This window comes from Paroedura picta, chromosome 1, assembly GCF_049243985.1.
Source record: "Paroedura picta isolate Pp20150507F chromosome 1, Ppicta_v3.0, whole genome shotgun sequence".
NCBI classification, from domain to species: Eukaryota; Metazoa; Chordata; class Lepidosauria; order Squamata; family Gekkonidae; genus Paroedura; species Paroedura picta.
In genome coordinates, this window is record NC_135369.1 from 30,657 (window position 1) to 168,772 (window position 138,116).

Below are 138,116 nucleotides of genomic sequence, written 5' to 3' on the forward strand. Positions count from 1 at the left end.
CAGGGCCTGTAGAGAGGACTGTATTTATTTATTTATCTACTTGTTTACTTATTTATTCATTAATTCATTCATTTATTTATGTAATGCAAACAAATAGAAGAAAACAATAGAATGGGGAGGACCAGAGATCTTTTCAAGAAAACTGATGAAGAGAACATTTCATGCAAAGATGGTTATGATAAAGGACCAAAATGGTAGGGGTTTCACAGAAGCAGATTTTTGAAAGGTGGCAAAATTATATGGAGGAGCTATACAAGAGTGAGCTTAACATCCCTGATAACCACGATGGGGTAGTCACTGAACTGGTGCCAGACATCCTGGAATGTAAAGTCAAATGTGCCTTAGGAGGTCTGAGCAACAATAAAGCTAGTGGTGGTGACAGCATTCCAGTTGAACTATTCAAAAGACGATGCCGTAAAAGTGCTACACTCAATATGCCAGCAAATTTGGACAACTCAACAATGGCCACAGGATTGGAAAAGGTCAGTTTACATTCCAATCCCAAAGAAGGGCAATGCCAAAGAATGTTCAAACTACCGCACCATTGCACTAATTTCTCATGCTAGCAAAGTTATGCTCAAAATCCTACAAGCTAGGCTCCAGCAATATGAGGACCGAAAACTTCCAGAAGTACAGGCAGGATTTCGAAGAGGCAGAGGAACTAGAGATCAAATTGCCAACATACGCTGGATCATGGAGAAAGCTAGGGAGTTCCAGAAGAACATCTACTTCTGCTTCATTGACTATGCTAAAGCTTTTGATTGTGTGGAGCACAACAAATTGTGGCTAGTTCTTAAAGAGATGGGAATACCAGAGCATCTTATCTGTCTCTTGAGAAACCTATATGCAGGTCAAGAAGCAACAGTGAGAACGGGGCATGGAATCACTGATTGGTTCAAAATTGAGAAAGGAGTTCGGCAAGGCTATATACTGTCACTTTACCTATTTAACTTGTATGCGGAGCATATCATGAGAAAGGCGGGGTTAGATGAGTCACAAATTGGGATCAAGATTGCAAAGAATTAAAGCTTTTGAACACTGGTGCTGGAGAAGACTCTTGCAAGTCCCTTGGACTGCAAGGTGAACAAACCGGTCAGTCCTAGAGGAGATCAGCCCATATGCCCCCTTCCAACTCTATGATTCTGTGATTCTATGATTCTGTGATTCATGGGGGGGTGTGTCTGGGGGGACCAGTAGATGTTTGAGTCCGTCGGCCTCATGCAAATGCCGGGTGGAGGAGCTCCCTTTTGCAGTTGGAGGTGGCGGAGTGTAACACTCTTTTGGGGGTCTAGGCGGGGAGGTGGTCTCTCAAATACCCTGGGCCCAACCCCCATATGGCCTTATATAGTGCAAAGGCCCACCCAAGCAGAGGGCTCAGCAGTCAACCCCAAGCAAAGACTCCCTCCCTCTTTGCACAACAGTCAACCACCTAATGCAATCAGCAGGAGGCCAGGCAAGGAACAGACAGAAGCCCCCACTCAGCTGCTAGTTATATTCTCTCAGATAGCCAAGGCCTAAACAGGCCTTTAAACAGATAGCCAAGGCCAGACTGCACAGGAATTCTGGGTTTTTTTTGGGGGGGGCATCATCTGGGCATGGAATTGCGGTCACTGTAGGTGGGTAGGGAGTTGTGAATTTCCTGCATTCTGCAGGGGGCTGGACTAGATGACTCTGGAGTCCCTACCCAACTCTAAGATTCTATGACAGGAAGTCAAAACGTCCCCGTCTGTTTTACTTGTCAATCATTGTCACGTCACAAGTCCCTCCTTATCCAAAATATCTTTTTTTAAAAAACACCATTATTGTGTTGCAACGCAAAACTGTTATAACGCAAACAAGGGGATAAAAAGTGGGCTGTTTTATTGAGCAGTTCACACACGCACACATGCACACACGCACAAACTGTCCCCGATCTCACTACAACCGAGAAAAAAGAGAAAGAAGGAACATTGCCAACCAAACATGGTGGTGGGTGGTGAGGAGGTTGACATTTTGTTATTTTGGAATTGCGTTGTGATGTAATTGGACATTGCTTTTCTTTAAAATGTTTGCAAGGATAGATGACGGAAGTGACACGGGGGGGGGGGGGGCAGCGGGAGCAATGCCCAACTGGGAAGGGCGTCTGTTTTGCCCCTTATGCACAGCCTGGCCCCGACATACAGATGGTTGGATCCCACGGCAAAAGGGGGGATTTCTCTCCATTCCCTTCCTGCAGGGCAACTGAGGTCCTGAGTCAGTCCAGGCCTGAGACTGCCCTGCACTGGGCTTGATTCCACGTGAAAGCGGAAGTTAGACCCAAGCGGAAACAAGTGGTGATCATAGTGAGACACCTCGCAGGGTGTCTGTTGTGGGGAGAGGAAAGGGAAGGTGATTGGAAGCCACTTTGAGACTCCTTCAGGTAGAGAAAAGCGGCATATAAGAACCAATTCTTCTTCTTCTTCAGTAATCTCAGGGCTCTCTCAGCCTCCCCTCCCTCACAGGGTGTCTGTTGTGGGGAGAGGAAAGGGAAGGCAATTGGTAGCCACGTTGAGACTCCTTCAGGTAGAGAAAAGCGGCATATAGGAACCAATTCTTCTTCTTCTTCAGTAATCTCAGGGCTCTCTCAGCCTCCCCTCCCTCACAGGGTGTCTGTGGTGGGGAGAGGAAAGGGAAGGCGATTGGAAGCCACTTTGAAAATCCTTCGGGTAGAGAAAAGTGGCATCTTAGAACCAACTCTTCTTCTTCTGCAGTAATATCAGGGCTCTCTCAGCCTCCCCTCCCTCACAGGGTGTCTGTTGTGGGGAGAGGAAAGGGAAGGCGACTGGAAGCTGCTTTGAGACTCCTTTGGGTAGAGAAAAGTGGCATCTTAGAACCAACTCTTCTTCTTCTTCTGCAGTAATCTCAGGGCTCTCTCAGCCTCCCGTCCCTCACAGGGCGTCTGTTTTGGGGAGAGGAAAGGGAAGGCGAATGGAAGCCGCTTTGAGACTCCTTTGGATAGGGAAAAGTGGCATCTAAGAACCAACTCTTCTTCTTCTTCAATAATCTCAGGGCTCTCTCAGCCTCCCCTCCCTCACAGGGTGTCTGTTGTGGGGAGAGGAAAGGGAACGCGACCGTAAGCCCCTTTGAGACTCCTTTGGGTAGAGAAAAGCAGCATATAAGAATCAACTCTTCTTCTTCTTCAATAATCTCAGGGCTCTCTCAGCCTCACCCACCTCACAGGGTGTCTGTTGTGGGGAGAGGAAAGGAAAGGCGATTGGAAGCCACTTCCTTCGGGTAGAGAAAAGTGGCATCTTAGAACCAACTCTTCTTCTTCTTCTTCAGTAATCTCAGGGCTCTCTCAGCCTCCCGTCCCTTACAGGGTGTCTGTTTTGGGGAGAGGAAAGGGAAGGCGATTGGAAGCCACTTTGAAACTCCTTCGGGTAGAGAAAAGTGGCATCTTAGAACCAACTCTTCTTCTTCTTCAGTAATCTCAGGGCTCTCTCAGCCCCACATCCCTCACAGGGTGTCTGTTTTGGGGAGAGGAAAGGGAAGGCGATTGGAAGCCGCTTTGAAACTCCTTCGGGTAGAGAAAAGTGGCAGAACCAACTCTTCTTCTTCTGCAGTAATATCAGGGCTCTCTCAGCCTCCCCTCCCTCACTGGGTGTCTGTTGTGGGGAGAGGAAAGGGAAGGCGACTGGAAGCTGCTTTGAGACTCCTTTGGGTAGAGAAAAGCAGCATATAAGAATCAACTCTTCTTCTTCTTCAATAATCTCAGGGCTCTCTCAGCCTCCCGTCCCTTACAGGGTGTCTGTTTTGGGGAGAGGAAAGGGAAGGCGATTGGAAGCCACTTTGAAACTCCTTCGGGTAGAGAAAAGTGGCATCTTAGAACCAACTCTTCTTATTCTGCAGTAATATCAGGGCTCTCTCAGCCTCCCCTCCCTCACTGGGTGTCTGTTGTGGGGAGACGAAAGGGAAGGCGACTGGAAGCTGCTTTGAGACTCCTTTGGGTAGAGAAAAGTGGCATCTTAGAACCAATTCTTCTTCTTCTTCTGCAGTAATCTCAGGGCTCTCTCAGCCTCCCGTCCCTCACAGGGTATCTGTTTTGGGGAGAGGAAAGGGAAGGCGATTGGAAGCCACTTTGAAACTCCTTCGGGTAGAGAAAAGTGGCATCTTAGAACCAACTCTTCTTCTTCTGCAGTAACATCAGGGCTCTCTCAGCCTCCCCTCCCTCACTGGGTGTCTGTTGTGGGGAGAGGAAAGGGAAGGCGACTGGAAGCTGCTTTGAGACTCCTTTGGGTAGAGAAAAGCAGCATATAAGAATCAACTCTTCTTCTTCTTCAATAATCTCAGGGCTCTCTCAGCCTCCCGTCCCTTACAGGGTGTCTGTTTTGGGGAGAGGAAAGGGAAGGCAACTGGAAGCCACTTTGAGCCTCCTTCGGGTAGAGAAAAGCAGCATCTAAGAACCAACTCTTCTTCTTCTGCAGTAATATCAGGGCTCTCTCAGCCTCCCCTCCCTCACAGGGTGTCTGTTGTGGGGAGAGGAAAGGGAAGGCGATTGGAAGCCACTTTGAAACTCCTTCGGGTAGAGAAAAGCAGCATCTAAGAACCAACTCTTCTTCTTCTGCAGTAATATCAGGGCTCTCTCAGCCTCCCCTCCCTCACAGGGTGTCTGTTGTGGGGAGAGGAAAGGGAAGGCGATTGGAAGCCACTTTGAAACTCCTTCGGGTAGAGAAAAGCAGCATATAAGAATCAACTCTTCTTCTTCTGCAGTAATATCAGGGCTCTCTCAGCCTCCCCTCCCTCACTGGGTGTCTGTTGTGGGGAGAGGAAGGGAAGGCTGCTTTGAGACTCCTTCAGGTAGTGAACAGGGTGGTACAAAAAAGCCAGCTCTTCTCTTCTTATCTGTCCTAGCCAAAGGCTCTTTTGTGCATGCCACTGGGCACCAATTTGGTTCTGCTGCCTCAGACCAATAAGGGAACCCACCTGAATGCAGCTTATTCTTCGCAAGGCCTCCAGGGGTTGAAGGGTGCCACCTGGTGGTGATGCTGGCCCAGGTATGTAGCAAGAACTTTTTGTTAGAGGGGCCAATTTCTTGTTAGAGGGGCAGTTTAGCACAATGGATGTTTTAGCCCCATTATGTTTCTGAGTGGGCCTGCCATGCTTGTACTTCTAAATAATGACAAGAAGATGTATGTCACGCTAGAAATGTTTGAAGTGTATTACAAAGAATGTATATGAGGAACATATAGCTGAGCCCTCTTGAACAGACAGCACACCGCTCAGTTCTGTGTTTTAGTGGGATGTGGGGCAAGGGGGACTATGCAGGCTGGATTGAGTGAGGCCGCATGAAAAGCTGGGGACAGAAAACCTGGCAATGGCTGTTTTCCTGGACAGCAAGCGAGTCACTAATCTGGGAACCTCCTTGGCGTCATATCACAGACCCCTTCTGTGATCTCTCATGGCAGACTTGCCTTGATTACTACCAAGGTAATTTCATACTATTCTTGGTCATTCGTGCTTACTTAGAATCATAGAGTTGGAAGGGAACTCCAGGATCATCTAGTCCAACTACCTGCCCACCCACAGTGCCCCCAATTCCATGTCTAAATGAAGCCCCCCCCCAATAAAAAAACCTCCAGAATTTCTGGTCAGTCTGGCCTGGATGAATTTCACCTTTCGCCTGGCAAAGGTGGTAGATGCTCGGTAGATGCTACCTGCGTGACCTGTGTCTCCACTGGCCAGGAGGTGTCACTCCCAGAGTCGTAGCAGATTGAATAGCTGTTAGCTGGACACCATCCAGGCTGGGCAATCAGACTTCCTTGCCTGGTTCTTTCATACCCAGGAGTAGCAAGGAGGATCCCACCTGCAGCCTGGGCGTTACCATCGCTGCCCCAGGCAAAAGAACGTGCCAGAAGCCCTGCTGGGTCAGGCCGATGGGGTCATGTTCCATGTCAGCCTTGCTGGTAACGCCCAGGCTGCAGGTGTGGTCCTCCTTGCTCCCCCTCCCCTTGGCTTGGCCTTCCGGACACGGAGGCTCACGCGAGTGTTCTGCATGCATCATAACTTGTGTTTCCTGTCTGCAAACCACTGGAGTCTCTCTCTGGATGTTTGCACCCCTGCTTGCAATGCCAGATGAGCTGGCTCTGATAGCCACACTCTCAAAGACCCAGCAGTTTGTGAGAATGGCCTTTCCTGAGCATTGCTGGGGTGTGCGTGGGGGTCCGGAGGTATAACAGCACTGACCCTCCCAAGAGGCCCTCAGTGTCTGCAATCACCAGCCTGCCTGTATCAACTTCTCTCCGTGTTTCCTGATGTACTCTCAATAAGACTATCTTCACCTTGTGCTCCAATGCTGGAACTTGTTTGTTAGCTCAAGAGGGGAACCGTTGTGGACTGTATCCTTGAGGTTCGTGACTAACGGCCCCTCCAGTCCAACCCTCTGTGCTGCCCAGGTAACATCAGCAGAGGAACACTTGAATAATCTACCTGGGGAAAAGTTGCAAAACAGGTCTATGACTAGTTTCCTTTCAGTGTTTTGGAGATTTATCCTCTGAGTCATTTGTGACTGCACTGATATGATGTTTTTGGAGACTTTGTCCCCTGAGAAATCTGTGACTACATTGGTCTTTTTGGAGATTCCTTCTTCTGAGATATCTGTGACTGTATTGAATGGACATTTATTTATTTAACTTGTTTTAAATATTTTGGTGTAGTGATTAGGAGCGCAGACTTCTAATCTGGCGAGCCGGGTTTGAGAAAAGTGGCATATAAAAACCAACTCTTCTTCTTCTTCTTCTTCTTCTTCTTCTTCTTCTTCTTCTTCTTCTTCTTCTTCTTCTTCTTCTTCTTCTTCTTCTTCTTCTTCTCATCTTCCTCCTCTTCCTCCTCCTCCTCCTTAATTAATGTGTTATTTATATTGTAGCTACCACAGCTTCTCAAGAGGCAGCGAATTCCATGTGTTAATTACTCTTTGTGGGAAAAATGCCCGCCCCCCCCCCAGAAACACGCTCAAGATCCCCAGCCATGGAGAAAAGTTGGCCTCAACCAGGGTCAGGGGCTTCTGTCCTGGTGCCACCCTGGTGGAAGGCTCTCTCGGGCAAGATCCGGGCCCCGGGGACCTAAAGCAGTTCCGCAGGGCCTGCAAGAGAGAGCTGTTCCCCTGAGCCCACAAAACAACATCCACACCCGCCTCCCGACACACAGAACACCTGCACGCCAATGCCTTATGGCAGGGGTAGTCAAACTGCGGCCCTCCAGATGTCCATGGACTACAATTCCCATGAGCCCCTGCCAGTGTTTGCTGGCAGGGGCTCATGGGAATTGTAGTCCATGGACATCTGGAGGGCCGCAGTTTGACTCCCCTTGACTTATGGGATTCGCTCCCCCCTTCTTCTTGGGGTTTTAACACAAATTGGTTTTCATGTTTTAACTATTGTTCCTACTAATTGCTGTGAGACAACCTGAGTCTTCAGGGAAGGATGGTGTAGACGTTGAAATACATAAATAAATAGGCCTGTCATATTGTCTGCCTCTGAGTCCCTTCAACTAGAGATGCTACCTGGGATTGAAGCCAGGACTTTCTGCATGCAGGGCACCAAGCCACAGCCATCCCCCAATTTTTTTTGCCAGCTGCTAGGCATGACAGCCAAATGGAACCTCCATGGACTAAAGAAGTATACCTCTGAGTGCTAGATGTGGGTGTCCTGGGTTGCCAGGTTTGTGGAATTATCATATGGCTGTGTTTGGATGTGTGACACAGTTTACTAATATAACAGGATTAACTTTTGCTTATATATTCCCACTGTCATAATGGTCACTTCTTAGTCTAAGGAAGAGTGCTTGCACTCGAAAGCTCACGCCTTGAATAAATCTTTGTTGGTCTTACAGGTGCCCCCGGACTCTGATTTTGCTTTGTTGTGCTGCTTCAGACCAACACGGCTACCCATCTGAATCTACCATCCTGCTTGTGAGCTTTCCGCAGGCCTCTAGCTGGACTCAGGAGGATGGCCTGAAAAGCCCCTCCGTCTGGCAACAGGGTGGAGGAAGGAAGAGGCAGACCCTCCCTGGGCTGGAGGACAACCGGCGTGATCCCCACAAGACAAAGGACATGCTGCTGAGGGAGCCTGAGGGCCTTGTTTCTCGTGATGGTCTGCAGCGGAAGGAAAGTGAGACGAGTTCAGGGGCTGAAGAGGAAACGGCTGTGGTCTAAGGAGGGGCCCGAGTGCCAACCTGAGGACTGTGCCGGAAGAGACCAGGGTGCTGTGCAGGAGCGAAGGTGGACAGCGCTGCGGGAGAGGCAGAGATGGGGGCCCCTGGCTATGGGTGGGGGGTGGCGCTGCTGCTGGGTCTCCTGTCCTCAGGTGAGCTTTCCTCAAAGGCTGGCCCAAACCTGCCTTCCCTTCGGGACACCCAAGGGGGGCCAGGGATCCCTCCTTTGAGAGTGGCGGTGTCCACCCTGGAGTCAGGAGGCTTTTTACTGGGCGAAATCTGGCTGCTGGCTTCGCCTTGCTTGTCCTCTCTCTGTCTCACGCCTCCGTTCTGCTTGCCCTCCTCAGGGACTGCCCCCAGGCCCACTCTGGATCCGTCCCACCATCGAGTGGATGGCCTCCAGGGAGGGACGGTCTCACTTCGGGTACTCATCGGCTCATTCCAAAGAGTAGCCCAAATCGAGTGGAAATTCCGGCCCCCAGCGGGCCCCACGCTTGCCATTGCCGACGTCACAAACGGAAAACTGGAGCGGCCCAACCCTGGCGACCGATTTGGGCAGCGGCTAGAGACGGCCGGCGAGGCCACGCTGCGGATTGCTGAGCTGGAGCTGGAGGACGGAGGTGTCTACACGGCCCGCGTGAGGCTGGCCTCGGCTGTGGTTCAGGAGCACAGCTTCAACTGCACCGTCCACCGTAAGGGGAGGCCACGCGGGGAACGGGCGGATCGGTGCCGTGTTCCTCGCACAGTAACGGACAGCGGGAGGACTCAGAGGTGTTCCTTCTCCTCCGCAGGGCCCGTGCCGGAGCCCCAGATACGCCACCGAGTGACCTCCCAGACGGCCGAGGGGTGCAATGTCACCCTGCAGTGCCTGCCGCCTGCACAGGGAGGATCCAGCGTCTCCTGGGGAAGCGGGATCCCCCCTAGCATCCTGGAAGGAAGGTCGGACTGGTACCGGCTCTCTGCCGAGGGGACGGACCTCCACTTGTCCTGGGGGCCTGGCTCCTCAAGCTCCACCTTCACCTGCCTGCTCAGCAGCCCCGTGGAGCAGAAGGCCGCCTCCTTGGACTTGCTCAGCATCTGCCAGAGTGCGGGTGAGTCGGATGGCGACTGGGAATGTAATTGTCCGAATTAAATTATAATCCCCCGTTCAGTTTGTTCCTGCCTGGTCCCAATCACCCCCTCCTTGGGGGCCCTTAGGGGAGCCTCTCGCCCGCTCTTCTGGCTTCGTGGAGGTCCCTGGCAGGGCTGAGCCGTCCAGCTTCCCCACGGAGACAAAACCTCTCTGGGGCAACGCCCATGGCCCCCAACCCCCGTTTCCCAATGCAGGATTGAGACTGGAGCACCCCCCTCGCCCAGCACTGGGATGGGGGGGGGGCTTTTCTGTTCCCCCAGGGACCTGACTCATCCCCCACAAAGCAGCAGCCTCTGGGGGCCACAGATCTGGGGGGGCAGCTCTGAGCCAGGGGGATTCTTCCCAGTGAGCAGGCGGGCCGGGAGCCCTCCTTGTGTCCCCCTTCTCCTTCTGGGGCCCTCGGGAGCCCCCCCCTTTGCTGGATCTGAACAAAGCTTCATCCAGCTGCTCCACCCCCCCCCCCCGCAAACCAGGGTTTCTGTGAGCCGGAGGTGTTCAGGGAGAGGGAGAGCCGGAGGCCTTGCAGGGGGAGGAAATGGCAGCGAGGGGGGAGTTGTGGTCCGAGGGGGCAGGGAGCCGGCGCCTGTGCTGAGCCAGAGGTGAGGGGGGTGGGGGAGAAGGAGCAGGCATGGGGCCCCACAGCTATTGGAGGCTGCTGCTGCTGCTGCCGCTCCTGGCCCTCCTTTCCTCAGGTGAGCCAAGCATCTGGCTGAGACTGGCTTGCACATCCGTTGAAGGACCCTGAGAACTGGGGCACAGTGGGGCCCTTGGCTCCCTCCCCTCTGGCCTCTTCGGAAGCCCCGGGTGGGGGTGAGGAAGGTTGAGAAGGAGCCTGTAGAATGGCGGAGGGGAGTCTGCTGGTGGTCTCAGGGAGAAGGCAGGTCAGCCGTAACATTTGGCCCATGCAATTTCGGTTGTTGCCAAAGGAGGTGAATTCTGTGTCCTCTGAGCCAGGCTGCTCTCAACGTGAAAATCCTGCTTGTTTTTTGCTGTGGTGTATCTCAGGGGGCCTGTTCATAGGGGAGGCATCCGATCTGCCAGGATCTCCTGCGCCTGAGTGGCCTTGCTGTGGACTGAGGCACAGAGAGCCCTCAGCAGCCCCCCCCTTCCAAAAAAAAAAAGGATGCTATTTTCATCCCACCTTTCCCAGGGGCTGCTCTTCACCCAAAAGAGGGGGGAGTCCTGTTCTGGTGAGAGGAGGGGTGTGAAGGAAGGGCCATCCCACCCAGTCCAGTCCACTTGATTTAGAAGAAAAACAAATTATTCCTTGGCTTGAAACATTAGCTCCCCCCCCGAAAAAAATGGTTCAAATGCAGGCGCTGGAAGTATTCCAGCAGAGAATGCACCTTTCCAGGTGAGTGGGATGCTGTGTCAAGTCTGTCCTGCAGGCACCTTGAGATGTCTGTCTGTTTTGTAACTTCCCTCTGAGCAGAGCCCCTTCCAGACCCCCGGATCCGTGCCCAGCTGGTCTCCAAGACGACAGAGGGATGCAATGTGACCCTGCAGTGTCTGGCACCCGGGCCGGGGAGCTTTAACATCTCCTGGGAAAGTGGGAAGTTCCAGCTTGGAGCCCTACAAGAAGGCTCAGAGCGGCACCGGCTCTCTGCTGAGGGTCCGGACCTCCGTTTGTCCTGGCGCTTCCCTTCCTCAGACGCCACTTTCACCTGCCTGGTCAGCAACCCAGTTGATCAGAAGAAAGCCTCACTGGACTTGGCCAGCATCTGCCAGAGTGAGGGTGAGTCCCGTGAGAATTTGAATGCAAATAAAAACATCTTCGACTTCAGGGTCCTTGTCCACGTACAGGCCCAACTGATGCCCCCGGAAGCCCACAACCAGGGCTGGAAGACAAAGGGACCCTCTGCGTATGGACCTTCCAGTCTGCTCTCTCTCTCTGTCTCTCCATGAATACCTTTATCTCCTTTTTAGGCCATCTGAGCTAGTGGCTGAGGCACCTCATGAGGCTGCAGGTTTCTCATGAGTCAATTACGTGTTACTTGAGCTAATTATTCTGTGCTGTGTAGGAAAGGACTTCCCTTTGCTGGTGCTGAAACTGGAGGAATACCAGGAGCTGCCTCAGAGTCCCTGTCCTGGGAGAGGGAGAGGGTGGGCTTCATGGTTGGCAAAGTTTAAATATGCAAGATTTGAAGCACCAGGGTGTTTTAATGACTAAAACATAGAAAGAGGAGAAAGGATCCAAACTGTCTAACTACTGTTGCAAGCAGAGGGGAAGTCTCCTATTATGCCAATCAGGGCACTGAAGGAGATTATTTTGGCTATTCCAACCATGCTAAATACACATCCTCTGATGCCCCCTGCAGGATATTCTTCAGAGTTTTGAATCATGCACACCCAGAATTACAGTTCATCTTCAGACGAGAAAGTAGTTCTCTGGAGAAAAATGATGGTTTGGACGGGGAGTCTATGGCGTTGTGCCCCACTGAGGTCCCTGGACCCCCCCCCCCCAAAGCTCATCTCAAATCTTTTGGACTTTCCCAACCTGGATCTGACAACCCTCCCTCCACAGCCCTCACTAGTGGCCAGGGGGAGACCTGCCAACCCGACGCACACTACAGATCTTGCATATTCCAGAATTTAGGGGGCAGGATCCAGGTGAGACCTCAGGTCCTCAGCCTACCTGCCAAAGGGGGAAATTGGCCTTTTCCCCATGTGGGCGTCAGGCTACAGTGTGGTGGGCAGTGGGCCTGTTTGCGTATTGCTCCCACCCTGCTCTAAAGCCCCCTTCCCTTCTCCCCCCCTCCCCCCACAGGAGCCTGCAGGTGCCTCTCCTGGGTGAGGGTGGCCATGCTGGTCGGACTCTTGGGGCAGATCCTCACCGTGGCCTCACTGGACATCCTGGAAAGGACGGGGCGGGAGCAGAACGGAGCGGCTGCAGGTGCAATGGCTTGAGTGGGACATCGTCGGTGGACTCTGGAGCCGAGAACGGGCCGCTGCAAAGGGCCTCCCAGAGCGCCAGCCATGGGGCACGCTGTGCAGAACTAGGAGGCAGACCAGCCTCTCTTAATCTAGCCTTTCTAAGCTTGGCTTAAATTGGACTCTAGCTCTGATTAGCCTCAGCAGTTACAGGAAGTACGTAATTACTTGGGATTTTGTGTGAAGGAGAAAAACCTCTCCTTTAAGGAATGTGAAAATTAGCTTAGAATTTGAGATTTACTTTAAAATTGGACCCCCTGTTTTTTTAAGCCTCAGCAATATTTAAACCCAAGCAGCACTTTGGTTTCCTGTTGGTTTCCCCCGAGCCCCCTTTTTTTTTAACCTGACTAAGTGTAACCCTTTCTAATGGGGCTATTTTTTCAAATTCATAGATGAAAGCACCTTTGCGGCTTGGCAAGGTGTGAAATTGCTTAAAAATGTAAAAACATTGCAGATGTTAAATAGATTCAATATAACAATCTTTAAATAGGACAGGGTCCTATTAAATAAAAGAGTAAGGCCACCTGGGGAGGAGTTAGGGCGGGCCCTGTCCAGGATAAAAACTCAGAGGGCCCAATCAGGAGCCGCGAAGCGGCTCCTGATTGGGCCCTCCGAGTGTCCATCCAGGGCCAAGCAGCCAGTGGGGAGGCGCGCAAAGTGCCTTCCTATTGGCCCCTCACCAGGACAGACCAAAATTCCATTCACCCAGCCCAGTCTGGCTGCCAGTCTGCTCCTGACCACCAAAGGGAGAGAAATCAGTAGGGCTGCCAAAGGGGATGAAAACAGAGGCTTGGACAGGCTGCGCCAGCCTTTTTTGCCCCAAGGCTGTCCTAACTGTCATGTCCAACTGTGAATTGCCTCAGAGCCCTGACAGAGCTGGCAGGAGGCTGCAGAGTGCTCCCCCTCCCCCCCTTCAGCCCTGCTGCGAAGGAGCCTCTGACAGGCCCTGACTGAGGGAAGGAGGCCTTTCCAAGAGCAACGCAGGGGAGCCTGAGAGCCTTCCTTTTGAGGGGGGGGGCTTTCCCCTTCTGCCAAACAGTTGCTTGACAGGGAGGCCACAGAAAAGCCCCTTCTCACTTCAAATACTGCTCTGGCCGCGGATTAGACACAGCCAAGTCATGTGTCTTTCTTCTTTGCAACTCTCTGCAGATTTGAGGCCACTGCACAGCGTTATTCTGCAGAGGAAGCTGGCTCTTTTGTCTCCTGTTTCATCTGCACAACAACCCTGTGCAGTAGGCCTCAAGTCCTTCATTTCAACAACAACCTGTGTGGGAGGCCTTAAATGTTTCTTCTCTACCACAACCCTGTCCAAAGTAGCCCTTTCTGCCTGGGGAGCTGATCTTTATACTCTGCAGGTGAGCTGTAATTCCAGGAGCTCTCCAGGCCACACCTGTAGGTTGGCTAACCCTGGGTTGGAAATATTCCTGGAGGTTTGGAGGTGGGACTTCAAAATCGTACAATGCCTCAGAGTCCAGCCTTCAAAGGAGCCATTTTTGCCTGCAGTTGGTAGGGAATGGTGCAGGTGTGTCCCTCCTGGGCTATGGGCTATGGCCAGCCCTCACCAGCAACTGTTTGTATTCTGGGGCGCAGACAGGCAGACCAGCATCAGTCCTGTGAGTCTGGAAAGTGCAGGAAGATCTAAATAAATATTTACAGCCTGAAACTAGATAGAGAACAAGTAAATGTCTGGAGACACATCGTCACTGAAATAGTAACTGGCAAATAACCTTGGTCTGGCAAATAAAAAAACAGTATTAAAAACCTTACTAAGGTCAAGACTGCTGTGCACAGAGTCTTCCTCTTAGGGTTGCCAGCTTCCATGTGAGGCTCTCTATCCCACCTCCTTCATGGGGAGTCTGCTATGGAGAGAGAAGGGGAAGACGATTGGAAAATGCTTTGAGACACCTGAGACCTGCTGGGTCACTGCGGCCCATTCCCAGTTCTCTCAGACCTCTCACAGCCCCACATACCTCACAGGTTGACTATTGTGGAGAGACAAATGGAAAAGGTGTTTGTAAACTGCTTTGAGACTCCTTTGGGTTGTAAGCGATAGGGTACAAAAATCCGTTCTTCTAAGGAGCAACCATGAAAGAAGCATGTGAGCACATAACATTTTACCAACAGTGAAAATATGGGAGACAGAATGAGCAGGGTGGACACCTGTGTACTGTGACTACCCCATTTCGGTGAATGTGGCCTAATTCACACAAGAAGGGAAATGACGCAGAACTGGGGGGAATTGGTTGCCATCTAATCTTCCCCTAAGAAGAGTCTCCAGTCTGATTTTCCCTTCACATATCTGAGGACATGGCTCTGGAAAGCTCATCTGTAACCACTATGCCACAATTCCCAAAGGTCAGTCCTCTCCCACACTCAACGAACATGCCACACCACAGGTTCTTGACACCCATTTCTCCACACCCATGCCCTCATTTGCCACCATGCCACCACAACCTCCCACACAACACACACATTCAACCCCATGCCCTTACAGACTGGACAACTCCTCCCCTTCCTCTTCCCACTGCCAAGCTCTAGTGCCCGTTGTATTCTTGGAGACAACGGGCTTTGCCCCTAGTATTTATCATAAACTCCAGAACTTCATAACTACATGTAGAACTAGTGTTGAGTGCTAAAAGAACTCACAACAAAACTTCTATAATAAGAAAGCTTTAATGGGAGTTTACTTCAGTCACTGTGACTAGCGAAGTCAAATCTAACCTACAATGAAAATGCAAGCCCTTTTCAAGACAATTCTCCCGCCCAAAACTTGAATGTTCCCAGGGGGAGGATCCCCTCCTTCCCAGGTGCCAGCCCAGGCATCCAGCCAAGGGTGTTACATTTAGCGCATCCTTGGACTGGCCGGCGCCTATTGACAAGATACCATGTTATTGTTACACAAAGCAGAGCCAGCTTTCAGGGATCAAAAGACAAACCGTTCAGAGTGGGCACTACAAATCATGATAACATGGGAACAGCAGACAGGTTTCGGTTTCAGGCAGACAGAAGAAAATAGTGGGCTTGGGTTACACAAAGAGCCCGGAGTTAATACAAGAATACGGGCAAGATGGAGGGACCCCTGTTCACAGACAATTCATTGTTTCCAAGTAGCCATAATATAACACAAACTGTTGCATGAGAAAAATGGACGATTCCAAATTAGTGACAAGAGAGAAACAGAATCTATCCAGTGGCTTAATAAAGCTTGAAAAGATAGAGTCCTGTATCATGGAGAGTCAAGGCTGTGAGCTCTTGATCTCTGTGAGCTCACAGCCTTGACTCTCCATGATACAGGAGCGTTTGCCTAATTATACTCAAATATTAACAAGGATGGACTCACTGCCACTGACGAAAGATTGAAAACGGAAAACAAATCTAGAGACCGTTCTGGCAGAGTCGAAGCCTGAATAAATAACATAAGAGACTCTTTATCTTTTCAAGCTTTATTAAGCCACTGGATAGATTCTGTTTCTCTCTTGTCACAGACAATTCATGGCAGAGACCAGGCACTGATCCTGACAACTAGATCATAATAGCTATGAACATTAATAGAACCAGAATCATAGAATCATGGTTGGGAGGGACCTCCAGGGTCATCTAGTCCAACCCCCTGCTCAACGCAGGACTTCACAACTCCCTGCCCACCCACAGAACTGGTCTTGCAACAGATCCCTTGGTAACTGAACTCTCCCATGACTGCCCGGTCCCGTCTCTCTGAGAACTTTGTTACCTGGTCTAGGAGCATCTCATGCAAGTCCTCTGCCTGGCCTGGGGGTCTATAGCAGACCCCCACCACCATACCACTCTTGTTTCCTGCTTTATTAGGATCTCTCCAGCCAACAGCTCTGGTATTGTTCACTTCAGCTGGTTCCACATTTTCATTCCAGGCCCCTGCTGCTTCTGCCCCTTGGGCATTTTGAACAGCCTCTATCGGTGAAACTGCATTTAGTTGCCTCACAGATCCTGAGATTGTTCTCTTTACTAATTTGGGACAGTTGTATTTTATGTGGCCAGTCACTGTACAATTAAGATATCTCAGTTCCTCAGTTTCTCTCCTAGTCTGAGTCTGCTTTGCAGGGTTGATTTTCTGAGGTAAATTTTTGCCCTGAGGGTGATGGGCTCATTTGATTCCCAGAGATGAAATGTTCCTTCCAAACCTTCCACCAGGGAATCCATAATTTCAGCTGCTCTCATGGTGTTCTCTGGTTTTTTGTCCCATTAATCCATTTATTTTCTCTGGCCCAGCAATGCTCCCCTTTTGGCCATATGCCTGTCAACCAATGAATTAGCGGCCTGTCTAAACGACAGGCCAATTGATAATAGTTTTTTGGATAATGTTCTCTAAATTCCTTAGGGCGATGCTCAACAGATAATCCCACTCTCTGTCTTGCCCTTTCTTTAGAGAGATTATAGTCTAGGGAGGGACTCTTCATCCCTCATTTCAGAGTAGATGTCATTTAACACAGTGGTCCCCAACCTTTTTATCACCAGGGACTGGCGCCCCTGACTTCCCGCCGCCCACTGGGGGGTGCTGCCAGCAGCATTTGCACAGTGCCATGCCACGGGGGAGCCCCAGCCATGGCTCAAAGGTGAGCCAGTGGCAGGGCAGCCCCTGAAGCAGCAGCCGGGGAGGAGCACGAGGAGGAGCCGCGGCCCGGTACCGACTGATCCACTGACCGGTCCCGGTCTCCGGACCAGGGGTTGGGGACAGTTGATTTAACACACACCCACACCCACCTTTGTGAGTGGATATAATTTCATGGCTGTCAGCCATTTCAAAAACTTTACAAGCCTTTTCAAAGCTAATGAAGAAGCTTCAATATTATCTCCTTTTGGAAATTGCTTGTAATCAATGTGATGGGCTCCCCCATTTAGCCAAGTATTTCCTATCTCAGCCCTTAATTGTAATTCTTCCATTTTTAATTTATATAATTTGATTTTATGCTGCCTTTGGGCTTCTCTCTCTAAATCCCATTCCCGTTTGGGCTGCTCTCTCAGTCTCAATGTCTCTAGTTGTTTCTATTTTTCTAATTTAGCCATTTCAATTTAGAATCATCGAATCATAGAAAAGTGTGTATCCAACCTTTGCTTGAAGACTGCCAGTGAGGGGGAGCTCACCACCTCCTTAGGCAGCCTATTCCACTGCTGAACTACTCTGACTGTGAAAATGTTTTCCTGATATCTAGCCTATGTCGTTGTACTTGTAGTTTAAACCCATTACTGCATGTCCTCTCCTCTTAAGCCAGTTTGGTGTAGTGGTTAGGAGTGCTGACTTCTAATCTGGCATGCCGGGTTCGATTCTGCGCTCCCCCACATGCAACCAGCTGGGTGACCTTGGGCTCTCCACGGCACTGATAAAACTGTTCTGACCGAGCAGTGATATCAGGGCTCTCTCAGCCTCACCCACCCCACAGGGTGTGTGTTGTGGGGAGAGGAATGGGAAGGCGACTGTAAGCCGCTTTGAGACTCCTTCGGGTAGGGAAAAGCGGCATATAAGAACCAACTCTTCTTCTTCTCTGCAGCCAACAGAAACAGCATCCTGCCCTCCTCCAAGTGACAACCTTTCAAATACTTAAAGAGGGCTATCATGTCCCCTCTCAACCTCCTTTTCTCCAGGCTGAACATTCTCCAGGCTGAACATTCCCAGGTCTCTCTGCCCTGTGGCTGGCCCTGCAGAGGAACTGGCTGGCCCCTGGGTGAGACAGGCTGGACTGGATCGGCCCTCCCTGGCCTGACCCAGCAGGGCTCTTCTGAGGGTCTTCTCAGGGGAAGGCCTCGGCCTCTCTGCCCTGTGGCTGGCCCTGCAGAGGAACTGGCTGGCCCCTGGGGGAGACGGGAGGCTGGACTGGAGGGACCCTCCCTGGCCTGACCCAGCAGGGCTCTTCTGAGGGTCTTCCCAGGGGAAGGCCTCGGCCTCTCTGCCCTGTTGCTGGCCCTGCAGAGAAACTGGCTGGCCCCTGGGGGAGACGGGAGGCTGGACTGGAGGGACCCTCCCTGACCTGACCCAGCAGGGCTCTTCTGAGGGTCTTATGAAGTCCTTGGCCTTTCTGTCCTGTTGTCGGCCCTCCAGAGGACCTGGTTGTCTCATGAACGAGACAGGATGCTGGACTATATGGATCCTCCCTGGTCTGATCCTCCAGGGTCATCTAGCCCAACACTATGCAGGACACTCACTACTTTCTTGAGGTGACAAAAGTCTTCAACTGGAGCTGATGGTTAGTGAAGACAGGCATAATTTTCTTGAACTCACAGACAACTTTGGCTGGCAGGTCGTCTTTTTCTGCTGATAATTTTCTTAAACAGCAGGCTTATTGGGCCCTTCAGAAGCCAAATCAGGGTGTAAGAAATCAGGATGATGAACGATACCATAAGAAGAAGCTTTGTCCACCACTGGCCATGTTCACGTTTATCTGAAAGATGCAAACATTGTCTCGTATGAGAGATCCCAACAACCCCCAGCTCACCCGTCACCTAACTAAGGGGAACGCAGGGACCAAAGCAGTGGTCTTCGGAACAGGCCCACCTCTTCTCCGTTGAGATGTCACCTGCACTGGGGCTCAAACCCCACGTTCCCAGGCCGTGGTCTGACCCTCTAATTCAGGGGAAGTCAACCTGTGGTCTTCCAGATGTCCATGGACTACAATTTCCATGAGCCCCTGCCAGCGAATGCTGGCAGGGGCTCATGGGAATTGTAGTCCATGCATATCTGGAGGACCACAGGTTGACTACCCCTGCTCTAATTAATACACCACATTGGCTCTCAGAGTCTCTTCAGTTCCCTTCCCAGGGAACCTCAACAGCTATAGAAGAGACAGATGAGGGTCTTCCCTGGCCTTGGGGCCCACATAGGGGGCTGGGGGGCACAAGAGACATCCCACTCCCCCCAGCCACTGTTCCCTTCTCTATTGACCTATCAGCAGAACTAGGGAGCAAGTAAGAGCACTTTGAGTCTAGGGGGCTGTTCAGTTGCAGAGAAAAGGAACGGGGAAGATTTCTCACCGGAGACGACAAGGAGAAATGTCTGCTCTTCCATCTCTGTGCTTGTGAATCTCACGTGAGCCTTGTAGACTCCACCATCCTCCCCCTGCAGGCCCTTGATCCTCAGCGTGGTCTCGTTCACCTTCTCGAGCCGTTGCTTAAATCGGTCCTCAGGATCGGGCCGCTCAAAGTTCCCCTTGATGAAGTCCGCAATTGCTCGGACTTCCGGGACATTCCCAGCCTGGAATTCCCACTCGATCTTGGTCACGGCTTTTCCAGGGGGGAGAAGAACGGAGAGCAGGGCTGCTTCTCCCAGGAGCCCCTCCACACGATGCTGGGCAGGATTCGGCACTGGAGCCCCTGAAGGGAAAGCAGAACAAACCAATTCCACAAAGGGGCAGACCTTGGCAATGCTTCCACTTCCTGCAGCAGTGGTCCCCAACCTGCGGGCTGCGGCCCGGTGCCGGGCCACGAAGGCCATGGCGCCGGGCCGCGGCACCCTCTCCCCGCCCCCCCGCAGTAAGAAACTTCCCAGGCCGCAAGCTTGCGGCCCGGGAAGCTTCTTACTGCGGGAGGGCGGGGAGAGGGAATCAGGGCACGGCCCGCGCATGCACGATGCGCGGGCGGGGCAGTTGCCCTGCTGGTCCCCAGCCTCAGAAAGGTTGGGGACCACTGTCCTGCAGGATGGCCTGCAACTCTCCCTCCCTCCGCTTAATTCGTTAAAACGTCTCTATCCGACTTTCCGCTTTTGTTCAAGGCAGCATACACTAATATTGGAGACAACCCTAGATGAATTCAAAGATAAGATTAAAAGCCCACAATCCCTCTCCCCTTCTCCTTTTGAAAAAGAGCAGCCCCGGAGCCTGACTCCTCCTCCTCTTCCTCCTCCTCTTCCGCCACTATCAGAAGCCGTTTACCCCCCCCCCATTAAGATGGGTCCTCATTTCACCGACCTCGGAAGGATGGAAGGCTGAGTCGACCTTGAGCCGGCTGCTGGGATCGAACTCCCAGCCTCATGGGCAGAGCTTTCAGACTGCATGTCTGCTGCCTTACCACTCTGTGCCACAAGAGGCTCTTACATAGTAATAAAACCCCACATATATAAAATAACATTGCCCCCATTAAAAATATCCCCGCGGCAAAAAATGCTATCCTCCCCCCCCCCCAGTTCAGGCATTTCCTTCTCTGCGCCTCAGGGTGCCGGAAATCCAGAACGAGATGAGAATCTAACGGGGGGGGGGGCTATCTGATCACCTGCGCTCTGACCTCAACTGAAGACCTGGTGGAAGAGCTCCGTCTTGCAGGCCCCGTGGAACCCAGAGAGCTCCTGCAGGTCCCTAAGTTCTTCCGGGACCTCAACCCACCAGGTGGGGTCAGGACCGAAAAGGCCCTGGCCCTGGTCGAGGCCAGGCGAACCTTCTGGGGCCGAGTACCACGAGCAGTTTAGTATCCACAGAGCGTAAGGCCCAGGGGCATCAGGGGACAGGCGGTCCCTCAGATAGGCCTTGAAGGTCAGAACCAGAATCTTGAACCTGATCCAGGCTGCAACTGGTAACCAGTGGTAACCAGTGCCTCAGCACCGGCTGGAGAGGGCCCTCTGAGACGTTAGTGTGGGACCAGCTGCAGTCTCCGGGTCAGAGACACGGGCAGGCCCACGTAGAGTGTGATCGTCGTGTGGATCACCATGGCCAGGGGCTCCGAGGACAGGTAGGGAGCTAGTAGCCTCACCTGGCACAGCTGGTAGACTGCCTGGTGGGCAACCCTTGTGACCTGTGTCTCCATAGGAAGGGAGGCATCAAGGATCACTCCCGGATTCCGGGCAAGGGGTGAGATGTTAAGCTGCATCCCAACCAGGACAGGTAGCTGTGCTTCTGGGGCTGCCCCGTTCCTTCCTGGCCGTCTTGGGGGGAGTGAATTTCAGGTGACTGGTAGAGTCCTAGAGTTGGAAGGGCCCTCCAGGGGCACCCTGGGCCTGGGTCTCCCAAAGGGCCCTGGGGAAACCCCTTCCCTCTGAGGAGCGGCGGAAGAGCTGGGGCCCCATGGCAGAACCTTCTCAAGACAGTCCTCTGCGGACAAAGGGGCACTTTCCTCCCCGCAGGGAGGCTGGGCAGTCCCCGCCAGGGAAAGGCGCCGCCTGCTGTCAAAGGCGGGAGTGATGGGCGCAGCAGGTGGGTCATGAAGGCGGGGGCGGGGCGGGCCCGGGGGGGGCTCTCCTCTGGGTCAGGGGCTCTTGGCGCCCTCCCTCTCGCCCCCTCCCCGCCAGCCCCGACCAGCGCCCGAAGGCGGACCTTCCCTACCGCGGAGGCAGGCGGCGAGCAGCGTCCCCAGCAGGAGCCGCCCGAGGACGGCGCCCCGCCACACCATGGACGGGCAGGCGGCCGAGGCACGTCCAGGCGGGCGGTCTGCGGGCGCGCAGCGGAGCACCGCTCGGAGCCGGATCGAGGCGCCCCTGGCCGCTGCCGGCTGCTCCGGGGCGGGCCGTGCTGGCCCCTCCCCCCCCTCTGGCTTTCGCTTTGGAGGCCGTCGAGCAGCCCGGGACGTCCAAGCCTCCAGTGCGGAGTTGGCATCCCGCGCACCTGGCCTAGCGCGGCCCTCGGTCTCTTGCGAAGAGTCGGTCGCCGGCACCCAAGGCAGCGTCTCCGTGCACTCAGCCGCCCAGGAACGCCTTCCGGAAGCGCGGGGCTGGCATCTCTCGGGCGTCTCCTGCGCGGGAGGAGCCAGGCTGCCCGGGAAGCCGCCAAGGGAGGCGGGGCTCGCTCGCCACTTCGGGCCTCTGTCGCCTCGGAGGCTGGGCAGGACGGACACAAGTTCGCTTTCAGACGGCCCGGCACCTTTTCCTATTTGTAGTCACTAAACCGCATATCCTGGCAAATCGATGGGGAAGAAATGGAGGTAGTGACAGATTTTATTTTCCTGGGCTCCAAGATCACTGCAGATGGGGACTGCAGCAAAGAAATTAAAAGACGCTTGCTCCTGGGGAGGAAAGCTATGGCAAATCTAGACAGCGTCCTAAAAAGCAGAGACATCACCCTGCCAACAAAAGTGCATTTAGTCAAGGCTATGGTCTTCCCAGTTGCAATGTATGGCTGCGAAAGTTGGACCATAAGGAAGGCCGAGCGTCAAAGAATTGAGGCTTTTGAACTCTGGTGCTGGAGAAGACCCTTGCGAGTCCCTTGGACTGCAAGGCGAACAAACCGGTCAGTCCTAGAGGAGATCAGCCCTGCCTGCTCCTTAGAAGGCCAGATCCTGAAGATGAAACTCAAATACTTTGGCCACCTCATGAGAAGGAAGGACTCCCTGGAGAAGAGCCTAATGCTGGGAGCGATCGAGGGCAAAAGAAGAAGGGGACGACAGAGAATGAGGTGGCTGGATGGAGTCACTGAAGCAGTCGGTGCAAACTTAAATGGACTCCGGGGAATGGTAGAGGATAGGAAGGCCTGGAGGATCATTGTCCATGGGGTTGTGATGGGTCGGACACGACTTCGCACATAACAACATCTTTTGGCTTCCTACTTTAGCATTCCAATCCCCCATGATGATAAGCACATCATTTCTTGGCGTTGCTGCTAGAAGGTGTTGTAGGGCTTCATTGAACTGGTCAACTTCATCCTCTTCAGCAGCATAGACCTGGATTACTGTGATGTTGAAAAGCAAAAGAAGAAGGGGACAACAGAGAATGAGGTGGCTGGATGGAGTCACTGAAGCAGTAGGTGCAAACTTAAATGGACTCCGGGGAATGGTAGAGGATAGGAAGGCCTGGAGGATCATTGTCCATGGGGTCGCGATGGGTCGGACACGACTTCGCACATAACAACAACAACAAAACGGCATATTATAGGGCTGCCAGGGCGTGCTTCTGCCCGTTGCCCACTAGAGGGCAGCCCAGGCCTGGCGATCGGATGGAAGGAGAGGGCTGGTGGAGGGCGGGGGGGGGGGTTCTCCCCAAAACCTAGAAGCAGTTTTCAGCCCTTGGGAGCCTGACAACCAAACATGGGGGGGGGGGATGCTGGGTACCTGCGATGCTCCCAATATGCGCAGTTGACAGGCAATGTGCACATTTGGGGGGCACACGCCGATTCTGTGCACACAACCCCGGACGCTGGGGTATGAGGGAGAGCCCTCCGATGGCTCATCTCCTTCCTCTGGGGTCGCCGACAGAGGGGAGCCATAGGAGAGGGACCTCTCTCCTATCCTATGCAACATCTCCATGCACCCTCTTGCTCAACTGGTGGGGAAGTTCAAGTTGGGATGTCACCAATATGCGGATGACCCCCAGCACTTCCTCCTGATGGAGGGCCACCCCGATCCCCTCCCCCCCCAATGCCTTAGCCAGATGTCTGGAAGCAGTGACCGGGGGGGGGGGGGCTCAAGAAGAGTCCTCTGAAGCTCAACCCTTCAAAGACGGAAGTCCTGTGGCTGGGTATAGAATCATAGAATCATGGAGTTGGAAGGGGCCATACAGGCCATCTAGTCCAACCCCCTGCTCAATGCAGGATCAGCCCTAAGCATCCTAAACCACTTGGAGGAGGGCAGGATGCTGTTTCTGTTGGCTACAGAGGAGAGGACACGCAGTAATGGGTTTAAACTAAAAGTACAACGATATAGGCTAGATATCAGGAAAAAAACTTTTCACAGTCAGAGTAGTTCAGCAGTGGAATAGGCTGCCTAAGGAGGTGGTGAGCTCCCCCCCACTGGCAGTCTTCAAGCAAAGGTTGGATACACACTTTTCTTGGATGCTTTAGGATGCTTAGGGCTGATTCTGCGTTGAGCAGGGGGTTGGACTAGATGGCCTGTATGGCCCCTTCCAACTCTATGATTCCTGAGGTACCCCGCTACTCACCTCTCTCCAATCTGATGAAACATCATTGACAACAACGGTTCTCTAACCAATTCCCTATCCACTTAACTATCTGAAAATCCAGATTGCAGTCCTTCAATTTATCCACCAGAACATCATGGGGGACCTTATCAAAAGCTTTACTAAAATCCAAGTAAATGACATCAACCGAATTTCCACGATCCAGCAAACCTGTTACTTGGTCAAAAAAGGAAACCAGGTTGGTCTGTCAGGACCTGTTGGAGACAAATCCATGCTGACTTCCTTGGATCACCAAATTGTCCTCCAGATGTTTGCAGATCGCTCCCTTTAATATCTGCTCCATTATCTTCCCCACAACAGAGGTCAGACTCACTGGTCTGTAGTTTCCCGGGTCATCCTTCCTCCCTTTTTTGAAGATCGGAATAAAGTTTGCTCTCTTCCAGTCCTCCAGGACATCTCCAGTCCTTACAGAGGTCCTGAAGATGATGGACAAGGGCTGGGCAAGTTCTCTGGAAAGTTCTTTGAGGACTCTTGAGTACTCTTGAGTTCATCCGGCCCAGGGGATTTGAACTCATCCAGTGCAGCTAAATGCCTCTCAACAACCTCTCTATCCATGTCAACCTGCCACCCAGACACTATCCTTTGGCTACTGACATCTCTAGATGTGTCTAAACCCTTTGACTTGTGGGAAAAAACAGATGTAAAATAGGCACTAAGCCTTTCTGCTTTCTCTGCATCCTCCGTTAGAGTTTGTCCATCTCACCCAACAGTGGGCCTATTGCCTCCTTTACGTTTGCTCCTCACATAACTGAAAAATCTTTTCTTGTTACAGTGGGCTTCCCTGGCCAATCTTAGCTCACTCTCAGCTTTGGCCTTTCTGATGATTGATCTACAGTGCCTAGTAGCCTGTAGGTACTCTTCTTTAGAGCTCTGTCCTTCCCTCCATTTCCTGAACACCTTCCTTTTCTTTCTTAGTTCCTCTTGAAGGTAGGAAGGGTACAAGTGAGGAAGTGAGGGCTCTTTATGAAATCCCCAGACAATTATGAGCATTTTGCCAATGTGATACTACGACTACTACTGTGACAGTATATTGGAGGAGCAACCACTGACAAAGATAGAACAGAAAGCAGGTCACTTAACCTAGGATCCCATTTTGGTTGACTCTTTATGTTTGATCATATGTTTGACTATTTAGACTTTATGTTATAACCTTTTCACCTATAAACACAGAGAAGACTCCCATATCATTGTGCCTCGTGATTTCCTTTTTTCTTCTGAGTCCACAGTGAGGAATCCACGGCTCTATACTTGACTGCTGGAAACCTGGGCATGATCCTCAACGCCTCCCTTTCTATGGAGTCACAGGTCACGAGGATTGTGCAGCAGGCTTTTTCCCATCTCCACCAAGCCAAGCCACTAGCAGCCTACTTGGCCCCAGAATGCCCAGCCACAGTGATCCATGCGACAGTCTCCTACCGAGGCCTGCTCTTCACCTTGATCCGGAAACTGCAACGGGTCCAGAATGCTGCGGCCAGGGTCCGCACAATTACTCCATGGAGGTCCCCTTTCAGGCCTGCTCTCCAACAATTGCACTGGCTCCCAGCTGAATTCTGGATCAGACTTAAGGTCTTGGTAATCACCTTCAAGGCCATACACGGTCTGGGCCCAGTGTACCTGAGGGACCGCCCCCAAAAGAGCCCTGCACACTGCCAGCTCCAACTGGCTGGTGGTCCCTGGCCCCAAGGAAGCGTGTCTGACCTCCACCAGGGCCAGAGCTTTCTCCATTCTGGCCCCCACCTGGTGGAACGAGCTCCCGGAAGAGACCGGGGCCCTGCCCGAACTCAGGAGGAGGAGGCTGCCGAGGGATTTCCCTTGAAGAGGAAAGTGGAGGCTGCTGGGAAGGGGGGGGGGACGACACACTGTCGATCATCTGCAGGGACTTTTGGTTCCTGGCTTCCACTGTGGCCTTAGCAGCCTGTGGCCCTAAAAACTGCTAGGAACATCCAGGGCCTAGCAGGACCCCTGAGCCTCTGCAGGGGTCCTCTGCAGGACTCTGGCCCTGCAGAAGGTGGGGGCCTCATCCAACCGGTCACTGCTCAGGCCCAGTAAGGCCAGGCTCTCCCCACTATGGTGGCCAAGAAGCAAAAAGAAGAAGAAGAAGAGTTGGTTCTTATATGCCGCTTTTCCCTACCCGAAGGAGGCTCAAAGCGGCTTACAGTCGCCTTCCCTTTCCTCTCCCCACCACAGACATCCTGTGAGGTGGGTGAGGCCGAGAGAGCCCTGAGATCACTGAAGAAGAAGAAGAAGAGTTGGTTCTTAGATGCCGCTTTTCTTTACCCGAAGGAGTCTCCAAGCGGCTTCCAGTCGCCTTCCCTTCCTCTCCCCACACCAGACACCCTGTGGAGTAGGTGAGGCTGAGAGAGCGCTGATATCACTGCCCGGTCAGAACAGCTTTATCAGTGCCGTGGCGAGCCCAAGGTCACCCAGCTGGTTGCATGTGGGGGAGCGCAGAATCGAACCTGGCATGCCAGATTAGAAGTCCGCACTCCTAACCGCTACACCAAACTGGCTCTCTGTGTCCCCCGCCCCGCCGTGCCCTGCTCTCCGCCTGCCTATGATGTCAGACGCACAGGAAACTCACAACAAAACTTATTCAAAAGAAAATAGTTTTATTGATTAGCACTATACGCATTGGACTGAAAGTCAAATCTGACTCGAAGCCAGATTTGCCTCAGCTTATCAATACATTTCTCCCGCCCAAAACTTGACAGTTCCCAAGGAGGGGGGTTAGTGAGGAAAGACATATGTGAAACAACAACAGGATTCCAAACTCCCATCCTTGAGAGAAGTGACAACAACCCTGTGAGCCCACAACAAGATAAGGTTAAAATAACATCACTATTCTATTTTATTGCTTACAAACTACAAGGCCGGGGCTAGCAGGCGCCAGGTCCAATTAAACAATATAACTGACATGGAGGAACTCAGGCTAATTTATGACAGAGATTCTACAATCCTGACATCCCTCCGCATTAAAACAAACTTCACTCCCCCACCTAGCCGGCATCTACCGGGCGAGGACAATCAGGAAATGCTCGATGGAAAGCCCGGAGAAGGCGGGGTGCCTTCACATTCCCTGCCTCCACCCACTCTTTGTCCCCCGAGGGGAAATCTTTCCAATCGACCAGATATTGAAGGCGACCCTTGTGCAAACGAGAGTCTAAAATTTGGTTGACTTCGTAGTGGGTGTCTTTGTCGATGTAAATTGGCACAGGCTGGTCTGGAGGAGGGTGCCAATCGTCTGGGACCGGAGCTCTTCGCAGCAGGCTGGAATGAAAAACCGGATGCACATTCCTATAAGTCTTTGGTAAAGCTAGCTCAACAGTCACAGTATTAATCAGTTTTACCACTTTAAATGGCCCCACGTATTTAGGGCCAAGTTTCTTTGATTTCTGCTGGCACCTCAGGTTCTTAGTAGACAAATAGGCCAGGTCTCCCACTTTCCAATCAGGTGCAGGCACTCTTTTCTTATCTGCTTGAGCTTTATAGGCTTGTTTTGCCTCCTTGAGGCTAGCAACAATTTCTGGCCAACCTGTACTGATGGTCGATGCCCATTTATTTATGTCAGGAGTCTCAGTGGAGCTGAGTTCCCAGGTGGGGGCTGTTGCCAAATCAGTCCCATACACTACTTTGAAGGGTGATACCCCTGTTGAGGCATGAACCCCATTGTTGTAGGCAAATTCAGCCAGCGGTAATAAGGAGACCCAATTGTCCTGTTGGTGATTGATGAAACAACGCAAATACTGTTCCAGGATTTGGTTTACCCTTTCGGTCTGGCCATTTGATTCAGGGTGATAGCCCGAAGTGAGGGCTTGCTCCACCCCCAATAGTTTCAGGAGTTCCCTCCAAAACTTGGAAACGAACTGGGGGCCCCGATCCGTCAGGACACGTGTCGGGATCCCGTGCAGACGTACCACGTGTTCAATGAAAAGAGAAGCCAATTTTGGAGCTGAAGGCACTCCCGTGCAGGGAATGAAGTGAGCCTGTTTAGAAAAAGCATCCACTACCACCCATATAACGGTGTTCCCGTGGCTGGGAGGGAGGTCCGTAATAAAGTCCATAGTGACATCTGTCCATGGGCGAGAGGGGGTGGGCTGTGGTTGCAATAGCCCTTTTTTCTTGCCCCCAACCGGTTTTGAGGCAATACAAATAGGGCATCCCTGCACATACTTCTCCACATCTTTGCGCAGGGACGGCCACCAATACTGTCTCCTGACTAGGTGCAGAGTTTTCACGAAACCAAAGTGTCCAGCAGTTTTTGCGTCGTGGCAAAGTTTCAAAACTTTTCCCCTGGCCGCAACAGGAACAAAGAGTCTCTCGCCCTTAAAAAAGAGCCCCCCCTTCTCAGTCAGATCAGGGCGGAGGGAGCTAAACTCCGGATCGTGTGACATCTCCTTCTGGACCCAGCCCCCTGGGATGGGCGTAGCAGTCTTTACGTGGCTGCGCGTCACGGCGGCCATCCCTAGTTGGGCGGGGGTGAAAACGGTGTCCACCAATGGGTCTCGTTTGCTGTTGTACTGGGGCAGGCGTGATAATGCATCTGCCAAAAAGTTCATTTTACCCGGCAGATGCTTTAGGGAGAAGTTGAAACGGGCGAAAAACTCCGCCCATCTCATTTGCTTGGCGGAAAGCGGTCGGGGCTGTTTGAGTGCCTGAAGGTTTTTATGATCCGTCCAGACTACAAATGGGATCGCAGACCCCTCTAGCCAGTGCCTCCAGGTGGAAAGGGCCAATTTTACTGCAGCCGCCTCTTTTTCCCAAATTGCCCAATTTCGCTCTGCCCCCGAGAATTTCTTTGACAGATAGGCCAGCGGGTGTAATTTCCCGTCCTCCCCCTCTTGGAGGATCACGGCCCCCATTGCTACGTCCGAGGAATCTACTTGTACAGTGAATTGCTTAGAAGGGTCAGCATGGGCCAAAACTGGTTCGGACGTAAACAACAACTTTAGTTTGTCAAATGCGTCTTGACAGGGGGGAGTCCACAGAAGAGGCGTCCCCGGGCGGCTCGCCGTTTTTCCCCCCTGTTTGGTTTTCAACAAGTCAGTGAGGGGCAACACCACTTTGGCAAAATTGGGAATGAAAGTCCTGTAGAAATTAGCGAATCCTAGGAAACTTTGCAGTTGCCTCCTGGTGCGGGGAGGTTCCCAAGCCAGCAAGTCGCGCACCTTGCCAGGGTCCATCTCAATCCCAGCCTGGGAAACACGGAACCCCAAAAACTCCACCGCATCGCGGTGGAACTCACATTTAGACAGTTTAGCAAACAATTGGTGCTTCCGCAAGCGGTTGAGCACTTCGCGTACCAGTTCAGCATGACTCTCAACATTCTCTGAATACACAAGAATATCATCAATGTAAACCAACACCCCCTGGTACAATAAATCGTGCATAATTTCATTAATCATATTCATGAACACGCCCGGAGCGCCGGCGAGGCCGAACGGCATTACGGTGTACTCAAACTGCCCCAGGGGGGTATTAAAAGCCGTAAGATATTCGTGCCCCTTCTTGATCCGAACTCGGTAATAGGCTTCCCTCAAATCCAATTTCGTAAAAATTCGTGCCTTCCCCAAGTGGCCCAACAAGTCTTTTATCAGGGGGAGCGGGTAGGCATTGCAGGTGGAGACCGCGTTCAACCCACGGTAGTCAGTACACAAACGTAGCGAACCATCCTTCTTTTTTACAAAAAGGACTGGGGCCGCTAATGAAGATGTGGCCGGTCTAATAAAACCCCTCGCCAGGTTCTTATCCAAAAATTCCCTAAGCTCCGCCATTTCCCGGGGGCTCATGGAATAAAGTTTGGCTTTGGGGAGTGGTTCCCCTTTCTTCAATTCAATGGCACAGTCAGTTTTACGGTGGGGAGGAAGTTGGTTGCACTCTACCTCCGCGAACACATCAGCAAAGTCCCGATACTCGGGAGGGAGCGCTGTCCCCCCCGATCCCAGAGCGGCCACAATCCCCATACGTGGGGGATCCCGCGGTCGAGCGTGCTGCTCGCAGGCGGGAGAGGTAAAGTCCACAGTCCCTTCTTTCCACTTCACTAGGGGGTCATGTTCCTTCAGCCAATCCAACCCCAACACACAAGGGAAGGCAGACTGAGGAGCTACCAAAGGCTGGATTTGCTCCCAATGTTTCTTTATGTCCAAGTCTATTGGGCGCGTTTTCGCCGTGGCCTCCCCTCCGGGAGCACATTTCCCATCTAATTGGGTGATTGGTAAGGGTTCCCTTAGCGGCACCTTTCCCACCCCCAAAGTCTCGGCCAGTGCCGGGCTCACTAGGGATTGGGTGCACCCCGAGTCCACGATACACCGGACTCCCACTGATTTCCCCGACTTGGGGTTGGAGAGCTTGGCAGGTAGGAGTAGCAAGGGGGAATCACTCACCACGCGTTTGCCCCTGTTGGCGGCCTGCTGGCGGGGCGCCTTTACAGCAGACCGTCCTCGTTTCCCGACTGCTCCTCTGCTTGATCCTCGTCCTCCAGCCCGCTTCCCTCCTCCGAGTCGTCCACTGCTGGTACGGCAGCCACTGGCACCAGGAGAGACTTGGCACTTTTCTTTGGAGTGGTTTTCTTGGCGGGCTGGGCTTTCGGTGGGGCGCTGCTCACGGCCCTCGGGGCCGCTGTTGCTTTTGTCGGGCAGTGTGCGAGAAAGTGCCCCGCTTGGCCGCAACCCAAGCACAGCCCCTTTTCCATGCGTCGGGTGCGCTCCGACGGCTCCAACTTGGCTCGGGGCTTGACTTTCGCCGGGGTGGAAGTTTTCGCCACGGTTTTGCCTGCCAGGACCTGCACCATTGAAGCTCGCTCCAATCGATTTTCCATCTCCCCAGCCAATTGGACCCACCCTTCAACTGTAAGCGGGTCTTCCAGGAGGAGGCATTTGTCAGCCAGAGTAGGATTGAGGCCCCCCACAAACGACAGCACGCGTTGGGGTTCCGTCCAGTCCGGCACCGAGGAAGCCAGCTCTTTAAACTCCCTGGCGTACTCGACCACTGACAACTTCCCTTGCCGGTGAGCCCTGAGTTTTTTCTCCGCAGTCTCTCGTTCGAACGGTTCCACGTACATCTGGCGCAGGGCTCTCATAAAATGGTTGTAGTCACGGATGGCTTGGGGGTGATAACGGTACAAGTCCACGAACCATTTGGCTGCTTTGCCTTCTAGGGCTTGACCCACGAAACGCACTTTCTCAGCGTCGTCCTGGAAAGTGAACCCCATTTCCATCATGTAGGCCTGGAGGTGCACCAGAAACGTAGGAAAATCGGAGGGGTCCCCAGAAAACTTAGCCTTGAATTTATAGGTGCTCCGCATCTCCACACCCCGGAGGTGGGCAGGTAGGCGCCCCGGGCCCCAATCCGCCGGTGCCGGGGCCGGTACGAGGGGTCTTGCACCACGGCCGATGCCTCGTCCTCTCCCCGCCGCCACTCTTGCTCGTTCCGCTGCCCGTGCCGCCTCTGCTGCTCGCGCTGCCGCTCGCGCCGCTTCTCGCGCCGCTGCTGCCGCCGCCGCCTCGGCTCCCGCAACGTCCGCCGCCGCCGCCGCGGCCGCCGCCGCTGCTGCATCCTCGCCTCCGTCCGCGCCGTCCCCTCCGGCTCCATCACCTCCCGCGCCGCCTTCGTCCTCTCGCTCCTCGTCCTCGCCTTCTCGTTCCCTCTGCGCTCTCGCTCGAGCCTCTGCCTCCGCCTCGATCTCTAGCTGCGCCCTGGCCCTGGCCAACGCCTCAGCATCCGCTGCTGCTTGCGTGTCCGCCATGCCGTGTTCCCGCAGTGCAAGCCCACCACTCGCTCTTCGCAGGCTGGTATCGTGCGCACCACCACCAAGCACTTCCTTCAGCAGGCGTTGCGTTCGGCGCTTCTCCTCCGGATCCAGCCGACCCGAAAGATCCTGCAGCCAGTTAGTCACCCTGTCCAGCTTGTACTGCAAGTCCTGCGTCTCACCCACAGGCTCCAGCGCATAGCTAGGCAGTCCCAGGTGCTCCGGCCACTTCTCATCCCCAGTAGGGCGGTCGTATCTAGACAATCGCCTGCGCTGGGTGACGTGTCGTTCCAAAAATTCCTCGGGCCCCGGGGTTGTCCCCGAGATTGCCCGCATCATGCCCGAGCTGTGCGGGCCGGCACTCGCGCCGTCGCCCTGGGAGAGGTCCCAATCCAGGCCCTCTCCCTGCTCAGAAAAAGTATGTCCCTCGCCCTGCATTTTGCAGGTGAAAGGAGTTGTGAGATTTGACTTGATGTCAGACGCACAGGAAACTCACAACAAAACTTATTCAAAAGAAAATAGTTTTATTGATTAGCACTATACGCATTGGACTGAAAGTCAAATCTGACTCGAAGCCAGATTTGCCTCAGCTTATCAATACATTTCTCCCGCCCAAAACTTGACAGTTCCCAAGGAGGGGGGTTAGTGAGGAAAGACATATGTGAAACAACAACAGGATTCCAAACTCCCATCCTTGAGAGAAGTGACAACAACCCTGTGAGCCCACAACAAGATAAGGTTAAAATAACATCACTATTCTATTTTATTGCTTACAAACTACAAGGCCGGGGCTAGCAGGCGCCAGGTCCAATTAAACAATATAACTGACATGGAGGAACTCAGGCTAATTTATGACAGAGATTCTACAATCCTGACATATGAGAAGCTGCCAGAACTGGCTGGCCCCTGGGTGGGAGGCTGGACTGGAGGGACCCTCCCTGGCCTGACCCAGCAGTGCTCTTCTGCGGGTCTTCTCAGGGGAAGGCCTCGGCCTCTCTGCCCTGTGGCTGGCCCTGCAGAGGAAATGGCTGGCCCCTGGGTGAGACGGGAGGCTGGACTGGAGGGACCCTCCCTGGCCTGACCCAGCAGGGCTCTTCTGAGGGTCTTCTCAGGGCAAGGCCTCGGCCTCCCTGCCCTGTGGCTGGCCCTGCAGAGGAACTGGCTGGCCCCTGGGTGAGAAGGGAGGCTGGACTGGAGGGACCCTCCCTGGCCTGACCCAGCAGGGCTCTCCTGAGGGTCTTCTCAGGGGAAGGCCTCGGCCTCTCTGCCCTGTGGCTGGCCCTGCAGAGTAACTGGCTGGCCCCTGGGTGAGACGGGAGGCTGGACTGGAGGGACCTTCCCTGGCCTGACCCAGCAGGGCTCTTCTGAGAGTCTTCTCAGGGGAAGGCCTCGGCCTCTCTGCCCTGTGGCTGGCCCTGCAGAGGAACTGGCTGGCCCCTGTGAGAGATGGGAGGCTGGACTGGAGGGACCCTCCCTGGCCTGACCCAGCAGGGCTCTTCTGAGGGTCTTCTCAGGGGAAGGCCTCGGCCTCTCTGCCCTGTGGCTGGCCCTGCAGAGGAACTGGCTGGCCCCTGGGTGAGACGGGAGGCTGGACTGGAGGGACCCTCCCTGGCCTGACCCAGCAGGGCTCTTCTGAGGGTCTTCTCAGGGGAAGGCCTCGGCCTCTCTGCCCTGTGGCTGGCCCTGCAGAGGAACTGGCTGGCCCCTGTGAGAGATGGGAGGCTGGACTGGAGGGACCCTCCCTGGCCTGACCCAGCAGGGCTCTTCTGAGGGTCTTCTCAGGGGAAGGCCTCGGCCTCTCTGCCCTGTGGCTGGCCCTGCAGAGGAACTGGCTGGCCCCTGGGTGAGACGGGAGGCTGGACTGGAGGGACCTTCCCTGGCCTGACCCAGCAGGGCTCTTCTGAGAGTCTTCTCAGGGGAAGGCCTCGGCCTCTCTGCCCTGTGGCTGGCCCTGCAGAGGAACTGGCTGGCCCCTGTGAGAGATGGGAGGCTGGACTGGAGGGACCCTCCCTGGCCTGACCCAGCAGGGCTCTTCTGAGGGTCTTCTCAGGGGAAGGCCTCGGCCTCTCTGCCCTGTGGCTGGCCCTGCAGAGGAACTGGCTGGCCCCTGGGGGAGACGGGAGGCTGGACTGGAGGGACCCTCCCTGGCCTGACCCAGCAGGGCTCATCTTGTTTTCTTATTGGCCAGAGGGATATGCACCCATAACAGCTGGATTGAAATGGATGGAAATGGTTTCTTAAGCACAAAGCAGAAGCAACTAAATAAAATAACACAAAATCAATGAGCTCTTCAAGGCAAGCAGGTTAGCACAGGGTGCAAAAAACATGCAATGTGCAGGTGGTGAATCACAGAAGACGTCTATTGCCTCTCAGGGCACAGAAGGGAAACCGTGGCCAAATAAACCCCTGAAGTGAGAAATGTCTAAATAAAACATGACCTGTGACACACCCACAAACATGCGTCTGAGCAGGACAAAGGAACTTGTGGACCAGGGACCCAGGGCCTGCACCCCCCCTCCCTTGCCCACCACCTCCAGCCCATCCAGCGGAGAGCCACGCCCTTGCAGCCGCCCTCACTCTTGAGGAGACCGCATTGCCGGCTAGTTGTTCCTCTGAGTTTCCAGGAAGGAATTCTCCCAGCCGTGGAGGCTCCAGAAATATCCCCCGGAGGGAGAGCTGAGGAGGGAGCCGGGCTTCCACGCCTGAAAAGAGACTGATGTCAGAGAGAAGCCGAGCAGCAGAGGGGTACGAGAGGAGCGGAAGCAGGATGGCAGCAGAATAAATCGGAAGACCTTCCCAGAGGCAAGCCTGTCTCCAGGGTGTTCAGCTCGGGTCTTTCCCTGGCCTTTGCATTGCTGGACAGTTAGCAAAATGCATTATCCGCTTTGTTTTCCTTTTGGGGGTTAATATGATTGGCGTCTGGCCGGAAAATCCCTGCCCTTGTTCTCGTAGAAGGAACCCCCTGCAACAGGAACCTCCATGTTCAGAGGCAGTGAATCTCCAAGCCCCAGTGCTAGGAGGCCACATGGGCTGTGGAGTCCGGGACCTGCCAGGGTGAGAGAGGAAGCTGGAGTCAACAGACCCTGCCCTGCTCCAGCAAGGCCCTTCTGGTGTCCTGGTCCATCCCAGTGAGTTTTGAGCAACGATGCCCCTCAGTGGCTGCTCAGGCCAGGCCTCCTGGGCCTCCCTGGAGCAGAAGGAGTCTGGTTGTCCATCACTGCCTGACCAGATCACGGCTGGGCCCTGTGGAATAGTGAGAACAACACCGCTGGGCTTCCAAGGTCAGGTCCGAGTGGTCTTCAGAGTGGTCCCTGAGCTGCCAGGCCCAACCAGATATCTGGCGGGGTGACCCGTGCCAGCTCCAGCCCTGGCTGCCAGCAGACTGGCCCAGCTGGATCCTGCCTGTGGCAGGCACCTTTGCCCCTTCTCCCCTGGAAATTGGGGGATGGAGCCCGGCTGGCTCCTGCCCCACCCCAGATGTGGTTAGCGTTTTCAGGGGCTCTGGCTCTTTTCTCCTGCTGCAGACAGACTCACTCGGCCACCCATCCGGATCAATTAAGGAAAGGGACCGAGGGACAAAGGTCCGCCACGCCCTTGCTTGAGCCAAAAAGGTTGCCTGGAGTACAGAGTATCTCTCTGGTGTGGTTGTGGATGCCAGCCTCCAGGGGGGGCCTGGGGACCCCCTAGAATTACAGCTCATCTCCAGACTACGGCAATCAATTCCCCTGCTTAGGGCTGATCCTGCGTTGAGCAGGGGGTTGGACTAGATGGCCTGTATGGCCCCTTCTGACTCTTTGATTCTGTGATTCTATGATTCTAATGTGGCTGGGAAGTGGAGCTGTGGACACGCCCACCCGTGGCTCCTCCCCACCCCCTCCAGGCCCATCACTGGCCATTGGGGGGGGGACAGGTTGACACGGCCATAGATGGTCATATCACCCAATAAATGCTTTTAATTTTTTTTAAATATATTAAAAATGAATGAACTCCTAACCATTTGGGAAACCCTTGCAGGGCCACCAAGAAACCCCAGGGTTTCACGAACACCTAGCTGAGAAATCGGCCCTACCTGGTTCAAAGTGCAGCCAACAGGTGGAGGTGAATAGAAGAGGTTAACCGAAGAGTCACAGGGGAAGCTTAGGGAGGGTCCTTGTGGGGTTTGTTGAGGGGTTGACAAGACAGGCACGAGTCATGCAGGGCATTTTTGCTGGAGTTGCGGAATCTGGAGAGCTAGCTCCAAGTCCAGGAGCACCTTACAGGCCAAGAGGAGTTTTTTGGGTGGCGGTGGGGGATCAGCTTTCCTCAGAGCTCCCTCGGTCAGAGCTCCCTGGAGAGGACACCTGCAGAGGACCCCCCTCCCTGCCCCACGGCAGAGCCACGTCTGCCTCCCACATTAAGAGGGGCCTGATTCCCGCTGGTCCCACGGCTTCTCTTTGCTTTCTTTTTAAAGTGCCGAATTCTCGCTGGAAGACCCCCCACCTGTGAGGGAAATGCTTCTGATCCCAGCTGCATAGGCTCCCTCCCGCCCACCCCCAATTAATTTCTCTTTCAAATCCAGAATGAGTTGCCCTCGCCAGGTAAATACCGACGGCCTCCTCTCTCCTGCGTGCATAATTACAGCGGGATAAAAATACTTGGCCGGGGGGTGGGTGGGTGGGGGGGATGCAGCAAGAAGAGGTTCCGACTGCATTGTTTGCCTCTGCTCCACACATAAAAGTGATGCGGTGCAGCCGTGTAGATGTTTATGGGCTGTATCGCTCTGGCATAAAACGTAATATTCCAGGTTTTCTTCCAGGAGAGGGGGGGGGGGAGGTGTATGCATTACAGGCATCTATTTTCCACAACAGCCTTTTCTTCTGCGGAGGAGGCACAGAATTTGGAAGGAGAGCTGAGATTCTCACAATATTCTCCCTCTCAGATGATTCAGCCCCCCCCCCACTCCCCCTCTCCATAAATTGGAAATGCATCCATGGAGTCTCTCTCTTCCTGCTAGGTCACCCCGCCTGTGAGTTAACATCGCTGTAATACGCATTTTAGACATTGAATAAACCAAACCTTTTATACATTGCAGGGAAATGGGATGTCTTGGAGAGATGGAGGTGATCCCTTGGGCTAGAACAAGGTTTATGGGCTGGGGAGAGGGGGTCCCGCCTCCAGAGGGAACATTCGGGCTTCCAGGGCTAAATTTGGGACTCTGGTTCTAGCATCACAGGACCTCTGGAGACATCTGTGGGCAGTTCTGGTCCATGACTGCTGAATCCCTGAGCTGAGAGGCAGGATACCTCTCTGGGCCTGATTCTGAGGACAGGGTCACAAGGATGTGGTTGCCAACCTCCAGGTGGGGCCTGGAGTTCTCGCACTAGGACAGCCGATGACAGAAATGGGGTCACCTGTGGGAAACAGCACCTGTGGTGGCTGGGCTTTCGGACATCCCATCTCTGCTGAGTTCCTTCCCCTCCCCAGCCTCCACCAGCAGATCTCCAGGAATCTCTCCACCTAGAGTTGGCAACCCTACCAGGTGACTGCTGATGGCAGCACCCTTGAGTCCAGCTGTTGCTCAACTCCGTCCCAGGAAGGTCCTTGATGATTCTCCTGCCCTCTGACCACAGCCCAGGATGGAGCCGACCGTGCTGAGGCCACCCTGGAGGGCTCTGCTTCCCGGGCTGGACAGGCAGGGGGAAATAGGCGCTCTCTCTCTCTCTCTCTCTCTCTCTCTCTCTCTCGTCTGCAGCGGGACTCTCGCTAGCAGCACAGAAGAGCCCTGGGAGATTCCTGGGTTCTTGTTTGTTTAACTTATAGCCCGCCACTCGCAGAATCCTGGCTTGGGGAGGGTAACCCTAGCCGAAAAACACGGACCTCTGGGGAACAGTCGGAAAAGGGGTGAGAAGTGGTTGCAGCCCTTTCCGGGGCTGAGCTTTCGAGAGCCAAAGCTAGAGATCAGGGGGGAAACTGAGTAGTTCAGCTGTGGCATGGGCTGCCTAAGGGGGTGGGGTGCTCTCCCTCACTGGCCGTCTTAAAGCAGCGGCTGGACAGATCCTTCTCCTGGATGCTGGAGGCTGATCCTGCACTGAGCAGGGGGTGGGACTAGATGGCCTGCATGGCCCCTTCCCACTCTAGGATTCTAGGAGTCTAGTTCAGCAGTGGAAGGGGCTGCCTAAGGAGGTGGGGAGACCCCCATCATGGCTGGACTTCAAGCAGCGGCTGGACAGATCCTTCTCCTGGATGCTGGAGGCTGATCCTGCACTGAGCAGGGGGTGGGACTAGATGGCCTGCATGGCCCCTTCCCACTCTAGGATTCTAGGAGTCTAGTTCAGCCATGGAAGGGGCTGCCTAAGGAGGTGGGGAGCTCCCCCTCACTGGCCGTCTTAAAGCAGCGGCTGGACAGACCCTTCTCCTGGATGCTGGAGGCTGATCCTGCACTGAGCAGGGGGTGGGACTAGATGGCCTGGATGGCCCCTTCCCACTCTAGGATTCTAGGAGTCTAGTTCAGCAGTGGAAGGGGCTGCCTAAGGAGGTGGGGAGCTCCCCCTCACTGGCAGTCTTCAAGCAGCGGCTGGACAGATCCTTCTCCTGGATGCTGGAGGCTGATCCTGCACTGAGCAGGGGGTGGGACTAGATGGCCTGGATGGCCCCTTCCCACTCTAGGATTCTCGGAGTCTAGTTCAGCTGTGGAAGGGGCTGCCTAAGGAGGTGGGGAGCTCCCCCTCACTGGCCATCTTCAAGCAGCGGCTGGACAGATCCTTCTCCTGGGTGCTGGAGGCTGATCCTGCACTGAGCAGGGGGTGGGACTAGATGGCCTCCATGGCCCCTTCCCACTCTAGGATTCTCGGAGTCTAATTCAGCTGTGGAAGGGGCTGCCTAAGGAGGTGGGGAGCTCCCCCTCACTGGCCGTCTTCAAGCAGCGGCTGGACAGATCCTTCTCCTGGGTGCTGGAGGCTGATCCTGCACTGAGCAGGGGGTGGGACTAGATGGCCTCCATGGCCCCTTCTCACTCTAGGATTCTCGGAGTCTAGTTCAGCTGTGGAAGGGGCTGCCTAAGGAGGTGGGGAGCTCCCCCTCACTGGCCGTCTTCAAGCAGCGGCTGGACAGATCCTTCTCCTGGGTGCTGGAGGCTGATCCTGCACTGAGCAGGGGGTGGGACTAGATGGCCTCCATGGCCCCTTCCCACTCTAGGATTCTCGGAGTCTAGTTCAGCCGTGGAATGGGCTGCCTAAGGAGGTGGTGAGCTCCCCCTCACTGGCAGTCTTCAAGCAGCGGCTGGACAGATCCTTCTCCTGGATGCTCGAGGCTGATCCTGCACTGAGCAGGGGGTGGGACTAGATGGCCTCCATGGCCCCTTCCCACTCTAGGATTCTCGGAGTCTAGTTCAGCTGTGGAAGGGGCTGCCTAAGGAGGTGGGGAGCTCCCCCTCACTGGCCGTCTTCAAGCAGCGGCTGGACAGATCCTTCTCCTGGGTGCTGGAGGCTGATCCTGCATTGAGCAGGGGGTGGGACTAGATGGCCTTTATGGCCCCTTCCCACTGTAGGATCCTCTGTCAGGCAGTCACTTCCCATGCATCTTGTGTCTACCACAAAACTCACACCAAAACCCTTTGAGTCCAGGGGCAACTTTAAGAGCAACAGAGCTCCTTCAGGGTGTAGCTTTTGTGTGATTGTGTGCTCCGTTGGTCTTAAGGGGCCTGGGCTCAAAGGCTGCCCTGATGCTTGAGACCAGCCTGCCCACCCCCATGAACCACACACAGTGTTTTTGGTCTATAAGTTGCTGCTGGACTCACACAGTTTACACAGATCTGGCAAGTTCCTGCCCCAAAGATGCTGCTGGCCTTGAATCTTGCTGTTTGGAATTCTCTGCTGAATGAACCTCTACGCCAGAAGGGACATGCTGAGGAAGGGCTCCACCCAACAGCACCAGCAGCCCCATCTCTTCCCACAGGAGCCTTTGCCCCAGACTTCTTTGAATCCCAGAATCAAGGAGTTGGAAGGGATCTCCAGGGTCATATAGTCCAACCCCCTGCTCAAGGCAGGAAGGAAATTCCCATCTACCTGAATTCTTCGGGGGCCGTTTCTGTCCCCACCCAGAAACACAGAAGCAGGGCTGCTGTTGGGCAGAGCCGGTGGCTGAGGGCCTTCTATATCTGTCCTCTGCCGTTGGAGAACCAGGAAGTAAAGAGACTTCCTGCATCTTGTCTGCAAGGCCATTTGCTGACAACGGCTGGCAACAACACCTCCGTTTGTCTCATCCCTCACCAGGCAGGCCCAGGCTGGCCAGATCTCCTCAGATCTCAGAAGCAAAGCGAGGATCGTATTTGGACTGGAGACCACAAAGGAATATGGGGATCATGGTGCAGGGACAGTCAATGGCAGGCTACAGTGGAGGAGCGAGAGGGTTGGGAGTGTCCTGCACAGTGCAGGGGGTTGGACTAGAGGACCCCGGAGGTCCCTTCCAACTCTGTGATTCTAGGATTCTAAATTCCGTCTCAACCTCCGAAAAAAATTCCTGACAGCCAGAGCGGTTTCTCAGTGGAACAGGCTTCCTCGGGAGGTGGTGGGTTCTCCATCTTTGGAGATTTTTAAACAGAGGCTGGATCTCCATCTGACGGAGAGGCTGATTCTGTGAAGGCTCAAGGGGGTGGCAGGTGACAGTGGAGGAGCGAGAGGGTTGTGAGTGTCCTGCATAGTGCAGGGGGTTGGATTACTAGAGGACACAGGAAGTCCCTTCCCACTCTAGGATTCTATGATCATGTCACCCCCGAGCTGGACTTTTTGCCATGGGAGCATCTGGAGGTTTCCCGCTGTTACAACTGAGCCCCTGATGACTCAATCGGCTCCTTTGGAGAAGACGGCTGTTTGGAAAGGGGGACTCTCTGGCATTGTCCCCCCTCCCCTCCCCAAACCGTCCTCCTCAAGCGCCACCAACAGATCTCCAGCTGTTTCCCAGCCCAGAGTTGGGAGCCAGATTTACTGCCTCCCGCCCATACTGTTGGGATCTATGCAGCTTGCCGCTTTACGTAAGATGGTGAATATAGACTCCTAGTTCGAATCCAAGGCAAACCATTCAGCATCACAGTAATCCAGGTCTATGCTGCTGAAGAGGATGAAGTTGACCAGTTCTATGAAGCCCTACAACACCTTCTAGAAGCAACGCCAAGAAATGATGTGCTTATCATCATGCGGGATTGGAATGCTAAAGTAGGAAGCCAAAAGATGTTGTTATGTGCGAAGTCGTGTCCGACCCATCGCGACCCCACGGACAATGATCCTCCAGGCCTTCCTGTCCTCTACCATTCCCCAGACTCCATTTAAGTTTGCACCTACTGCTTCAGTGACTCCATCCAGCCACCTCATTCTCTGTCGTCCCCTTCTTTTTTTGCCCTCGATCGCTCCCAGCATTAGGCTCTTCTCCAGGGAGTCCTTCCTTCTCATGAGGTGGCCAAAGTATTTGAGTTTCATCTTCAGGATCTGGCCTTCTAAGGAGCAGGCAGGGCTGATCTCCTCTAGGACTGACCGGTTTGTCCGCCTTGCAGTCCAAGGGACTCGCAAGAGTCTTCTCCAGCACCAGAGTTCAAAAGCCTCAATTCTTTGACGCTCGGCCTTCCTTATGGTCCAACTTTCGCAGCCATACATTGCAACTGGGAATACCATAGCCTTGACTAAACACACTTTTGTTGGCAGGGTGATGTCTCTGCTTTTTAGGATGCTGTCTAGATTTGCCATAGCTTTCCTCCCCAGGAGCAAGCGTCTTTTAATTTCTTTGCTGCAGTCCCCATCTGCAGTGATATTGGAGCCCAGGAAAATAAAATCTGTCACTATCTCCATTTCTTCCTCATCTATTTGCCAGGAATTGAGAGGGCCGGATGCCATGATCTTCGTTTTCTTGATGTTGAGTTTCAAGCCAACTTTGGCACTCTCCTCCTTCATCCGCATCAACAGGCTCTTTAGTTCCTCTTCACTTTCTGCCATTAGAGTGGTATCATCTGCATATCTGAGGTTATTGATATTTCTCCCTGCAATCGTGATCCCAATTTGTGACTCCTCTAATCCCGCCTTTCTCATGATGTGCTCCGCATACAAGTTAAATAGGCAAGGCGACAGTATACAGCCTTGCCGAACTCCTTTCTCAATTTTGAACCAATCAGTGATTCCATGTTCAGTTCTCACTGTTGCTTCTTGACCTGCATATAAGTTTCTCAAGAGACAAATAAGATGCTTTGGTATTCCCATCTCTTTAAGAACTTGCCACAATTTGTTGTGCTCCACACAGTCAAAGGCTTTAGCATAGTCAATGAAGCAGAAGTAGATGTTCTTCTGGAATTCCCTAGTGTTCTCCATGATCCAGCGTATGTCGGCAATTTGATCTCTAGTTCCTCTGCCTCTTCGAAATCCTGCCTGTACTTCTGGAAGTTCTCGGTCCACATATTGCTGGAGCCTAGCTTGTAGGATTTTGAGCATAACTTTGCTAGCCTGAGAAATGAGTGCAAAGTGCGATAGTTTGAACATTCTTTGGCATTGCCCTTCTTTGGGATTGGAATGTAAACTGACCTTTTCCAATCCTGTGGCCATTGTTGAGTTTTCCAAGCCAAAAGATACCTGGGATAACAGGCAAGTTTGGCCTTGGAGTACAAAATGAAGCAGGGCACAGTCTGGTAGAATTTTGTCAAGAGAATACAATGGTCATAGCAAACACTCTTTTCCAGCAACCCAAGAGACGACTCTACACATGGATATCACCAGACGGTCCACACAGAAATCAGATTGACTATGTGCTCTCCAGCCAAAGATGGAGAAGTTCTATACAGTCAGTAAAAACAAGACCAGGAGCTGATTGTGGTTCAGATCATGAGCTTCTTGTTGCAAAATTTAGGCTTAAATTGAAGAAAGTAGGGAAAAGCACTAGGCCACTCAGGTATGAACTAAATCATATCCCCGACGAATATACAGTAGAGGTGACAAATAGATTTAAGGAATTAGATCTGATAGACAGAGGGCCTGAAGAACTATGGACGGAGGTTCGCAACATTGTACAAGAGGTAGCAACTAAAAACATCCCAAAGAAAAAGAAATGCAAGAAATCAAAATGGCTGTCTGAGGAAGCTTTACAAATAGCTAAGGAGAGAAGGGTAGTGAAAGGCAGGGGAGAAAGAGAAAGATACACCCAATTGAATGCAGAATTCCAGAGAAAAGCTAGAAGAGATAAGAATGCCTTCTTAAATGAACAGTGCAAACAAATAGAAGAAAACAATAGAATGGGGAGGACCAGAGATCTTTTCAAGAAAATTGGAGATATGAAGAGAACGTTTCATGCAAAGATGGGTATGATAAAGGACCAAAATGGTAGGGACCTCACAGAAGCAGAAGAGATTTTAAAAAGATGGCAAAATTATACAGAGCAAGCTATACAAGAGCGAGCTTAACATTCCTGATAACCAGGAGGGGGTAGTTACTGACCTGGAGCCAGATATCCTGGAATGTGAAGTCAAATGGGCCTTAGGAAGTCTGAGCAACAATAAAGCTAGTGGTGGTGACAGCATTCCAGTTGAACTATTCAAAATCTTAGAAGACAAAAGCGCTACATTCAATATGCCAGAAAATTTGGACAACTCAACAATGGCCACAGGATTGGAAAAGGTCAGTTTACATTTCAATCCCAAAGAAGGGCATTGCCAAAGAACATTTAAACTACCGCACCATTGCACTCATTTCTCATGCTAGCAACGTTATCTTCAAAATCCTACAAGCTAGGCTTCAGCAATATGAGGACTGAGAACTTCCAGAAGTACAGGCAGGATTTCGAAGAGGCAGAGGAGCTAGAGATCAAATTGCCAACATACGCTGGATCATGGAGGAAGCTAGGGAGTTCCAGAAAAACATTTACTTCTGCTTCATTGACTTTGATTGACTAAAGCCTTTGATTGTGTGTCTGTCGCCTTGCCTATTTAACTTGCACAGATTTTAAAAAATGCATAATGGGGCCAGGTACAAGAAGCCCTGCTGGGTCAGGCCAGGGAGGGTCCCTCCAGCCCAGCCTCCCGTCTCACCCAGGGGCCAGCCAGTTCTGTGAACTGACCTGAGGATACTGAGGATTATACTTGGGACTTTTTGTGTGCCAAGCAGATGGTCCCTGATCCACTGAGGTCAGTGTTGCCTGCTCAGACTGGCAGCTGCTCTCCAGGGTCTCAGGCTGGGGTCTCTCACTTGGCTCCTTGGTCCTCCCCCTGGGGCTGGCCTTGGTAGGAGGGGGAAATGGTGTGTTTTTGAGGCAAAGGCAGAAACCCACTGAGCGAGGCCTTGCTGCAGAGGCTGCTGGGAAATACAATTTAGTTTCTCCGCTCCAAGCAGTGTGTATATTTCTCAGCTGGATTTATTAGGGAGGAAATCAAATTACACTTTATCGCCTCCACCAGCGCAAGAACGGAGAGATTAAACGGCAGAGCCGATCCGCAATGGGTCTTGGAGGCAGCAGGAGCCTTCGATTAGCTGCCGGGGGCTGCAGCCGGCGGTTCCCTTGGCGGGCGCCTCGTTTCCCCCCTCTCCCTAACCTTACGGTCTCCTTCCCTTCCCTTTCCACAGACATCCTGTGAGGTAGCTGGGGCTGAGAGAGCTCTGAGAGAACTGCTAGATGCCTGCGGAGAGGTGAGGAGTCAAACCCCACTCAGCAAATTAGAAGCCGCTGCTCTTAACCAGGACACCTCCCTGGAGGGAGAGAGCCAGTGTGCGATGGCAGGACCCTCGGGGGCATGTCCAGGGCAGTGCAGAGCGAGGGAGAGAGGGATGGAAGGATTTCGTTGCCGCTAGAAAGAGGAGGGGATTTCCCTGGATGCAGGAGGGGGATCCTCCAGGCTTACGCTCCCTCCCCTTCTCCCCGGGTTGGCAGCCTCCAGATGGGGCCTGTAGACCCCCATAAAAGACCCCCAGCTACAGAGCTTGGTTCTCCTAGTCAGGGGTGGCCAAACCGTGGCTCTCCAGAGGTCCATGGGCCTGAACGCTGCCTGGCTGGAGCACGGGGCCTTCTTCGGCCTGAGCAGAGAAAGGCCACCAAGTGCCAGGGCTAAGACTAGCCACACTGGGGGCAGGGGGGAGCGTCCGGGAGTCACAGCTCCCTTCTTCAGAGGGGTCCAGATGGGGGGCTGAGTGAGGCCGTCTGCAGCAGCAGAAGGGAGCCAGGGGCCAGGAGCAACCCAAGGACCAAGCACATTTGGGGCCCGGGGGGAACGTTCCGGAGCCATGGCTCACTTCAAAGTCAGCCCCTCCCCTGTCACGAGGTGATTTCATCTTTAAGGTGCTCCTGGACTCTGGGGAGGCAGAAGGGATGGAAAGAGACGACCTCCCCCCCCCCCCCATTTCTCAGGGCTGCAGGTTTGGCTGGGTCTGCAGGGGAATCCCAAGGAGCAGATCGGGGAAGGGAGCTGAGCAGGCGAGCAGATCCTGAGCAGCTGGAAGGAGGTTTTTCTGTTTCATCCAGGAATAAATTAGAATACATCTCCAGTCCCCAGAATCTGTTAAGCAAGCGGTGCAGAAAACACGTCTCTATCCAGCAGAGGCTGGCCAACCTCGGATGAGGGGCTCAAGGGATCCCGAGAATTGGGAACAGGATGCCAGCGCCCTCCTGGCTGCTCCCCACAGTTGCTGGGGGAAGATGGCCCTAGAGTGGGAAGGGGCCATGCAGGCCATCTAGTCCACCCCCTGCTCAGTGCAGGGTCAGCCTCAAGCATCCAGGAGAAGGATCTGTCCAGCTGCTGCTTGAAGACGGCCAGTGAGGGGGAGCTCCCCACCTCCTCAGGCAGCCCCTTCCACTGCTGAACTAGACTCCTAGAATCCTAGAGTGGGAAGGGGCCATGGAGGGCATCTAGTCCCACCCCCTGCTCAGTGCAGGATCAGCCTCCAGCATCCAGGAGAAGGATCTGTCCAGCCGCTGCTTGAGGACGGCCAGTGAGGGGGAGCTCCCCTCCTCCTCAGGCAGCCCCTTCCACTGCTGAACTAGACTCCTAGAATCCTAGAGTGGGAAGGGGCCATGGAGGGCATCTAGTCCCACCCCCTGCTCTGTGCAGGATCAGCCTCAAGCATCCAGGAGAAGGATCTGTCCAGCTGCTGCTTGAAGACGGCCAGTGAGGGGGAGCTCCCCACCTCCTCAGGCAGCCCCTTCCACTGCTGAACTAGACTCCTAGAATCCTAGAGTGGGAAGGGGCCATGGAGGGCATCTAGTCCCACCCCCTGCTCAGTGCAGGATCAGCCTCCAGCATCCAGGAGAAGGATCTGTCCAGCCGCTCCTTGAAGACGGCCAGTGAGGGGGAGCTCTCCACCTCCTCAGGCAGCCCCTTCCACTGCTGAACTGGACTCCTAGACTCCTAGAGTGGGAAGGGGCCATGCAGGCCATCCAGTCCCACCCCCTGCTCAGTGCAGGATCAGCCTCAAGCATCCAGGAGAAGGATCTGTCCAGCCGCTGCTTGAAGACGGTCAGTGAGGGGGAGCTCCCCACCTCCTTAGGCAGCCCCTTCCACTGCTGACCTAGACTCCTAGAATCCTAGAGTGGGAAGGGGCCATGCAGGCCATCTAGTCCCACCCCCTGCTCAGTGCAGGATCAGCGTCCAGCATCCAGGAGAAGGATCTGTCCAGCCGCTGCTTGAAGACGGTCAGTGAGGGGGAGCTCCCCACCTCCTTAGGCAGCCCCTTCCACTGCTGAACTAGACTCCTAGAATCCTAGAGTGGGAAGGGGCCATGCAGGCCATCTAGTCCCACCCTCTGCTCAGTGCAGGATCAGCCTCGAGCATCCAGGAGAAGGATCTGTCCAGCCGCTGCTTGAAGACGGTCAGTGAGGGGGAGCTCCCCACCTCCTTAGGCAGCCCCTTCCACTGCTGAACTAGACTCCTAGAATCCTAGAGTGGGAAGGGGCCATGCAGGCCATCTAGTCCCACCCTCTGCTCAGTGCAGGATCAGCCTCAAGCATCCAGGAGAAGGATCTGTCCAGCCGCTGCTTGAAGACTGCCAGTGAGGGGGAGCTCACCACCTCCTTAGGCAGCCCATTCCACGGCTGAACTAGACTCGTAGAATCCTAGAGTGGGAAGGGGCCATGCAGGCCATCTAGTCCCACCCCCTGCTCAGTGCAGGATCAGCCTCCAGCATCCAGGAGAAGGATCTTCTAGAAGACCCCCAGTGAGGGGGAGCTCCCCACCTCCTGAGGCAGCCCATTCGACTGCTGAACTACTCTGCTTGTGAAATTCCTCCCCTCCCCCCCCCGATATCTAGCCTGTCCTGTTCTACCCATAGTTTGAACCCATTCCTGTGGGTCTGTCTTCTGCTGCCCACAGGAACCGCTCCCGGCCCTCCTCCAAGTGACCCCCTTTCCCGCCCTCCAAGAGAGCCCTCCTGGCCCCTCTCCGCCTCCTCTTCTCCAGCCTGAACCTTGCCAAGTCCTGCCCCCTGGACACCCTTCTGCAGCAGCCTCATCGATCTACAAGGAAATAATACGTACACTTTTTTTAACATTTAGGCTTTATATATATAAAAATTAAATATATATAATATATCGTGTTTAAGACTAAAAATATAGTACATAATATTTTGTAAAGAATGAGAAAAAACCAAAAAGGAAGGTACAGTGAGGGAAAATTCACAGATTTATGTCTCAAGAGTATTATTATTATTATTGTGGTTCTTTTTTTTTTTAGAACGCCCAAGTCCTCCAGGGTGGGGCTGGGCGGAGGGAAGGAGCTGTGCCCTTCCGGGGGGGGGGGGTCCCCACAGCCAAAGGCATGGGCCGGAGGCTCCAGCCCCAGAGAGACCCCAAGGGCCTTGATATATTTATTGCTCAAGCCCTGGGGGTTACAGATACCAGACGCGGAGGGCCACCTGCCAGGGGCATGCGTGTGTCCCCTGCTGACCAGGCCTCTCCTCTCCTCTCCTCTCCTCCCACGGGCATCCTGGCGACCTCCGGACGGAGGTGGCTGCTGGATCCCCTGCGCCTGATCCGAGAATCTCCCTTTTCGCCAGGCACTCCGGGTCAGGGTAGGCCCAGCCGCCTTCATTGCAGGAGGGGTGTGTTTGTGTGTCCCCCGTGCTGTTTTACCATTCTGGGCTGCCCGGTCTGCTTCGGCCCCACCTTTCCTATTGACAGGCCTCAGAAGAGCTTTGTGCGGCTCCGGAACTCTCCCCTTCAGGAGGAACTGGGGGGGGGGGTCCTCGGAACCACTGGGGGGGGCCACTCGGAGGCCAGTTTAGGCATTTCTGAACTTGCAACACAAATTTGAGGAAGAGCTCCAAACAGCTCCCTCTTTGCAAAGAATCCCACCCTCTTCCTTCACGGAGGCCCCACTCCCCCCCCCCGAGATCTGCCAGAGCCAAGGTGAGGGGAGCGGGAGGAGGTGCAGGGTGTGGCCCGGCCCCCAGGGAATTGCATCCGGGGAGGGAGGGCACAAGAGCTCCGTCCGCTGCCAGAGGGGGGTCTCTTTGCCTTCCTGCAACATCTGAAGGGGACCCGACGGGGGCTGGGAGCCCTCCGGAACCACAGTCCGAAGGGAAATGTGGCAGCAGCACATGAGCTGCGCAGAAACATGCCCCAAATGAGCACGTGTCTACCTCTGAGGCCCAGGCTCAGGCCACCGGGGGAATAGGCCCCCATGTCGCCTTCTGCCAGGGGTGGGGTGGGGTGGGGGTGGGGGGCTGAGCTCATGCAAGAGCAGGAACCCCCTGACCCCGAAAGGGGCTTGTGCTTCCCAGGAGCCCCTGCCCTGGCTGAGAATCACCCCCAGATTGCATGGAGGGCACGTGCCCTTCTCCAGGTAGGCCCCCTCCCCACCCCAGCAGAAGCAGAGGCAGGTCCCCCCGTCCTGGCGGTCAGTTTGGCCCTCGTGCCAGAAACAGAGCAGGCCGAGAGGACTCTGCTGGGAGCCCGATCGGCTCCCTCCCCCCCCCAGCAGGGACCCTCCCACCTACGCGGGCAGCGAGTTCAAGGGACGTGCTTCCTGGTCACCCCAAGCTGTTTTAAGGCACAAGAAGTGGATGGAGAGGGAGGCTGCAGACTGGCCCTCAGCACGGAGCAGGGTGGAAAATGCCATATGCACCTCTCTCAAGAGGGAACGAAGTTTATGCCAACCCCTTGCACCCACACTGCAATGGATTGGTGGTCACAGGGAAGGGGCTCGGACTGGGGGTGGGGAGAGATCCTTTGGACGGCAAGCAAACGGGAGGGGGGATCCGAATCTCTCCCTTCCCCCACTGTGCCCCCGGGATGCCTGGCAGGCAGGCAGGGGCAGAAGGGGCCAGGGGCTGCCACGGGCCCTCAGGAATGTCCCTGGGGAGGGAAGGAGCACCCACTACTGCAGCACAACAATATTCAAGGTGTCGAATCCCGAAACCAGCACCATCGCCCCCCTCCCCCCCGTCTACAATGTCTCTGCTGGGGTGTAAGGGAGCATCTGGGCCTGGGGGGAAGGCTGCAGCCGGAAGTGAGTCCAGCCCCACCCACCCCGACCCACCGCCCAGGAGCAGGGGCAAGATGGAAGGTCTCCTTTCAGCCCCGGTTTCTGCAGAATTCATCACCCTGAGCGGTCAGCTGATATCTTACTGGGTGGAAATCTCAAATTCCCGGCTCTTAGGGCCACAGGATTTCAGGAGCTGGGCGGCCCCCCCTCTCTCAGGACCTTTTCCCTGGACTTCTCCCTCCCCCCCCTTCCAGACCTTCCCAAAAGTCAAGAGAAAGGCCCTCCCTCTTGCCTTTCAAAGTGCAGTGCCTGGGAAGAGAGAGAGAGAGGAGGAGGCCCCCAAGAGCCTGCCACCCACTCCTGGCTTGTCAGGGATCTGGTTCTCTGAATGGGGGTGGGGTGGGGTGGGAGGGAGGGAGGGAGGGGGTCCATGCAGCCCTGGCTGAGGTTCCTCTGTACCGGATTGGTCAGGGCCTTGAGTGTGGTAGTACCTTGTCTGCACGTACCTGTCCCTTGTGGGGCGAGGTGGCATTCCCAGGAGGAGGCCCTGCTCAAGCCCCCCCCCCATAGACTATGCTTGCCCCCCCCTACCCCTGGCCCCCGGAACAGCGCAGAGCAGCCAGGAGGGAGCAAGGGGCAGGTGGCTTGGTGCGGACCCCCTTCGTCGCCCCCGTGGGTAGTTTGGTCTGCATCAGGCTCCCGTCAGCCCCTCACCAACTCATTTGGGACCGGAGTTCCCTGGGAAGAGGAGGCAAGTTCTCGGCTGGAGGTGGGGGGACCCCACGGCTGGCCCCCCCTCTACCTTCGCAGCTTGGCCCCCAGCAGCTCCTGCCCGCGGGGAGAGCGGGGGCAACTCCCTGGCTGTTCTCTTTGGTGCCACCCGAACGGCGGAGGGAGGGGAGCGTGAAGGTGTCCCCCGGAGGACGCCCACGAGGGTCCCGCGCCCGCCCTCCGTCTGGCCTGCAGATGGGCAAGGGGGGGTTGGGGGGAGCCCCTGAATATCAGGGGACCATCATGAGGTACCGGCCCGCCCGCCCGCCCCCGGCTCGCCAGTCAGACGTGCGTCTGCATCCGCTGCTGGAAGCGCTGCCCGTAGTCCGAGGCGGTGTAGGAGAAGCGGGTGGCGGGGGTGTATTTGCCCAGGGGGTCGTAGGTGTCGTAGGCCGCTCTGTCCAGGGCGGGGGGCGGGGGCTGGGTGTAGCCCAAGCGGTAGGTGGCGTAGCCCGCGTTGGGGGGGAAGGCCGTGTGCCCCCCGTAAGTCTCATACGACAACTGGCTGGCGGTCTCGGCGGTGGTGGGTCCTGCCGTGGGGCCCGGAACGGGGTCACCGCTATAGTCGGAGGCCGGGCCCCGGCCGTAGGTGCTGAGCTGGGCGTAGCCGCTGGAGTGGGAGAGGCGGGAGGAGGGGCGCCCCTCGAAGCGGGCCGGGCCGGGGTTGCGGTAGTCGGCGTAGAGCACGTTGCGGGAAGACGGGCGGTCCTCGTGGGCACGGACGTTGTAGTAGCCGTTGGTTGGGTCCTGACAGGTAACAGATCGGGGAAGCACCCGTCACGACCGCCCTTGGCTGACTGCGAAGCCCCGGACGGCCCCCCACAAGCCCTCCCCTCCCCTCTCCTGCAGGACCTTCGGGGATCTGGATGCAGTTGGAACCAGGGTGGGCGCAAAGGAGAGGCCAGGCCGTGAATCAGGAGAGAAGGTTCCTTTAGCTGGTCCAGGGAGTATTGCCTTGAATTTAGATGCCACTTTCCCCCTTTACTGGGACCTGCAGAAGCTTTATCACGTAGTTTCTGCCTCTGCCCCTTCGTTCCCCATGAAAACCACCCTGTGATGCAGTTCAAGCTGAGAGACTCTGCCGGTTCCCGCTCTTGTGCCCCCAGGCCCGACACTCCAGTGGCCACGACTGCACACGTGCAAAGGGAACTCACACCCCACGTGTGCTGCCAGCACCCCTTGCCCCTCCGCTCACCTTCAGCTCATACTCCTCCCGGGTGTCGATGGTGTCACAGCGCAAGTCCTGCTTCAGGTCCACGTCATCCTTAAATGACTGGCAGCCAGAAAAGAGCAGTGAAGGCAGGGTCACAATTCTCCGCATCTCAAGAGCTTCTGAATTCTCCTCTATTCCAGCCCTCCCTCTTGAACCCACCAAAGAGCTCCAGCTTCCCCCATAAGGGCAGGCACCAGAAGAAGCTGTCTGGGGAGGAGCCGTGACTCAGCAGTGCAGCACAGGCCCCAGGTACAGTCTCTAGCAGCTTCCATTCAAATAAAGAAACAGGGACTTTGAGGGGCATCTAGTAGAACCCTTTGCACAACACAGGAAATTCAAAATGACCCCCAGCCTCCTCCAGGGAGTCAAGGTGATGCAAAAGACCTTTTGATCCAAGGCTCTGGAGAGCTGCCAACGCCAAAGTACTGAACATGACAGACAGTTGTACACCTCCTCCTGGGCCCATAACCCTCTTCCAAGAATGTTCTGCTTCCAGTTCCTTCCGAGCCTTACGCTCTTTCCCCACAACCTGATACGGAACCAGTGCATAAGTCTTCATGCTTCTAGATCTGACTGCATCACCCTCCTGCTGGAGCCACAGCCCTGCATGGCTCCATTAGCCCCTAACACAGGATACACAGGAACAGCACCACACACAGTACTCCTGATGCCCTGGCAGCCGGCCGGAGTGGTGCAGCTGTATTTGGCCAGGTGTCAAGGGGGTCCTGGCCTTCTCACCTTCCCTCCCTGTGCTCTGGAAGCAGGTGGCCATACCCCACCCAGACCCTTCCCCCCAAGCTCTTTTCAGCATGCATCCAGGTGGGCAACAGAGGGGACACATCTGCGTCTCACCGAGTAGATGGCTTTCATGACACGTGTGGCCGTGGAGACGCTGGCCGTGTCCTCCTCGCGGTCTGCATGCAGCGTGAGGGGCTCCCGGTTCACTGTCTCCACCTTGATATCGAGTTTACGTAAGGTCACATCTTTACGGCCTGCAAGAGAGAGGGCCCACACAGGGCTAGATGTTCAGGGAGACAAGACCAGAGACTGCGAGGGGAGCTCCCTGAAGGCCCCACATGAGCTCAGTTCCACACACAGGCCAGGACAGAGCTCTGGGGAAAGAGGAGGGGAGACCCAGCAGCAGAGGATTTGGCACCTGGAATAAATCTAGGGGAACTTCTGGGGTGCAGAAAGCTTACTCGTACTGCTGGGGCTTTGGGGGACGAATTGGGGCTGACTCCTCTGCAGGTAAGTCCTGGGGCACAGCTGAAACCCAGCAAAGTCAGGGGGGAGAACAGCAGAGCCCTGGGGACAGGACCCCCCCCCTTCAAACCACCAATCCACGGCTCAGTATAGGGAAATCGAAACCATGTTTCTTTCACCCTCTGGAGCATCTCCCCCTCTGGTACAAGGCATAGGTCTACGGAGAGGGCCATTCCCCTGGGGTGGGGCAGGCTGAGAGGCAGAGACTGGCTGTGCACCCCCCAGCCCCACCCCCACCCGGGGAGACCAGGAGATCTGCCATGCTTGCTCTGGTCTACTTATAACCCGCCACGAGCCAGCCAGTCTGGGAGTGGTGGGTAATAAATCACCAAATAATAAATTTGTACACTGCTCTGCAGTATAAATAAAGCAGGAAGGGGTGTGGGGGTGGGTGCTGTCTGGGATGGGGGGGGCAACGACTGGCCCCTTGGCCCCGGACTGCCCACCCCCAACATGTGCCACCTTCGGCCCACGGCCACCATTACCACACTGCCTGCCTACATGCCAGGTAGGCCCTGAGGCCCCGGCATCAACCGGGATGTGGGCAGGGGAGGGGTCTTGGTGACACAGCGGGACTGCCCCTTTGGCCAGGCCGAGGCTAGCGCCCGCTGTGTTTAACATACAACAGCCTTGCATTCTAGTAGATAAATAAGTCTCTTGAATGCTGACTTCCGTCTCATCCACCCGTGTCCAGAGAAGCAGCAGGAAAGAGATGCTTCTGGCCCCAACTGCTTGCCGTGGCCCTTGTTCCACGCGCTTCCTTGCCGTTCTTGCAAGAGGCCACCGGGCCACTGTTTGGCCACACTCTGAGTGGCTAGGTGCCTGCCCTTCCCCACCCCCTTGGCTGCCACTCACTCCCTTTGCGACGTCGGTACAGGAAGCAGGCCAGCGCGAGGAAGCAGAAGACGACCAGGATCCCGGCTCCGATGGTGGCTCCAGCGATGATCCCCACAGGAACAACCTCTGCAGGGCAGCCGGCGGGGGGGGGGGGGGGGAGAAGAGAGCAGAGTCCGTCTCTGAGGGTCTGAGCCTCTCTGGTCTTCCAGCTAGCCACCATGCTGGAATGGCAGCTCTGTAGGACCCCAAGTTCAATCCCTGGGAGCACCTCTCATTAAAGGCATCTCAAGAAGAACGCTGCTGAGAAGATTCCAGCTGGCTCACTTCTCTGAATCCCAAAGCCATGAGGCCACCACCTCTCTGCCCTGTGGCTGGCCCAGCAGAGGAACTGGCTGGCCCCTGGGGGAGACGGGAGGCTGGACTGGAGGGACCCTCCCTGGCCTGACCCAGCAGGGCTCTTCCGAGGGTCTTCTCAGGGGAAGGCCTCGGCCTCTCTGCCCTGTGGCTGGCCCTGCAGAGGAACTGGCTGGCCCCTGGGTGAGACGGGAGGCTGGACTGGAGGGACCCTCCCTGGCCTGACCCAGCAGGGCTCTTCCGAGGGTCTTCTCAGGGGAAGGCCTCGGCCTCTCTGCCCTGTGGCTGGCCCTGCAGAGGAACTGGCTGGCCCCTGGGTGAGACGGGAGGCTGGACTGGAGGGACCCTCCCTGGCCTGACCCAGCAGGGCTCTTCCGAGGGTCTTCTCAGGGGAAGGCCTCGGCCTCTCTGCCCTGTGGCTGGCCCTGCAGAGGAACTGGCTGGCCCCTGGGTGAGACGGGAGGCTGGACTGGAGGGACCCTCCCTGGCCTGACCCAGCAGGGCTCTTCTGAGGGTCTTCTCAGGGGAAGGCCTCGGCCTCTCTGCCCTGTGGCTGGCCCTGCAGAGGAACTGGCTGGCCCCTGGGTGAGACGGGAGGCTGGACTGGAGGGACCCTCCCTGGCCTGACCCAGCAGGGCTCTTCCGAGGGTCTTCTCAGGGGAAGGCCTCGGCCTCTCTGCCCTGTGGCTGGCCCTGCAGAGGAACTGGCTGGCCCTTGGGTGAGACGGGAGGCTGGACTGGAGGGACCCTCCCTGGTCTGACCCAGCAGGGCTTCTTGTACCTGGCCCCATTATGCATTTTTTAAAATCTGCCCTGGGGCCAACATTGGAATAAGATGTACCCCAAGAGGACTGATGAGCATTGCTGAAACAACCTCTAATAATAGTTTGAAGGGCGGAAGGAACACCCTCATTCCTTCTTGCTCTTTTGGAGAGCTTCTCGGGGGAGGGGGGAACCTGTCTGCCCACCCTTGGGGACCGGACCCTGCTCTACCTGGGCCTCACCTTTCTCCTCCAGCTGGATGATGACCGTCCGGGGCCCGAAGCTGTTCCAGGCGGTGCAGTTGTAGCGCGTCTGGAAGTCCACCTCCATGACATTGTTGATGGTCAAGGTGGAGAGCACCCCTTGGCCGATGGTGCTGCGTTCCACAGTGTAGCGTTCCAGGGTCCCCGTTTCCAAGACGTTCTCCTTCCAGCCCCAGGCCTTGGAGGGCAGGGTGGGGGGAAAGGGGGTGAGGAGGCAGGCATTGATTGTGCGAAGACGGAAGTCCTCCGAAGCAGAAAACCAGGAGACCCCCCCTGCAACTTTGGAACAACCATCCCCCGCCCCCACCGTTCCCCGGCCCCCCACCCCAGCTCCACGGAGGTCACCAGGGCTCACTATGCGGTCAGGGAGGGGGGTGCTGCCGATGAAGCATTCCACTTTTCCGCGGTCTCCACGCACGGCGTACTGGACGGTGTCACTCGAGATGATGGGGGGACCTGAGGAGGGCATTTGTGGGATTTGTGGAAAGCATGGGATGAGCTTTCGGGAGGCAGGGGTTTCAGACAGAGAAGAAGCACACACTCCCCAATTCCCCTGGCCCACCCGCAGGGCCAGAACACCAGAAGTCCTCCCACTCTTGCCCCCTCCGCCAACACCAAGAAGACAGACCATCTCTGCCCCAAACATAATGTAAAAGAAGCCCTGTTGGATCAGGTTGTGGCCCCTCCAACACTCTGTGCCACACAGGGGCCCCCACCCAGGGCCCATCAGGAGGCCCACCACGAACACAGCCTCCGTGCCCCAGACAGTGCCCCACCCACACCTTGTGGCTAGCAGCCATGCATGGACCCCTGCGCCATCTATTTCTCTAGTCCCCTCCTAAGGCTGCCTGTGCTTAGAGCCACCCCCAGTACCGATAGCAGGGAGTTCCTTGTTTTCATAGAATCATAGAATCCTAGAGTTGGGCCTCCTGGGTCATCTAGTCCAACCCCCTCCACTGTGCAGGACACCCACAACCCTCTCACTCACCCACTGTCACCTGCCACCCCCTTGAGCCTTCCCAGAATCAGCCTCTCTGTCAGATGGCTCTCCAGCCTCTGTTTAAACATTTCCAAAGATGGAGAACCCACCATCTCCCGAGGAAGCCTGTACCACTGAGAAACCGCTCTAACTGAATTAATTTCATCTCATTGGTTCTGCTCCATCCTCTGTGTGGCACCCTTTTAAATACTTGAAGATGGTTATCAGATCCCCTCTCAGTCATCTCCTCTCCAGGCTAAACAGACCAAGCTCCCCCAGCCTTTCCTCATACGTCTTGGTCTCCAAACCCCTCACGATCTTTGTTGCCCTCCTCTGGACACGCTCCAGTTTGTCTACATCCCTCTTCAACTGGGATGCCCAAAACTGAACACAGGACTCCAAGTGAGGCTGAACCAGAGCAGAGTAAAGCGGCACCATCACCTCCCGTGATCTGGACACGATACTCCGTTTGATGCAGCCCAAAATCCCATTTGCCTTTTGAGCCACTGAGTCACACTGCTGACTCATGTTCAATGTATGGTCTACTAGGACTCCTAGATCCTTTTCACACATGCTACTGCCAAGACAAGTCTCCCCCATCTTATATTGGTGTATTTGGGTTTTCCTACCTAAATGCAGAACTTTACATTTGTCCCTATTGAACTTCATTTTATTCAGTTTAGCCCATTTCTCGAGCCTATCAAGATCATCCTGTATTCTGTTGCTGTCTTCAGTTGTGTTTGCTCCCCCTCCCAGTTTAGTATCATCTGCAAATGTAATAAGTCTCCCCTCTAATCCCTCATCCAAATCATTTATAAATATATGTTGAACAACAGAGGCCCCAGGACAGATCCTTGGGCTACTCCACTTGTCACTCTTTTCCAAGAAGATGCTGAACCATTAACAAGTACCCTCTGGGCACGATTTGTCAACCGGTTATTGATCCACCTGACAGAATTAGGATCCAGACCGCATTTTACCAACTTGTGAACAAGAATATCCTGTGGAACCTTGTCAAAGATTCATTCACCTTTCACCTGCTCTATTCTTCTATCTCATTAACCGGGGGGGGGGGGCAGGCCCAATTAGACCTCACAGTGTGAGCAAGTAAGAGAACTCCTCCTTTCTCTGTCTTTTCTGCCCTTACCGTTGACCAAGAGGGAGACTTCGCGCTCGCCCACTCCAATCCGTGGCACGATGGCCTTGCAGACGTACTGCCCGGCCTCCGCTTGCGTGACGGACTTGAGGAAGAGCTGGTTGCTGTTGCTGAGCACCTGGGAGCAGAGCAGGAGGGGGTCACGGGAGGGGGGGGGGAAGCTGGGTGCTGGAGAGTCGCAGCCTCCCGCTTGACCCCACACCCCTTCCGACTCCCCCTCTCCCTCCAGCCCTCCCCATTCCTTCTCCCGTCCTGCTGCGGCTGTGTTCCCGGGCCCTTGGGCTCCCCCTCTTTTTCGTGGCCCCCTCAGATGGGCCAGGCCTCTCCGGCTGGGACTGACCGCGCCCTTTGGAGGAGCGCCACCTGCGCCAGCGGGGAGGGGGTCAAAGATCCCGGCTGGGCATAGCCTCACCATGTTGGACTCCTTCTTGGTCCAGGTGAGGGTGAGGGGAGGGTTCCCGGCCCACACGCAGGTCAGGGTCACGTCTGAGCCGATGTCGGTGGTTGTCGGCTTTGGATCCACCACAATGCGGGGAGCAACTGGGAGAGGAAAGAGCAAGTGAGGGAAGGAAGAGAGGGCCTGGCCCACCAAAGACTCCCTGGGGGCCACTCCCTGCCCCTCCGGACAAGGGCCCCCACCGGCACTCACAGTGGACGTCCACCAGGGTGCTGACGTTGGTGCTCCCCACGTCATTGTGCACTTCGCAGGAGACGGGCTCCGTGAAGAAGGTGTAATCCACCTGTGCCTCGTACTTGCTCTCCTTGGCGTCCTCCAGGATCACGCCTCCTTTGGCCCACCTGAGAGAGAGGGGGAGGGACGAGAGAGTCCTCAGCCGCTGGGGTGGCAGCAGCCACCGCCAGCCGGCCCCCTCTCTCTGCCTCCCCACCACCTCTCACCTGTAGCCTTTGATCTCGGGGTTGGCTGTCGCCAGGCAGGTAAAGGTCACCCTCTCCCCTTCCTGCACCGTCTGCGGCTGGATGGACAGCGTCACCGTCGGAGGGTCTGGCACAAGGAAGGAATGAGGGACACTTATTTGGTGCTCCCCCCCTCTTTAAGACTGGCTGATCCTGAAAATCTTGGTGGTCTTCCTGGACCTGAATCCCTAAATGTCTCTGATGGAGAGAGATTTGACTCTCAAACCCTCATCCCACGAAAACCTCCATAGCCTTGAAGGTGCTGCCAGACTCGAATCCGGCTCTTCTGCTGCAGAGCCACAGGGGTCCCTGTGGCAATTCCCTGTGGCAACTCACAAGGTCTCCCTGGGCCAGTTCCTTCCCCTCAACTCAACCTGCCTCACCAGGTCGCTTCTTCCAAGCCAGAACGGCATTGTAAGCCCCTTTGGCTCTCCACCGAGGAGGAAAGTGCTGTATAAATCCCAAAATGTGACCCTGGTGGGGCAGGTGGAGAAGAGTCAGTGGGGCAGCACTGGCTTCAGAGCTGGGCTCCATGGGGTGGTGGGGGTCTCCGCCTTAAACAAGAGCCCCCTCCTATGGCACTGGGTCCCGATCCGCGTGGCGAAGGGCCGAAGAACCACCTGGCTCTCCACTCACGGTGGACGTTGAGCTTGACGGACGTCTCTTTGCCCCCTGGGATGGCTTCGTTGGCGCAGCGGCAGACAAAGACCCTCCCGATGTCCTGGTCGGTTGGGTTGACCAGCAGCTGGCTCATGGTGGTCTCCCTCTTTCCGTCCGACAGCACCTCCTGGGGTGGGGGTGAGACATAGAGTGAGTGGCCGCTCTTTGACACAGGAGGTCCTGCTCAGGTGTGATCTGGGGCCGCACGAGTTCTCGCATTTCCCAGGGCCCCTGTGAGGCCAACAGCAGTTCTGCTTTGCTCGGGGGGGGGGGAGCTGGAGGGGCCATTGGGCCTGACCCCCCCCCAGCCCAGAGGAAAAAGAACTGGAACTAGCCATGGCTCAGTTAAGGGAACCCCAAATCTCGTGGTTTTGGCTCAGAGAAGTTCAGAGACAGTTCTGGGAGAGCTCTCCTGGCTGGCCAGACTCTTCTCCAGGGGAGGGGGAGCGGGAGGGGGTGGTGGACAGGTTCAGGCGAACGCAGAGTGGGAGCGGTCCGAGGAATTGTGCCCCAGTGCTCCCCCCATGCCTGCTAAACGCCCAATGAGGTCCTCGGCACGAACGTCCTCCCGCCATCAAGGGCCCCCGGATTCAGGAGCGGGGAACGGCTCGCTCTGAAGCCAGCGGCGGATGGGCAGGGGCAGCTGTCAGCGGGAAGGTGACGGCCGGGCAGGAAATCAAATTAATAATGTAAAAAGCAGCGGAGAAGTTCCGAGCCCGCGAGGGGGAAGGCAGAGAAGACGCCGGTGTCAAGCGCACAGGAAACTCACAACAAAACTTATTCAAAAGAAAAATAGTTTTATTGATTAGCACTACACGCAATGGACTGAAAAGTCAAATCTGACTAGAAGCCAGATTTGCCTCAGCTTATCAATACATTTCTCCCGCCCAAAACTTGACAGTTCCCAAGGGGGGGAGGTGAGTGAGAAAAGACATATGTGAAACCAAAACAGGATTCCAAACTCCCATCCTTGAAAGAGGTAACAAACAGCCCTTTCTGCCCATAACAAGATAAGGTTAACATAACATCACTATTCTATTTTATTGCTTACAAACTACAAGGCCGGGACTAGCAGGCGCCGGGCCCCATCTAGTAATATAACTGACATGGAGGAACTCAGGCTAATTTATGACAGAGATTCTACAATCCTGACATCCCTCCGCATTAAAACAAACTTCACTCCTCCACCTAGCCGGCATCAACCGGGCGAGGACAATCAGGAAATGCTCGATGGAAAGCCCGGAGAAGGCGGGGTGCCTTCACATTCCCAGCCTCAACCCACTCTTTATCCCCAGAGGGGAAATCCTTCCAATCGACCAAATATTGAAGGCGACCCTTATGCAAGCGAGAGTCTAAGATTTGGTTGACTTCATAGTGGGTGTCCTTATCGATGTAAATTGGAACAGGCATAGATGGAGGAGGGTGCCACTCGTCCGGGGCTGGAGCTCTTCGCAGCAGGCTGGAATGAAAAACCGGATGCACATTCCTGTAAGTTTTTGGTAGAGCTAGCTCCACAGTCACAGCATTTATCAATTTCACCACTTTAAATGGTCCCACAAACTTTGGACCAAGTTTCCTGGATTTCTGCTGGCACCTTAAGTTCTTGGTAGACAGGTAGGCTAAATCACCCACTTTCCAATCAGGGGCAGGTACCCTCTTCTTGTCAGCTTGAGCCTTATAGGCATCTTTGGCTTCCTTGAGGCTAACAACGATTTCTGGCCAGCCCGTACTGATGGAGGCTGCCCATTTGTTTATGTCAGGGACCTCTGCGGAGCTAAGTCCCCAAGTGGGGGCTGACACTAAATCAGTTCCATACACCACCTTGAAGGGCGATACCCCAGTTGAGGAGTGGACCCCATTGTTATAGGCGAATTCAGCAAGTGGCAATAAAGAAACCCAATCATCCTGCTGGTGGTTGATAAAACAGCGCAAATACTGCTCCAGGATTTGGTTTACTCTCTCGGTCTGGCCATTTGACTCCGGGTGATAGCCCGAGGTGAGGGCTTGCTCCACACCCAATAATTTAAGAAGCTCCCTCCAAAACTTGGAAACGAACTGGGGGCCCCGATCCGTCAGGACACGTGTCGGGATCCCGTGCAGACGTACCACGTGTTTAATAAAAAGAGAGGCCAGCTTTGGTGCTGAGGGCACGCCCGTACAGGGGATGAAATGAGCCTGTTTGGAAAAAGCATCCACCACAACCCATATGACAGTGTTCCCTTGGCTGGGGGGAAGGTCTGTAATAAAGTCCATAGTTACATCAGTCCATGGACGTGAGGGGGTGGGCTGCGGCTGCAAAAGTCCCTTCCTCTTGCCCCCCATTGGCTTTGAAGCAATACAAATGGGGCACCCCTGCACATATTTCTCCACATCTTTGCGCAGGGATGGCCACCAGTACTGTCTCCTGACCAGGTGCAGAGTTTTCACAAAACCAAAATGTCCAGCGGTTTTAGCATCGTGGCAAAGTTTCAAAACCTTCCCCCGGGCCGCGGCAGGCACAAAGAGTCTTTCGCCTTTGAAAAAGAGCCCCCCCTTCTCAGACAAATCAGGGCGGAGGGAACAAAACTCTGGGTCAGTTGACAAGTCCTTTTGGACCCAGCCCCCTGGGATGGGCGTAACAGTCTTTGTGTGGCTGCGCGTCACAGCGGCCATCCCCAGTTGGGCGGGAGTAAAGACGGTATCTACCAATGGGTCTCGTTTGCTGTTGTACTGAGGCAGGCGCGATAGTGCATCAGCCAAAAAATTCAGTTTGCCAGGAAGATGCTTTAGGGAGAAGTTGAAACGAGCGAAAAACTCCGCCCATCTCATTTGTTTGGCTGAAAGCGAGCGGGGCTGTTTGAGTGCCTGAAGGTTTTTATGATCTGTCCAGACTACAAACGGGATTGTGGACCCCTCCAGCCAATGCCGCCACGTGGAAAGGGCCAATTTCACTGCAGCCGCCTCTTTTTCCCAAATTGCCCAATTTCTTTCTGCCGCTGAAAATTTCTTTGATAAATAGGCCAGGGGGTGCAATTTCCCGTCTCCCCCCTCTTGGAGGATCACGGCCCCCATTGCGACGTCCGAGGAATCTACTTGTACTGTAAATTGCTTAGAGGGGTCGGCATGGGCCAACACCGGTTCAGACGTGAATAACAGCTTTAGTTTGTCAAACGCCTCCTGACAGGAGGGAGTCCAAGAGAGAGGCGCCCCAGGTCGGCTTGCCGTCTTCCCCCCTTTGGTTTTTAACAAGTCAGTGAGGGGCAGCGCAACCTTGGCAAAGTTGGGGATGAAGGTCCTGTAAAAATTAGCGAACCCTAAGAAACTTTGTAATTGCCTCCTGGTGCGGGGAGGCTCCCATGCCAGCAAATCACGCACTTTGCCAGGGTCCATTTCGATCCCAGCCTGGGAGACCCGGAAACCCAAGAACTCCACTGCCTCGCGGTGGAACTCACATTTTGATAATTTAGCGAACAACTGGTGCTTCCGCAAGCGGCGGAGCACTTCGCGGACCAGCTTAGTATGACTCTCAACATTCTCTGAATACACAAGAATATCATCAATGTAAACCAACACCCCTTGGTACAATAAATCATGCATAATTTCATTTATCATATTCATGAACACGCCCGGAGCGCCGGCGAGGCCGAACGGCATTACGGTGTATTCAAACTGCCCCAGGGGCGTATTAAAAGCTGTTAAATATTCATGCCCTTTCTTGATCCGAACTCGATAGTAGGCTTCCCTTAAGTCCAGTTTCGAAAAAACGCGCGCCTTCCCCAAGTGGCCCAGCAAGTCTTTTATCAGGGGAAGCGGGTAGGCGTTGCAGGTGGAGACCGCGTTCAACCCGCGGTAGTCGGTGCACAACCTCAGCGAACCGTCCTTCTTTTTTACGAAAAGGACCGGGGCTGCCAAGGAAGATGTGGCTGGTCTGATAAAACCCCTCGCTAGGTTCTTATCCAAAAATTCTCTGAGCTCTGCCATCTCTCGCGGGCTCATGGAATACAGTTTGGCTTTGGGGAGAGGCTCTCCCTTCTTTAATTCGATGGCACAGTCAGTTTTGCGGTGGGGGGGAAGCTGGTTGCACTCCACCTCCGCGAACACATCACCAAAGTCCCGGTATTCAGGAGGGAGCGCGTCCACCCCCACCCCCAAAGCAGCCACCACCCCGGATCTCGGAGGACCCTGCTGCCGCGTGTGCTGCTCGCAAGCGGCGGAGGTAAATTCCACAGTCCCTTCCTTCCACTTCACAAGGGGATCATGTTCCCTCAGCCAATCCAACCCCAACACGCATGGGAAGGCAGAGTGAGGGGCCACCAAAGGTTGGATTTGCTCCCAATGTTTTTTTATATCCAAGTCCATGGGGCGAGTCTTTGCCGTGGCTTCCCCACCGGGAGCGCATTTCCCATCTAACTGGGTGATTGGCAAGGGTTCTTTCAGTGCCACTTTCCCCACCCCCAAAGTCTCGGCCAGTGCCGGGCTCACTAGGGATTGGGTGCACCCCGAGTCCACAATACATCGGATTCCCACCGTTTTCCCCGACTTGGGGTTAGAAAGGTTGGCCGGTAGGAGTAGCAAGGGGGAATCACTCACCACGCGTTTGCCCCTGTTGGCGGCCTGCTGGCGGGGCGCCTTTACAGCAGACCGTCCTCGTTTCCCGACTGCTCCTCAGCTTGATCCTCGTCCTCCAGCCCGCTTCCCTCCTCCGAGTCGTCCACCGCTGGCACGGCAGCCACTGGAACCAGGAGAGATTTGGTGCTTTTCTTGGTGGTGGTTTTCTTGGCAGGCGTGGCTTTCGATGGGGCGCTGCTCGCAGCTTTCGGGGTTGATGCCGCTTTCGTTGGGCAGTGTGCGAGGAAATGCCCGGCTTGGCCACATCCCAAGCACAGCCCTTTCTCCATGCGCCGAGTGCGCTCCGTCGGTTCCAATTTGGTTCGGGGCTTGGTCTTCACCGGGGTGGAAGTCTTCGCCATGGTTTTCCCGGCCAGGGCTTGCACCATTGAGGCCCGTTCCAAGCGGTTTTCCATTTCTCCAGCCAGCTGGACCCACCCTTCGACAGTGAGTGGGTCTTCCAGGAGGAGGCACTTGTCAGCCAGAGTGGGATTGAGGCCCCCTACAAACGCCAGCACACGTTGGGGCTCCGTCCAGTCTGGTACAGAGGAAGCCAGCTCCTTAAATTCCCTGGCGTACTCAACCACAGACAACTTTCCCTGCCGGTGAGCCCGGAGTTTCTTCTCCGCAGTCTCCCGTTCAAACGGTTCCACGTACATCTGGCGCAGGGCCCTCATGAAATGGTTGTAGTCGCGGGTGGCTTGGGGATGGTAACGGTACAAATCCACGAACCATTTGGCAGCTTTGCCTTCCAGGGCTTGCCCCACGAAACGCACCCGTTCGGCGTCGTCCTGGAAAGTGAACCCCATGTCCATCATGTAGGCTTGGAGGTGCACCAGGAACGTGGGGAAATCGGAGGGGTCCCCAGAAAACTTTGCCTTGAACTTATAGGTGTTCCGCATTTCCACTCCACGGAGGTGGGCAGGTAGGCGCCCTGGGCCCCAGTCCGCCGGTGCTGGGGCCGGGGCCGGGGGTCTTGCACCCCGGCCAATGCCTCTCCCTCTCCCAGCCGCCACTCTCGCTCGTTCCGCTGCCTGCGCCGCTGCTGCTGCTCGCGCGGCCGCTCGCGCTGCTTCACGCGCCGCCGCCGCTGCCGCCGCCTCGGCTCCCGCGACATCCGCCGCTGCCCGTGCCGCCGCCGCCGCTGCTGCGTCCTCGCCTCCGTCCGCGCCGTCTCCACCAGCACCGTCGCCGCCAGCGCCACCTTCGTCCTCTCGTTCCTCGCCTTCGTCCTCTCTCTCCCTCTGCGCCCTTGCGCGTGCTTCCGCCTCGGCTTCGATCTCTAGCTGAGCCCGGGCTCTGGCCAGCGCCTCAGCCGCCTCTGCCGTTGCTTGCGCGGCCGCCATGCCGTGCTCCTGCAGTGCAAACCCACCGCTCTCTCTCCGTGCACTGGTATCGTGTGCACCCCCACCGAGCACGTCCCTTAGCAGGCGTTGTGTTCGGCGTCTCTCCTCCGGATCCAGCCGACCCGAGAGGTCCTGCAGCCAGTTAGTCACCCTGTCCAGCTTGTACTGCAAGTCCTGTGTCTCACCCACAGGCTCCAGCGCGTAGCTAGGCAGTCCCAGGTGCTCCGGCCAACGTTCATCCCCAGTAGGGCGGTCGTATTTTGACAATCGCCTGCGCTGGGTGATGTGACGTTCCAAAAATTCCTCGGGTCCCGGGGTTGCCCCCGAGACAGCCCGCATCATGGCCGAGCTGTGCGGCCCCGCACCAGCGCCTTCGGCCTGGGAGAGGTCCCAATCCAGGCCCTCTCCCTGATCAGAAAAAGTATGTCCCTCGCCCTGCATTTTGCAGGTGAAAGGAGTTGTGAGATTTGACTTGATGTCAAGCGCACAGGAAACTCACAACAAAACTTATTCAAAAGAAAAATAGTTTTATTGATTAGCACTACACGCAATGGACTGAAAAGTCAAATCTGACTAGAAGCCAGATTTGCCTCAGCTTATCAATACATTTCTCCCGCCCAAAACTTGACAGTTCCCAAGGGGGGGAGGTGAGTGAGAAAAGACATATGTGAAACCAAAACAGGATTCCAAACTCCCATCCTTGAAAGAGGTAACAAACAGCCCTTTCTGCCCATAACAAGATAAGGTTAACATAACATCACTATTCTATTTTATTGCTTACAAACTACAAGGCCGGGACTAGCAGGCGCCGGGCCCCATCTAGTAATATAACTGACATGGAGGAACTCAGGCTAATTTATGACAGAGATTCTACAATCCTGACAGCCGGGCAGGGAGGCAGGGCTGGCGACTGGAGCCCTTTCCCTTCACGCACAGGAGGTCCGAGCGGCAGGCTCTTCCAGGTGGGGAGCGGCCAAGCAGATACCCCCCCCCGGGAGAAAAGCAGGATTCAGCCACCCCCCCTGGGCACACTGCAGGAATGGGGCATCCAACGCTGCTTCTTCTGCAAAGGTTTGCATCTCCCGAAGCTTCTGTGCCAGTTTGCTACGGCCTGAATCACAGCTGGGCATTTCCGGGGTGGCATGCTGACCCTGGCGCAATCAGGCCGCAGCCCACCCCCCGGGCTCTATCGGGACAAAGGCGCTTCCTCCCCCTCCTTACTGTGGCCATGGTGACCTCTGGCTGAGGCAGCCCATCCCGGAACCAGAGGATGGAGGCCGCTGGCTTGGCGTTCCGTGCCCAGCAGGTGAGGTTGTAGGGCGTCCCTGCCCGCAGGAGGATCTCTGGGGCTCCATCGATGACGGGGTCCTCGGGGGGGACTGGAAAGGAAGAGGGAAACGGCGTCAACACCTGTGAACCCCCCTGCTGTGATTCAAGCCCCCAGGCTTTCAGAGTCCTGCTTCTCCCCAAAGTGGTACCCCAAGCTTCACCCGACAGGTGCAAATGTAGCAGAGACTTGTGGGGTTTGGCCCCAATGCACGGCAACTCCCTGTGACGGCCTGCAGGCACGTACGGGGGAGCCACCAAGGGGCCCCTGTCCTTCAAGGACCTTCTCTCCCCACAAGGGGTCTGGCGGCTGAAGGTTCGGTTGATCTCTGCTCAAACTGCAGCTTTTATTTCTTTATTTTTTATTCCTGCCACTGCTAGAACCAGCGTGGCAGGTTACAATGGTCCATAATTTATCTTCTCAATAAAACCCCATTAAAGTATCAAATCAAAACTAGGGCATAAAATTACAAAAGTGCCTAAGAAAACTTGGCGGTATAAATAACTCATAACAACTACCCATCCCCCACCCAGTGGAGGGAGGAGGAGGAGGGAGCGTCAGCCCCACGGCACAGGTGACCCTGGAGCACTGCTGCTTAGTACCGAGTGGGAACCCGACCCGATCTTCTTCTCAGCCGTGGCATCAACCATAAACCTGGTAAAAGAGCTCCATTTTGCAGGCCCTACAGAATGCGGAAAGCTCCTGCATGGCTCACAGCTCCCCCGGGAGCTCAGTCCACCAGGTAGGGGCCAGGACCGAGAAGGCCCTGGCCCTGGTTGAGGCCAGGCTAGCTTCTCTAGGGCTGGGAATGACCAACAAGTTGGTACCGTAGAGACTGCCTGCAGGAAAATGCAAGCTAGAATTACAAAAGCAAGATATTAAAACAATAAGACCTCAACACCAGCCTCAGATGCCCCCTTTCACCGTTGGCCGTGCAGTACGGGCCGAATCCTAATATTGGAGCAGTAATCTCAGGGCTCCCCCAGCCTCACCCCCCTCACAGGGGGAAGGTGAATGTAAGCCGCTTTGAGACTCCTTCGGGTAGAGAAAAACGGCATCTAAGAACCAACTCTTCTTCTTCTTCTTCAGTAATCTCATGGCTCTCTTAGCCTCCCCTCCCTCACAGGGTGTCTGTTGTGGGGAGAGGAAAGGGAAGGCAGATGGAAGCCCCTTTGAGACTCCTTCGGGTAGATAAAAGCAGCATATAAGAACCAACTCTTCTTCTTCTTCTTCTTCTTCTTCTTCTTCTTCTTCTTCTTCTTCTTCTTCTTCTTCTTCTTCTTCTTCAGTAATCTCAGGGCTCTCTTAGCCTCCCCTCCCTCACAGGGTGTCTGTTGTGGGGAGAGGAAAGGGAAGGCAGATGGAAGCCCCTTTGAGACTCCTTCGGGTAGATAAAAGCAGCATATAAGAACCAACTCTTCTTCTTCTTCTTCTTCTTCTTCTTCTTCTTCTTCTTCTTCTTCTTCTTCTTCTTCTTCTTCTTCTTCTTCTTCAGTAATCTCAGGGCTCTCTTAGCCTCCCCTCCCTCACAGGGTGTCTGTTGTGGGGAGAGGAAAGGGAAGGCGACTGGAAGCCCCTTTGAGACTCCTTCGGGTAGAGAAAAGCGGCATCTAAGAACCAACTCTTCTTCTTCTTCAGTAATCTCAGGGCTCTCTTAGCCTCCCCTCCCTCACAGGGTGTCTGTTGTGGGGAGAGGAAAGGGAAGGCGACTGGAAGCCCCTTTGAGACTCCTTCGGGTAGAGAAAAGCGGCATCTAAGAACCAACTCTTCTTCTTCTTCAGTAATCTCAGGGCTCTCTTAGCCTCCCCTCCCTCACAGGGTGTCTGTTGTGGGGAGAGGAAAGGGAAGGCGACTGGAAGCCCCTTTGAGACTCCTTCGGGTAGAGAAAAGCGGCATCTAAGAACCAACTCTTCTTCTTCTTCAGTAATCTCAGGGCTCTCTCAGCCTCCCCTCCCTCACAGGGTGTCTGTTGTGGGGAGAGGAAAGGGAAGGCGACTGGAAGCCCCTTTGAGACTCCTTCGGGTAGAGAAAAGCGGCATCTAAGAACCAACTCTTCTTCTTCTTCAGTAATCTCAGGGCTCTCTCAGCCTCCCCTCCCTCACAGGGTGTCTGTTGTGGGGAGAGGAAAGGGAAGGCGACTGGAAGCCCCTTTGAGACTCCTTCGGGTAGAGAAAAGCGGCATCTAAGAACCAACTCTTCTTCTTCTTCAGTAATCTCAGGGCTCTCTTAGCCTCCCCTCCCTCACAGGGTGTCTGTTGTGGGGAGAGGAAAGGGAAGGCGACTGGAAGCCCCTTTGAGACTCCTTCGGGTAGAGAAAAGCGGCATCTAAGAACCAACTCTTCTTCTTCTTCAGTAATCTCAGGGCTCTCTTAGCCTCCCCTCCCTCACAGGGTGTCTGTTGTGGGGAGAGGAAAGGGAAGGCGACTGGAAGCCCCTTTGAGACTCCTTCGGGTAGAGAAAAGTGGCATCTAAGAACCAACTCTTCTTCTTCTTCAGTAATCTCTGGGCTCTCTCAGCCTCTCCTCCCTCACAAGGTGTCTGTTGTGGGGAGAGGAAAGGGAAGGCGACTGCAAGCCACTTTTGAGACTACTACTACTACTACTTCTTCTCCTTCTTCTGTTATGGAGCATTCCAGAGGAAGGATCCAGCCTCCTGCACGGCCAAGGGAGAAAGGGGGCATCTGGGGCTGGTGTGGGGGTCTCTGATTGTTTCAGTGTCTTGTGCTTGTGATTCCAGCTCCTGTTCTCCTGCAGGCAGCGATGTTCAGAAGATAAGGCGGCTCATGTTCTTCCAAGCACAACCCCATCGTTCTCCATCTGAACCAGAAAACATTTCACTATTCCTTTTTTTAAACAGCCATCCGTGGGCTTCTGTTTTGACAAGCTCCAGTTTCATTTTGGTGCGGAAAGGAACAAGGTATGAATTAATTCATCAAGAGGACTGGTGAAGATGTCTCCCCCCCCCTCAACTGAGCTGCAAAACAATGTGGGGCTTCCCTCTGAGGACCCGCACTCAGGCAGCCAACCATTGTGTGTGTGTGTGTGTGTGTGTGTGTGTGTGTAAGTGCCGTGCATGTCAAAGCGTGTGGCTTGCAGGATCTGGACATGCCCCCAGAGGGGGCAACGGCTGCTCAGACGGCCCTTCAAGTTGGGCCAAACATTCCTGAATGGGTCTGATTTGGCTAAGCCCTCCAAGGACAGAGGCCGCGTCTCTCTGAATACCTGCTCTGGGGGCAGACGGGGGGGGATCCGTCCGGAGGCCAGGAGCCCCTTCAGGAATGACAACATCGGGGGCAGGGGAGGAGCGTCCAGGGGTCACGGCTCCCTTCTGCAGGGAGAGCAACTGGACCGAGCAGAGGAGCCCGGGGCAGCCACGTCCACCCAGCCCCCGCCCCTGGGGCCCCCACAGGCCGTTTGCTACCCTCGAAAGGACTGGGGGGACAAGGGGGGCACTTATGGGAGCCTGCCTGGAACCCCTGCCTGGAAGCCCCCCCCAAGGGCCCCCCCAAGAAGGCTCTTGCTGGACGCTGGAGCCCTCAGAGCCCAACCCCCCTCCCGCTGCTTCCCCTCTGTGGCAGAGTGGGACCCACACCCACACACACGCACACGCACACACACACGCACACGCACACACACACGCACACACACACACACACGCACACACGATGTTGGAGAGAACATCTGCATCTCCAGGCGACTCATTCGACTGCTGCTGGGGAGGGGGCTGTTCAGGGACCCCCCCCCGGATTCCAGGCCCGCCTCCCCCTGCTGCTTTTATGAGGCCCTGAAGTGAGCAGGAGGCGCATGACGGCCCCGCAGCAGCAGCAGCAGCAGCTCCAGCACGCCATGAATATATATGGAGGCATTAAGGAGCGGGAAGCGCGATCAATGGGACAAAACAGGGGGGCGGAGAAGGCGGCGGCAGCAGCAGCCGTGGGGGGGGAGGGAGGGGGCAGGCGGGGAGGGATGGAGCCGTGGCAGCCTGGAATCGCGGTCCCCCACGGAGCCCGTCAGCCAAGGAGGCCCCAAACCGGCTGCACCTGCGCCAGACACAGGTCTCCTTGCGAAGAGGGGCAGAGCTTTCCTCTGCAGCAAACGACGGCCGGGAAGCCTCAGTGGCCTCAGACTGTGGCCTGCCACACAGGGGTGTCGTGAGGAACCTGGACTGTCCGTCTTGCCCTCCTCCGCTCTCCCTTACGGGCTAGATGGCAGGAGGCAAAGCGGGGGGATCCAGGCAACTCTCCCCCAATGGAGGGCAGGATGCGGTGGGTGGGCTCCTCACAGGATCCAAGCAGGGGCGGCCCCGTTTCTTTTATTCCTCAGGGATCTGGAATTTGGGGCTTCCCGGTAGTGACCCCCCCCCCCGTTCTTCAGGATGGCGACACGCAAGGGCTGGCAGGGAGGGGCTCCCAGAGGCTGATCCTGCGTAGAGCAGGGGGTTGGACTAGATGGCCTGTATGGCCCCTTCCCACTCTGGGATTCTGTGAGGCCCTCTGCAAACTGGGCGAGGGCGAAGGGAAGAAGTCCCGGGTGGGAAAGGGACAGGGGATCGGCTCATGTGGGCGGAAGTGCGCAGACTGGGGGCGTGGAGGGCCTGGGGCCACAGTGGGTAGTTCAGTCAGGGGGCCCCTCCACGCGCGGCGGCTGTGAAAAGGCCAACTCCAAGTCAGGGGAAACTTATGGGGAAAGGGAAGGAACGCTTGGAAACCTGGGCACAGTTCTCAGAAAGGAAAGCACCCAGGGGGGCAGCCAAGAAGATGAGGGGTTGGAGCCCCTTCCCCAGCAGGAGAGGCCAGGGGGCCGGGGACCCCTCTGTTCAGAAGAGACTACTGGGGATGGGGGGCATGAGGGGGGCTTATGAAATGATGCCTGGTGGAGAGAGCAGAGAAAGAGCACACTGACCGCAGAGATGGCCTCCAGGCCAAAGTGGGGGGGGGGGGGTAGAATCATAGAATCTCAGAAGGGGCCATACAGGCCATCTAGTCCAACCCCCTGCTCAACGCAGGATCAGCCCAGAGCATCCTAAAGCATCCAAGAAAAGTGTGTATCCAACCTTTGCTTGAAGACTGCCAGTGAGGGGGAGCTCACCACCTCCTGAGGCAGCCCCTTCCACTGGGTCAAGGTGGTCTTATCCTGGGGGGCCTGGGGAGTTGGAAACGGAGCCAGAGAGCTGCTTACTCAGGACAGTCAGCTGGGCCCGGCGGGATCGCAGCGCTGCTTCCGTGGCCTGGCACTCGTACAGAGCATCGTCCGAGAGTTCAGCTTCATTGATCTCCAAGTTATACTGCCCCGACTCAGCTGCCCCCACGATCCTGTAGCGCGGCCAGGCTGGAGACAGAGAGGAGGGGGCGGTCAGGCTGGGCCAGGCTGGCGGCGGAGGAGGGGGGGGATCAAAGCCAAGCCTCCCCGGATAACAACGGTGCACCTGCCTCTGAGCATGCGCAGTGTTCCAGGAGCCCCCCTGTGGGCTGGTTCAGGGGGGAATGCTAAGCATTAGCCCAGGACTGGAGTTTGCCTGGCTCTCTGCAGAGTAGACCCGGTGGGCTCTCCTCAACACCCCCCACGGCTGGTCCCTGTTGTGGCCGCAACCTGCAGAGCCCCGGAGGTCAGAGGGCAGGGAGGGGACGGGAGGGGAGGGAAGGGGAGGAGGAATCCCAGGGCTAGAGAGCCCCCCTCCCTCCCCATCACGGGCAGATGCCAAACAAAGGCCTCCAGGGGACAGCCAATGAGGCCTCCGGGGTGGCAGCAGGGTGGCATTTCGCAGGCAGGGGCTGGCAGGGGCCACATGGGGAAGGAGGTGCAGCATGCTCTGCCCAGCCCCCTCCTCTGCCAGAAGGTGGCGCAATTGCCCTGCAGGAGGGGGCAGCCTGCTCCGGAAGGAGAGCGGGGCTGGGGAGGGGCTTGTGAATGGAGGATTTGGGCAGGGGGGCTGAGTTCCCCCAGGGGACTAGGAGGAGGGAGGAGACTGGACCCCTCCTGCCCAGACAGGAAGGGACACCAATCAAGCATGGAGTGCAGGGAGGGGAGTGGGACATGGCTGGAACTTTTGGGGAGCCCCCTCCCTCCCTCCTTCCCTCCCTACCTTTGAGGCCCTGCCCCATCCCCAGGGCCAGCCCATCCTTGGTCCACTGCACAATCCCCGAATAGTTCAGCACCACGCAGGAGAGCACCGTCCGCTGCCCGGCCACCACCGTCTGGTCTTCTGGCTCCTCCGTGAAGCGGGTCTGGACAACTGGGGGGGGGGGGGAGAGAGAGAGAGGAAGCAGAGCATGAGGCTCAGGGCAGCTCAGAGGCCCCCTCCCACCCGTGAGGGGCAGGCCGGGGGTGCCCAGAGGGGAGCCATGGCCACTCTCCCCAGGCCCACCCGCTCATCCTGCAGCGCCCTGGCCGGACTGAGGCACCCTGTGGGAAGCAGTCGAGAAGGGGCACCCCAAAGAGTCACCAACCTCCAGGTGGGGCCTGGAGACCTGTGGATTTACAGACCCCAGAGATCAGCCCCCCTGGAGGAAATGGCGGCTTGGGAGGGGGGCAGCCTGGCCTCCCCAATGCAAAGGTAACGCCTCCTCCAACCAGGCTGCTGCATGGGGGCAAACGGGCGGTGCTCTCTGGGGAGTCGTGCATCTCAAGCTGCCTCTCTGCCCCGCTGGCCCAGCAGCCAGGCCGCCAATGGCTCGGCCCCAGAAGACAACCCTGCGGCAGCAGCAGCGGCAGCAGCAGCAGCAGGCCCCGGCAGCCGTGCAGGGTTGACCCTCCCCCCCCCCGCCCAACACACATGGATCTGCACAAGCAGTCCTACCCCTCTCTCCGCAGCAGGCCTGAGAGTCCTGGCCCCACGTGGCTGCCAGCCCTGCCCGGGAGGGGCAGCGGGGTCGATAGCAGCCTTGCCCACAGTGGCCGCGGAGGCAGTCACGTGGCACCGGAGGAGCCCCAGCCCCAGGGCGGCCTCGAGACGGGTAGGGTCGGTCCGGGTGGCGGGCTGTGCCTCTGCGGGCCAGGGTGCTCGCCCACTTCTGGGGAAGGGGAAAGTCTCTCCTGCCAGCCAGTCCATCCCTGGGGAGGAGCCGGGAGGAGCCCCCCCAAAGCACCCCCTACTGCGACCCCCACACCCAGAACTTTCACAGCCTCTTCCCCCCTGACCAACGGCTCCTGTCCCGGCTGCTGTAAGTGGCCCCCCCACCCCACAATGGAGGCCCCTCCTCCCTGCAGAAGCACTTGGTGGGAGCCCCTCTCCAAAAGCAAATGTCCCTGGGGGATAAGGGGCAGCCATGGAGTTGCCAGCCTCCAGGAGGGGCCTGGAGATCTACCACAGTCACAGTGCTCTCTGGGCAAAAGGGATCTGTGCCTCTCTGGCATCGTGCCCCTCGCCAAGCCCCCCCCCCCAAATAGCCAGCTTCCCCATCCCGGAGGGGGCAGCCTGAGGCCCCCCGCTGGCACTGCCCTCAGAAGCCTCCCTGCAGGCGGTCCGTTTCCACCCAGCCGGTGCCAGGGAGCCAACCTGAGCGCTGGCCTGGGCAGAACCTTGGCCTGATCCGACACGGCTTCCCTGGGGGGGGGCGTCTCACCCCCCCCCCAGCAGAGGCAAGCTCCTCTCTCGTGGGGGCAACACTCCAGGTGGCTTCCCAGCCCCCGCCCAGCTGAGGGCAACTCCTGGCCCAAGGCCTCTTTGGGACGCCTCTCTGGCTGCCTGCCCCAAATCCCAGAGGGGTGGGTGCGTGTGCGTGCGGGGGGGTGGGGGTGTCACATTCAGGAGGGCTGCAAAGGGCCAGTCGCAGGATGGAGGGGGCGGAACTGCTTCCCTTTGAAGACAGGCAGAAGCCGGGAGGAACCACGGCTGAGGGGGGCCAAGGGAGAGGAAGCCGGAGAGAAAGCAGGGAGGGAAGCCCTCTTCTCCCTCCCTCCCTCCCTCGTAGGCACCCCATGGCGCTCATGAGCAGGAGGCCGAGGAGGGGTCCGAGAGGAGTTCACAGGAGGAATTCACAAGGACACGGATCGACTGACAGAGCAGAGGGCCTCGAGTGGCTACCAGCCATGAGGGATTGGTGACGCTCTGTCCCCTGTTTGCCGGAGGTCTGGCCCTGCTGGTGGACCTCCTGAGGGCCCCTGGGTTTGGGAAACTGTGTGACCGTGTTGGCCTGGAAGGGCCACTGGCCTGACCCAACAGGGCTTCTCTGATGTTCTTCTGTCTGGGGCAGGGATCGTCTCTTTGGGAAGAAGAAGCAGAAGTTGATTCTTATATGCCGCTTTTCTCTCCCTGAAGGAGTCTCAAAGCGGCTTACAGTCGCCTTCCCTTTCCTCTCCCCACAACAGACACCCTGTGAGGGAGGGGAGGCTGAGAGAGCCCTGATATCACTGCCCGGTCAGAACAGTTTTATCAGTGCCGTGGTGAGCCCAAGGTCACCCAGCTGGCTGCATGTGGGGGAGCGCAGAATCGAACCCGGCATGCCAGATTAGAAGTCCGCACTGCTAACCAAACTGGGGTCAAGAGTGGGAGGGCATCTGGAGTCCTGGCCCTGCTGAGGGGCTCCTGAGGGCCCCTGGGATTGGGCCACCGTGTGAGACAGCGTGTGCACCGGTTGGGGCCACTGGTCTGATCCCACCAGACTGAGGGGCTTATCCTGTGCAACCAAAGAATTATCTGAAGACCAGAGCTGGCCGTGGGTGGGTGGGTGGCCGCTCCAAGTCCTTTTTCGTGCTCCTCCTTCCCTCACAGATGATCCAGGGGCCTGCAGCTCTGGAATCAGCTCCAAACTACAGAGAGGAAACAGCAGCTTCCGAGGGTGGGCCCCACCGCATAAAAATGAAGTCTAAGAGGAAGCCCAGTCCCAGAGTGACATTCTGCCCCCACTGAGCTCCCTCCCCCCCCCAGTCCTCCCCACGTTGCCAGGAACGACCCGAGAGCATTGGCAGCCCCAGGACGACACCCCGCTGCCCCCCACCCCGTTCTTCATGTTAGGGATGCCCCTTTCGGGGGGGGGGCGTGATTGCATGGGCCCGGCACACGCAGCGGAGGCAGAGGAGACGTGGTTGCCTCGCTTTAATTACTCTGTGTCCGGATGACATTTCCAGCAGATTAAAAGGATAAACTGTGCCATAATTATGGCTAAAGAGCAAGCAAGAAGAAGGGGACCCCAGAGAGAGAGGGAGGGAGGGGGGGCTTCCCCCGTTTCCTAAGAGGTGCTCAACAAATATGGCCAAGTGGAAAGAGGGCAGCAGGGGGGGGGCAGTTGGCAGAGATCAACCTGTACATTGGCATGCCCCTGCCCCTGCCCCTGCCCCTGCCCCTGCCCCTGCCCCTGCCCCTGCCCCTGCCCCTGCCCCTGCCCCTGCCCCTGCCCCTGCCCAGGAAGAACCTCTGCATCCCTTTATGCTTGGGTAGCGCCATCCAGAAGTTCTCCCTAGAAGGACAAGCACTGAGGCTTCACACCAAGACTCGGCTCCCTGGAACAGGCAACAATGCCAGGGAATGAGGAAGACCCAACAGGAGACAGAGGGGCTCTCTCCAGGAAGCTGCCCGGACCCTCCAGCGGCCAGGCTGGAGTCCGGCTGTTCAGAACAGTCTGGAGGTCACTAATGCACCAGGTCACCACAACTCACAAAAAGAAGCTGCAACGTTGGTTTTATACCCTGCTTTTCCCCGCCCGAAGGTCCCAAAGCGCCTTCCCGTCGCCTTCCCTTCCTCTCCTCACAACAGACACCCAGGCAGGGAGGTGGGGCTCAAAGAACTCCCCAGACAGAACTGCTTGGTGAGAACAGCTTCTAAGAGGGCTGTGACTAGCTGAAGGCTGCCCAGCTGGCTGCAGCACACCATGCTAGCTCCTGATGGTCCTGCACACACACACGTGGAGCTTTTGCTCCCCACAGCCCACACCTTGAAGCGTGTGGCTTCGTCACTGTTGCCCACCCCAGCGGCCACGTGGCCTTCTGAACACTCTGCCGCCCCCCCCCCCGAGGTGCTCCAGGACGGGCCCCAAGCCCAGAGTGGCTCTCGCTTCCCAGGGACAGGAAGGCGTGTGGCTTCCCTCAGCCCCCTTGGTGTGGGGAGGAGGGCCGCGGTGGCCAAGCACCAGCTCCAGCCCAGGACCATGAGTGCTCTCGGAGAAGCCACAGGGAGCCCCCGGATCACCCTTCAGGCACTCTGTGATTTCAGCTGCTAACTACGGGGTCCTGCCTGGAAGTCCCGAGGGCCAGGGGGCGGGCAGGACACAGAAGGCTTCCCAAAGCCCCTTTCCCCCCCCTTCCCCTGCCATTTCACACAGCTGTGCATGAAGCTCTCCTCCTCAATAGGAAGAGGCTGTAGCCTACCTCACAGGGCTGTTGGGATAGGCAGAAGAAATGAAAGACCGAAACGCATGCTGCAAATCACTCACGGCCTACGATGCGCAAGAAGGCACCTGGCACACGGTACATTTCAAGAACCGCACAGAATCAGCCCCCCCCCCACAACCACCGAAGAACTTCTTGCACATAAAAAGAAGAGCACCTGACAGGCGCCTGCAGGAAGGGGCCATTAACACGTGCAGCTGCCCTGTGCTGAACCGAGGCCGTTGGACTGTCAAGGTCAGTCTCGTCTGGTCCGACTGGCAGCTGTCAGGCGTAAAAGGGTCGTTCCCATCACACACGACCTCATCCTTAGCTGGAGATGCCGGGGGTTGAACCGGGGACCTTCCGTGTGCCAAACAGATGCTCTCCCCCTGAGCCACAGGGGGACCTGGAACTGCCTTCTACGGAATCAGACCATCAATGCTCTGAGGTCAGTATTGCCTGTTCGGACTGGCAGCTGATCTCTGAGGTAAGGAGGCCCATCGTGCCACCTATTGCATAGTGCAGAGGGCTGGACTAGATGACCCAGGGGTTCCTAACAACTCTACGATTCTATGCTTGCTCCTGTTACCTGGAGATGCTGGGGATTGAACCCGGAACCTTCTGCATGCCAAGCAGTGGCTCTGGACCCCCCAGTCTCTCAAAGTCCGAGCTGCCCCTGTTGTTGTCTGGCTGTAGCCCTCCAGGGTGTCAGGGGGAGAAAGGCCTTGCTGACCCCTCACCCCGGGACCCTCCACAAGCCGAGCGGAGGCCCCTCCCTGGTGCTTCCTTTCGGATTAGAGAAACGCCGCAGCCAAATCAATGACGGGAGAAACCAACAGGCAGCATCGATCACAAGAAATCACTGCGGCTGGGACACCTCCTGCCAGGGACCGCGTGGCAGTTGGCAACCTCCAGGCCCAGCCTGGCCCCTGAAAGGAAGCCCGCCAGCCAGCCCCCCCCAACACACCACTGGAGCACCCCCCCCCAGCCTGAGCCGGGCTTGCTTCCTGCCAGGCAAAGGACTAGAGGAGCTGCCAGAGCTGCACTCCCTCTCTTGGCCGGCCACAGAATGGTGGCCCGCTCTGCAGGGGGGTTCAGAGGACAGCTGTGTTGATCTGCAGCGGAAGGGCTGGGTTCAAGAGGCCAGCCAGATCTTCAGGTAGGAGCTTCAGGTGGGAGCCCCTTCGCCAGGCTTCTTGGACACTGACCCCCTGGAGCCTAGCGGACTCAGGCTTGTAGACTCCTTTGGGCAGTGAATAGCAGGGTTTAAAAACCAGCTCTTCACCTCACATCTGGGGCCTTCTGGGCATGCAAGACGTTTAGAAGTCAGCTGCACGAAACCTCCAAGACACACAGCAGTAGAAGGACATCGCTACTTCTCCACCAGAGGAGACGCGCTGAGTTCATGAAAACTCCAAAGAAACTCTCCAACTGAGATCACTTATCCAACAAAAAAGCAAGCAAACCATAGGATGAAATAAAGCTGGGTCCCTCCAGTCCAGCCTCCCGTCTCACCCAGGGGCCAACCGGTTCCTCTGCAGGGCCAGCCACAGGGCAGAGAGGCCGAGGCCTTCCCCTGAGAAGACCCTCAGAAGAGCCCTGCTGGGTCAGGCCAGGGAGGGTCCCTCCAGTCCAGCCTCCCGTCTCACCCAGGGGCCAGCCAGTTCCTCTGCAGGGCCAGCCACAGGGCAGAGAGGCCAGGCCTTCCCCTGAGAAGACCCTCAGAAGAGCCCTGCTGGGTCAGGCCAGGGAGGGTCCCTCCAGTCCAGCCTCCCGTCTCACCCAGGGGCCAGCCAGTTCCTCCGCAGGGCCAGCCACAGGGCAGAGAGGCCGAGGCCTTCCCCTGAGAAGACCCTCAGAAGAGCCCTGCTGGGTCAGGCCAGGGAGGGTCCCTCCAGTCCAGCCTCCCGCCTCACCCAGGGGCCAGCCAGCTCCTCTGGAATAACAGGGTACCATTAACAGGGTAAATAGTGCTTCCAAAAGTACAAAATAGTCATTAATCAAGAGAATCATCAGTAATAACCCAGCAATCTTGCATATTTATGTCCAATACAAGGATCTACAAGAGCCTCTTGTGGCGCAGAGTGGTAAGGCAGCCGTCTGAAAGCTTTGCCCATGAGGCTGGGAGTTTGATCCCAGCAGCCGGCACAAGGTTGACTCAGCCTTCCATCCTTCCGAGGTGGGTAAAATGAGGACCCAGCTTGCTGGGTGGTAAACGGTAATGACTGGGGAAGGCACTGGCAAACCACCTCATATTGAGTCTGCCAAGAAAACGCAGGAGGGCGTCACCCCAAGGGTCAGACATGACTCGGTGCTTGCACAGGGGATACCTTTACCTTTACCTTTACAAGGATCTACAAGAAATAATCCAGGCAACAGTTCCCAGCTTGGATACAACTGAATCCGGAGGATCTGGCAGGCCCCCATTTTGCAGGGCGGCTTCCCCGGTGGGCCCTGCAGAATATTATCTGATCTGACTCTGGGAATCATTAGCCCCTTTCCGACTGGCCACTGGAGGCGGGCGCTGCCACTCCCTGGCAGAGGGGAACAGCAGCCACCACCACCACAGGCAGCCCGGCCCCCAAACCTGAAGAGCCGATCCCGGCTGGCCCATGGCTGGCAGGCTGTGGGTCTGATCTGGGCAGGCGGGGGAGCGAACGGGCAGAGTCAGGCCCCCCAGAGAAGCCGAGCGGTGCAGGAGGGTGCCCCCGGGCCCCTGCCCCCGCTTTCCCCTGCATGGGCCTCTGCACCAGTGCAGCCAACGTGCCTGTCGGACGGCCCGCGGCTCCAGATGCGCCTCTGCAGGCCCCACGGCCTCTGGGTCCCACCCGCCGCCCACAAGCACTTCTTCCAGCGGGTGTCAGAGGCCTGCCTGGCCAGGGGGAGGGAGGAGGGAGGGGGCCGAGAGGGAAGCCGCAGCGGGGGGGGGGGAGAGGGAGGGAGGGAGGGAGAGCGCAAGGGAGAGCGTGCACACCAGGGGCGGCGGGGGGGGGCACTCCGGGCCCTGTCTCTCCCCATTTATCAAATGAGCGGCTGATTAGACCCCGGGGCTCCCGGCTCCAATCTCTCCCTCTCCTCTCGCTATTAAACGGAGGGTTCAAAGAAAAGCTTTTTATTCACACCGACAGCTTTCAGATGGAACTAAATCTCCCCACGCTGGACTTTTTTATCCCTCACTCCCACTCCCTGCTTTTAAATTTCAGGTTTCCCCCCAAGCCCTTGGCTTCCACCCATCTATATGTATGTTTGTGTGCGTGTGTCTGTGTGTGTGTGTGTGCACAGAAGTCGTATCTCCCCCCCCCCCAATCACTGGAACGGAAAAATAGCCCCTTCTCAACCTTTGGCTCATTCTGTTTTCTTGCAAGGAGGGGGGGCAGGGGGAGAACTCCTGGCGGGATCCAGACTGGGGGGGGGGGAAGGGATCAAAGGACAGGCGAGGGCAAGAGGACACATTGAGGGGGGGGGCTTAACTGTCCCTTGGTGAGATCCAGCCTGGTGTAATGTCAGACTGTCAAACCAGGATCTGGGAGAACTTGAATCCCCCGTCTGCCACGGAAGCCCAAGGGGTGGCTCAGGCGAGTCACATATGCTTAGCTGAGCCTCCTACCCCACAGGGTTGTTGTGAGGATAAAGAGGAGACAGAAAGGCAGGATATAGGTTAAGCTTGGGGGAGGTCTCTAGGAGGAAGCCTCTGCTCCCCGTCCTCCGTGCTTCAGTTGCACAGGGGGGCAAACTGGCCTCCCTCACAGGGGTGTGCTAATGCATTATTCCTTTAGCACATTTTATGCTGCCTTGCCAGGCTCCTGCCCAGAAGGGTCTAGGAAGCACCTTTGCCGAATAGAGTTGCATGGTCCCATAGTTCCTCTGCTGTGTTCTCAGAGCAAGCAGCTAACACAAGAGTTCTGAGGAGTCTGAAAGGCCAGCTGGGTCTGCCCAAAGCCCCCACCCCTCCCTGGGCCAGCAACCACTGCCCAGAGGCCTCCTGGAAGCCAACCCGAAAGGCATGGAGGTACCCTCACTCTTTTGTCCAGCCTTTGGGTCTCAGATACACGGCCTCTGAATAGGGAGGTTCCACGTAGCTCCTTCTCCTCTCTGCCCCCTTTAAATGCAGGCTCTGCAGGAGTGGCTGCCAAGATTCCCTGGGCGCAGGGCTTTTGGGGAGCCACAGCTGAACATTAGTGCAGCAAGAGGTCTCAGGGGAAGGGGATTGGGGCCACTGCACCTCAGACACCCCATGCCCACATGGCCAGAGTGCCAACCGGGCTCCATGCTGAGCACGTGCCTGGGACCCCCTTGGCGTCCCTCCTCCCCCCACGCCGAGGGACAGCCAGAGCAGGTGGGCCCATCTCATGCTACCAGACCCCCTGCTAGGCTGGCAAGGGTGCCCAAGAGGGAGGCAGGGTGGGGGGGAGAGTCCCACCCCACAGACCATTGTAGGGAAGCCAAACCCTACGTCCTGCCATCACTGGGGGGGGGGGGGCAACAGGGGCACACCCCTCCTCCAAAGCTGGTTGCTGCCCAAGCTGTGCAGTTAAAAAACACAGGCGCTTTGGAGAGTCATGCCAGGCAGGCCCCCCAGGGGCAGGAAAGAGCGACAGGCCCCAACGGAAGTGTAAATGAGGGGGGGGGTCCTCCACCTCTCCCGGCCCGCCTGCCTCTCCTCCTCCTCTGCTGATGGTTCTGCCGATGCGCACAGAACGAATATGACATGAAACATGGGAAACAGCTACGCTCCATCCAAGGGAGAGTTCAATGGCCTGGAAAGGGGGCTGTTCAAACCCCAGGACCCCACAGTCACGCTCCCCGCCCACCATGGAAGGATGCCGCTTCCCACTTGCAGTGGGGCTTCCTCCCCCTCTCCCCACCCAAACGGGGACTCTGCCCATGCCCTCTGGGGCGGCAGCAAGACAGGAGGGGAAGCACAATTGGAAGCAGCCCCCTGCGGACTGGGGGGGGGGCAGAGGGGGGAATGAGGCCCAGGCCCATGCGCAGGGCAAGAGGCACAGAGAACCTGTGGGGGGGGGGACCCAGCCCTCCTGGGCAGCCAGCAAGACAAGCAGCTCTGCTTGGGCTTCAGCCAACGGGGCGTGGGGGATTAAGGATGGCCAGTTTAAGGCCTTGAGCACTCAGGCCTAAGAGAAGGAGCAAAATCCTTGGGAATGGAAGATATTCGGAGGCGGATTAGGCCCTGCCAGGGTGATTTCTCTCCCGGGAATATCGTTGATGGGGGAGGAGGGGAAGGGGCTGAAAGGACCACAGAGGGAGGAGGAAAAGAAGCAGGTTTACTCCGGCACCAGCAAGCAGGAGAAGCTGCCCCAAATATCAGTGCTGGGCTGTCCTGAGCGGGAGGGCAGGACCCATTCCGCAATTATCTGGCCGGAGGAGGAAGACCTGGGCAGAAGCCCAAGGCAGGCAGACGTCTGTCGTGTTCCCACAGGTGGGGAACAGAACCGTCCTGGGGGGCCTTTCACACAGGGCAAAGGGACGCCAAGAAAACCAACCCGTTTCACGTGGGGAATGGGGACGGTGCTTTTAATGGGCTGTGGACATCCGAGTGTTTCTTGCCTTCCTTCCTTCCTCCCTGTCTCTCAGCAGCCCTTCCTGAATGTCTTCCACTGTCTCTTTCGGGGATCGACTCTCCCGTTTCTGATTTCATGGCTCTGCAGTTCCCGTCCTCTTTGCGGCTGGTCCTGAATGCACCATTTTCCCGTTCCCATAATCCGCCTGGAGACTCCATGAGAAAAGGAGGCGATAAAAGGAGATTGAAATTCCTCCCGTCCCAACAAGCCACGGGCAAGGGGAGGTTCCAAAAGGAGGGGAGGGACGGAGACATCCACAGCTTCCGCCAGCCCCAAACAACTGCGCTTCACGTGCCCCGTGGCCCTAACACCGGTGTGCCTGGGTGGGTGGGTGGGGGGCACAAGACCCTGGCCACGAGACAGCAACTGGTGCGGAAGGATGACGGTTGAATTGCGAGCCATCCTCTGGGCCAGGGGAGCACGTGTCAAGTTGAGAATTCCCCCCTGAACTGCCCTTGATGGACAGAGAGATGAGCACAAATTGGCAGCTGGTCACATCCTCCGTGACGGATTGAAAAGGTTGGTTTTTTAAAAACAAACCACACTTCCAATCTGCCGGAGGTCTCAGTGGAGGGGGGGCGGCCATAAGGGAAATCAGGCGAACAAGAAAGAGGCAGGCTCCTCTTGTAGGGTTTCCTGCCAGATGCAAAACCCAAGAGGCCCCTCTTCCATGGGGAGCAGAGAGACTTCAGCTGCCTCCTGCTTTCCTTCCGGGGAAGACAACAGGCAGCAGATGCCCTGCAGGGCTCCAGAAGGAGGGATGCCAGCCTCCAGGTGGGACCTGGACTCCCCTGGAGAAAATCCCCTGAGGCCAAACTCCACAGTATTACACTCCACTGCGGACCCAAATCCTGCGCACCGGCCCCAAAGTCTCCAGTTATTCCCCAGCCCAGAGCTGGCAGCCCTACTTGGGGATCATATAAAGCAGATGAATCTGACTTTGGTCCATCAAAATCACAACTCTCAGGCTGGCAGCTCTGCCCCTCCCCCCTCCCCAGGGCTCACCAGAGTCCCAGGCAGAGAAGGGTCTTCCCCATCCCCTCCTGCCTGGTCCTTTCAGCTGGAGATGCTGCCTGGGATTGTACCAGGGACCTCCTGCCTGCCAAGCAGAGGCTCTGCCCCTGAGCTCTGGCCCCTCCCCAGGGCTCTCCAGGGTCTCAGGCAGAGAAAGGTCTTCCCCATCCCCTCCTGCCTGGTCCTTTCAGCTGGAGATGCTGCCTGGGATTGAACCGGGGACCTCCTGCCTGCCCAGCAGAGGCTCTGCCCCTGAGCTCTGGCCCCTCCCCAGGGCTCTCCAGGGTCTCAGGCAGAGAAAGGTCTTCCCCATCCCCTCCTGCCGGGTCCTTTCAGCTGGAGATGCTGCCTGGGATTGAACCGGGGACCTCCTGCCTGCCAAGCAGAGGCTCTGCCACTGAGCTCTGGCCCCTCCCCAGGGCTCTCCAGGGTCTCAGGCAGAGAAAGGTCTTCCCCATCCCCTCCTGCCTGGTCCTTTCAGCTGGAGATGCTGCCTGGGATTGAACCGAGGACCTCCTGCCTGCCCAGCAGAGGCTCTGCCCCTGAACTCTGGCCCCTCCCCAGGGCTCACCAGAGTCCCAGGCAGAGAAGGGTCTTCCCCATCCCCTCCTGCCTGGTCCTTTCAGCTGGAGATGCTGCCTGGGATTGAACCGGGGACCTCCTGCCTGCCCAGCAGAGGCTCTGCCCCTGAGCTCTGGCCCCTCCCCAGGGCTCACCAGAGTCCCAGGCAGAGAAGGGTCTTCCCCATCCCCTCCTGCCTGGTCCTTTCAGCTGGAGATGCTGCCTGGGATTGAACCGGGGACCTCCTGCCTGCCCAGCAGAGGCTCTGTCCCTGAGCTCTGGCCCCTCCCCAGGGCTCTCCAGGGTCTCAGGCAGAGAAAGGTCCTCCCCATCCCCTCCTGCCTGGTCCCTTCAGCTGGAGATGCTGCCTGCGATTGAACCGGGGACCTCCTGCCTGCCCAGCAGAGGCTCTGCCCCTGAGCTCTGGCCCCTCCCCAGGGCTCACCAGAGTCCCAGGCAGAGAAGGGTCTTCCCCATCCCCTCCTGCCTGGTCCTTTCAGCTGGAGATGCTGCCTGGGATTGAACCGGGGACCTCCTGCCTGCCCAGCAGAGGCTCTGTCCCTGAGCTCTGGCCCCTCCCCAGGGCTCTCCAGGGTCTCAGGCAGAGAAAGGTCCTCCCCATCCCCTCCGGCCTGGTCCCTTCAGCTCGAGATGCTGCCTGGGATTGAACCGGGGACCTCCTGCCTGCCAAGCAGAGGCTCTGTCCCTGAGCTCTGGCCCCTCCCCAGGGCTCTGCAGGGTCTCAGGCAGAGAAAGGTCTTCCCCATCCCCTCCTGTCTGGTCCTTTAAGCAGGAGATACTGCCTGGGATTGAACCGGGGACCTTCTGCCTGCCAAGCAGAGGCTCTGCCCCTGTGCTCTGGCCCCTCCCCAGGGCTCTCCAGGGTCTCAGGCAGAGAAAGGTCTTCCCCATCCCCTCCTGCCGGGTCCTTTCAGCTGGAGATGCTGCCTGGGATTGAACCGGGGACCTCCTGCCTGCCAAGCAGAGGCTCTGCCTCTGAGCTCCGGCCCCTCCCCAGGGCTCTCCAGCGTCTCCGGCAGAGAAGGGTCTTCCCCATCCCCTCCTGCCTGGTCCTTTCAGCTGGAGATGCTGCCTGGGATTGAACCGGGGACCTCCTGCCTGCCAAGCAGAGGCTCTGCCCCTGAGCTCTGGCCCCTCCCCAGGGCTCTCCAGGGTCTCAGGCAGAGAAAGGTTTTCCCCATCCCCTCCTGCCTGGTCCTTTCAGCTGGAGATGCTGCCTGGGATTGAACCGGGGACCTCCTGCCTGCCCAGCAGAGGCTCTGCCCCTGAGCTCTGGCCCCTCCCCAGGGCTCTCCAGGGTCTCAGACAGAGAAAGGTCTTCCCCTTCCCCTCCTGCCTGGTCCTTTCAGCTGGAGATGCTGCCTGGGATTGAACCGGGGACCTCCTGCCTGCCCAGCAGAGGCTCTGCCCCTGAGCTCTGTCCCCTCCCCAGGGCTCTCCAGGGTCTCAGGCAGAGAAAGGTCTTCCCCATCCCCTCCTGCCTGGTCCTTTCAGCTGGAGATGCTGCCTGGGATTGAACCGGGGACCTCCTGCCTGCCCAGCAGAGGCTCTGCCCCTGAGCTCTGGCCCCTCCCCAGGGCTCTCCAGGGTCTCAGGCAGAGAAAGGTCTTCCCCATCCCCTCCTGCCTGGTCCTTTCAGCTGGAGATGCTGCCTGGGATTGAACCGGGGACCTCCTGCCTGCCCAGCAGAGGCTCTGCCCCTGAGCTCTGGCCCCGTTCCATCCTTGCCTACCCTCTGATCTGGCCAGTCGCCAACTCCAGGCGGGTGGCAAACCAAACTCTCTGGATAACCTCTTCCACCATCTAGCTAAAGCACAGGGTCGCAGCTGGGGGAGCCAGGACCCCCAGCTGCCCCTTACACACGCTTGGGTGGTCTCCCACAGCCCCAGCTCCAGAGTCCTCTGGGGCTTTCCTTTGCACTTCCGAGGCAGGAGAGCTCTACATGGATCAGAGAACCACGGCCCGCTTCCCATTTAGAAAAGATTTATTAAGAGAACAGGTTTAAAAAGCAGAACGTTAGCACAGCACAGAGTTCAGAAGTAGAGACCAAAAGAAATGGGATGAAACGCAGTCATAGAATCACAGGATCACAGAATCATAGAGTTGGAAGGGGCCATAGAGGCCATCTAGTCCAACCCCCTGCTCAACGCAGGATCAGCCCTAAGCATCCTAAAGCATCCAAGAAAAGTGTGTATCCAACCTTTGCTTGAAGATGGCCAGTGAGGGGGAGCTCACCACCTCCTTAGGCAGCCTATTCCACTGCTGAACTACTCTGACTGTGAAATTTTTTTCCTGATATCTAGCTATATCGTTGTACTTTTAGTTTAAACCCATTACTGCGTGTCCTCTCCTCTGCAGCCAGCAGAAACAGCATCCTGCCCTCCTCCAAATGACAACCTTTCAAATACTTAAAGTGGGCTATCATGTCCCCTCTCAACCTCCTTTTCTCCAGGCTGAACATTCCCAAGTCCCTCAACCTATCTTCATAGGGCTTGGTCCCTTGGCCCCAGATCATCTTCGTCGCTCTCCTCTGTACCCTTTCAATTTTATCGACGTCCTTCTTGAAGTGAGGCCTCCAGAACTGCACACAGTACTCCAGGTGTGGTCTGACCAGTGCCGTATACAATGGGACTATGACATCTTGTGATATTGATGTGATGCCCATGTTGATACAGCCCAAAATGGCATTTGCCTTTTTTACCGCTGCATCACACTGCCTGCTCATGTTTAGTTTACAGTCCACAAGTACCCCAAGGTCTCGTTCACACACAGTGCTACCTAGAAGTGTATCCCCCATCCAGTAGGCATGCTTTTCATTTTTCTGACCCAGATGCAGAACTTTACACTTATCTTTATTAAATTGCATCTTGTTCTCATTTTCCCATTTTCCCATTGTGTTCAGATCTCGTTGAACTCTGTCTCTGTCTTCCGGAATATTTGCCAGTCCTCCCAATTTGGTGTCGTCTGCAAACTTGATGAGTAGTCCTTCCACCCCCTCATCTAGATCATTAATAAATATGTTAAAAAGTACTGGGCCGAGTACCGAGCCCTGAGGTACCCCGCTACTCACCTCCCTCCAGTCTGATGAAACACCATTGACAACAACTCTTTGAGTGCGGTTCTCTAACCAATTCCCTATCCACCTAACGATCTGAAAATCCAGATTGCAGTCCTTCAACTTATCCATCAGAACATCATGGGGAACCTTGTCAAAAGCTTTACTAAAATCCAAGTAAACGACATCAACCGTATTTCCACGATCCAGCAAACCTGTTACTTGGTCAAAAAAGGAAACCAGGTTGGTCTGACAGGACCTGTTGGAGACAAATCCATCCTGACTTCCTTGGATCACCAAATTGTCCTCCAGATGTTTGCAGATCGCTCCCTTTAATATCTGCTCCATTATCTTCCCCACAACAGAGGCCAGACTCACTGTAATCTGTAGTTCCCGGGTCATCCTTCCTCCCCTTTTTGAAGATCGGAATAACGTTTGCTCTCTTCCAGTCCTCCGGGACATCTCCAGTCCTTAAAGAGGTTCCGAAGATGATGGACAAGGGCTGTGCAAGTTCTCTGGAAAGTTCTTTGAGTACTCTCGGGTGCATTTCATCTGGACCAGGGGATTTGAACTCATCCTGGGCAGCTAAATGCCTCTTGACAACCTCTCTATCCATGTTAACCTGCCACCCAGACACTATCCTTTGGCTACAGCCATCTCTAGATGTGCCTAAACACTTTGACCTGTGGGAAAAAACTGATGTAAAATAGGCACTAAGCCTTTCTGCTTTCTCTGCATCTTTCGTTAGAGTTTGTCCATCCGCACCCAACAGTGGGCCTATTGCCTCCTTTACTTCACGTTTGCTCCTCACATAACTGAAAAATCTTTTCTTGTTACAGTGGGCTTCCCTGGCCAATCTTAGCTCACTCTCAGCTTTGGCCTTTCTGATGATTGATCTACAGTGCCTAGTAACCTGTGGGTACTCTTCTTTAGAGCTCTGTCCTTCCCTCCATTTCCTGAACATTTTCCTTTTCTTTCTTAGTTCCTCTTGAAGTTCTCTGTTCATCCGAATAGGCTTCTTAGAGCTCCTGCAGTGTTTTTGTCTTTCTGGGATAGTCACTGATTGAGCATGCAATAGCTCCTGTTTGAGTAGCGCCCACCCTTCACATGCTCCCTTCCCTTCCAGCATTCCAGTCCTCCTGTCCCTCTGCTAAACATGCCCTCTCTGGTGTTAAGTGCAGGGCAGGCCCCTTTGCTTCAAGAGTTGGACCAGATGGCCTGTATGGCCCCTTCCAACTCTATGATTCTATAAGAAGCGCCAGAGTCTCATTGCTTTGCTCCCATGTCCAAGGGGGCTGCTCCCCTCCTCTTCCAGGAGCAGGCCCCTTCTCCCATGGTCAGCAGGCGAAGACCACCAGCCAAAAGCCCCCAAGACCCCTCCTTCCTGTGCTCAGGATCAGATATCCTCTCCTGCCCCCTGCCACAGGAAGCCCCTCTCCTAGGAGTTCTGGGAAGAAGAAGCTCCCCCCCCCTCCAGGTGCCTCCTTCCTGGCCGGGTCAACATGTGAAGGGGAACAGGGGCTTAGCAGCCCCACCCCTCCCCCCCCAGCCCAAAGGACAAAACCTGTCCTTTTGCATTTCAAAGCATCCCTGGAGAAGAAAGCCAGAGATGCAGCGGTCCCTGAGGGGCCACGTCCTGCCCGCCTTCAGCCATGCAGGGAAAGGCCCCTCGGGGGGCGCTGTGGCTTCAACCAACCCGCCAGACTGGGCTCTCCGGGGAGGGGCCAGAGCTCAGCCATGGAACTCCAATCCCTGCATCCAGCCCCTCCCTCCCTCGAAGCCTCCATGCCAGAGGGGGCCACACTGTGACTCTCCAGTTGTCCAGGAATGCCAACTCGCATGACCCTGCCTCATGGGAATTGTAGTCCATGGACACCTGGAGTGCCTGCTTGGCCCTCCCTGCTCTAGGGCCACCCCCACAGGGGCCTTGTGGTGAAGATAGAGCAGGCCAGCCAACCCTGCCAGCAGCCCCCCCCCCCACACACACACCTTTGACCCAGGCGGATCCCCTGCCCCTCCCAGCGACACGGGGGGGGGGAAGGGGGAGGGAGGCAGACCCCCACTCCCTGGATCCTGATGCAAAGAGAGAACTTCCAGCTTCGGGGTCCCAGGACTGCGAGGGCTCCAGGCTGGCGTCCGTGATGTCAGGCAGGCCGGGCCCAGGAGCACCAGCCACTGGTCTGCCGCAGCCAACACTGGGGGCTTCTTAGAGACCATCAGGCCAGAAACGGCGGGTCCCTCGGCCACAGAGCACGTGCAGAGCGCAGAAGGAGAGGCCCGATATTGGGAGTTTCGGCTGGTGGCATTTCGGGGTCCGAATCGGAAGGCCAGGGGCGCTCTGGTGGGACGGGCCCAGCTCTCCTCCCCTCTGCAGGGCTGGAACGGAGTCCCTGAAGCCCCCTTGGCAGCCACGGGGAACAGACCCCGCAAAGGTGGCCACAGCGTGCCACGGAGGCCTCCCAGTGGGTCATCCCTCGCTGGTGAAAAGGGGAAGGGAATGGCCTAGGGAGCGGGCAGTGGGCAGGATTAGACCCTCCGCACAAAAGCCCAAAGCAGCTGGCTGGAGAGGAAGAGCATCCGGCCTGCCCTCCAAGCTGGCACCCAAGAGACAAGGGCCTCACCTGAATCCTCCAGGGAAAGCAGCCTGCGGGGCGGGGGGGGGTGGGGGGCTGAGGCTGCTGCTCCCCCTCCCCTCCCAATTCCGTGGCCCCCAAGGGGAGGATCCCAGCCGGTTCCGTGTGGGAACCAATAGCGCGGGGAGCATCACCCCTGCCTCCTGCACGGCGCATGCACCCGCCTGGAAGCTAATGATCCCCCCCCGAAATATGCCCACCTGGTCCCTCCTGACAAGGAAGCCTAATGATTTCTCATTTAGCTGCCTGTCCCCGCCAGAAGGAAGGCGCCTGGATTGATTTTGACACCCATCTCACAACAAATTTAGCACCTCATTTCCCAGCCCGATCAAATATTCCACCTCGATTATCTCCCCGCCACTGAGACGGGCCGTGTGCCCCCCCCCGCAAGCAGCAGCCCCCACCCCCCGTGGGACGTCAGCCTCAATCTATTTCACTTCCCCATCTCGGCAACCCGGGGGGGGGAGGGGGGGTCAGAACCAGGGATGGGAAAAGGAGGCGGAGTCTGCCCCAAAGCCCACCTCTCCTTCCTGACAGGCACTTCCAGCTGATGGGGCTGAGCACAGGTGTGCTTACAAGGGGGGGGGGTCCTAGCACAAAGAAGGCCTGAGGGGCCGCAGCGGCCGATAAGCTGATGAGAATGAAGGGGAGGGGCAAAACATTTGTTCTTCCCAGGTTCCCTGATCCCTCCTGAGAGCAGCCCCCCCCCCCGGCCCCGCTTGAGTGGCGCATGGAGCTGCCCTCTCAGGAACCGGAGGCCTCCAGGTGAGGGATGTCTGCTCTCCAGGGCCTCAAGCAGAAGAGGGTCTTTCTCGACTCCTCCTGCCCTGGATTCATCTGGGGGGGCTGCTGCCTGCCAAGCGGGGAGCAATGCCCCCTCCCCAGTGAAAGAGCCGTCCTGCCTGTCCTGCAGAGAAGTCAGACCCTCGGCCCAGAAGGGTCAGGACGGTCCGCTCAGACTGGCCGCCTCCCTCCAGCTCCAGGCAGAGAAGGGCCTTTGGGACAGCAGCTGGACCAGCCGGGACTGACCTGAGGACCTTCTCCTTGCCAAGCAGAGGCCCCTCCCCTTCCCTGAGGCCTGGCAGCTTCCGTGGGGTGTGCAGACCACCCTGGACCCAGGAGGCACCCCCAGGCCAAGACCCCTGCGGGGGCCCCTTTTTGCAGGCCCCCTGGGGTACAGCAGAGTCCTCCAGGGCCTCCGTCTGGCCTGGGTTCTGCCCTCCCCCGATACCCGCTGCCCGTGTTCTGCCCCCCGCCAAGCAATGAGCTGCCTGTTGCAAGGGGGGGGGGAGCAGTGGGACCTCGGCCTCCCAACACATCCATCACCCAAATCAATGACACAAAGCAAATTTCCATTCCAGGCCCCGCTCTCCTCCGCCAATGAGGGGAGGCACATGTGGGAGGGGGGGAGGGAGGGGGGAGGGAGGGAGCCGTAATGAGCCCAGGAAAACAGGGGACTCGTGTTCAATTAAAACTGTGTCCAAAGGAAGCATAAATACACAATGAGCTGACACAAGGAAACCGGCCTGCCCCTCTCCGCCTGCAGTGTCCTAAATATCCCGCACCTAATAAATACCACGAGAACTATTTGTCACCCACACAGCCCCGGACGGACAGCTGCCAACCCCCTCCCCTCCCCTCCCCAGGTGTGACTCCGCTGCCGGCCGGGCCGGAAAGATGCCAGCAAGCCTGGCCCCAGAAAAAAACAAAACAAAAGGGAAGAGAGACCCCCAAAGCCACCAAGAGCCCCAGCTGCCTTGGAGCAACCTGCCCGCTGGGGCACCCCCTTCCCAAGGGAGGCCAGGCCAGCCGTGGCTGGAGACGCGTTGAAGCTGTCGGGGACTCTCTGGAAAGCCAGGCTGCTCAAGTTAAGAGGCGAATCGTCCCCCCCCCCACACACACACACCCAAGGCCTGGGGCTGGGGCTCAGCCGTGGGGGCAAGTAGGAGCCAGAACCAGGCCGGAGACCCAACTCTCAAGACTCTGGCCCCATGCCCCCACCCCCCACTAGAGCCCCTCTGGCCGACAGGCGGCCCCCATCCTTGTGAATGGCCAAACCTGGCAGAGCCTGGCCAAGAGCAGACCCCTGCCCACTACAGAGCCTGGAAGTGGGGGGGGACCCAGCAAGTGACCCAGAGAGATGGGGGGGCTGATCAGTCACACTCCAGAGCCTGCTCATGGGGGGGGGGCAGCCCCCATCGCAAATGCTACCAAGTACATGCAAGCCCCCATCCTCCCTTTACAGAACCTGTTGGTGAGCCCCCCCAGTCCCTCCTGTCCCCAGACAGGCTGCCCCCCCAGGGGCTTGAAGTGGGGCACAGCAGGGAGCTTCTGGGGGGGGGGCAAAAAATTCCGGAATATGTCGCTCCCTCTGTCAACTCTCTGCTCTCATGCTGTACCAGGGGGTCAGAGCTCCCGGGGGGGGGCAGAGCTGCCCGTTCTCGGGGCTGTTCGTATTATGCCTGTGGCTGGGTGGCTGGCGGAAGCCTGGATGAGCCCCCTGCCCCCCAATCCCCGCCCATGGCCAGGGGGGCTGAGAAGAAGCGCCCAATGGAGCCCCCCTCAGGGGGCATCACTCAGCTGCCTGGCAGCAGGGGGGGGCTCGGGTCTAGGGGCCTGCCGCCCCTCCACGGGGGACCTCCTTCCCCCAGAGGCCCCCCTACCGCTCTGGAGCGCCTTGTGGGCAAAGCAGCAGGCTACTTCTGCCACCTGCAACGCCTCCCCGCACTCTTGGGGGACGCAGAAATGGTCTCTCCTCCTGCTCACGGCTGATCCTGCCCCACAAATCCACCGGGCTGCAGCCTCTCGGCTGGATTACTGCAGTGTGCTCTCCTCGGGGCTGCTTTTGAAGACTACCCTGAGCCTTGCTGCAGTTTGACCGGCCGGCTAGACGTAATTCCAGAGGGAAATACCGGGTGGACTCGTTTGAAGAGGCCCTCGCCTGACCACTTGGCGTTGGTGCTTTTCATGTTTCTGTGCCTGCAGAACCCCCACTGGGCTCCCTGAGGGGTGCCAGCCTCCAGGAGGGGAGCAGGGACCCCCCCAGTTTTACAGCTCATCTCCAGAGCCCCACATCCTGCCTACTCCTGGCTCCAGGTATTTCCCAAGCGGAAGCCGGCAACCCTCGGCTCAGTGCAGGAGGGAGGCATTGAGGCCCTCCTGTTCCAAGACCAATAGAATCATAGAATCATAGACTCCTAGAGTGGTAAGGGGCCATACAGGCCATCTAGTCCAACCCCCTGCTCAACACAGGATCAGCCCAAGGGGAGGGTCCTCGGCCACCGCCGGCCAGCTGGCCCCCAGTGCACTGCTGTGGTTTTCTCCCCTGCCGTCCTGTTTGATGCCCTCCACCCTCCACCCTCCACCCTCCACCACTGGACTTCTGAACTCCACATCTGAGCCAGAACTAGAACCCAGATCCCCCCAGTTCTAGGCCAAAACCTTTTTGACCATCCCACTCCTTTCTATCATCCTTGGAACTCTGCTGCCTTCTTGCAAAATGGGGAGCTGGCTTCAAGGACAACAGAAAGCAGGATAAATAGGGAGATACACTACAATTCCCAGGAGGCTGTGCAAGAATTCACCTGCGCAGACTCCTCCAGAACCCGGCAGTGCAACAACCGCTAGCAGAAACAGTCTGATTTGGACACGGACTAATGTCCAGGGCCGTCCCCTGGGCCAAGCAGGGCACCAGGATCCTCCTTACACAAACAGTCATGGGAATAAAAATGTAGATCATGGAATCCAAGAGCTGGAAGGGACCTCCAGGGTCATCTAGTCCAACCCCCTGCAGGATGCAGGAAATACACAGTGACCAGATGAGGCTCCCGCCAAAAAATGCCCAGAAGATCCCCCCACCGCCCAAAAAAACAGAATCCCTTGCCTATCTGGCCTGGCGGAAATTTGCCTCCTGACACTAAAGTGGCGATCGACATTTAGAATCATAGAATCATAGAATCATAGAGTTGGAAGGGGCCATACAGGCCATCTAGTCCAACCCCCTGCTCAATTTCCCTGGGCCTGCCAGAAAGGGCCACAAGAGCCAAGCAGGGACATGATCCCTTCTGCCCCACCCACTCCCCATCTGCCTAAATTCTCAGAATCAGAGAACAGAGAGACTCAAGCTGACATTGCCGGTCAAACTTTTATTTTCAAAGTGTCAAAAGGAGCCCCTGGGTGGCTTGTTCCTTCGCCAGTGCTACTATAAAGGAAAGATACAAAAAAACTTACAAAACTCCAGTAGAATAAACCGTTACAACATATCAGGAGTCTATAGACTCTTGCAATATGAACCCATGCTCTGCTCTGTCTCTGCCCAATGAAACTTACAATTACCATTACTACTATTGCATAAATTACTATTGCCTAAATTCACAGAATCAGTATTCCTGTCAGATGACTATTTAGCCTCTGCTTAAAATCATCCAAAGGAGAATTTAGGCAGATGGTGAGGGGGGGGCAGGAAGGGAGGAGTGTCCCGCGTGGCCCTTCCTTGCAGACCCTGGGAATTGCTCTGTGCTTGCGTGCGGGCACTGACTGGCACGCCAGCACCGGCACTGCCCCTCTCCCCCTGGGCCACGGCGCTGGCTGCTTCAGGAAGGAACGGCCACTTCGGCGGCCGAAGGGCACAACCCTAATTGCTGACTGCCACTGTGGGATGGGAGGTGAATTCCCTCCAGGCCAGGCTGGATTCTGCAGAATTTTGGTGGAGGGGGGTCATTTGGGCATGAAATGGGGGGTCACCGTGGGTGAACAGGCAGTTGTGAGTTCCTGTATTGTGCAGGGGGTTGGACTAGATGACCCAGGAGGTCCCTTCCAACTCTGTGATTCTAAGCCAACATCTTCTGAGGAAGCCTGTTCCACTGAGGAACCGCTCTGACTGGAACTTCTTACAAATATTTAGATGAAATTTCTTTTTAATTAATTTCATCCCGTTAGTTATGGGGCAACAGAAAACAACCCCCTGGGGCAACAGAAAACAACTCTGTGCCATCTTCTCTAGGACAGCCCCTCAAGTATATGAAGATGGTGATCGTATGACCTCTTAGTGGCCTTTTCTCCAGGCTAAACAGACCCGGCTCCCTCATCCTGTCCTCCTACGTCTTGGTCTCCAAACCCCTCACCATCTTGGTTGCCCTCCTCTGGACATGTCAATATCCCTCTTCAACTGGGGTGCCCAAAACTGAACACAGGACTCCAAGTGAGGCCGAACCAGAGCAGAGTAAAGCGGTACCATCACCTCCCGTGATCTGGACACGATACTCATTCGATGCAGCCCCAAATCCCATTTGCCTTTTTAGCCACCGAGTCACACTGCTGACTCATGTTCAATGTATGGTCTACTAAGACTCCTAAATCCTTTTCGCACATGCTACTGCCAAGACAAGTCTCCCCCATCCTATATTGGTGTATTTGGGGTTTCCTACCTAAATGCAGAACTTTACATTTGTCCCTATTGAACTTCATTTTATTCAGTTTAGCCCACTTCTCGAGCCTATCAAGATCATCCTGTATTCTGTTGCTGTCTTTAGTTGTGTTTGCCACCCCTCCCAGTTTAGTATCATCTGCAAATTTAATAAGTATCCCCTCTAATCCCTCATCCAAATCATTTATAAATAGGTTGAACAACACAGGCCCCAGGACAGATCCTTGGGGAACTCCACTTGTCACTCTTCTCCAAGAAGATGCTGAATCATTAACAAGGACCCTCTGGGGACGATTTGTCAACCAGTTATTGATCCACCTGACAGAATTAGGATCCATACCGCATTTTACCAACTTGTGAACAAGAATATCATGTGGAACCTTCTCAAAAGCTTTACTGAAATCCAGCTAAACTATGTCCACGGCATTCCCCTGATCCAGCAAGGTAATCGTTTTCTCGAAAAAGAGATAAGGTTGGTCTGACATGACTTGTTCTTGAGATCAATGAAATTAAACTTATATTTATTGGCACCTGCAACAAAACCAGTGGATTCTTTTTACATTTTAGAAACACACCGTACAGCCAAGATTGATCAACACAGACGTCTGGGCGAGAGCACACGAGCCTTGAATTGAGAAGCCTTCCCACATTGCAAACTATCCCAGAGTGCAATTGGGGCCCCTCTCCCCGGGGCCCACAGGAGGGTCCCTGCATGCATCTGGGGGCATGCTCATTCCCTTTGGGGGCCCTGGACAAGGCTGCTGGTGCTGGGAGCGCAGCCTCAGGCATGTGCCGAGTGGCAGCAACTCTCTCTTGCAGCCTGTGACAATCCCAAGAGCTGGGGCGGGGGGGGGGGGGGGGACAGACATGTGCCAGGAATTCCACCAAAGCAGAGAGGATTTTATAGTCCACTTTTCACTATCTTTAGGAGTCTCAAAGCAACCAACAAACCCCTTCCCTTTCCTCTCCCCACCACAGACACAGGGGCTGAGAGAGCTCTGGGAGAACAGCACTGGGAGAACTGGGACTGGCTCCTGGTGACCCAGCTGGCTGCATGTGGACGAGGAGTGGGGAATCAAGCCCAGTTCTCCAGTTAGAGGATGCTACACCATACTGTGGTGCTGCTCTGAGATCTGGGAGTAGCTGTCGTCAGCGGGCCTGGAGAAACTGTGCAAGGGGGCGGCCCGTGGCTGGTGGCCTCTGGGACGCCCCCCCCTTTCTGCCCCCTTTCCCACAGGGGATCTCTGGCAGCCGGATCTTCCATGGCCCGAGAAGGCAGGTCAGGAGAGCCGGATCCAGCCTACAGAGCTCCTGACACGGAAGCCCCCCTCCCCGCCTGCTGTGGGGCAGGCCCTCAGTGCAAAGGCAAAATGCTCTGCATATGTGCAGGAGAACTCTGCTTTCCGCTGCAAGGTCCAGGTACAGAAGACCTTTCTTGGGGGTCCAGGGGGAAGGAGGAGAGAGACCCTTCCGGGCCAACTTGTCTGTGTGTGTGTGTTAAGGGCCAGGTGCCCAGCTCAGCAGCCAGTCTTTCTGACCCTTTCTCTCCTTTGCCTTCCCCAAATCTCCAGCCAGGGGAATTCAAGCATCTCGTAACCCTAAAGGGGGCCCCTCACTGTGCGCACTCCCCCCCCCCCGCGGGCCTTCCAGTTTTTCATTCCAGCACACTGTTCCATCCCCCACTCCCACAGCCAGAGTGCGCAGAGGCAGGGGGCTCCTCTGGCAGTTGCAAGCCCACCCCCAAAAGCCATGGGGAGGGGGAAGCGAGCCCCTCTCCCAGGCTTCCACCTGCCTGGCTCTGTCACTTTGGGGGAGAACAAGCCCCTGATGCCACAAGCTTGTGAAAGGAAGGCATGCGCACGCACACACACACACACTCCTGCAGACCCACAGGGAGACGGCGCATTCTCTGTCTTTGGGGCAGAACAAAACCTTGAAAGGGCTCAGCCAGGCAGAAAGACAAAAGGCCGGCAGCCTGGCTGGGGAGGGACGGCTGGGGTAGGAGGGGGGGGAGACACACACACTGGCTTGGCCGGGATGCCAGCCACCGCAACGCCCCCCCCCCCCAGCTCAAGCACGCCAAGCAGTACCTCTGCACACTCTGCAAAACCTTCCTGCGAGGCAGGCCAGGCGTCCCCCAGCGACAAGCAGAGCGCAGAGGCCCGAGTGGAAGGGGGGGGGGAGGTGACCACTGACTCGCTCCTCGGGGATCTTCGACCAAGCAAGCCCCCCTCCAAAGCCACTTTCCTCGCCAGCAGGCGGCCGGGGGAGAGAAGAAGCCCCTTCGGAAGTCGGATTGCAGCGCTGGTTCGAGCCCCGGACCCGCCCCATGCAGCCCCCCCCCCATGGTCGGGGCACAGGACCTTCCCGAGCGGATGCGGAGAAGCCCCCCCCCGGCGGACGACCCCCCCCCCCGCCCGCCCTCCGTCGCCCCTGCCCTGCCGGGAGGCGGCGAACTCCGTGGGCGAAAAGTAGGTCACTCCCCCCCCCGCCCTAAGACAGGGAACAAAGCGCGAGGGAGGCGGGCGCGGCGGGGGAGGGGAGGGGAGGGGGGCGGACGGGGCGGACGCAGAGCCCGGGCGGCTAAAGGGCCCCTCGGAGAGGCCGCCGGCCTTTCCCTGAGACCCCCGGCGACAAAGAGGCTTCCTGGGCGCGCCTTCCCCGGCCCCGGCCCCCGGGAGGGAAGCGGGGGGGGGGGAGGCTGGAGGGGCCCCGGCGGGCCAGCCTGGAGACCGGGGGAAAGGGCCGCAAAATCCCTCGCTCCCTCCCTCCCTCGCTGGCAGCCCGCGCCCCCCGTCTGCCGGGAAAGCTCCGGCTTCGTTCTTCTTAATGAAAGAGAGATATTTCCCCAAAGTTAATATTTCATTAAGCTGCCAGGCCCCTTTTCTTTCGGCGCCGATGTTGCCTGCCGGCCTCTCCTGGGGGCCCCGGCGGCGGGGAGCCTCCTCTGGGGCCTTGCCTAACCCTAACCCCAACCAGGGAGCCCCCGGCCGAGCCTGGCCGCACTGGGGAAGAGCCTCCCACTCGGGGGCAGGGGTGCCGGACCCACAAGCAGCCCTCGTATTGCAAGCTCAGCACCAAAGCCACAACCCCACAGAGAACATGCCCTCAACCTATATCCCTCTGGCAGGCAATCCACGTTCCCGCCAGGGGCCACAATGGGCTAGATCCGATGAGATGGAATTAAACCGACTGGACCCAGCAGGTGAGATCCCGGCTGGGCCCTGGTGCGTTCTGCCCCTGCTCCGATCCCCACTTGGGCACCCCCCTCCCCCCCACACACAGGTGTGCCAGTTCCTTCCCAGTGCCCCAGCAAAGCAGCCCTGAGTGGCCACAGGGGCGACCAAGGCAAGCGACAGGACGGCCACGGCTGGCGCACCCCCACTGGGGAGGCCACGGGGACCGCAAATCTGGCCATCCACAAAAGGCAGCCCAGATAGCTCCCACCCCTCTCCCCACCTCCCAGGGCCCCCCGCCTGTCCCCCTGGCCGGGTTGGCCGGGATTTCTGCCCTGCCTGGGCCTCGCATGCCAGCTCTGGCAGGGAAGCGTGCGGGGCAGCCTACCTCCCTGGGTGTTGTGAAAAGAGAGGAGAGGAGGAGAAGGAGGTCAGCCACTCGGACTCCCTGTCCTGGAGAAATGAAGGCCGCAAAATGCAACAAGGAGTTGTATTGTTGGGAGAAGGTGGGGGGGGGGGCATCCCCTTTCAGTGGCCGCAGCAGGTATCAGCACTGGGGGCAGAGTTCCCCAGAAGGCCACTTCAAAGGCCCAGAAGATGTGAGGGGGGGTGTATTCTGCAACCCTTTTGCAGTCAGAGGTGTGGGGGGGGGATACGGGAGGCCCCCCTCTCCTTCTGTGATTCTGCAGTCAGTAGTTTGCCCCTTCCAGACGAGCACAGGGAGGCAGAACTTGCCTCGATGGGACTGGACGCTGTCCCTGGACTCAGCCTTGGTTCTGCCCCCCACCGGAAGTCTCTGAGGCCACTCCGCATTTGAGCTGGCCTGAATTCCCGCTGGGGCCTGCCTTGTGGCACAAGGATCGAGCCCTCGTGGTTCCCGCCCTCGTGGTCGGGGGGCCCTGGGCCAGGTCATCCTGGGAGGTCCGAGGAGTCTCGGCCCCTGGCAAGAGCCGAGGTCCACGGCTTCTCCCCTTGCGGGGCTAAGGGCCCCCTCGCCCCATGAGCCTGACTCTGGGGGCCTGATGGACCCACCGCTGACCAAGGCTCACCTCTGCTAGCCCCGGGCCACCTGGAGTGACCAGCCCCCTCCAGCCCCACTGGCCCCCTTGCTCGGACAGCCGGCATTTCCTTTTCTGCCTGCCCTTCCAGGCGAAGGGATGTGGCCGACACCCCCGCTCTGCCGGCCTCTTCCGGGGCCGGGAGGAGAGGGGCAAGGACAGGAGTTTTCAGGCAAGTTTCCAGGTGGAAGCCCCCCTCCCCAGGCCAGCTGGCCTCCCCCCACAAGGATTGCGATGGTGGAGCCCCTCCAAAGCACTCAGCGACCCAGTTTACTGGCTGCAGTTTAATTAGTTTCTGTAATATCCCTGTTAGGAACAACGGCTAATTAAGCCTCCCCACCCCCTCCCTTTAAAAACAACTTTAATCATTAATGGAGAAAAACCTCCCCCACACAAGGCCACCCCTCCCCCTGCCACTGAGCTTTCTTTCTTTCTTTCTTTCTTTCTTTCTTTCTTTCTTTCTTTCTTTCTTTCTTTCTTTCTTTCTTTCTTTCTTTCTTTCTTTCTTTCTTTCTTTCTTTCTTTCTTTCTCTCTCTCTCTCTCCCTCTCTCCCTTCCCTTAGCCCTGAGTCCTATTCTCCTTCCTTCCTTCCTTCCTTCCTTCCTTCCTTCCTTCCTTCCTTCCTTCCTTCCTTCCTTCCTTCCTTCCTTCCTTCCTTCCTCTCTTTCTGTCTTTCTTTTCCTTCCTTCCTTCCTTCCTTCCTCCCTCCCTCCCTCCCTCCCTCCCTCCCTCCTTCCTTCCTTCCTTCCTTCCTGAATCATAAGTCCTTAGATAATGGGATTATCCCTCCGGAGAGGCAGATGTGAGCCAAGGGCTCTGTGGGATTGAGTCAACAGCTCCCGTGCCTCCCAAATTGGCCCTCCGCAGCCAGCGCAGCGCCCCGAGGAGGTCAAAGGGGGGGGGGATCTGGCAGAGCAGAAGATGGGCAAGGTGGTGGCTGCCCCGCTCTCTCCTGCCGCCTAGCCGAGCAGGCCAAGGGCCCAGGAGGCGCCAGGGCAAGGGCCTGGGAGACGGAGTGCTTGCAGGGGAGCCAAGAGGGGCTGCCCACGGACGGTGGCCCCCAAGCCGGCTCTGCTGGAGATCTGCCCGTTACTCAGGGGGAGGAGAGCCAGACTTGCCGTGCCCACGAGCCTCCTGGCTCTCCGAGGTCCTGCTGTGGCACTGCCAGCCCAGCCTCAGCCCGGAGTTCCCCTGGCAAGCGGCCGGCTCCCGTCCCTGCTCTTGGGCAAAGAAGAGGGGCCAGGGGAGGGCGGGGCCAGGCCTGGAACTCCGGCCCCCTTGCCTGGGCAAAGCAGCCAGCAGGGCTTCTCTCCCCCCCCCGCCCCCCAGCTGCCCCCTTGGCAGGAGCCTGCCCTCCATGCCGGCAAAGGGGCGGGAGCTCGGAAGCATTCCTGCAAAGCCCTCCAGAACCTTCTGGGATGGAAAAGGGCCGGCTCTGCACTCCCTCTCTCCCTCCCTCTCCCTCCCTCTCTCCCTGGCTCTTGTGGTTGGGAGCCCTGCAATGAATCTACGGAGATGGAATTTGAAGAATTTCCTGTCAAGACTCAGTGGAAGACTAGAGAGAGCCAGAGAGAGAGAAATGAGGGAGGGGGAGGGCGCCGGCCACCCTCCCCCGCCCCCCCGCCCGCCCGCCCGCCTGCTGCCCAGCTCCCCTCTGCTGCTTTCCTGCTTTCTTCTGCCTGCATTTGCAAACTCTGCCCAAGTTCACCAGGGAGACGGAGGGGGGAGAGCCAGCCCCAAGGAGGCCCTGGGTGGAGACACGGCCTGAGCAGCCTGCCCTGCAAAGAGTTAGTTGGGGGGGGGGGGAGGAAGACCAGCCCAAGGCCCAGCGTGCAGCCCGAAAGAGGCAGCCCCCATGTTGGTGGCGGAATGGGAAGGACGGAAGTGTGTGTGTGTGGGGGGAACCTCCCGGGACTCCTGGCGGGCTGGCGGTGGGAAGCCAAGTCCCTTGACCTTTGCGGCCATGGGGGAGGAGCCCCATCGCCAAACCAGAGCCCTAGAGACGGCGGGAGGGAGGGAGGGAGGGAGGGGGGACTGCCTTTAAAAGAACGAAAACATCTTGCATCTGCATGTGGAACTATTCCCCCTCCGCAGGAGCAAGGAATGTGCAGCTCAGGACGGCCACAGGTCTGGGGGGAGGGAGCGGGAGGCACCCAGTGGAGGAGCATCCTGTAGGGCTATCCCGGAGGACCAGGCCTGGCGCCCAGCATGCCCTCTGCAGTTCACATGGAGGCCCCATGCAGCAGGGCCCCAACCGCTCCGACACCATGACCTACAAGTCCAAATGGATTTGGCTACAGGGCCGGGCCAAGGTTCCTGGGCTCCCCCGGCCAACCCTGCCCCTGGCACCCACCGCGCTCCCCACTGGGAGACGCTTTTGTCACCCCTGGAGCCAAGCTGCCCCTGCCAAGAGCCCCCAGCGGGGGGGGGCATTCCAGCTTGCACAGCCCCAGCCTCGGGACACCCCTGCCTCCTGCCTCCCCCGCTAATCCCCCCTAGATTCTAGGAAACTCCCTCCTTAACCAGCAGGACTCAACTGACTGAATGGATGGATAAATGCAGAGAAGAAAGAAACACCAACGAATGTATCAGAATCACAGGGAGCTGGAAGAGACCACCAGGGGCCACCCACTCCAGTCCCCACCCTTCTCGGGGGGCCTTAAAAATCACATCCAATCCCCTCCTTTGAACTCACAACAAAGGAGACTCCACCACCCTCCGAGGCGGCAGAATCCGTCCACAAAGAGCCCTCACTGTCCGAAAATCCTCCTCATGGTCTGAAAATCCTTCTTAATATTTAGGTGGGAGCTCCAGTCCCGCAATACGGAAGACACTGCTTCCAGGGTCAGATCGGGGTTTCGAAGAAGGAAGGAGGGGCCGTTTGGGAGGGCTGGTCAGCAACTCACAATGCCCCTCTGGGCCCTGACCCACAGCTTCTGTAGGGTAGCCGAGGCACAGAAACCCCACGCAGGGGGGCCGCTGCAGCAGCTGGTCCTTCCATCCGGCCCTCCGCCCCCCTGCAGGCACCCAGGGGACGGCCCAACTTGCTCACAGGAATTCTGGGGCAGGGGAGCCAAACCGAGGCTACCTTGAGCCCTCCCAGCAGCATGCTGACAGGGGCTCATGGTAATTGTAGTCCATGGCTGTCTGGGGAGCCCCAGTTTGGCCAGCCCTGCTTGGTGGATTTGTTGAAAGGAGATGGGGCTCTACTTCACAGGAATCGCTCAGGGGTCAGCCGGGGACGCAGGGTCAGAGGGTGGCTGGCTACAAGGAGCAGCGCTCCTCTCATGGCTGGATGTCCACTACCTGCCCAGAGCAATGCTGACTCATCGCTGAGTAGGTGGCAAGTAACTTTATGACTCCCACCGTGAGAGATGCTGTGGGGCGTGGAAGCAAAGGGAGTCCGTTTGTTGACGTCTCCTCACCGGTAAACTTTGGCCTCCTGGACCAGATCTGCCCTTAACAGATTTCTAGGCTCCTGGACATTATCTTGGGAACAACTACGATCTTCCGTAAACTCCCTCAGCTCTGTCTGTCCAAAAGACGAGGACTCTGCCAGCGGAGCCCAGCAACCGGCCAGCCAGGGCAGAATGGTTCTCCCTTCCATCCGAGACCACACAGGCTACCATGGAGCGCAGAGCATGTGGCTTCCACGGGCTGACAATAACTGTGAGGGGGGGGACGGGCTGCTCCTGAGGTGTGCACCAAGAGTGACTGGCCACAGACAACTCCCACGAAGGAGCTCTCCGACCTCCCTTCCCCAGATGTGCAGGAAATCAACCAGCCGAGAAAAGGGCGGGAGACCCTCTGCAAGATCCAGAGGACCCCCAAGGACCTTAGGAGGTTGCCAACTGTGGAGAGGCAGTCCAAGGGGTGGTGGTGGCGAGGGGGGCAGGCAGGAGGCAGACAGCATTTTCCCCACTGCCCACTTCTTCATGCCCCCTCCCACGGTCCTTATGAAGACCAAGGTAGACCAACATGGTGTGGCTTGCCAGTTCACACTGAATGACCCATGAGCCCTTCCCCAAAAAGCCTTGTTGAATACAGGCCATTGGTCCCTCCCACCCACTCTCCCTCCCTCCCACCCTCCCTCCCACAAGGCCTGCCCCAGCAACACAGAAGCCATAAAAATCCCTACTGTTTCCTCAGCGAGACAGAGGAGGGCCCTGGCTCAGTGGAGGAGCCTCTGCTTGGCATGCCGTCCAATCCCTGGTGGCATCTCCAGTCGGAAGGACCAGGCAGGAGGGGATGGGGAAGACCTTTCTCTGCCTGAGACCCTGCAGAGCCCTGGGGAGGGGCCAGAGCTCAGGGGCAGAGCCTCTGCTGGGCAGGCAGGAGGTCCCCGGTTCAATCCCAGGCAGCATCTCCAGCTGAAAGGACCAGGCAGGAGGGGAGGGGGAAGACCTTTCTCTGCCTGAGACCCTGGAGAGCCCTGGGGAGGGGCCAGAGCTCAGGGGCAGAGCCTCTGCTTGGCAGGCAGGAGGTCCCCGGTTCAATCCCAGGCAGCATCTCCACTTAGAAAGGACCAGGCAGGAGGGGATGGGGAAGACCTTTCTCTGCCTGAGACCCTGGAGAGCCCTGGGGAGGGGCCAGAGCTCAGGGGCAGAGCCTCTGCTTGGCAGGCAGGAGGTCCCCGGTTCAATCCCAGGCAGCATCTCCAGCTGAAAGGACCAGGCAGGAGGGGAGGGGGAAGACCTTTCTCTGCCTGAGACCCTGGAGAGCCCTGGGGAGGGGCCAGAGCTCAGGGGCAGAGCCTCTGCTTGGCAGGCAGGAGGTCCCCGGTTCAATCCCAGGCAGCATCTCCAATTAGAAAGGACCAGGCAGGAGGGGATGGGGAAGACCTTTCTCTGCCTGAGACCCTGGAGAGCCCTGGGGAGGGGCCAGAGCTCAGGGGCAGAGGCTCTGCTGGGCAGGCAGGAGGTCCCCGGTTCAATCCCAGGCAGCATCTCCAGCTGAAAGGACCAGGCAGGAGGGGATGGGGAAGACCTTTCTCTGCCTCAGACCCTGGAGAGCCCTGGGGAGGGGCCAGAGCTCAGGGGCAGAGCCTCTGCTGGGCAGGCAGGAGGTCCCCGGTTCAATCCCAGGCAGCATCTCCAGCTGAAAGGACCAGGCAGGAGGGGATGGGGAAGACCTTTCTCTGCCTGAGACCCTGCAGAGCCCTGGGGAGGGGCCAGAGCTCAGGGGCAGAGCCTCTGCTGGGCAGGCAGGAGGTCCCCGGTTCAATCCCAGGCAGCATCTCCAATTAGAAAGGACCAGGCAGAAGGGGAGGGGGAAGACCTTTCTCTGCCTGAGACCCTGGAGAGCCCTGGGGAGGGGCCAGAGCTCAGGGGCAGAGCCTCTGCTTGGCAGGCAGGAGGTCCCCGGTTCAATCCCAGGCAGCATCTCCAGTTGAAAGGACCAGGCAGGAGGGGATGGGGAAGACCTTTCTCTGCCTGAGACCCTGGAGAGCCCTGGGGAGGGGCCAGAGCTCAGTGGCAGAGCCTCTGCTGGGCAGGCAGGAGGTCCCCGGTTCAATCCCAGGCAGCATCTCCAGCTGAAATGACCAGGCAGGAGGGGTTGGGGAAGACCTTTCTCTGCCTGAGACCCTGGAGAGCCCTGGGGAGGGGCCAGAGCTCAGGGGCAGAGCCTCTGCTGGGCAGGCAGGAGGTCCCCGGTTCAATCCCAGGCAGCATCTCCAGCTGAAAGGACCAGGCAGGAGGGGATGGGGAAGACCTTTCTCTGCCTGAGACCCTGCAGAGCCCTGGGGAGGGGCCAGAGCTCAGGGGCAGAGCCTCTGCTGGGCAGGCAGGAGGTCCCCGGTTCAATCCCAGGCAACATCTCCAGGGGGCTTTTGAATTAGGAAGATGAATGGCCAGTTCTCCTGGAGGAGGGCTACCAAGGGACTGGAACTCTCCTTCTGCAGGATGGAGCCCATCTGCACAGCCTCCTCCTTGTGCTGGGAAAGGATTCCTTTGGCCTGTGCTGAGGCAGTTCTTCACTAGCCTCTCCAGACCCAGAGGGACAGTGGGGGAGGCCTTCCTGCCCATTCCCAGCAAGGGTGGGTACCACCAACATGGCGCCTGGTCCCTCTTGCTGGCAGTGGCCCCTCCTCAGAAGGGAAAATACTCTGAGTCACCTGGAAGAACAGTCAGGAGGGGAAGCCCTGGAGGAGCGGAGGAAGTTGATCTCGCACCCAGGCCTGGGCCTGCCACAGCGGCTGCCGCTCCGCCTAATCCCCATTTACAGCCTCTGTGCCTCCGGCCATCCCTGCATGCGCCACGGGTGAATCCCACAGTTTCATCACTCACTGGGTAGATATGTGATTCTATCTGCCTGTCTTAAGCATCAAAGAGCCCTGCTGGGTCAGGCCAGGGATGGTCCCTCCAGTCCAGCCTCCCATCTCACCCAGGGGCCAGCCAGCTCCTCTGCAGGGCCAGGCACAGGGCAGAGAGGCCGAGGCCTTCCCCTGAGAAGACCCTCAGAAGAGCCCTGCTGGGTCAGGCCCATCCAGGGCCCATCCAGTCCAGCCTCCCGTCTCACCCAGGGGCCAGCCAGTCCCTCTGCAGGGCCAGCCACAGGGCAGGGAGGCCGAGGCCTTCCCCTGAGAAGACTCTCAGGAGAGCCCTGCTGGGTCAGGCCAGGGAGGGTCCCTCCAGTCCAGCCTCCTGTCTCTCCCAGGGGCCAGCCAGTTCCTCTGCAGGGCCAGCCACAGGGCAGGGAGGCCGAGGCCTTCCCCTGAGAAGACCCTCAGAAGAGCCCTGCTGGGTCAGGCCAGGGAGGGTCCCTCCAGTCCAGCCTCCCGTCTCACCCAGGGGCCAGCCAGTCCCTCTGCAGGGCCAGCCACAGGGCAGGGAGGCCGAGGCCTTCATAAGGACCTCAGAAGAGCCCTGCTGGGTCAGGCCAGGGAGGGTCCCTCCAGTCCAGCCTCCCCTCTCGCCCAGGGGCCAGCCAGTTCCTCTGCAGGGCCAGCCACAGGGCAGAGAGGCCGAGGCCTTCCCCTGAGAAGACCCTCAGAAGAGCCCTGCTGGGTCAGGCCAGGGAGGGTCCCTCCAGTCCAGCCTCCCGTCTCACCCAGGGGCCAGCCAGTTCCTCTGCAGGGCCAGCCACAGGGCAGAGAGGCCAAGGCCTTCCCCTGAGAAGACCCTCAGAAGAGCCCTGCTGGGTCAGGCCAGGGAGGGTCCCTCCAGTCCAGCCTCCTGTCTCACCCAGGGGCCAGCCAGTTCCTCTGTAGGGCCAGCCACAGGGCAGAGAGGCCGAGGCCTTCCCCTGAGAAGACCCTCAGAAGAGCCCTGCTGGGTCAGGCCAGGGAAGGTCCCACCAGTCCAGCCTCCCATCTCCCCCAGGGGCCAGCCAGTTCCTCTGCAGGGCCGGCCACAGGGCAGAGAGGCCGAGGCCTTCCCCTGAGAAGACCCCCAGAAGAGCCCTGCTGGGTCAGGCCAGGGAGGGTCCCTCCAGTCCAGCCTCCCGTCTCACCCAGGGGCCAGCCAGTTCCTCTGCAGGGCCAGCCACAGGGCAGAGAGGCCGAGGCCTTCCCCTGAGAAGACCCTCAGAAGAGCCCTGCTGGGTCAGGCCAGGGAGGGTCCCTCCAGTCCAGCCTCCCGTCTCACCCAGGGGCCAGCCAGTTCCTCTGCAGGGCCAGCCACAGGGCAGAGAGGCCGAGGCCTTCCCCTGAGAAGACCCTCAGAAGAGCCCTGCTGGGTCAGGCCAGGGAGGGTCTCTCCAGTCCAGCCTCCCTTCTCACACAGGGGCCAGCCAGTTCCTCTGCAGGGCCAGCCACAGGGCAGGGAGGCCGAGGCCTTCCCCTGAGAAGACTCTCAGGAGAGCCCTGCTGGGTCAGGCCAGGGAGGGTCCCTCCAGTCCAGCCTCCTGTCTCTCCCAGGGGCCAGCCAGTTCCTCTGCAGGGCCAGCCACAGGGCAGGGAGGCCGAGGCCTTCCCCTGAGAAGACCCTCAGAAGAGCCCTGCTGGGTCAGGCCAGGGAGGGTCCCTCCAGTCCAGCCTCCCGTCTCCCCCAGGGGCCAGCCAGTTCCTCTGCAGGGCCAGCCACAGGGCAGAGAGGCCGAGGCCTTCCCCTGAGAAGACCCTCAGAAGAGCCCTGCTGGGTCAGGCCAGGGAGGGTCCCTCCAGTGCAGCCTCCCGCCTCACCCAGGGGCCAGCCAGTTCCTCTGCAGGGCCAGCCACAGGGCAGAGAGGCCGAGGCCTTCCCCTGAGAAGACCCTCAGAAGAGCCCTGCTGGGTCAGGCCAGGGAGGGTCTCTCCAGTCCAGCCTCCCTTCTCACACAGGGGCCAGCTAGTTCCTCTGCAGGGCCAGCCACAGGGCAGAGAGGCCGAGGCCTTCCCCTGAGAAGACCCTCAGAAGAGCCCTGCTGGGTCAGGCCAGGGAGGGTCTCTCCAGTCCAGCCTCCCTTCTCACCCAGGGGCCAGCCAGTTCCTCTGCAGGGCCAGCCACAGGGCAGAGAGGCCGAGGCCTTCCCCTGAGAAGACCCTCAGAAGAGCCCTGCTGGGTTAGGCCAGGGAGGGTCCCTCCAGTCCTGCCTCCCGTCTCACCCAGGGGCCAGCCAGTTCCTCCGCAGGGCCAGCCACAGGGCAGAGAGGCCGAGGCCTTCCCCTGAGAAGACCCTCAGAAGAGCCCTGCTGGGTCAGGCCAGGGAGGGTCCCTCCAGTCCAGCCTCCCGTCTCACCCAGGGGCCAGCCAGTTCCTCTGCAGGGCCAGCCACAGGGTAGGTAGGCCGAGGACTTCCCCTGAGAAGACCCTCAGAAGAGCCCTGCTGGGTCAGGCCAGGGAGGGTCCCTCCAGTCCAGCCTCCCGCCTCACCCAGGGGCCAGCCATTTCCTCTGCAGGGCCAGCCACAGGGCAGAGAGGCCGAGGCCTCCCCCTGAGAAGACCCTCAGAAGAGCCCTGCTGGGTCAGGCCAGGGAGGGTCCCTCCAGTCCAGCCTCCCGTCTCACCCAGGGGCCAGCCATTTCCTCTGCAGGGCCAGCCACAGGGCAGAGAGGCCGAGGCCTTCCCCTGAGAAGACCCTCAGGAGAGCCCTGCTGGGTCAGGCCAGGGAGGGCCCCTCCAGTCCAGCCTCCCGTCTCACCCAGGGGCCAGCCAGTTCCTCTGCAGGGCCAGCCACAGGGCAGAGAGGCCGAGGCCTTCCCCTGAGAAGACCCCCAGAAGAGCCCTGCTGGGTCAGGCCAGGGAGGGTCCCTCCAGTCCAGCCTCCCGTCTCCCCCAGGGGCCAGCCAGTTCCTCTGCAGGGCCAGCCACAGGGCAGAGAGGCCGAGGCCTTCCCCTGATGTTGCCTCTGCCCAGGGAGGTTCTCTTTACTGACGCCCCTCTGTTCCCTAAATCTGTGTCTACTATCTGTGTCTACTACTGGCCATCTTGCTATCCAGTGCCGACAAGTTCCCAAACCTCAACCTTTTTTCTGCTTTTGAGAAAACACGTGAAGCTGCCTTCGACAGAATCTGATCCCTCTTGATCTATCCATGTCAGTCTTGTCTACCCAACTGGCAGCTGCTCGGGCAGAGAAAAAGGTCTTGAATAAAAATAACAGACTTTATTTTTCTAGCCCGCCCTAAAGCCATGAAACATCAAGTCATAAATTAGAATACAATCCTATATAACATTAAAAACGCATTAAATTAAGTCAGTTAAAAACATTTTGCAATTATCCCCTCCTGCCTGCTCCCTTGATCTGCTGCCAGGGACTGAACTGGGGCCCTCTGTGTGCCAAGCAGGGGCTCCTCCACTGAGCCACCGTCCTCCAAGGGCCACAACAATCCTGCAGAACTTTACAGGCACTTGCTTAAATCCCTCAGCAGCAACCAGGCAAACAGAGTCACCTGCAGCAGCACCAGTTGAGCCGCCGCCTGTGCATCCTGTCCTCCCTCACAGAGATCAGAGGGAGGCCGTGGCTCTCCTGCACTGCTGCTCTACCCTTACAACAACCTTGCGAAGGAGGATTCAGGCGGGTCACTGTGTTGGTCTGAGGCAGGGGCCCCAAAATCATGCTCACGATGGCTTCTCCTTATTATTTTTATTATTATTATTTTATTTATTACCTGCCTCCCCCCAAAGGCTTGAGGCGGGTTAAAACATTCGACTACCCCCCCCACACACACACACAACCCATTAAAACCGATAAAACCAGTCATACAATAATACAACAATAATACAAACACCTGAGACGAGAAGCCGCGGCAAAAACACTCCTCCTGAACCTAAAGCCCAAGCCTTCCACATCTAGAGGGGGCCTGATGGACCTTCCTACCGCCCTTCTAGGAGGGGGAGGCCCTGATCCTCCTCGCCGCCCAGCCTTACCCACAGGCCTGGCGGAAGAGCTCCGTTTTACAGGCCCTGCGGAACTTTGCTGGTCTTAAGGGACCCCCTCCCCCCCCCCCCGAGACTCAGACTTTGTTCTGGCAAAGGAGGCCTCCTTGAGAGAAGCCAGCCCAGCAGCACTCCCCAGGATCTGAACTCGGGTCTCCTCGATGCGATGGAGAAGGCCCTGTGGCAGTGAGACAAGGGGCCTGGCGCTGGCGTGGAAAGAGGCAGACCTTTCCGGTCCCGCTCAAGCCCCGTGGCATCTCCCTCTGCCAAGGCAGGGCGGAGAAATGGCAGAGGCGCAAACAGGCACCCCCGTGCCACGCCAGGCCCACGCCCACGCCTAGGATGACAACTGGCCGGGTTCTCCCTGTCCTTGGGGGGAGGGCGCCACTGGGCAGCCTCGTTGCCCAAGGAGGGAGGTGCCAACTGGAAGCTCAGCATAAGCGGCGGGAGGGGCAGGGGGAGGCCCTGGGAGGCGAAGGGCGGAGAGGTCAGGGGAGCACAAAGCAGCCCAGTGAAGGAGGCACGGAAAGGCCTTGGGGGGCTGGCATGCGGGAAGGTCCTGTCCTGCACGCTGGCTGGATTGTGGCCACGAGGGGGCACAAAGGAGGAGCAGCACGACCCCTCAGCCCCTCCAGCGTCCCAGGAGCAGCCAAGCCCTGAAGCATCGGAGGAGACCCTCCTGTGGGCCAGGGGACCCCCAACCCCCCAGGCCGGCCTTCCCGAGGAGGGTCTGGCCTGCTGGCTGCCCCGTGCCTGGGGGACCTGGAGTGGCCCAGACAGCCCCGGCCGCTGCCTGCCCCTCGGTGGCCTCTGAATGGGGGTTTTGTCTGAGCCTCCCCCACCCTGTCCCCCCCCCACGCCCGCTCAACCACGCGCACACCCTGTCTTCCTTTCTTGGCTGTTTCTATGGAAACTCCTCCAGGCGCTCCACTGTTCTCCCCTTGGGGCAGTCCAGCTCCCTTCCCTGCGGGCATGGGCTGATGGCGGCGGGGGCACCTCAGGGGGCAGGAGGGGGGCTCAGCTGCTCTGGGGCCAGGTGGGCTGAGGACGAGGCCCCTTCTCTCGTGCAACGGAGAAGCTGGGAAGGGGGCCGAGTAGAGAAGAGAGCTTCCCGTTCAGCAAGGCCAGGCAGCCCTGGTGCTCCCTCCAGGCCCCACCAACTGGGCAATGTGGCCATGGCCTGAACCGGGATGGTCTGACTGTCGCCCACACAAGCCCACCCAGCATGAAGCGGCACCAAAGCAGCAGTGGCGGGTGGGGGGACTGGAGCAGAGGCCGCGGGCTGGGGGGCACGCCTGGCTGAGTCCCTCAGAGCCCGGCAGGCCCCTCCCCCAGACACCCCAAGCCCCAGCTCCGGACAGGACCCAGCAGCACTGCCAAAGGATTTCTGCCTGCATCCCTGTCGGCAAAGGGAGACAGGCAGCCCCAGGAGCTGCTCGCACCATCCCTATGAGAGAAAACGCCAGGGCATCGTGGGCAAGCACAGCCATATAGCGCTACCAACACGGTTGTCGTCTTTCCCAGCCAAGCTGCAAACGTTTTCTCTGTATTGAGATATGCAACGAGGTTCCCGCATTGGGCAAGAGCCGCAGCCAGGGAAGCTGCCTGAAAGACCAACCCGCCCCTGGTTCCTACCTTCAGAGGGGCAGAGAACCCCCACTCTGCTGCCGTTGCCCCTCCACCCGCCCCCGCCTCCTCAGGGATGCCCCATCAGGCCCCGGGGGCAGGGGGGGCTCCCAGAGGATCACGGGCAGGATGACGGTCAGGATCCACCCAGAGCCACCCAGTCCAAGGCTGGGGAGGACAGAAAGGAATGGAGGTTTGAGGGGTGGGCCCTGGGGAGGGGGGAGGAGAAGGACCGCTGCAGGGTTTGGATGCCCTTGAGCAGCCTGTCTCAAACTTTTTTACCATCCCAGAATACGGCTGGAAAGCAAAGCTGCGGACACGCCCACCCAGGACCCCTCCCCTCCGGGCCCATCATTGGTCATGGGGGGGGCCGTTGACATGACCATTCACGGTCATATCACCCGATAAATATATAATTAGCTGCCCCCCATTTGAGAAACCCTTCCAGGGCAGCCAAGCAGGCCCAGGGGTTCAGCAAGGCCTGGTGGAGAAAGCCAAAGCAGCCCTTTGCTCCAGGGGAGCTGCCCTTGGCTGCCTGGAGAGGAGTCCAGAACAGGCCCCACCGGGCCACTGGCAGCCCAGGAGCACAGCCAATGCTTGGCCCGAGGAACAGACCCTCCCTTGGAGGCTCCTGGCTGGCCCCACAGCAGAGCAGAGCAGAGGCCCCCGGGTGAGCCCCCCGGACAGCCCACCCCCACCAAGGCCCCTGTCAGGCCGGGCCTCCGAGGAGGAGTCCCGTGGCAGACCCCCGGCTGGAGCCGTGGGTGCTGTAGGGGAGTGTGTGGAGCACGAGCACCAGGGCAAGATCCCCTCCACGGGTGGGGTGGACCTCCCTCCCTCCCTCCCTCTCTGCGGGCCAGTTGGGGAGCCGGCCGTGCCCCTGCTGCCCCCCCCCAAGCAAGAGGTTCCCAGGATGAGCAGCAGGACCCCAGAGACGCCAATTAGCCACTCCGTGTGAAAGCCGGAGTGATTAATTAAGAGATAATAAAAAGGAGGGGAGGGGAGGGGGGAGGCCGCCAGCTTTGATGACAGCAATTAGGGGGAGCTTTATGAAGAGTTAGCGATAATCCCCCAGTAACCACTGCCAGAGGAACATGTCTGTCTGTCTGTCTGTCCGTCTGTCCGTCTGTCTGTGCATGCATGGGGGGGTGGGGGTGTGGAAGCAGAGGGGCAGGCAGGCCAGGAGGGAAAGAGAAGATGCAAACCAAAGCTGTGCCAGGTTGGACTGGGGCCCAAGGCATGGCCTCCAGCTTGAACTCTGTGCCTGCCAATCTTGCACCTGGCTTCTGTGCCACCCGCCCCCCCTGCAGACTGCAACAGGTCCCTCCCCCCCTCCCCCCCCAGCCTGGCTTTCTGGTCCTCCACAAGCCCACGAGGGCTAAAACCTGAAAAGGCTTTTATGCCTCTTTGTAATTAAAAAGCTCGTGGGGCTGTTTAGAGCATTAGACCCAGAACAAACCTGGCTCAAAATGCCAGGAAACCCTCAGCCCAGGCTCCTCCAAGGCAATCAAGAAAGGAAGGCTTCAGGGCCCTCCTTCCCGAAGGAGGACGGCCTCCTAGGAGCGGGCCTTCCACAACTCAGGGGCCAAGACAGAGAAGGCTCTGCTTCCCCTGGTCAGCAGACAGGCAGATTGGGGGATTTCAGCAAGAGTCAGGTTCACCTGGGGGAGGTGCTCCAAGGGCCCCCAAGCCCCCCTTCAGGGCAACAGCAGAGCCCAGAAGCCAACCAGGAGCCTGGACGTGAGCTTCCCCAGGCCGTGGCCTTGGGCTGCAGCTGGCGCTTCTGGGCTGGGTTCAAGGGCAGCCCCACTGTGAGAACACGGCTGTCATCCGGCCTGGGGGTCCCCAAAGCACAGACTCCCCCTCACACCTCACCAGTCGGAGTGGTCTTTCGCCCCCAGCTGGGCTCGGCCTGAGAGGAGCAGGCACCCAGCTGAAGGAGGCGGTGTCTCCCTGCTCCCCAAAGATGGAAGGAGTAATTGCTCACATGCCCCCCCCCCCCAATTCTGGCCGCACAGGGGCAGGGTCTCCACTTTGCCTCCCGAAGGGCAAGAGGCCGGGAAGGGCCTTTCTCTGCCTGAAGCCCCGCGGAGCCCCGGTCAGCAAGAGCGGGCTGTGCCAAATGGGGTGGGGTCTCGCACGATGGGGGCCTGCAAGCAGCCCCAGGCCCAGCGGCGGAAGGCAGGGTTGGTGCGTGAACCCTCCGGAGGACCCCCAGAGAAGCGGCAGGGAAGAGCCGAGCCTGCTGAGCCCAGCTGAGGCTCCTCCAAAGGAGACATTCCACAGGGGCAGGACCGTTCATGTCCCGGGAGCAGGAAGCCGCACCTGCGTTCGGGAAGCAAGGAAGGGACAACGTGTGTGTGCACACCGCAGAAAGAGCCATGTGCAGCAGCAAAGCTGGGCTGAGCTTCTAGTTCCCAAGGCAGGCAATCCAAAGCTCCGGCCACACAGGGGAGGGGCTGCTGGGTCCTGCATGCTGCTCTCCCACTGCAGAGACTCTCCAGGGCCCAGCCCCGGCCCCACACCCCCCTCCCGAGGGGCACGACCCTGGCGTGCAAACCGGGGCCCTTTCCCCAAAGGAGTCAGGAGACAGTTACTGGCCCTCAGGTGGCTTCCTCATTTCATCCCTACAACAACCCTTTGTGGGAGGCTCAGCAGGGGGAGGGGGGGGGACCCGGGTCACCCAGATTCCAGCCTGGCACTCCAATTTGTTTTTATTATATGTCAATTTGTATCCTGTCCCTCCCCCACCAAGAGGGCCCAGAGCAGCAGCATAAAAACCGAGGTTGTAAACAGAGACAACAACAGAGAGTATAAAAAGGAGGCCCTTTACAAGCCCACCCCCGGAGGCCAAGCACAGCAAGAGCTCCAGGGACACAGCTGCCCCCCCCCTCTCCACTCCCAGACTGAGCCCTGCCCTCCTCCCCCTCTGTCACCAGGGGGGCAACACCCAGAGTCCCTCACTATCCAGCCCCCCTGGTGCAAAGGGGGGAGGGGGGCCTAGCTGCTTCACTCAGGGCCAGCCGAAAGGGACGGTGGCCAAACAAAGCTGCTTTGCCTTTGCAGGGAACGTCCCCAGGGGAAGGGGAAGAAGAGGTGGTCTGTGCACCCCCCCCAAAGGAGTCTCCAAACAGCTTCCAATCGCCTTCCTCTCCCCACAACAGACACCCTGTGAAGTCGGTGGGGCTGAGAGAGCTCTGAGAGAACCGCTCTAACAGGACTGTGACGAGCCCATGTTCCCCCCACTGGCTGCATGTGCAGAAGCCAGAAATTAAACCCAGCTCGCTGAATTAGAAGCTGCCGTTCTTAACCAGGACACTACAGATGTCTCTTGAGCAGACCAAAGGCTTCTCTCTGCCGCCCCCCCCCTTCCTGGCCTTAGAGCAGGCAAGTCTCTGTGCTCCAGACCCCCCCCCCCCGCAGAAGTGCCAGCAGGGAGCCAACGGGTCTAGTCGCCAAGCTGGGGGGGGGTGCCCCGCTCAGGCTGGCAGTCCATCCTTGGCAGTCCATCTTTTGCCTCCATCCTGGGCCCAGGGGAGCCTGCCAAAGCAGGCTGGGGAGGGGGGGGGAGATGGCGCTGGGCCGGGACCAGCAGGCCAGGCACGATTTCCTAGGTTGCTAGGGCAGCTGGTGGGCAAGGGCCCAGCCAAGGGCTCAGCACTGGCAGAGAGGATGCCGAGACGCCACGCGTGGGGATCTTCCGACTGGCAGCTGAAGCCCCACACGGCAGGGAGCAGAGTGGCCCCAAGCCTTTCTTGGTGGGGCTCCTCATCTGGCCAGCTGGGTTTGATTCCCCACTCCTCCTCCTCCTCCTCCTCCTCCTCTTCCACAGGCACCCAGCTGGGTGACTCCTAACCTGGGCCTAGTCAGTCCTGCTAGAGCTGTTCTCACAGAGCAGACCTGTCAGAGCTCTCTCAGCCCCACCTCCCTCACAGGGGGTCTGTGGTGGGGAGAGGACAGGGAAGGCGAATGGAAGCCCCTTTGAGCCTTGGAAGCCATCTAAGAAGCAACTCTTCTTCTTCTTCTGCAGTAATCTCAGGGCTCTCTCAGCCTCACCCACCTCACAGGGTGTCGGTTGTGGGGAGAGGAAAGGGAAGGCGACTGGAAGCTACTTTGAGACTCCTTCGGGTAGAGAAAATCAGGGTATAAAAGCCAACTCTTCTTCTGTCCAGGGAGAGACAAGATATAAGCCCCCCTCCCCCAGGTGGCATCCCAGCCCACCGCAGCACGCAAGGAGGACCCTCTCTTCCAGGGGTCAGGGGATTATGGGATGGGGCACGAGGGGGATGGGGATGGGGGGGGACCCACTGAGCCCCGCCATGCTCGAGCCCAGCCACATCCCTGCCACATCCTGTTTCCATGAACCCGGCAGCTTCTCTGGCAGAGCCCTGCCAAAGGCATCTTCCCTTCTTCTGGTCATGCACCGAGTTCCATCAAACTTAGGACAAAGACAGAAAAAAGCAACCCCCCCCCCCCCCCCGCAGGGCCCGGAAGCAGAGCTGGCAGAACACCCTTCTCTTCCTCTCTGCACGCAGCGCAGGCTGGATCTGCTCTGCCCCAAGGGAGGGCGCGGAATGATTCACAGGCCCCAATTTGCAAAGCAGCACCCAGAGGGAACAGATCTCTGGGCCAGAGGTGGGGCCGCAGAGGCTGACTTGTGGGGCCCGTGAATCAGCCAAAGGGGCAGGTTTGGGCTTTGTTGGAACCTCTCCTATAGAAGCGGCTGCACAATCCACCCCCTCAGCGCTTACTCACAAAACTGCCGGAATACGAGGTGCAGCCAGGTGGAGGAGAGCCCTGCTGGGTCAGGCCAGGGAGGGCCCCTCCAGTCCACCCTCCCGTCTCCCCTGGGAGAGACGGCTGGAATGGAGGGACCCTCCCTGGCCCGATCCAGCAGGGCTCTTCTGAGGGTCTTCTCAGGGGAAGGCCTCGGCCTCTCTGCCCTGTGGCTCGCCCTGCAGAGGAGCTGGCTGGCCCCTGGGTGAGAGGGGAGGCTGGACTGGAGGGACCCTCCCTGGCCTGACCCAGCAGGGCTCTTCTGAGGGTCTTCTCAGGGGAAGGCCTCGGCCTCTCTGCCCTGTGGCTGGCCCTGCAGAGGAACTGGCTGGCCCCTGGGTGAGACGGGAGGCTGGACTGGAGGGACCCTCCCTGGCCTGACCCAGCAGGGCTCTTCTGAGGGTCTTCTCAGGGAAAGGCCTCGGCCTCTCTGCCCTGTGGCTGGCCCTGCAGAGGAACTGGCTGGCCCCTGGGTGAGACGGGAGGCTGGACTGGAGGGACCCTCCCTGGCCTGACCCAGCAGGGCTCTTCTGAGGGTCTTCTCAGGGGAAGCCCTCGGCCTCTCTGCCCTGTGGCTGGCCCTGCAGAGGAACTGGCTGGCCCCTGGGTGAGACGGGAGGCTGGACTGGAGGGGCCCTCCCTGGCCTGACCCAGCAGGGCTCTTCTGAGGGTCCTATCAGGGGAAGGCCTCGGCCTCTCTGCCCTGAGGCTGGCCCTGCAGAGGAACTGGCTGGCCCCTGGGGGAGACGGGAGGCTGGACTGGAGGGGCCCTCCCTGGCCTGACCCAGCAGGGCTCTTCTGAGGGTCCTATCAGGGGAAGGCCTCGGCCTCTCTGCCCTCTGGCTGGCCCTGCAGAGGAACTGGCTGGCCCCTGGGGGAGACGGGAGGCTGGACTGGAGGGGCCCTCCCTGGCCTGACCCAGCAGGGGTCTTCGGAGGGTCTTCTCAGGGGAAGGCCTCGGCCTCCCTGCCCTGCTGCTGGCCCTGCAGAGGAACTGGCTGGCCCCTGGGTGAGATGGGAGGCTGGACTGGAGGGACCCTCCCTGGCCTGACCCAGCAGGGCTCTTCTGAGGGTCTTCTCAGGGGAAGGCCTCGGCCTCTCTGCCCTGTGGCTGGCCCTGCAGAGGAGCTGGCTGGCCCCTGGGTGAGACGGGAGGCTGGACTGGAGGGACCCTCCCTGGCCTGACCCAGCAGGGCCTTCTGGGGTTCTCAAGCGGGTGGTGCCCGGGAAGGGGTGAAGCAGGCGTCTGAGCACCGAAGGGAGCCTGAGGGCCTCGTTGTCCCTCTCCGCAAGCACAGAAGTGAAATCCGCCAAGAGGCTTCCACTGCAACAGCTTCACTTGCGACCATTCATTCAGGCTGCATAGCTTTATTGGGGGGGGGGGTCGTGTTGAAGAACCTGAGTGTCTCTGACAGGGCTTTGAAGCCCCAGACATCACCCCCTCCCCGCACCCCCCCCTTCCTGGGAATCCTGCCCCGTCTTGCCTTGAAGTCCACAGGGCCTCAGCACCTGCCAGCCCTGTGAGGAATCTTTTAGTGAAATATTTGGACTCTGCCTACAACAAAGGGGTGGGTCTCCACTGACCCTCTCCATGTCTTCTTTTCACTAAGAGCAGTGGGGGGGGCGCCAGCCCTCCCCGGGAGACTTGTGGGTCGTGGCCTCTGTTCCCAGCACCAGCCTCCCAACTGGGCCTCAGCAGCCAGGGCCAGCAGGGGAGAGGCAGGCAGCAAGGGGCACAGACAGCCCCCCCACCCCACCCCCTATCCAAAGGGTGCTCCCAGAGGAAAGCAGAGGCCCCAGACCTTGGTCCCCAGGGTGACACCCGCCAGACTCCTAACGCTCCCCAAAAGAGTGCCCTCCCCCTCCCCCTCCCCACTGCCCGCCAGGCGGTCCGCCCTCCCAGCACACATGGGGGAGGCAGCTCAGAGACCCCCCCCCAGCACTCTTCTTAAGGCAACTTGCACCCCCCCCCCACCCTCCAGGCCCACCGAAAGCAGGCCTGGACTGGGTGCGGACCGTTATCCCAACAGGACTGCAGAGGGGCTCTCGAGGAGGCTGCCTGAGGCTCAGCCGGACCCCTGGAGCCCCCTGGAGCCCCCTCTCCTCCGACCAGCAGCAGACAGAGGCCTTCCCCATCTCCTCCTGCCTTGGGCTGGAGCACTGAGGTGCCAAGCAGAAGCCCTGCCCACTGGAGCCCTGGCCATCCGGCCCCCGCAAGCCCCTGGAGCCCACCCCACCACCCCTTCAGAGGCTCAAGAGGGGACGGGGAGGGTCCCACTTCGGGGAGACCACGGAGGGGGCCGCTGGGGGGCTGCTCACTGTGTCAAGAAGGCTCCTGGGTGCGCTGAGGGCCACGGAAGTGACACGGACTCTGCTTCCCAGGGGTGGGATGTGGGGGCTGCGGAGGAGGCCTTTCTCTCCCTCCCTCCCTCCCTTCCCGCAAACCACAGGAGCCTGGGGCACCAATCCAGGCAAGCGTTTAAAAGGGCTTCTCCGCGGCTTGGCTGCTTGTGGGACTCCCTGCCGATGGATAGGATGGGCCTGAAGAGGGGGCAGAAGATACTCCAGGGAGCAGGGCCCCCCAGCGACCTCTCGGGTCAAAGGCAGAGAGGGTGTGCAAGGGGGGGGGCATGTCTCCCTTGGGGCGCGTTCCACGAGGCGTCTGGTCAGCCAGAGGCAGAGTGAGGGGCACAAGGGGACAGCTCTCATCCCTGTTCTCACACACACACGCACGCACGCACACACACACACACACCCAGCTTCCCTTCCGCTCCCCTGACAATTAGCTTTCATCCTTTCTGTTTTAAATTTCCCCCATCCTTCTCCTGGAAAAGAGAAGATGAAAAATAATCCACAGAGAGAGAGAGAGAGAGAGAGAGAGAGAGTCTGAAAATGAATGAATATTTCAATTTGTGACACACAGTTGTGGAAAGATTCCCGCAGGGCGACTGAAATGGGGAGGCGGGGAGGGGGGGAGAGAAGAATGGCTTTCATTTGGGTAAAATACAAGAAATTATTTAGCGAAAAATGAAGAGTGATGAAGCTCATTCAGCCTGCTGGTCCCCCCCCCCCCCGTCTCTGCTGCCACCAGCAACACGGCCCCAGGCACCCCATCTCAGCCAAGCCCCCCTCCCCAATGCTCCACTCTGTCAGCCCCCTATGCACGCCAGCCCCCCATCATTCCCTAATGGGAGAGGGGCTCAGGGGCCCCTGTTTTAATGCCCCCCCCGCTCGGTTCCCCCCAGGAAATCCTGGGAAGAGTCTGGGGGGGGGGGGCAAAGAGCCCAGCCTGCCCTCTCTGAGACGCCCCCCTCCGGGCATCCAGTGGTCCAAACTGAGCTCCTGAACCAGGAGTGGCCCCCAAGGCAGACTCTTCCGCGGCAGAATCCATGGGGCAGGATTTTTAGGTGTGTGTCTGGGGGGGGGGGGGGTCAGTTTCTTGCAAGCTTCCAGGCTGGGGGGAGGCTGGCCAAGAGGCCAGCCCCCTCCCCCGAATTCTTCTCGGGGCAACCGCCAAGGAAGCGCCTCCAAGACCTCCTGCAGGGGGCGCCGTCCGGCTCTCTCCTCCTTGTCCACCCCCCACCCCCACTCCCACTCCCACCCCCAATCTCGTCCCGCTCCACCAGCAGCCCCTCCCCCTAGAATTAAAAGGAATGTGGCAGGCGGGGCGGGGCTGCCCCCTCCTATTGTACCTCCCCGAGCCAATAAGCGGCCCCACCAGGACCCTCCACCCCCCCCCTCGTAATTTGATATCCCCCTTTGGTGAAAGGAGGTCTTTGCATAAGAAATACCCACCGGCGCCGACAAAAACCCAGGAGGAGCCCGGGGGGGGGGGGCGGGGGTTCCGCGCACCTTCCCGGCCAGCTCGGCTCTGCCTCCCTGCCGAGAATCCCTCTGCCAGCCATGCCCAGATCGACTGCCCTGAACCAGGAGGCTCTCCAGCTAGACGGCCCGGTCTTCTCTCGCCCGAGTCTCCCCCCCCCCCCCGCGGAAGGCAGCTGCGGCTGGCCCCGGGAGTTCCAGGCTCGACGGAAGACCCATCCCTGAGCGGCCGAGGCGCCAAGCCAAAGCTTCCCCGCGCCTCAAGGGGCTAGTCCTCATCCCGCATCCCGGCCGCCCCCCGTTTCGCTACCCGCCGGCCCCAGCCCTGGCGGCGGCGGAGGGCCGGGAAGCCCTGGCGGCTCTCCGAACAAGACCCCGAGCGGACTCCAAGACGTCGCCCCCCATGGAGACAAAGCCCTTCCCCTGGCCACGGGGGTCCCGCGCGCTCCCCGGCCCCTTCCCTTCCCTCCCCGCCCGGGCCGGCCATGGGCGCCCCTCCACGTGTCCGCCCGCCGCCACATTCCAGCCCCCCCCCTCCTCCTGCCGCCGCCGCCGCCGCGAACTCTTCGGGCCGCCCCGCAGCTCAGCCGAGCCATGCGCGCCCCCAAGCGCCGCAGCTCCGGCCCCGCGGAAGTTTGGGCCCGCGGGTGGGAGGGCAGAGCCCCGCGCCGCCCTCCCCGTCGCTCCCCCGCCGCGGTCCGAGGGCTCCTTGCGTGGGCGGCCCCAGCGCCCCGCCGCCCCGTCGAGGACTCACCCTGGGCGAAGGCAGCGCCGGCTCCCGTGAAGATCCAGAGCGCGGCCAGGACCAGCATCGCTCCCGGCACCGACCCGCCGAGCCAGCCCGCCCGCCGCCGCCGCCGCCGCCTCTCGCGGAAAGGCGAAAACAGCCGGCTGGGCTGGAGCGCGGCGAGGGGGAGGGAGGGAGGGAGGAAGGGAAGGAGGAGGACCCCGCGCCAGGGGAGGGAGGCAGGGAGGGAGGGAGGCAGGCAGGCGGCGAGGGGGCGGAGGGAGGGAGGCAGGGAGGGAGGGAGCGCGGGAGCCAGCCTCAGCCGGCGAGGGACGGACGGGCGGAGAGGAGGCGGGCCGGCCGGGCTGGGCTGGGCTGGGCTGGGCCCTCGCGCGGGGCGCTCTCCGACGGGCTTGGCGCGGCTTGGCCGGCGGGCGGACGCCCCTGGAGCTCAGGGCGGCGGAGGGCGGCGTGGCTCCCCGGAGCGCCGGCCGAGCGGGCTGAACTTTGGCGCGGCTGGGCGGGAGCGTGGGTGCGGGTCGCGGGAGCCCGGGGAAGCGAGCGCGTGGCGGGGAGAAGCCGGCCTGGGCGGGCGCCTGGCAACCTCGACGGCGGGGCCCGGCGCGCAAGTCACGGGAAGCGCCCGTCCGGCCGCCCTCCCCTCGCCGCTGCGCTGCGCTGCGCTGCAAGGGAGGCTGCGTGGAGCCGGGCCATGCCGCCCGGGAGCCGCCGCCGCCGTGAAGGGCGCCCATCCCGCTGCTGGGGCCGGCGGGCGGAGCGGCCGCGGCCCACGTTGACCCCGCCGTGGCTCCGGGCCCGGCGCGGGAGGCTCCTCCGGCGGCTCGATGCTGCTCTCTGGTGACCGCGGCAGTCAGCGCCGTCCCCCGAGCAGCCCGGGAGGGGGGGGGGAGGCGCGGGCCGCTTAAACGTGCCTCTTTCTGCGGCCTAAAGAGACCCCGAGAGGGCTCCGGACCTTCCCCAGCCCTTGGGGGCCTCGGGGCCACCCTACCATGTGGGTCAAAGGCACTGCAGAGAGGGGGCCCCACCCTGGGATGGAGCCACTGCCCCCGGGGTCCCTTTGAGGATGCTGCCGGATCCTGGGAGTGGGGGCTGCAAGAGACCACCAAGCGGACCTCCTCTCTGGCCACTACCAAAGGAGGCAACAATGGGTAATCCCTCAGGTCTCTCTTAGCAGGGATCCCCAAGAGTAATCAGTGGGTGGCTCATAGAATCATAGAGCTGGACGGGGCCATACAGGCCATCTAGTCCAACCCCCTGCTCCCTCCCATACTCCCCCCCCCCATGTGATTCAGAAGGGAGGATCATCCTGAAGGGAGGGGGTAACCGGGGAAGAGCCCCTTTCTCCCCTGTGGGACGGGGTGTGCAATTTATTTCCTTGTTTGTCTGATTCCTTGACTTTTGCTCTTTATATGCTACCTTTACACCCAGCAGGGACCCAAATACGTTGGCATTTATCCTCGCAACAACCCTGTGAAGTAGGCTAGGTTGAGAGCCTACCTTTCACCAGCCAGCTAGCTTCCAAGGCAGAGCGGGCATTCGAACCTGGGGCTCTCTGCTCCGGCTGGGCTTCCACCCGCTGGCTGAGGTGAGCAGCAGACCGAGCCTGCCGCTGGCCTGCAGAGGGCGCTCTCGTCCTCCCCGGCTACCTCTGCCCGCTCTGCCCCCTGCCAGCGCTGCTCCAGGCCCTCGCCTCTGCCCCTCGCCCGGTTCTTTGGGCAGAAGGAGCCGCCTCGGTTGAACCCGGGAACCAGCGAGGCGGGCCTAATCGCTCCGCAGGCGGCGGCAGCTTTGGAGAGAGACAGGCGCCGCTTCCCCCTGCAGCTCAGCAAGCCCCACCAGTGCGCACAAGCTGTCTGTTGCACACGCTGTGGTGTGCCTGGCACACCAGTGGGGACTCGCTTGTCCCCCTCAGGCCCGGGCCTCCGATGGGGCTCACTGTGGCTGGCTCCCGGGTTCCTGGGTTGCCGTGCAGACCGATGGCCCACGTGCCTTCCCTCCACGCAGGGGGCCCGCCTTCCGCACGTGCGGCCTCCGTGGGGCTGGCCTCGCTGGGAGAGGAAGACGGGCGAGGCTCCCGCCCTCTTCCGTCAGCAGAAAGCAGCTGTTTCCGGCCCACCTCACGACCCCGGCTCAGGGCCTTCTCCGGAGCAAGCACGATGCCAAGAAGGCGGCCTGGAGGCCCAGCCGCGAGGGAAGGGCCTTCCTCCAGTGAAGTAGCGCCTTGTCCTCGGAGGCCACACGTGGCCCTTGCTGTGGGAGCAGACTCAGGCTGGCAGCTCCCTTGTCTGGCATGTCTCCCTCCAGGGGCCACACTCCCCACACTGGGCCTCGCAAGGATGCTGGCAGGAGCAGAACTTGGACAGCCACTGAGCCTGGAGACTTAATCAGTCCAAGACACTGGAGTGCAGTCGAGTCAGGTCCGAAGAAACCATGCCCAGGTGCTCATGGGGGCCCTGGGACTCCTGGCTGAAGGCCCTTCTGTGCTGTCCTGGCAAGAGCCACGGAGATGTCTGCCTCCCCTGCGTCCTGGGCAGCGCAGTAGGCCATGCCTATCCCACCCGCACCCCCCAGGAGGGCTCTGGGGTTCTTGCCTGCGTGGCCCCTGCTGATGCTCCTGCCCATGACTGACGGGCCAGGCAAATCAAAATCCTGTCCCCTGGAGCAAGTGGTCCAGGAGAGGGGGGAGGCAGGATCAGGCCCCCCTCCCCTCGAGCCACAGTCCCACCCAGAACTGGGCCCTTGTGGCCCTTCTGAACCAAGGGTCTGAAGCAGCAGAACAAAGTTCAAGTCCAGGGGCCCCCTTCAGACTAACCAAGGGTCATTCGAGATGTAAGCTTCTGTGGGCACACACACTTCCTCAACACAATTAAACGGGAGTTGCAGGTGCACACGCACAGGCAGGGGTTGGGCCATCAAGCAGTTACCCAGTGCAAGGGCCAGCAGGACTAACGAAGAAGAAGAGCTGTTCTTTTGCACTCTGCTTTTCCTTCCGTCAGGAGGGAAACCCCTTTCCCCTTCCTCTCCCCACAAAAGACACCCCATAAAACACGTGGGGTTGAGAGAGCTCTGAGAGAGCTCTGAGAGAACTGTGACTGGCCCAAGGTCACTCAGATGGCTGCATGGGAAGGAAGAGTGAGACATCAAAGAGCTACACCATGCTGGTTAAATTTATGAGATTATCATTACACCAAGGTTTATAAGGCTATCATTATACCAAACAAGCAAAGTTTATACAGTTATTGGTTTTGGGGGGGTTCAATGCCGGGTGAAAAAACATAGTAAAGGAAATAAACATGTCAAGATTAGAGACTAATTGACAGATGCATTCCCAATTGTGGCACGCCAAGAGTAACTAACGGAGAACCATCATGAAGCTCCATCTGTCTCCCCCCGAGCATGAAGGTATCTCCACAAATAACCAGCTGTGCAGAGTTACGCCTCTCGAGAATTAAATTCCTGTCTCCTGTTCTAAATTGCATTACATTCTACTCTTCATTGCATTGTAACCCACTATTCCATCCTCCCAAATAAGAAACAGAATGTAATAAAGAGGACACATGGCCCTCATGGGAGATTTAGGGAAGTAGATGTAAGGTCTGAATTAGGTTAGTGTACATGGTGAGAGAAGAAACCAATATCTCTGTTGAGTCCTGGGGATTCCATGGTTTTGAATGGTGCCTTAGAATCATAGAGTTGGAAGGGACCTCCTGGGTCATCTAATCTTACCACCTGCACAATGCAGGAACTCACCGCTACCTGCCCTCCCACAGTGCCCCCAGTTCCATGCTCAAGTGATTTCCCCCCCCCCACCAAAAATCTACAGAATTCAGCCTGGCCTGGAGGGAATTCACCACCGTCCCAGTGGTGATCAGCAATTCCCTGGGTCTGCAAGGAAGGGCCACAAGAGACAAGCACTGGCACATCCCTTCCTGCCCACCCACTCACAATCTGCCTAGGTTCATAAAATCAGCATCCGCATGACTATCTAGCCTCCGCTTAAAAACATGCAAAGGAGAACCAACCTTCTTTTGGGGAAGGCTATGACATTTCTGAGGTCCTCCCCATGTGGGTGTGACTCCCTTCCCCCTTTGAGTACAAAAGAGGCCGAATGGAAGCCCTCTCAGCCACACGTTTGCCCAGAACAGCCTGGGGAACACATGAGTGTGCACGCAGCTCCAGCTCCATCCGGGGGCTCTTCGTCTCTCCAGGCACTGTGAAGATGGGTGTCTGGTTGTTTGGGGAGCAGGAGGTGCTCCAAGGACCATTCTCCGGCCTGGGGCTGCCTTAAGCCAGAGGACTTCCAGCCTTGCTTTACTTTGCTACCTCCCTGATCTTGGGACCGGAGAAGCCACCCCCCACCCCCCCCGCCACCATGGCTGGCTCTTCAGACCAGCCTCCGCCGCAGTGGGACTGGAAGAAAGAGGGGCGCAGACACTGGGACTGGATTGCTTTTGCCAACATGGCCCAAAGTGGGTTTCTGCACCCAAAGGCCAAAGGGGAAGCCAGCCTCTGCTCTTCTGCGCAGTTGGATAAACGACCAGCTGTGTGAAGCTGAAGACCAGAGAACACGGCAGCTACTGCAAAGGATCAGACCAGGGAGAGCCCCTCCATGCCAGCCCCCCCTGTCTTGCACACTGGACTCAAACCGTGTTCTATAGTTGGGTATCGCTACTCTGCATGCAAGAGGATCAGGAGGGAAAGGGTTAAGATCTCTCTCTCTCTCTCTCTCTCTCTCTCTCTCTCTCCCCCTTTCTTGCCTTCTGTGTTTCATCCTATCTGGCAGTGGTCCCGAACCCCCGGTCCAGATACAGGTACCGGTCCATAGATCAGTTGGTACCAGGCCGCGGCTCCTCCTCGTCCTCCTCCCCGGCTGCTGCCTCGGGGGCTGCCCTGCCACTCTGCCACCGGCTCACCTTTGGTGCTCTCCAGCAGCCGCCATGGCTGGGGCTCCCCCTCTGCATGGCACTGCACAGCTGCTCCTGGCAGTGCCCCCCAGTAGGTAGTGGGAAGTCAGGGGCGCTGGCGGGAAAGCAAGCAGAGCAGGGGCTCAGGTGGCGGTGACGTCCCTTGGCAAAAGACTACACACACACACACCCCGGGCCTCAGTAAAATTGTCAAGCATTGACTGGTCCCCAGTGATAAAAAGGTTGGGGGACCACTGCTATATGGGACCCTTGTCCTCCTCCTCCTCCTCCTCCTCCCCCCCCCTCTCTTACCTGGGCTTGGAGCTGTAGCAAGTTAACACTTCTGAAGTTAATCTCTTCACAATACATTAAATCTGCCTAAACGGATATGTCATGTAAGATGTACATCTAATTTTGCAAGTAAAATTTCTTTTGCGAAGAATTTTTCTTTTCTTTTTCTCACCAGTTCTTCCCACTTGGTGAGAATCAAGTCTAAACAAGCAGACCCCCCCGGTTGCCCCTTCCACTTTCTGGGAAATGAAGTTGTCAGCAAGACAAATCAAGAATTTGTTGGACTTTTCCTTTTCAGGAGAGCTGGTCATCCATCAGATATCTGGGTAATCGAAATCTCCCATGACCACTCGGTCCCGTCCCTCTGAGAACTTTGTAATGTGGTCTAGGACAGTGGTCCCCAACCCCCAGTCCGGGGACCGGGACCGGTCCTTGGATCAGTCGGTACCGGGCCACGGCTCCTCCTCGTCCTCCTTTACATTGGTAAAGCGGGACAACATTGACCGGGGGGGGGGGTCCTTGATTAAAAATTTGGTCTATATGGAGCAACAAAAAGTTTCATAGAATGAATAGAACGCAAGAATAGTATTTGTAATATATATATTTTAATTTCAACATAAGTACAATTTGCCAGATGCCCCCAGAGGCCCCTCCAAAAGTGGGACAATTTGGTCCCCTTATTGTGAAGTTGGTAAAATGCAGAATCCAGATCACACGAGGTGAAGTTCTTTATTTATTTATTTTACAATTTATATTCCTCCACTCACAAGGGGTCGTCTCATGGTGGTTCACAAAATACCAATAAAATACAATAAAATCCCCATAAAACCCAGCAACGTCAACAACATCAACAGCACAGAATAGATGGCAGCTCACTTCAGAAACGGTCCAGCCCCAGATCCCTCCCATCCCGCTGTGCAGCCAATGGGCCCCGCTGATGGTCATTTAGCAAGATGACCCGAGGGGAGGGGGGTAGCTGTTATAAATGGGAACTAGGGGGAATCCACCGTCCACAACTCTGGTCACTGCCCTGACCTCAACCAAACGCCTGGAGGAAGAGCTCCGTCTTACAGGCCCCGGGGAACTCGGAGAGCTCTGTCAGCGGCCTGATGTTCTCTCTCCTATTGCAACCCTCTGTCCACGGAGGAAGGAGATCAGCCATTGAAGGGCTGTCCCTCGTATTCTGGCATCAATGAGACGGTGAGCTAAAAGCTCATGATCGACTGTGTCGAACGCTGCTGAAAGGTCTAGCAGTATCAGCAGTGCTCACCTGCTTTGGTCTAACAGGCGACGGAGGTCACTTTGGTGTAGTGGTTAGGAGTGCGGACTTCTAATCTGGCATGCCAGGTTCGATTCTGCACTCCCCCACATGCAGCCAGCTGGGTGACCTTGGGCTCGCCACGGCACTGATAAAACTGTTCTGATATCAGGGCTCTCTCAGCCTCACCCACCCCATAGGGTGTCTGTTGTGGGGAGAGGAAGGGGAAGGCGACTGTAAGCCGCTTTGAGCCTCATTCGGGTAGAGAAAAGTGGCATCTAAGAACCAACTCTTCTTCTTCTTCTTAGAATCATAGAATCACAGAAGAATCATAGAATCATAGAGTTGGAAGGGTCCATACAGGCCATCTAGTCCAACCCCCTGCTCAATGCAGGATTAGCCCTAGCATCCTAAAAAAGTGTGTATCCAACCTTTGCTTTCTTCTTCTTCTTCTTCTTCTTCTTCTTCTTCTTCTTCTTCTTCTTCTTCTTCTTCTTCTTCTTCTTCTTCTTCTTCTTCCTCTTCTTCCTCTTCTTCCTCTTCTTCTTCCATCAGGGCGACTAGCAACTTGAACCTGATCCGGAAGCAAACTGGTAACCAATGGAGCTGCCGAAGACCCAGCTATTTATGGGCCCTCCAGGAGGTTCTAGTGAGGACCCTTACAGCTGCATTTTGTACTAGTTACCACGTTGCTCTGATTAGACCTTACTTAGAGTACTGAGTTCAAATTTGAATGCCACAAATGAAGGCAGGGCTGATCTCCTCTAGGACTGACCGATTTGTTCCCCTTGCAGTCCAAGGGACTCCAGCACCAGAGTTCAAAAGCCTCAATTCTTTGACGTTTGGCCTTCCTTATGGTCCGACTTTCGCAGCCATACATTGCAACTGGGAAGACCATAGTCTTGACTAGACGCACTTTTGTTGTCAGGGTGATGTCTCTGCTTTTTAGGATGCTGTCTAGGCTTTTGCCTAAGGTAACCATATATCATGACTTTAGTGGGACACTCCTGCTTTTACAAAAAATGTCCCGCGTCTCTGGCCATTATTTAAAAGTCCCTGGAAACAGCAGCGGGAGGAGGAAGCGACCGGGACGGCAGAAGTGCGAGCCACAGCCACGGGTTGGGGGGGTCGTCTTCTGGCTCTTGGGACCAGTGCTCCAACCGGTGGCCTGGAAGGAAACTGGCAGCAACACGCCCCCAGCCCCCCACCCCAGCCCGTGCCAAGGTCTGGGAGCAAAGTGGCCTCTGGGAAGTAGGTGGTGTAGCGACCCTTTCTCCCCGCCCCCCTCGTGGGATGCTGTGCCTGGTGTCCCGCTTTACCATTTTAAAAATCTAGTCGCCTTACTTTTGCCTGTTGTTCTGGCCTGGGCCAGTAGAGGGAGCAAGGGATATCCGCTTCCTCCCTCTGCTGGTGGAAACCGGCATTGCCAGGCTGGAACAGTACTTGTCCAGCTGAGTTAGAAGAGGTAGGAGGAGTCCCAGGACGGCTCCCAGGGAAGCTGGAGGCCCACCCCCCAACCTGCCAGGATCCTTCCCCTCTGCTTGGCTTTCCTCTCCTTTAGCCACCTCATGAATGCAGCCAGTGAAGGTGGGGCCCCCAGGCCCTCTCCTGGCACAAGAGCGGCAGAGCGGAGGCCCCAGCAGGCCCAGTTTTCCTGCTTCTGGAGGTTTCTGCAGGGAGGCTGCATGCCCTGCCCCCCCCCCCCCCCCCAGTTTTGTAGCAGTGCCATCATCAGCTGTTGTTGACATGCTAATTCCTGGAGCAACACGCTCCCCTCTCCGGAGTGTGCCACAGCTTGGTCACGTGTCTTTGTTTGCCTGGCAGGCTCGGCTCTTGGACAGAGGTGCTAATACGGCAGACACGCCGTCATGGAGGAGTGGGCTCACGTCCTTGTTAACACGCTGTTTCCCTCTAAATAAATAATTGCCCCCCCCACTTCCCTTCAAATAGGCCTAATGTGGCTGAGCTGCACCAGCCGCGCTCCTTTTCCGTGGGCCCCCGGTGGATCAGGCCTGCCGTGGGTGAGGGAAGGGGCTCACCCTCAGGGGCACCCCAAGGACCTGCTGCCCCTACTCCTCCTGCCGTTCTGCTGAGCTGCTGCCCCTCCACGCCAGGCCAGTGTCCACCACGGAGGCCTTGGACCTTGTCGGTCTTCCCCAGCGGGCCCTGAGGCTGGGGTCCCTGGCAAGAACTGGGGTCCTCACCTGCCCATCCCTGTGGCTGGCACAGGCAGGGCAATGGATCCATTTCATTTCACACACAAAAGCCACTTATGGCAACCATGAGCAACGTGGGAAACATCTGGCGACATTCTGGGAACAAGGTGGATGCGGGTTCCAGGGACCCTGCGAAGACTCTTCCGTGGGTCTTGAATTAGCAGGTGCAAAAGGAACCACGTCAAAGAAATACATCCTGTTCATATTTCTATAATGTAAAGCAACTGCAGAGAATGAAGTTACCTGGGGTGGAGGGGCAGATCCTCTGCTTGGCAGGCAGGAGGTCTCCGGTTCAATCCCCAGCAGCGTCTCCACTTTAAAAGGACCTGGCAGGAGGGTCCTTTCTCTGCCTGAGACCCTGGAGAGCCCTGGGGAGGGGCCAGAGCTCAGGGGCAGAGCCTCTGCTGGGCAGGCAGGAGGTCCCCGGTTCAATCCCAGGCAGCATCTCCAGCTGAAGGGACCAGGGAGGAGGGGATGGGGAAGACCTTTCTCTGCCTGAGACCCTGGAGAGCCCTGGGGAGGGGCCAGAGCTCAGGGGCAGAGCCTCTGCTGGGCAGGCAGGAGATCCCCGGTTCAATCCCAGGCAGCATCTCCAGCTGAAAGGACCAGGCAGGAGGGGATAGGGAAGACCTTTCTCTGCCTGAGACCCTGGAAAAGGGTGGTACAATGTATGCTTACATACAAGGGCAGAACAAAAGATCTCCCTGCCAACCTGTGCTATAGGTCAGTCTCACCTGATCCCGCAGACAGATCCAACCACGTGCTGGTCAGTTGTCGTTGCAGGATGACGATGCTGACTTGGACTTCCAGCTCTGGTCTCGGCAGGTCTATGGACCCAACAGGGCCCTCACGTGGGACCTGCACTTTCTGGGTCCTGCTGGATGAGGATGAGGATCAGGATGATGAGGATGGTGATTTATTACCTGACGCTGCGCAACGTTCAGAGCAACGAGCTGGAGAGCAGGGCAGAATCAGAGAGGATTTGCAAGGAACATGTCTGTGTGTGTGTTTGTTTGTGTGTGTGCATTTGTGTGTGTGGCTTGCACTGGGGAAGAGACAGACATTCTCATCAGAGGGCTTTGGGCTCCTTTGGGCCCTGGGCAGATGACGACTCTCCCCAGCTGTCAGCTGTCAGCCCCTTTCGCACGGAACACGGTGGTTGCCAGACTCCAGATGTTGGCTGGAGATCCCCTGAACTATGACTGGTCTCCTGGCTGCAGATATCCGTTCCCCTTGGAGAAAAGAAGAGTTGGTTCTTCGTTGCCGCCTTTCTCTACCCAAAGGATGGAGGAGGAGGAAGGGGGGATCCCGCCCGGCTCAACAATTAGGAGTCTGCGCTCCTAACCACTCCACCAAGCTGGCTCTCTCAGACAGCAGCCAACAGACCCCCTTGGCAGGTGGACTCTGGCAGAAGACCCCTCCCAAACCTCCAGGTATTTCCCTGCCCAGAGTTGGCAACCTGAAGCCCTGCATGCCCCCTTTCCTATGCAGAATGCCGTTCCGTGCCGTACAGGTGGGATTCGGCACCTACAGCGGGGGCCTCACTGTTCAACAGGTGTAGCCTGCAAGGCAGCAAATGTACCGAAGGAAACTGCTGGAGATCACGTGAAGGAAAGTGGTGGGGTGGGCAGCCTGTGGCCCTCAGGGAAGGCCTCTGGGGAGGGAGGGGGGCAGGAGGAGACGGTTCCTTCTGCAGTCTTACGGGTCCTGAGCTTGGCTGGACTTGTGGGCCCAGGGTTTGGGGGGGAGGCTGGGGAGGGAGGGGTCTGGAGAAGGAGGGGCACCATGCCCCAGAGGCTACAGGGGGTGCCCTGTAGCAGCCCTTCCCCCCCCCAGGGGAACGCATTTCAGGAGTCTGCAGATTGGATGTAAGCTTGGATGTGGTCTCCAGGTCCCGCCAGGCAGTTGGCAACCTGCTGGGCAACGCTGGGCCACACCCCGTGGCCACTTTCCCTGGAGGGGCAGGGAGGGGCTGGCTCTCCCCCTCGCCCCCCTTAGCCCACCGGCCGGGGCCCACCAACTGAGCCGTCCCCCCACTTATTTCCTCCGGATTCGTGGGCCAGGAGTGATGCTCCCAGGAGGGCACTGAGAGGGGCGCTGGAGAGAGCAACGGAGTGGGCAAACGAAGACGAAGACGGCACCGGATGACTTATTTATGGGAACATCTCGGCAGATTTGTCGCTCCATAATTTATGGCGCTCGGGCGTTTAGCCTGGGTCGCCAGTAAATAATTCACTTATGATAAACGAAGGGATGTTTTAAGATCTCCTGAATCATAGCCTCCCCTCCCCCCAATCCAGAACCGTGAATGTGAGGAGAGATGGTGGCCCAGTGAGAGCCAGGGCCTGGTCACCCCAAGGGGGACTGATGGAGAAGACCCCCGCCCCCCCGCCCCCCCCACCCCCCCACCCCCACCTGCGTGGCTTTTGTGGGGAAGATGGCTCCTCTCAGGGCACCCCCAGGTTGGAGGAAGAGGAAGTTTTAATACCCTTTTCACTACCCAAAGGAGTCCCAAAGTGGCTTTAACACCTTTCCCTTCCACACACCCCCCCCCCACATACCTTCTCAGGGACTTAGAAACCACCCTCTCCTGACAGGAGCTCATCCAGTCTCCTCCTAAACTTCCAAGCAAGGAGACTCTATTTATTTATTTATTTATTATATTTATATACCGTGGGGCCATACAGGCCATCTAGTCCAACCCCCTGCTCAACGCAGGATCAGCCCTAAGCATCCTAAAGTATCCAAGAAAAGTGTGTATCCAACCTTTGCTTGAAGACTGCCAGTGAGGGGGAGCTCACCACCTCCTTAGGCAGCCCCTTCCACTGCTGAACTAGAATCATAGAATCCTAGAGTGGGAAGGGGCCATGCAGGCCATCTAGTCCAACCCCCTGCTCTACACAGGATCAGCCCTAAGCATCCTAAAGCATCCAAGAAAAGTGTGTATCCAACCTTTGCTTGAAGACTGCCAGTGAGGGGGAGCTCACCACCTCCTGAGGCAGCCTATTCCACTGCTGAACGACTCTGACTGTGAACATTTTTTCCCTGATATCTAGCCTATATCGTTGTACTTGAAGTTTAAACCCATTACTGCGTGTCCTTTCCTCTGCAGCCAGCAGAAACAGCATCCTGCCCTCCTCCAAGTGACAGCCTTTCAAATACGTACTTGGGTGTCAGTCTGCATGTCCTTAAATACTCTTTGGAGTGGTCTTCTTTGTACTTGTCACAATGGGATTCAGGTGCACATGGCAGGGGTAGTCTTACTGAATCTTCTTGAGAAGGGGGTCTGTGTAATGGATTTGATACAGATCCACCGCCCATTTGGTGCCCTCCGAAAGGGGCGTCCAGGCCCCCTTACTGGGAAGGCACTAGGGGGAGCCCCAGTTGCTGGGCAGGGGAGGCAGTCTGGGTATACATATAATATTTGGGAGGCAGTCTGGGTAGTCTTAAGGAATACTCTTGGGTGGGTGGTCTGTGTACTTGTCCCAGTGGGGTTCATGTGCACATGGGAGGGCGGGTGGGTAATCTTATCGAATGTTCATGGGACAGGGTTCTGTGTACTGGTCGCAAAGGGGTTCAGGTGCACACCCCAAGGTGGGTAGGTAGCCTTATTGGGTCTTCCTGGTACGGGGGTCTGTTTCCTAAATTGTCATAGCGAGAGCCCCTCCCCACTGCCCATTTGGTGCCCTCCGAAAGGGGCAGTCCAGACCACCTACTGGGAAGGCCCTGGGGGAGACCTGATTACCGGGCAGGGGAGGGGCCTCCGCACGCATGTGTCCTGAGCTCAGAGTGGTCTTCTTCCTTTAAGGTTGTTTAATGCTCTTATCCTCCTGGATCTCCTGCTGAGTCGTGGCATCTCTGCAGGCCCTCGAGGCTGAGCCCCTCCCGTCTCCTGCTTGCATTTCAAAGCCTCATCCTGGCCTTTATCGTCTCACCTCAGGACTGGCTTCCCCTGCTGGGCAGCCTAAACCCCACCTGGCTGGCAGGGCTGTTTGGGCACCTCCAGGATCAGAGAACACTTTTGCTCTTTTCCTCCGCTCCCCCAGGAGAAAAGCAGCTGCTTTGGAGGGGGGGCCTCAGAGCATCGCAACCCACTGGGGTGCCCCCCCCGCCAGCCCCACCCTCCGCGGGCCCCAACCCCCAACCTCCAGGCGCCCTCAGATCAGAACTGGAGCCCCCTCACCCTTCCCGCCAAGACTGACAGGACAGCTGGATTCCAGCTGTTTTAGCCCCACGGACCCCATCCAGACAGGGCCCCTCCCCCTCCGTTCATGGGGGCTGCACTTCTCTCCCCGAGGGAGGGAGGCCCCAGGTGTGTGGCCCATTATGGGGGGGGGGGCAAAGGACGCAGAACGAAGCTTGGGCCTGGTCAGACACCGCCAAGGCCAGCGGCCTCCTCCCTCCATCGGCCCCCACAGCACTGTCTTCTGCCCAGAATCCCTCGGCCGTGGTTTGACAGGAGCCGCCAGACTCGGACCTTGGCTGGGCCCACGACCCAGGCCTCTCGATCCGAGGGCAGAGCTGCCACAGACTGGGCAGAGGGGGTGGGGTGGGGGGCTGAATCCCCCTCTCCCTCCCACACACCGGGTCTTGCCTGTGCAGGCTGGGGGTCCTCGGCTGGCGTTGTGCGGATGGGGGGCCTGTGACCGGCCAGTTTGCGGCTGCAGTGGAGGGTGGGGGAGGGGGCACCTCAGAGGACTCCTTGCCGGCTGGCTTCGGCTTTCCCAGCTCCCGGCCAGAGAGGGAGAGACGTCCTCCATCTCCATCTTGCCGTGGCCAGAGGCAGGCAGCTCTCCCGCAGACAGCAGCTCAGCAAGGGGCTCTTCCCCTCAAGGGGAGGCGGCCGCTCCTTCCTGGATGCTGCAGTTTCTCCACGGACTCTTTGCTTCCCAGCACGGCCCCCTGAGAAGCAGCGTCCAAGCCCAAAAGACCCTGAGCGGGCAGGGCGGGGGTGGAGCGGGGAGCCTGTCAGACCCGGGTTCGAATCCCCACTCAGCCATGACGCTCGCTGACAGCTCCTCTCTCCAGCCCCGCGGGGCTGCTCTGAACTGCAGAAAGGAACTCCACGGAGGATCCTGACCAGCGTCACCAGTCCAGGTTGAGAAGGGCTCGTCCGTGGATTGCGGGAGGACGGGATGAGAAAGCAATTTCAGTTTAGAAAAGAGATAAAGAAGGGCAGAGGCTGATAAAATTAATCATGGAGGAGAGGCCAAAAAGCCTTCTTTCTCTGTGCCTCAAAAGACGAGAACATGAGGGCATCCAGTGAAGCTGACGGGAAGTAGCTCCAGGATGGACAAAAAGAAATATCCAGCAAGTGGTTAAAATGTGGAATTCGCTGCTAGAAGAGGCCGTGATGGCCACAGATGGTTTAAAAAGAGAAGCACCATGGAGATGTCCATTGGAGGCTCCTAGCCATGGTGACTAAAGGGAACCTCAGCACTCAGGGGCAGTCTACCTCTGGATCCCAGAGCCAGGAGGCAACCTCAGGGGAAGGCCTCGGCCCCTCTGCCCTGTGGCTGGCCCTGCAGAGGAACTGGCTGGCCCCTGGGTGAGACGGGAGGCTGGACTGGAGGGACCCTCCCTGGCCTGACCCAGCAGGGCTCTTCTGAGGGTCTTCTCAGGGGAAGGCCTCGGCCTCTCTGCCCTGTGGCTGGCCCTGCAGAGGAACTGGCTGGCCCCTGGGTGAGACGGGAGGCTGGACTGGAGGGACCCTCCCTGGCCTGACCCAGCAGGGCTCTTGTGAGGGTCTTCTCAGGGGAAGGCCTCGGCCTCTCTGCCCTGTGGCTGGCCCTGCAGAGGAACTGTCTGGCCCCTGGGTGAGACGGGAGGCTGGACTGGAGGGAACCTCCCTGGCCTGACCCAGCAGGGCTCTTCTGAGGGTCTTCTCAGAGGAAGGCCTCGGCCTCTCTGCCCTGTGGCTGGCCCTGCAGAGGAACTGGCTGGCCCCTGGGGGAGACGGGAGGCTGGACTGGAGGGACCCTCCCTGGCCTGACCCAGCAGGGCTCTTCTGAGGGTCTTCTCAGGGGAAGGTCTCGGCCTCTCTGCCCTGTGGCTGGCCCTGCAGAGGAACTGGCTGGCCCCTGGGTGAGACGGGAGGCTGGACTGGAGGGACCCTCCCTGGCCTGACCCAGCAGGGCTCTTCTGAGGGTCTTCTCAGTGGAAGGCCTCGGCCTCCCTGCCCTGTGGCTGGCCCTGCAGAGGGACTGGTTGGCCCCTGGGTGAGACGGGAGGCTGGACTGGAGGGACCCTCCCTGGCCTGACCCAGCAGGGCTCTTCTGAGGGTCTTCTCAGAGGAAGGCCTCGGCCTCTCTGCCCTGTGGCTGGCCCTGCAGAGGAACTGGCTGGCCCCTGGGGGAGACGGGAGGCTGGACTGGAGGGACCCTCCCTGGCCTGACCCAGCAGGGCTCTTCTGAGGGTCTTCTCAGGGGAAGGTCTCGGCCTCTCTGCCCTGTGGCTGGCCCTGCAGAGGAACTGGCTGGCCCCTGGGTGAGACGGGAGGCTGGACTGGAGGGACCCTCCCTGGCCTGACCCAGCAGGGCTCTTCTGAGGGTCTTCTCAGTGGAAGGCCTCGGCCTCCCTGCCCTGTGGCTGGCCCTGCAGAGGGACTGGTTGGCCCCTGGGTGAGACGGGAGGCTGGACTGGAGGGACCCTCCCTGGCCTGACCCAGCAGGGCTCTTCTGAGGGTCTTCTCAGGGGAAGGCCTCGGCCTCCCTGCCCTGTGGCTGGCCCTGCAGAGGGACTGGTTGGCCCCTGGGTGAGACGGGAGGCTGGACTGGAGGGACCCTCCCTGGCCTGACCCAGCAGGGCTCTTCTGAGGGTCTTCTCAGGGGAAGGTCTCGGCCTCTCTGCCCTGTGGCTGGCCCTGCAGAGGAACTGGCTGGCCCCTGGGTGAGACGGGAGGCTGGACTGGAGGGACCCTCCCTGGCCTGACCCAGCAGGGCTCTTCTGAGGGTCTTATCGGGGGAAGGCCTCGGCCTCTCTGCCCTGTGGCTGGCCCTGCAGAGGAACTGGCTGGCCCCTGGGTGAGACGGGAGGCTGGACTGGAGGGACCCTCCCTGGCCTGACCCAGCAGGGCTCTTCTGAGGGTCTTATCGGGGGAAGGCCTCGGCCTCTCTGCCCTGTGGCTGGCCCTGCAGAGGAACTGGCTGGCCCCTGGGTGAGACGGGAGGCTGGACTGGAGGGACCCTCCCTGGCCTGACCCAGCAGGGCTCTTCTGAGGGTCATCAGGTCTTCTGGGGTCTGGCAACAGAAGCAGAGGGGTCCAAGGTCCTGTTCACTCTGGGTTGGTGGGGGAGAGATCACATACTGTGTCTACATCGCATTCTTGGATTGGGTCTGCAGCACTTGGCTGGCCCAGATAAATCCTTGGACTGATGAATTAGAATCATAGATCCTAGATTTGAAAGGGACCAACAGGGTCAACCAGTCTAACCCCTGCACAATGCAGGAACTCACAACTACCTGCCAACCCACAGTGACCCCAATTTCATGCCCAAGTGATCTCTCCACCAAGAAAATCTCCGGAATCCAGCCTGGCCTGGAGGGAATTCCCCTCCCATCCCACAGTAGGTATCAGCAACCCTCATGGTCTGCAAGGAAGGGCCACAAGAGGCAAACCCTGGCCCATCCCTTCCTGCCCCCCCCACTCACCATCTGCCCAACTTCATAAAATCAGCATTTCTGCCAGATGACTCTGTAGCCTCTGCTTAAAAACTTCGAAAGAAGAAGAACCCACCCCCTCCAGAGGAAGCTAGTTCTACTGGGGAACAGTTCTGTCAGGAACTTCTTCTGGGTGTTTAGCTGAAAATCCTTTTACATTAATTTCAACCCGACCCTCTGGGGCAAGAGAAAACAACTCTGCTCCATCCTCTATATGGCAGCCCTTCAAGATAGGTCTCACCCATCCCATAGGAATGCATTTGATTTTCCCTATTGAAATTCATTTTAGCCCAGTTTTTTGGCCTGTTAGTTGGCAAAGGAAGTTTTCACTGTTGAGAACAGGGTGATCCAGGTGTAGAGTTGGGCTCAGGTAGACAGATCCGGAGGGGTGGCCGGGGGAGGCTGTCTGCAGCAGGAGCAAAGAGCCTCCGAGGCCAGGAGCAGCTTCAGGACTAGCCCTATTTGGGGCCGGAGTTTCCCGGAGCTTCCCGGAGTCCCTGCTGCAGATTATTCTTGTTCTTGTTGCTTTCGTTATTATGATGTTCGTAAATTGTGGGTTTGCAAGGATGGACGCCATGCAGCTGGGCAAACCAACAACTCCTGACTGTCCTCAGGGGCGAGGGCCTGTTGAGGCAACAGCTCCCCCAGGACAGAGGCCCAACAAGACTATGCAACAGAAGAATCTCCGCAGGCTCAGAGGCGCTCGCTTAGTTTGCAGGGCTGGGCTCCCACGACCGGGGGCCGAGAAGCACGTGGCTGTTTGGGGGGCAGCTAGAACCCTGCTTGGCACCTCTAGCTCAGCCCTCCAGCTCAGGGGTCCACAGAGCGGAAACAACCAGCTGATAGTACCGTTTATTGTGCGCGGCTCACGCAGGCCAGAGCACGGAAGCGGCCGGTGGGCCAGCCCCGAAGGTGCAGGAGATGCAGGAGAGAATCTAGGCAGCACCCAGTGAGATTAAAAAAAGAAAAAAATGAAATCCAAGCGATTCTCTCAGAGTAAGCGGAGCTGAGAGGAGAAGTCCATTTTGAGCAAGTGTAACCGTCCTTCTCCAAAGCGCCCCGAAATCCGGCCAGGCTCTGCGCGGCCTCTCAGCGCCACCTGCCGGACAGTCCGGATACTGCAGAGCATCGTCCCCCCTCCCCCACCGCTTGGGGCGCTGCAATCTTCCCGCGGGTGGGCTGGCGGCTGCCGGTCCCCGCCGACAAGGCTGCCCCACCCCACCCCCCGGCCCGTGGGGCTGTCTGCCCTCTTGCCAGGGGCGGAGGCTCAGCCAGGAGAGGAGGGCTGCGGCTGGGGCTGGCTATCTTCTGCGGCCAGTTGGAGGGCCGGCCAGGCTCCCTTCCGACGGGGACGGCCTCTTCCCGGTCACTGCACCACCAGCAGCAGCAGCAGCGGCCCCAGCAGGCGGGCGAGGAGGAGCCCTGCGGAGAGAGAAGGCGGCAGGGGGGCGGCATCAGCGGGACGGAGCCCACGACCCCACCCCGCCCTCACCCCTGCCCCAGCCCCAGCCAGCCCGCTTTCTCCCCAGGAACTACGCTTGGTCACCTGGAGGAAAGCTGGGACTCTGGGAGATCTCCAGGGCCCCCCTGGAGGCTGACAACCTTAACCGGGGGACTTCTGTGGGGATCTCATGACGCCACAGTAAATGCAGCTGTACTGCAGGGCAAGGGGTCTCTCTCATCTGGGGCTGGGAGCACTCCAGGTTCCATGAAGGAGGGCGCTGTAATAGGCTAGAGTTTTGGCCAATCAGGCCTGGCAGGGCGGGCTTTCTCACCCTCTCCCACCTGAGACTTGTACAGTTCGGGTAGTGCTGTACTGAAGGCACTGCTAATACTTGGGACACCCTGCAGCATAGCAATGGGCATTGCCATCCGTGGCTCCAGGGTCTAGTCCAGAGGACCTGGCTGGCCCCTGGGTGAGACGGGAGGCTGGACTGGAGGGATCCTCCCTGGCCTGACCAAGAAGGGCTCTTCTGAGGGTCTTCTCAGGGGAAGGCCTCGGCCTCTCTGCCCTGTGGCTG

General features: G+C 57.9%; 4 protein-coding genes across 4 annotated transcripts in view; 1 reads left to right on the forward strand and 3 right to left on the reverse strand.

Annotated features, from left to right (window-relative positions):
• The first annotated feature begins 8,102 nt into the window (after positions 1 to 8,102).
• LOC143841795 (V-set and immunoglobulin domain-containing protein 10-like) lies at positions 8,103 to 12,684 on the forward strand. The gene is made up of 5 exons (XM_077346731.1): positions 8,103 to 8,280; positions 8,514 to 8,858; positions 8,958 to 9,257; positions 10,731 to 11,033; positions 12,066 to 12,684. The coding sequence occupies exons 1-5, from the start codon at positions 8,103 to 8,105 to the stop codon at positions 12,203 to 12,205; spliced, it is 1,266 nt and encodes a 421-aa protein (XP_077202846.1). The 3' UTR covers positions 12,206 to 12,684.
• A 2,199-nt stretch (positions 12,685 to 14,883) lies between these two features.
• Positions 14,884 to 48,441, reverse strand: LOC143842433 (uncharacterized). The gene is made up of 4 exons (XM_077347884.1): positions 48,399 to 48,441; positions 21,784 to 22,044; positions 19,229 to 19,567; positions 14,884 to 18,639 (listed from the first exon to the last, which is right to left on the reverse strand). The coding sequence occupies exons 1-4, from the start codon at positions 48,439 to 48,441 to the stop codon at positions 18,476 to 18,478; spliced, it is 807 nt and encodes a 268-aa protein (XP_077203999.1). The 3' UTR covers positions 14,884 to 18,475.
• On the reverse strand, positions 47,376 to 119,935 carry KIRREL1 (kirre like nephrin family adhesion molecule 1). The gene is made up of 15 exons (XM_077317727.1): positions 119,774 to 119,935; positions 71,758 to 71,907; positions 70,854 to 71,003; positions 65,571 to 65,728; positions 58,393 to 58,543; positions 57,739 to 57,844; positions 57,491 to 57,639; positions 57,254 to 57,381; positions 56,833 to 56,959; positions 55,062 to 55,162; positions 54,686 to 54,884; positions 53,346 to 53,453; positions 52,080 to 52,219; positions 51,210 to 51,287; positions 47,376 to 50,761 (listed from the first exon to the last, which is right to left on the reverse strand). Exons 1-15 carry the CDS (start codon positions 119,829 to 119,831, stop codon positions 50,297 to 50,299), a joined length of 2,268 nt encoding a protein of 755 aa, XP_077173842.1. The 5' UTR covers positions 119,832 to 119,935; the 3' UTR covers positions 47,376 to 50,296.
• A 16,998-nt stretch (positions 119,936 to 136,933) lies between these two features.
• The window catches only part of LOC143827412 (SLAM family member 9-like), a 10,948-nt gene continuing 9,765 nt past the window's right edge, over positions 136,934 to 138,116 (reverse strand). The window contains exon 4 of the mRNA XM_077316976.1: positions 136,934 to 137,517. Within this exon, the coding sequence (XP_077173091.1) occupies positions 137,462 to 137,517 (56 nt within the window). The 3' untranslated portion in view covers positions 136,934 to 137,461. The remainder of the gene's footprint in view (positions 137,518 to 138,116) is intronic.

Coding starts and splice junctions, on each gene's coding strand:
- LOC143842433 (XM_077347884.1), bottom strand. CDS start 48,441: ATGGGGGCCTATTCCCCCGGTGGCCTGAGCCTGGGCCTCAGAG. Junction 22,045..48,398: donor CCTGAGCCTGGGCCTCAGAG/GTAGACACGTGC, acceptor GACTACAAATAG/GAAAAGGTGCCGGGCCGTCT. Junction 18,640..19,228: donor ATTTCTCCTTGTCGTCTCCG/GTGAGAAATCTT, acceptor TGCATCTTTCAG/ATAAACGTGAACATGGCCAG.
- KIRREL1 (XM_077317727.1), bottom strand. CDS start 119,831: ATGCTGGTCCTGGCCGCGCTCTGGATCTTCACGGGAGCCGGCGCTGCC. Junction 56,960..57,253: donor CCAAGAAGGAGTCCAACATG/GTGAGGCTATGC, acceptor CTCTGCTCCCAG/GTGCTCAGCAACAGCAACCA. Junction 52,220..53,345: donor GTACCGACGTCGCAAAGGGA/GTGAGTGGCAGC, acceptor TCTCTCTTGCAG/GCCGTAAAGATGTGACCTTA.
- LOC143841795 (XM_077346731.1), top strand. CDS start 8,103: ATGGTCTGCAGCGGAAGGAAAGTGAGACGAGTTCAGGGGCTGAAGAGG. Junction 9,258..10,730: donor CAGCATCTGCCAGAGTGCGG/GTGAGTCGGATG, acceptor CCCTCTGAGCAG/AGCCCCTTCCAGACCCCCGG. Junction 11,034..12,065: donor CAGCATCTGCCAGAGTGAGG/GTGAGTCCCGTG, acceptor CTCCCCCCACAG/GAGCCTGCAGGTGCCTCTCC.